Source organism: Camellia sinensis, chromosome 2 (genome assembly GCF_055761805.1).
Source record: "Camellia sinensis isolate YWXY chromosome 2, ASM5576180v1, whole genome shotgun sequence".
Taxonomy (NCBI): domain Eukaryota; kingdom Viridiplantae; phylum Streptophyta; class Magnoliopsida; order Ericales; family Theaceae; genus Camellia; species Camellia sinensis.
In genome coordinates, this window is record NC_138962.1 from 206,777,892 (window position 1) to 206,922,070 (window position 144,179).

Sequence of the window (144,179 nt, forward strand, 5' to 3'; positions counted from 1 at the left end):
TATCAATTGTTGGTGTTACAACTAAATCACAACTACAACTTTTTTTTTAATTTTAAGTATTGTTGACTTTCAAAAGCATTAGGTGTAAACCTTAAAGGAAATTAGCTACTCCTTTATTGAACGTAAAAAAATTAATATAAGAAACCGAATTGGCACATATTCAATCTGAAGAGTGCCATTAACCCTGTAGTAGAACACTTTCAGAAAGTTTATGCATTTAAATGAAAGCACGACAAAAACTTATGGTTCTGATTTTATCCAATATAATGGATTTAGACATCCACGGTTTAAATTAACAGCAGAAGAAGATAAAATGTAGATTTGGCTCATGAACAGATGAGGGATTTATTAACCAAAAGAATAAATAAAGGTTTAATGTATTGAACACATTAGTCATGTTGTCAGGATCAACATTGTCTTGCCAAACCTGCATCAATCCACAGATAAGGTGAGATGCATAATTAACTACTTGGCATCCTATCTCAAATTATAATATTTGTGTACAAATAAAGTTATTACAAAGAAGGACAAGAAGTCAACACTTGTATGTAGCACCTTCAAAATGTAAATGCGACCACCAGAGAGTTCAAACATATTAAACTAATAATATTAACAATAAAATAGTACTGCTAGTCAATGAAAATCTCATCAGACTAAACAGACTAGCCCCATGTAGAGACTGGAAAGCTTGCCAACTGATCATACATGTGATTAACATTGGTCCTCAGTCCTACATGCATAGGATATTGAAGCAAAAACAAATGGTTTTTTACACATGTAAGGCATTCAGGCACAATTTGTTTCACACTAGACTGTTGAGTTGGCTACAGATTCTGGCCATGTGAAGGAAAGTAGCAGCCAGCTACATGGTGGGGAAGCCATGAGGCCATGTGAGTTGGCCATGAGGCCATGAGGCCATGAAGCCTCAATCTGGAAAGCCACCGAAATGGGCTGGCTACCAGCTCAATTACTCTAGCATTGGTAATCTCTATATATAGAGAAGCTAAGGAGAGTTGTAGTACAGCTGAGGGGTGTGAGCTTAGAGAGCAAAGAGAGAGAGAATTACAGAGAGTGTTGTAATTCTTACCATTTTGTTCAATATAGTGAATCCGCTGCCCGTGGACGTAGGCGACTTGCCGAACCACGTTAAATCTTGTGTGTTATTGCTTGTTTGAGTTCCCTGGTGTGCCCCCGATCTGCAACATAGACTACCAAAGATAGAGCACTATACCTGATAATCACAAGCATTATGATTACCTGAAAAAAATGAAGAAATTACTTAAACAGAGACATGTATGTCATTAAAAATATGCAACTAAATATTGTACAACTAGCAACAAAATATCACAAATAACAGCAGCAAGAGGCGCAAAACAAATAAAACTTCCAAGGGATTGCTACTAGGAAGTGAATGTGATATTTTTCCCACTGTGCCCATTACTTCCCTCCATTGCACAAAAGATGGACTCCTTTTCCTTTTTGGCTGTCTCATAATGTTCTGTTATAAAAAGACAATGCACAAACTTTTTACAATATTCTTGCCATGAAAAAAGCCTAACAATATGTTGAAGTATGCAAACAAATGTGAATGCTTTTATTAAATCAAAAAATGGGAGGGTAAATTTGGAAGCTGGAATCGAAGAGCAAAAACGTGAAAACAGCATCTTCCAACAACACTAGCTCTTTTTTAAAGAGGTCAGTCACAGTACAACCAATGGAGTATATCTTTTTAATGTGTCAATACCTTTAGACTACTGAATTACAATGCAATATGCCAGTAACTAATCAATGCAATATACTTTCTGCCTGAAACCAACTGGGAAAGGGGTATGAAAAGTTGTCAAGTTATATATGAAATTTTAAATTATTTCTTTTAACTGCCCAAGTGATTTATGCACACTAGCTTCATTACAACAAATTACACTTTTGGCGACTAAATTTTTAGTAGCCAAATGTCATTTATTTAGTCACCAAAGATTTTTACCGACTAAAATTCTTGGTCGCCCGTTTGATCGTTGACTGATTGTCGGCAAAAGAATTGGCAGCTAATTTTTTTTAGTCGCCAAAAGTCGCCAATTAGCGACTAAAAATTTAGTCACCCAAAAGAAAATATTTAGTCACAAAAAAAAAAATTATCTTCAGCTTTTTAGCTACCAATTTTTTAGTCGCTAAAAACTTCACTACTTGATGGCTACCAATTTTTTAGTCACCAAAAACGTGACACTCCTATTTGGCTACCAATTTTTTTGTCGCTAAAATCATAGTACTCCCTTTCAGCTACTAACTTTTTAGTAGCCAAAAACTTTCATTTTTTTTTTTTTTTGCTACTAACTGTTTAGTCGCCAATAAATTCCCTTCTTATTTTTTGACTACTACATGTTTAGTCGCCAAAAGCTCTATTTATTAATTTTTTTTAAATGCACAAATTGAATATTTTTCATTAATTTCTAAATTATATGCATTCTATTATCAATGCAACCTGTAACCTGTACATATACAGAATAATACATCTATCAATTATAATCGAAATCTATTATCAATAATACTCATTTCATTATCAACTATCCGAAAACTTTAACTTGTAACATCTTATTCCAAGTATCATATAAATCCATTCCAACCAAGTATAATCCATCTAAATTAAATATTACATACAAAAACACTGTATTTCCAAAATAGAGAATTATACAAAAATATATGTCTTCCATATACAGAATAAATGCTCTTCATACACAAATAAATATCCACAATAGCCCATGCAAAAGCAATCTGTATAATAAAAAATAAAAAAACAATAATAAAAAAAACCATTAGCACTTCTCGATAAAATTGACATTTCAAATTATAACAATTATAAAATTAATAATTCTGGTATATTATACTCTGCAAATTATAACAATTATGACAATTTAGTAGCAGACAATTATAACAATTAATAAATTAGGACAACATTGGAATAATTTAATAATTATTAGAATGTTATCTGTGGGATTCACAATGAAAATCAAGCAACTGGAATATTTACTATATAATTCTCCATTGAATTGAAAGAGCGCATTCTCCATCGAAAGAGCTCATTCTCCACTGAAATGAAATAGCACATAGATATACATACACACACAAACATGTATTCAAAAGATAGAATATAAGTTGTAAATTAACCTGAGCAAGGTCACCAGTGGCATAGCCACAGAATAGCAAATAACCATTTGGCTGGAGAAAGAAATGTTGAAATCACATTATGAGATCATAATAGTAATATCAATTACAGATTTTCAAAATTTCATAGTGGCATTTACTAATCATTACCTTAAGAACTTTTCTGATATTCGGCAACACCAGTGGCATCTTCTCAGGGAACACAGCAAACAACACAAATATCTGCTTAAAAAGTCAGCTAACAACAAACATTATAGGAAAAGCAAGTAAACTCAAGATCTGAAGCAAATACTATATGAAGCACTCCTACAAGAGGATATTCGACAACGCGAAATGATATGTTCTCTCTGTTAATTTTTTAAAATGATTTACTGAGTCCAAAATTGAGGCAATATGTTGACATAAAATATTTTTGAACCTAATATCTTTATACTAGAAGATTAGTAATTGGAATACAATTGCTGATAAAAACTCATCCAAAAGGGCATCCCAAAAAAAAAAAAGAAAAAAGAAAAAGAAAACCTCGTAAAAAATTGAAGCTATACAAGATATTTTTGTGCTTTTGTTATCTCCAAGCAAATTCCCAGAAATTTGTACTTGATTGCTTTTGCATTTCTATTTTCGCCATCTTATAAAGATCAATTCTTCACCAAAACTTCAAATGTCTTAACTACTACAAGAATATAGCTTTTCAAGACTAGTCTAGCAAACCATATCCTTCAGTGATCTTATTGACATATCTTTCTATTTAGAATCCGCAAGCTAGTAAGTGGTTGAAGCAGAGGACTTCTACTATTCTAAAAACTAAAATGACTAAAACTCCTATCAAGTTCAGACAACATTAGAGCAGTAGACCTCCAACATGCAATGCCAAGCTAATACGCATTCATCTCTCAACTGCAAACTTAGATTTGCATAGTTCTTCCCAAAGATTATATGTTTCTTTACTTGGAGGTGTCTTCAACAATGATAGATAAGTTCCTACCTTCCAATAGAACATTTTAATTATATGTTCAGAACTTCTGATTAGCATTCAAGTGAGGCTCTTAAAAGTCAAAATCCATTTTTAGAAGGGTGAAGAGAAGCTTGCATACCAGACTCAATAATGCAATGCATGCCAAAGTGCAGCAATGCCCATATCTATGCACAATCCTTGCAGCTCGAGAAATCATCATAGCTACAAAATATGGGGCTCATCACAATCAACCAACATGATTGAGTACAAAATCATTAAAAGCGTACAAAAAAAGAGAGAACATGGGAAAGGCCAAAATACATTGATGACTACAACTTTATTTTGCACAGATGATAAATGGTAATGAATCAATAACCAGTGACAACTTTTCTTTCATCACTTCAAGAACACCCAAACAATGTAGTATTGAAGATCACAAAGTAAAAAATAAAAGCATACAAAAAAAAAAAACTAATTCCATGTAAACAAGAGAATAGAAATACTTTGCCCTGAAAATCTTTAAAAAGGTACACTTAATTATAAAAATGCATAGCCCAGATTATGGACCTTAAACTGGATTTGGATACATCCTTCCAATATTCTACAGGTAAATAACACATGAAATGCTGCTCATGTGCAGCAATCATTACCAAAATTTCATTGCACAATATGCCCATTTCACTTGGCTGCTATGAGGTTGAGTCTTTGAATACCATGTCTCGCGTTATAAAAATTAGGAACAGCGTCGTAAAGGTGAACTTCAGGAAAGTATTGTAGAACATTAACTTGAGCGTACAAACAAAACCTTTTGATAACATATGCAGGTTCATTGTAAGGTGTGATGACCCCGTCACGTATAATATTTTATATTTGGTTAATTAAGGAGATTTGGGATTTTAATTAGTCGTTATCCCAATTTAATTTGGGACTTGTGAGAATTGTCGAATCTGATTCGTATATGATTCTATTAAAGATTTATTTTAAGGGTCCAAATGGCTTAAGGAAGTGGAATTAAGAAGTTGAATCAATTTAATTTTAATTACGGACCCATTTGAGAGTTAATTAAATATTCGATTCAGTTTAGTAAAATTGAGATTCGATTAATTAGGTCCAAATTAGAGTTAATTAAGTTAGTTAAATTGAGGATTGAGAATTGTGATTATTACGGGTTAAATTTATTTATGGATGTCCAATTTAAATATGTAATTTATTGACGGAAATTTGGAGTCTAATTAGAAATTAAAGGCCTAAATGATTTGAGGAATCAAAATTGATGACGACAATAAGTTTAATTTAATATTTGGAGCCTTTTGGAAGTTTGATTAAAAATTTGATTCAGATTGATAAATTAAATATAATTAATTGAGCTCTTAAGGAAGTCAAATTAGACTAATTAAATTATGTGGGATTTGTGATTAGTTACGATTAATTAATTATGTGCTAGCTAAGATTTATTAAGATCAAGTGCTGCTTAATTAAATTAATCCTAAGCATAAATTGCATTATGGAACAAATTAGAATTGTGGGTGTGGGTGCGCTGAGAAACTTAGGTGGGTGTACTGAGAAATCTGTGTATGTATGTGCCTAGTGAAGTGTTGTGCTGGAGCCTCAATATGTGAGGTGTGTGCACGTGTTGAAGGGAGAGGTGTGCATGTGTGTTATGTGTAAATGAGAGAGTGAGGTTGAACTCATTTTCTTTCTATTGGAGAAGCTTAAAAAAGGAGAAGAACCGAGAGGGAGAAAGAGAGAACAAGGAGGGAAGAAGAATCATCTAGGTTTGTGCTGGAAAATTGAAGAAAGAACTCAAGAGATTCAACAAATTAAAGTTCTAGGTAAGGAATCTAAGCTTAATTCTTGCAGGAAATTCATGTAAAAATTTGATTTAAGAAATAATTGGGCTCAATTTCATGTAATTAAAAGGAAATTAGTAAGAAGATGTTGAGATTAAATTAGATCCATGATTATGGAAATTGATTTAGAAAGTAATTATTTTGAGATTGATTTTTATAATCTTGCATGTAATCAAGCTCCATTGCTACATGCATGAGGGAATTCTATGAGTATTTAAGTACATTTAAAGGCATCATGCATAATAGATTTCTTGAATTGAGTCCCATAGATTACATGCATCAAGATTTATTTGAAGATTTGGTCCATGCAATGGAGTTAGGTTCAAATTTATGGAAATTAACCTATAAATTAATTATTTTGGGTTTGATTTTGCACATCTTATATGAATTTGAGTCTTATTTTTACATGCATGTAATTTAGAGAAATTAAAGAATTAATTCATGAACATGGTTAAGGTTAATCAATATGGAAATAATTATAATACTTCAATTGAGCTTGGGCTTGGATTGATATATATGAGATATAAATTTACATGCATCATGGATTTAAAATAATTGATTTCATGTTTTGATGTAATGAGAATTAAGCTTTGGAAAATTATGGGTTTATGAACAAAGAACTTAATTTATAAATTAAAGGAGTTTTGATGTAACTGATTTAAAATTGATCATGTTTGATGAAGATGAGCATCAATTGTGTTATTTAAATTGAAAATGAAGCCTATCGCACATGCATGTGAAATTCAAAGTGATACGGAAATTAATTTGCATGTGAAATTCAAAGTGATATGGAAATTAATTTGCACGAGTTCTAAAGAAATGAAGATAGTATGGGTTGTCAAGAAAAATGTGAAATAATTTGGGAATTGAATTATGATTTTGGACAAATTAGACTAAATTTTCTAATGGCCTCATATTGTATAAAGATTTCCATAATTTTGTATCAAGAACATGAGTTTTAGACCCTTTGAATGCTAAGTTTGAGCTTCAAATGCAATTCTGGAAATTCCAGAATTCGGCATGTCCGCTTGAGCGGGGAAAGCGCCGCTCGAGCGTGAAATGTTGGCTTCCAGAACTTTTGCAGACATTGATGTCCGCTCGAGCGGAAAGAGTCACGCTCGAGCGTGGAAATGTAGTAACCAGTTCTTTTGCAGACTAAAGGGGTCCACTCGAGTGGCTAAATCTGCGCTCGAGCGGAGAACCCTGTTCCTGAAATTATGAAAATAGTTTTGTGTTTTGTTTTCTGTTTTCTTTCATTTCTAAGCACTCTTAGGAATACATTGAGCATTGAAATGACCTAAAGGGTAAAGAAAGAAGCCTAAGAGAAATAAATAGATTAAAGAACGGATTGAATTGTTTGTGACCCAATGTGTTATGAATTGTGTAGGGTCAAGCATAAGGACGAATCCACCGGCAGAACACTGTGAGTAATATATTAGTAAAGATATGTTCAAGTATGTTGTTTTCCCAAACGTTACTTCTGTACATGCCTTATGGATTTGTATGTTTGAATTAAGAATGAGTATTCTAAATGTCAGTCTTTTGCTTAAGACTAAGTGAATATGAATACGATCATGATCATGAGTATGAAACACACATAAATCCGTCTGACATGAATAATTGAGCCAAAGACCGTCTGACATGAATGATAGTCTGACATGAATAATTGGGCCAAGGGCCGTCTGACATGAATGATTGGGCCAAAGGCCATCTAACATGAATGATAGTCTGACATGAATAATTGGTCCAAGGGCCGTCAGACATGAATGATTGGGCCGAGGGCCGTCTGACATAAATGATTGGGCCAAAGGCTGTCTGACATGAATGATAGTCTGACATGAATGATTGGGCCAAAGGCCGTCTGACATGAATGATAGTCTGACATGAATAATTAGGCCAAGGGCCGTCTCACATGAATAATTGGGCCAAAGGCCGTCTGACATAAATGATAGTCTGACATGAATAATTAGGCCAAGAGCCGTCTGACATGAATGATTAGGCCAAAGGCCATCTAACATGAATGATAGTCTAACATGAATAATTGGTCCAAGGGCCGTCAGACATGAATGATTGGGCCGAGAGCCGTCTGACATGAATGATTGGGCCAAAGGCCGTCTGACATGAATGATAGTCTGACATGAATGATTGGCCCAAAGGCCGTCTAACATGAATGATAATCTGACATGAATAATTGGACCAAGGGCCGTCTGACATGAATGATTGGGCCAAAAGCCGTCTGACATGAATGATAGTCTGACATGAATAATTGGGCCAAGGGTTGTCTGACATGAATTTGAATTAAGAATGAGTATTCTAAATGTCAGTCTTTTGCTTAAGACTAAGTGAATATGAATACGATCATGATCATGAGTATGAAACACACATAAATCCGTCTGACATGAATAATTGGGCCAAAGGCCGTCTGACATCAATGATAGTCTGACATGAATAATTGGGCCAAGGGCCGTCTAACATGAATAATTGGACCAAGGGACGTCTGACATGAATGATAGTCAGACATGAATAATTAGGCCAAGGGCCGTCTGCCAAAAGCCGTTTAACATGAATGATAGTCTGACATGAATGATTGGGCCAAAGACTGTCTGACATAAATGATTGGACCAAAGGCCGCCTAACATGAATGATAGTCTGACATGAATGATTGAACCAAAAGCCGTTTGATATGTTTGGGCTTGAGGCCGTTTGATGTATTAGATAAAAACGTGAATGGGCCTAAGGTCGTTAGATATTTCTGTTACGAATTTCATTCGTGTAACTTCTTTATTTTGATATTATTCACTGGGCTATCGCTCACTCTCATTTATATGTGTGTAGGTGAGCAAAGAGATGTCCAAACCCAACCTCGGTGAAAGATATGAGAGGAAGTCAAGTTTTGCGGAGTCAGCCCGCACGTCTCACGCACGAGACCTTATTTTCGTTCTTGTGTTTACACTTTTGCTTTATCAATGAATACGTTGGATCATCCATGCATATAAGTTTGTTTTGTTTGGCTGACTGCATGTCTTGAAGTTCCTGGATGTATAAGATATTAACTTTGTTTTTATGTGTGAGTTATTATGGAATGCTTATGAAATGTTTCGCTTTATCATGTAAGCACAGCTCATTGGACAAAATTTTTAAGTCTGCTTCCGCTTTTGGCCCTATATGTTTATTTAAAAATCTGTTTTCTGTCTGAGGCCGTAGGTAATCTAATGAATACTGGCCGGTTATGATCCTAACCTATAGAGGCGGGTTCGAGTCATGACATAAGGCCTCCTATTTGCTTAAAGAACCTGCAATGCACACCTAACCTATAAAATAGAAGATTATCTTAAGTTTTATTTGTCTCATGTTATTCTTTACCTCAGGTACATTGGAATTAACCTTGTGAAAAGGCATCCACTCCGAAGCAAAGGAAAAAATTGAAGCTGCTAGGTAATTGAAATGTGGCTAATGGCTTTATTAAGAACCAAGGAACTACCATGTGTTTGTCATTCTCATCAAAAATAAAATAACTAGAATGACAAAACGTACGTGTATCTAAACACAAATATGCAAGAAAAATACACTAAAATACAGATCAGTACAACTTGTGCACAATCATAAATGCAAGTTCAGGTTGCAGTTATCTACAGTACATAAAAAATTAAAAAAGTAAAAAAAAAAAAAAAAAATAAAGCCATTAAGCCAGTATAAGTGTGACCTGTTTACTTTCAAAATGCACAGATAAGGATAGAAACAAACATACTATATTCTAAGGATGTACAAAAAGAAAAAACAATGAAGAAATATTAAAAAAATTGAATCAGGATAAGGACATAGAGAAATTAATATACCTTTTCTTCTCTTCTTCTTTTCTCAGTTTTTCACTGGCATTTTTGGTGTCTATTGACCCGCTACTTGGACTGCGAGATTTACTTATAGGACACAATGAGGTATTAATACTTCTTTGTCTCTTATAATGCCTCGGTGTAGGAGAGCGAGGTTTACGCCGTCTTGGTGTAAGAGAGCGAGTTTTACGCCGTCTTAAATCTATCAACATGCTAGAGCAACTAGGCTATAAAAATGTTTACAATATATACACACACACACACATATATATATATATAAAGACACTCCAACTGAGCATGTTTTGGCATGTTGATGGTGGCCACACTCCCTTTGGACACCACACATGCATAGAAGAGACTAGAGCATTTGATTGTTCTGTAGGCTTTACCAAATTGCCTAGTACACTACAAAACTACAAGAACAAAATAGACAAAGATAGTTAATCTAAAATGGGTATCCACATTAGTTCTAGAATCACAAGCCCAAACAAAGTCAGAAAAATCAAATTTTTTTTCTCTTTCTGAAACAGTTAACGATAACACTAAACAGTACTTATAAGGGTGCACATTTAATTATTAATATATATGTACCATATACGAAATTCCAAATATCAAAGCGATGAAAACAAAAAGAAAAAAAAAAAAAGAGAACTTGTAATCAAATAAACAGAGTAATTGGACCCGGCAATTGCTAAAAGCGCTATACCTGAAAATCAGAAAGTTATTCCTTAGTCAATTCAGTTGTGAAAGTTGAAATAACCACGGAATTGTTCAGTTCTTGCAGTTTTTGGACAGAAGCAAGGGCTCGATTCTTCCCCACATCATCCTTAGAAAAGATAAAATTGCTGGATAAGTCCCACAACTCCACAATTCCCTCGTCATGCAAGGTCACAGACTTGATACCAGCAAGAACAAGGTTCTTTGCTGCAAGATGCACATGCCCCATTGTATCAAAATCTGTAGGTCAAATAATCACTTCAACCCAACATATATCTTATCCTAATGCCATCTCTAGCATAAAAACACCCAATTAAACAGAAATATAAAATTTAGACCACCATTTTCACTTCAATACTTAAAATACTTCCCAATGTCTATCAATTGAATAGTTTAAATTTTTTAAATTAGCCATCTTAACTATCAATGCAAATCCATAATCAATAACAACCCACCAATTTCAGCACCGAGCCAATTAATCCCTGAGATAAGAACATTAGAGGCGGAAAGCCGCCTCGTGGTCTCGCGGCCATACACAGCGAGCTGGCGGCTGTGCAGATCCTTATCGATATCCAACGACTTTCCCTCTCCTAAATCCATCATCGGCGCCTTCCCGTTACCGCTGCTGCCATTAACCTTACCCACCATCGTCGCCGTCATTGTCACCTCGCTCCTTCGACTCGCCTACTCTTGATTCATCGTCGTCGTAATCTCCGGCACGTCGTCAGTCTCATCGTTGATGGCTAGACAGATATACGAATATAAAGAGATTCTACAAAGAGAAAATAGGGCAAATTTAGGCGAATCGGTGCTCCAGTTGCCCGCAATTGCGAGGGGGAGCGATGGAGGCACAGCTGGTGGAGCGGCGGTAAGAGAGGGAGGGGAGAGGAGCAACGGAGAGGGATAGGGAGAGGCAAAGGGAGAAACGCCGAAGAGAGAGAGAGAGAGAGAAGAGGCGTTGGTTCGTGGTTTAAAAATCAAATATATATATATATATATTACACCATTAGCGACAAATATTTTTTAGTCGCTAAAAGTATTTTATAAATCCCTCCAAATTATTTGAAATATCTTCCTCTAAAAATTTTAGTTCTTTGGCGATTAAAATTATTTTTCATTACTGAAAGTAAAATTTTGGAGACTAAAATTTTCACGAAAAGTAAAAAATAATTTTTTATTTTCTAATCAACGACTAAATGGTTTTAGTAGCCAAAACTCAATATACGGCGACCAAAATTATTTTGTCCCTGGAAATAAACTTTTGGCGATTAAAAATTTGATCGCCAAAGATAAAAAATAATTTTTTATTTTCCATTCGGCGACTAACTGGTTTTAGTAGTCAAACCTCAATATACGGTGACTAAATTTTTTTTTGTCGCTAATTCTAACATTTTTGGCGACTAAATTTTTTTTTAGTTGCCAATAACCGATGTATCCCGACAAAAAAAAAATTAGTAACTAAATATTTTACTTTTGCCAACTGAAAAAATTTTTAGTCGTCATTTTTATCACTTTTGGCGACTAAATTTTTTTTAATCGCCAATTTTGATCGCCGAAGGTATATTTTGTTGCAGTGCTTTGCCATTTGAGACTCACATCTTTACCTTATTTCCATACAGCTCTTCAATTTAAGTCTACCAAATGAAAGACAAATGACAAGTTCATACTTCAATCGGGAAAATTGGAGTTCAGGCTGCATAGCTGAAGTCCTGTTAGAGAAAGACCAACTAGGAACTTGCTAAAGCAAAGGGCACATAAAATTGAAACTCAGAATTCAATTGAACAGGTGTTATCACATCACTGGGATAATCTACTAACTAGAATTAGCATGGTGATAAATTTGAAAAGTAAGTATTTCTGATGAAAACACTTGCTTCCCAATAGAGATTGGGCTGCAAATCTGTCAAATGGGATCCATCCATGCATCCCTCTTAGGTAAATAGGCAGGTATTTAAGAATATCATAGAAGTCGACATAGGTGTGGGTAGATGTGCCCAAACCCCTACATGGCATGCCATGGCATTGTCTCCTTGAACTTGGGTCCCACATGTTAGCTTCATGAGGTGACACATGGACCAATCAGCCATCTCTAAGTATCTTGATGCCCTCTCCTAGTCAAGTCACACCAGCTAACTAACGTACACAATGCCTTCGCCCTAAACCACAATTCTTTTTTCAGGACATCAAATTGGAGACTCTCACAAATCTTAGTCATATAAATGCATAAGGTGGTTTTTTCGGTAGATTTCAGTGTAAGTTTTCTAAATGAAACTGTATATTCAATTGTATGTTTGATTACAATTAAACCTTAGATTATATAACCCTAACTCCTAAATCAAAAAGGAAAATACAATCACGCCTCTTATAGGAAAATACAATCACGCCTCTAATATGTTCAACTACAAGCATGACTAATGTAGAATATACACAATATATTCTCACACCCCCGCTCAAACTCAAAGTGTTTTCATAGAAAACATTGAGTTTGCTAAGAAGAAACTGAAACCGAGCAGTAGTGTGAGTCTTGGTGAAGAAGCCTACAAGTTGCAAAGTCGAAAGGATGAAAGGAAGCAAGATAGAGCCAGACTGCAAATGCTGGCGAACAAAGTGACAATCAATCTCAATGTGTTTCGGCCATTTATGAAAGATAGTATTGTGGGCAGTCTGAAAAGCACTGCAGTTGTCACAATAGAGAGAGGTTGGAGAAAATTGAGAGACACCCAAATCAGACAGGAGACAACGAAGCCAAACAATCTCATCAACGGCATAAGCTATAGCACGATACTCAGCTTCGATAGTAGAGCGAGCAACAACTGATTGTTTCTTACTTTTCCAAGAGATCAAGGAATCACCAAGAAACATACAGAAACCAGACGTAGACTTGTGATCGGTAATATCACCAGCCCAATCAGAGTCAACATAGGCCACCAAGTCCAAAGAGGACATAGAGGACAACAGTAAGCCCTGAAAATGGTACCCCTGAGATAGCGAAGAATGAGAACCAAAGCAGCTTAATAGGTAAAGTGAGGAGCCGAAACGAATTGACTAACCACATGAACGACATAAGCAAGATCAAGGCGAGTGACAGTTAGATAAACTAAACAACCCACAAGCTCCCGATATAAAGTAGGATCATCTAGAGGGACACCATCAGTAGAGTTGAGCTTCACATTAAGCTCAATAGGTATATCACAAACCTTAGTATCAGTAAGACTAGCACGGTGAATGACTTCATTAGCATACTTAGCCTGAGATAGAAAATAGCCCATTAGAGAAGAAGCAACATCAATACTAAGAAAATACCGCAATGGATCCAGATCCTTCATTTCGAAGGTTTGGAAGAGATACTGTTTGACCTTAGAGATAGTAGGAGAGTTAGAGCCAATGATGATCATATCATCCACATATAGTAAGGATAAAACCCAAGCTCAGTAATAGTAGTTTGAAAGCGATCATAACAAGCACGAGGAGACTATTTTAGACCATACAGAGCACGTTGAAGACGACAAACCTGGCCAAAGGAATGGTAAAGAACAAGAAGAGGTGTAGATCGCCCGGAACTCCGCTCCACGCACGAGGGCGCGAATTATTGTTCTTAGCTACTACAGTTCGGACTCATGTCACAGTTCTGAATCTAATCTCACAAAATGCAATGTAAGGCTGATAAATCACCAAAGAGTCCAAATCTGACAAATCATTTTGAAAAATCGATTTTAATCAAAAAGCGCCAAACATGGACTGCTTTGCCAGATTTCAGAGTCGCTACCTAAATATTTTATTTTAAGAAATTTAGGAAATCCTGACTCATGCCAAAGGCCACGTGTCCGTCATCACCAAAGTTGCCTCACCTCGGGAACTTGGGTACGAGAGGGGAAGGTCATGCAATGAGCACCCCCGTTCGCCCGATTAAAGGATCGGCCTTTACTAACACGATATGTTATTTTTGAAAACACATGCGTTCTTATTCCGGTTTATTAGCTAGCTTACTATGTGATGCGCACAGCATACAAGTATAGACTAAATCACTTAATTTTGAACAAAACATCTCATGTTTGTTTGTTTGAAAACAGTTTGAAGTTGCTACTTGCAAGTAGGCTAAGACGCGGATTTTGCCACCCTCAAGTGGGCTTAGAAAACAACATGATTTTACCACTTCAAGTGGGCTTAAAACTCGCATTTTAATGAATTGTTCCAATTCAAGCAGTGAAGCCTTCATCCATAGGCATTCATGCAGTTATAGCAGTTAAGCAGATAGCCTCATGGCAAGCATGCTATCATGGTAGTCACGCACACTCATGCAAGGATGCTAAAGTATAAACACTCACAGTGTACTCCAAGCCAAAAAAGAAGCTAGTTAGTAATCAATACACGATCCTAGCTATGTCAACAATGCCTAATGCAACACATGCAAAATGCAAGTAAAATAGGCTCGGCTATCTAGAATGGCATATGAAATGCAACAATTGATACATGTATTCAAATTGGTATTGAAATACAATGCAGTTTGTATGATGCGCCGAGCCCGGTGCATGCAAAACAAATGAATGGATGCACGCATGCAAACAAAAGTATGCTAATTGAAATATGCCCTAATCTAACCATCAAAAGCTGATAAATAAAAGAGAGAAAGAAATGGGGTTGGAAGACATGCATCACACACACGCACACCTATTACAACATTTGTCCTCTTGACGGAGGGTCCGAATAATAAGCTAACTAGCTAATCTAAGCTAATTAAATTAATTATTACAAACAAAACTAATTAACTAATCCTAGATAACTAATTATTACAAAACAAGCTAATTAACTAACTACATAGCTAATTAAATACAAATGAATAGCTAATCACATTAACTACTTAAGTACATAACCAAATAGCTAGCTTAAGCAAAGCAACTACGTAAAGCAAATAGAAGGGGCCTCTGAGCGAGAAGCGCATGCATGCTCGGTCGCCTCGTTCGGAAATCCATCGCGATGCCCCCAACTTGCCTCTGTTTTCAATTGTTCTCAGAAACACTATACAAAGCTCCAGATAGCTTTTGCTCCACCATGGGAACCTCCAAGAGCATGGCCGACCACTTGCCTTTGCTGCAGACCAAAAAAAGTGGTCGGCCAGCCACTTTTACTGGTCTGCCGACCAGTTTTTGCTGCACTTCTCCAGTTTGCTGTAACAGAGAACAAGAAGGGGCATGGCAATGTATTTGCAAGATATGTGTGCACAACTACTCTCCCTATCATTTCATGATCTCAAGGGAGTGCGGTTCTCGACTCTCGGGTCACCAACCGAGCATCGCAATGCACGATGGCCGAGATGCCAAGATCGCACAATTCAATGTAAATGAATGCACAAATAACACATAAAGCCTTAACCTCTATCATACATGATCAAGAGGGTCGGCGACCGAGAAATGAGGCACGTTTCATCACTTCAAGTATGAAACGTCTCTCGTTTCTCATGTTTGGACTAACACCCTGTCCAAACACAATGCAATGCATGCACATGGAAATACAATGCAATACAACATGAGCATGGCAAGTATAATGTAAACAACATGAGCATGCAACCACATAATGCAATGCAACAAGCATGCAACAACATAATGCAATACAACAAGCATACAACATGCTATTCTACCAATGCTAGGATGGCATGCACAAAATTCCAAACATAATGCAATGCATGCACATGCAAACAACATGGAATGTAACAACATGCGAACAAACATGCTCAATGGACTTAAACCAAATATGGACAGACCTCAATCATGCCCAAAACAGTGGCCATAATGCTATGAAATGATGGCATGAAAGGCAAAATGGTGCATGCACATGCATTGGCTCACCAATTAAGCACAAGGGCACAACTCTCAAAAGTGCTCAAGAAGTGACAAATGTAAGAGTGTAGCCACACTATAAGCATTGAAATTAGGTATGAAATGATGCCAAATCACTCAAACAAAGTAAGCATAGCATGCTAGGGTCCTTAAGCATTAAAGCTAGTGAAGGGGACTACACAAGAGGTATGCAACACATGTCACAAATGGATGAACCAGCCATGGTTAGAGCTCAAGTAGATCAAAACAAGGACCAAAACATGCTGAGATGGGGGCTCAAAGGTCTAGGCATGCATGCATACAAGTTAGGCCACAAACAAAGAAATAATGCATGACCGTTGAAAGCATTCAAAGAGTGAAAAAGTGGGAACATGGCAATGCTATATGTTCTGAAATGCCATGTTAAAGGATGCCAAATCATGCACATGTCACAAATGAAGCATGCTATGGTGCTCAAAACTCAAGGCAGGCAAGGCCAATTGCACTACAGCTATGCAATACATGAAGCATATGGCCAATACAACCCAAAACAGTCCTAGAGCATGTTAAAATGATGCTAAAACCTATATGGAAGGAAGCCAAAATGAGCTAGCATGGTGAGCATGAAGCATGATGGATGCAAGGCCAATAAGGAGGATTACACTACACCTACCAAGACCAAGCATGAGATGGCTTCGCCAATAAAAATCAGAGTTATGTCATGGCAAAACAACCCCAAGTACACACTGAAATGATAGCTCGCAAGCTTAGGCATGAAGGCATACACAATGGCTCATGTTTAAGGCACAAAGTACCAACCCCCCAATGCATTGAAAGAGTGAAAGATGTGAGTATATGACCACACTACATGCATTGAAATCACATATGAAATGATGCCAAATCATGAAAATAGCTCAAGCAATGCATGCTAGTGGACTCAATGCACAAAGCTAGTGAGCTAGACTGCACTATGGCTATACAAAGCAAGGCATGCATGACCAAGACAACACAAATCAGAGCTAGAGCATGCTAAAACATGAACAATGACTTCTTAGAGTTAAGCCAAAAGCATGCTAGAATAATGGTCTAAAGCATGATACACATTAGGCTAGTGAATGAAAATGCACTACAGATGCAAGGAGCATGCAAGGGGCTATCAAACCAACCCAAAACAGATCTAAGGCATGTTAAAATAACACCAAAAACCCACTGAGATGGACTCAAAACCTGCTAGAAAGGCATGCTACTTCATGAAGCACATAAAGCTAGTTTGTAAGGATTACACTACAAGTGTAAATAGCATGCATGTGGTGACAAAAGCAAGTCAAAATAGTGGTATGCCATGTCAAAATAATCCCCAAAATAAGTTGAGAATAAGCCAACACAAGCTTAACAAACATGCTCAAACATGAGGCATACAAGGCAAGCAACTAAGATACAAGGAGAGGGGATGACCCTCTCCTATTTGGGACCTCAAAATACCCTTTCCATCACTAAAATTCCTCTGAGTTTCAGTGGTGAGAAGGCCAAAAGAAGGTGGTCCCAATAGCTTAAAAGAATAGCACAAAACAAAGCCAAACAAGGCACAAACGGGGGGTAGACCACCCCAACACAAAAGAGACCTTAAACAAACATTACAAGCATGCAAAATCAGAACTTTTTGCAGTAGAAAGTTGGGCCTAAAACAACATGAAAATAGGGCCAAAGGCTTAATCAAAACAAGGGTTTAAGAGGTTAGAAGCTCACCCTTGTAGAACCACTTCAATGCTGCAACTCTAGCAACCTTTTTGAACCAAATCCAATCAAAAAACTCCAAAACCAACCTCAAAGTGCCTCAGCTCCAAGAGTATGGTGTTTCACTATGTGTTTGTGTGCAAAAATGTGAAGAATAAGCACTTTCAAGCACAAAACAAGAGAGAAATGAGAAATATAGATATAGATGATATATATAGCTCTCAAGTAACTTTTCTGAACCTAAGGCAAGAGGGGGGAGGTTCTCTTTTATAGAGAATCAAAGTTCAAGCTTGTTGAACAAGCTTAAGGTCTAAAGCCATCCCTCCAGCTATCATAGCTGGCAAGAAAAGATCTTCAAAAAGGTGCTGGAAAGCTGCCGACCACTTGAAGTGGTTGGCCAGCAACTTGTAGTGGTCGGCCGACCACCACAAATGGTCTGCAAGGGAAGAAAGTGGTCGGCAGGTAGGGGGAGGTGGTCTACACAATGAAAGCAAGCTAATGGTGTGGTGGCCGACCACTTTTGGTGGTCCAAAGACCAAGAAAACCAGTTGGCTGACCAGAAAATTGGCTGGCGGAAAGAAAAGTGATTTTCAGGGAGAGAAACTGGTCTCCCACCCTTATTCCAGCCTCCAAGCAAGGAAAACAAGGTTTGTAACAAAAACAAACCAAAAAGGATGCAAGACAAGAGTCCGGGGGACAAGGCGTGCAGCCGGAAACTCCGAAAACTAGTCTACGGGCACCAAAAGTGGTCTACGAGGGGAAAGTGGTCGACGACCGCAAAAAGTGGTCTCCCAGACCTTAGTTTTCCTCTAGACCAAGGCAACGAGGCATGGTCCGAAAACCAGGCCAAAAGGAGAACGTTAAGCGGTCCCATGACAAGGCGCACGGCCGAAGACTTCGAAAATCGAAAACTGGTCTCCAAGAGAGAAACGTAGTCTACGACCACAAAAGGTGGTCTCCAGACCTCTCTCTCCCTCCAGGGAGTGGAAAACAAGGTTTGGTCTACAAACCAAGCCAAAACACAAAGAGTTCAGAGGCCCGGAGGCAAGGCATTTAGCCGAAAACCCCGAAAACTCGAAACGAGCACAAACATGCACAATCATCGAGGGCTCAAATGACGACGTCTGGGTCTTAAGGTCAGTCAAAAATGGGGTGTCTACAGGAGGACGCATGTAAACCTCCTTAGTGAGATGTCCATTAAGAAAAGCATTCTTAACATCCATTTGATAAAGAGGCCAAGAACGAATAGCAGCAACGAAGATCAAAATACGGACAATAGTTATCTTGGCAATAGGATCAAATGTCTCCTCATAAACGAGTTTTGTAGTGTTCAAGAGAACCATCAAAATGAGTCTTGACTTTGTAGACCCATTTGCAACCAACCAGATTCTTACCAGCAGGCAAAGGAACCAACTCCCAAGTACTAGTTTTCTGTAGAGCAGACAACTCATTGTCCATGGCTTGAACCCAATGAGGATCCTGACAAGCCTTTTTGTAAGACTGAGGTTCTGAAAAGTGAATAGCTGACAAAAAAGTACGATAGGAAACAGAAAAACATATATCAGACCAACCCAACCTATTTGGAGGATGACGTGCTCAAATAGGATATCGGTGTGCAGCAGGATCAAAGCCTTGACTTTGTAGACCAATTTGCAACCAACCAGATTCTTACCAGCAGCAAAGGAACCAACTCCCAAGTACTAGTTTTCTATAGAGCAGACAACTCATCCTCCATAACTTGAACCCAATGAGGATCCGAACAGGCCTCTTTGTAAGACTAATGTTCTAAAAAAGAGTGAATAGCGGACAAAAAAAGTACAATAGAAAGCAAAAAAATATGTATTAGACCAACCCAACCTATTTGGAGGATTATGCGCTCGAGTAGGATAACGGTGTGCAACAGGATCAGAGTCGTCAGAAGCAGGAGGATCAGCAGCAGGGGCAGAGACAACTGATAGAGGAGGAGGCTTGCGACGAGAATAAACTAACAAAAGGAGGAGAAGAAACCGAAGGAGGAGAAACAGCCAGAGGTGGCATCCAGAGGTGAAGTAGGAAGAGAAGATGAAACAAGCTCAGGAGGAGCTATGGAGATGTACTCATCAGACGGGACCTCAAAAGAAAATGGATCAATATGAACCAAATCCTCTTTGGAAACTGGGGTGGTGAAAGGAGGAAGTTGAAAGTAAGGTAAACGTTTGAGAAGGGCAACATGTAGAGAGATATAAAGGCGACGGGAAACAGGGTCATAACAACGATAACCTTTTTGAGTGAGATTATAACCCAAAAAGACACATAGGACAGACTAGGCACTAAGTTTGGTCCTATCTTTACGGGGTAAAAGGACAAAATAAGCAGACCCAAACACATGAAAGAGTGAGTAATTCATAAGTTAAGAAAACAGAGCCTCATAAGGAGACCGACCAGAAAGAAGGGGGGTAGGCATACGGTTAAGAAGAAAAACAACAGTAAGAACTGTCTCACCCCAAAACGGAGTCGAAATGGAGGCAGAGAGAATGAGAGACCTAGTTACCTTAAAGAGATGACGATGTTTATGCTTAACTCAACCATTTTGGGTAGGTGTATCAGTACAAGAAGTTTGGTGAATGGTACCCAATTTGGTCAAATATTCACAAAATTCAGTTTTAAAGCATTCCTTGCCCAAGTCAGGCCGCAACAATTTAATAGTAGACCCAAACTATGTAGTGACCATGTCACAACCCAAACCTGCCCCTAAAAGTTTGGTCCATGACCAGCCTGTACATAGGCCTCAGAACAAAATTTTAAAATAACATTTAACCAAATACGGGGCCTTAAATGGAAGCAATATTAATAAAAGACAACATCCATTGAGCTTGTGCATACATGATGGCTTAATTAGATTTAAGCATTTAAAGACGCTCCCATATAGACATGTACGATCACATAATTTATATAGATCTCACACACACTTATATAAGACTTAATAATTTATATGACTTCCAACACAAATTAAGGCCTCCACATTGAGGCATACCCCAGGTGACTTGGTAGACAGGCGAACCTCAGAATAACTCTAGCGTCAATCTCCGATGGCTCACCTAGAGAAATATACATAAAACGGAATGAGCAAAGCTTAATGAATAATAGTAATGTAAGGAGGTTAATTGAATAAGCAAAACCTTGGATAAAATAATTAAACAAATACCAACTCTACACAGGTCTTATCCATAACTATATTTCAATACAGTCTCAGGCTTACATACAATACAGACTGGCTTCAAGCCCATGCAGAATACAAAACGGCCTTAGGCCCAACATATTATGCAGAGCGGCCTCAAGCCTAACAGATTATACAAAGCGACCTCTGGCCTAACAGATTATACAGAGCGGCCTCTGGCCTAACAGATTATACAGAGCGGCCTTCGGCCTAACAGATTATATAGAGCGGCCTCTAGCCTAACAGATTATACAGAGCGGCCTCTGGCCTAGCAGATTATACAGAATGGCCTTAGGCCCAACAGCTTATATAGAATGGCCTTAGGCCCAGTATTAGCAAAACAGAATAATCCCAGATTCATAAGAATAACATTACACAATAGTGCACATAGATTTCTCCATGGTTTATTATGAGTCAACATAGTTATCTTGTGAATAACAGAACATTAATAATAATTATTAACGGAAGGCAAATGTATCACTACAGTACTATTAATAGGGGTAGAACAATTCACATCATAACGGCTTCAGGCCTACTTCTATTAATAGGGACAGAACGACCTTAGGTCCATATCAATGCCATTATTCAATCATATCCATTAATTTAATCAAAGCACAATATCAATGGAATAGGCCATTCACAAATAACAATACATGAATCATCATCACAGGAAGTAAGTGAAACATATCGTTACACTACTATTACTCATAGTGATCGGCTCCTAGTAGTAATGGGACGATGTCCTCGTCTGGACCTATAAGTACAGTGCACAACACATAATATGAGATTATAATCGATCCTTTACTTATTCTCTTTGATCATTTAATCAATTAGCCATGGTGGTACCAAGCTCATTATTCCTTAATATGTTATTGTAACAACCCTCATACTGTTCACCGACTTATGACTGATTGATTACCGATAACCATCAATTACCGTTAAACTGAATTGATTATGACTGATAATTGAACTGATTAAAGTATTGAACTGACTGACTGAAATTGGAAACCGAATTGATTGAGTATATGTTAGTTAAATTGCATTCTATCTGTTTGACCGTATGATTATCTGTTCATGCTTATATGTTTAAACTGCTAATTGAAGGCCTTATCGGCGGCCGAATTAGAAACCGATTGATGTTCCATGACCCTCGTAATTAATGTGATTTTATGGTGTATTTACCTGAAAATTGATTAGGTATGATTAAATTAGATTAAAATAAGCTAATTAAAGAGTTTGACATAATTACACTTTTGCCATCTAGTGGGGCCTTTGTTTACTCATATTTGGAGCCTTGTGTATGCTTTCTCAAAACATTTCATCAGCCATTTCTTCTTGTTCTAGCCGAATTTAGAGAGAGAGGAAGTGAGAGCCTTGAGTTCACTTGTAGAATTGTTTGGAAATTGAAGAAATTGTTGAGGAGATTGGATATTTGAGCTCCCTTCTTGAGCTACAAGACTAAAGGTAGCTCTATTGTCTTCTTGTTCATGTTTCGAGTTGATTGTTGCATGGTCCATGTTAGATTGTAGAGCTAAGTCATGATTTGGGTCATTAATGGTGAATTGAAGCTCATTTCATGCATGCATGTTTGAATTAATGAGTTTTGAGTTGAATTCATGGTATAATGGTGCATGCATGTTTATAATTTTGTGGTACCCCATGAGTTCATCTTGTTTTTGAAGGTTTAAGCTCTTTTGAAACAGCATTAAAGCTTTGAAAATGATTTAAGATCATGCATGTCATGTTTGAGGATTATTCTTGGAAAATGGGTTTGAATATGGTTTTAATTGACTCACCTTTGGGGCTTGAATTCATAAATTGAGCTTTGAAACTTGTTATACATTGAATTTAGCTATGTTTTCTAGAATTTGGGCCCAAGAGGTCAAGTTTGGAGTGGTAGAATGCTTGGTTTGAGCTTGGGAGGCAAATCTGGAAATTCCAGATTTGGCTTCCTCGCTCGAGCGAAGGATTCCCCGCTCGAGCGAGCACCTTTGTCCAGGGATCCGCTCGAGCGACCATCGCGCGCAAAATCACAGCATCCAGTATTTTTACTGTTTCGACAGACCGCTTGAGCGAAGTATTACTCGCTCGAGCGAAGACTTTGATTTTGGACTTCCGCTCGAGCGAAGAAAGTCTCGCTCGAGCGAGGCGCCTATTTTCAGCAAAGTTTGCAAAATGTTTTCTAAGTGTATTTTTGCATCCTCATCCCATCCTAGGCATTCTTAGGCCTAGTTTAAGACATCTTGATGAGGATATCGTTGTAGAACACCCCAAGGCAAATTAGGGATTAAGTTATGATATTTCCCAACTGTGTAGCTTAGTGTGTTCAACCTGTGAACTGTGTAGGGTTGGCGACTGGGAAGACACGCTCTAGCATACCGTAGCCCAAACTCTGTGAGTAACGATTGTGTAAAGGTATGTTCAACTGATATCTTTTGAATACTGAACTGAACTGTTTACTGAACTGGTATTACTGAATGAATGTATGTCCTTTATTTCTGAACTGTACTGTGGCATCCTTAGTACCTACTGTTTACTATTACTGTTACTGCGACAGAATTCTCTGTCAGTTCCCTCGTGGAGCCACTACTGTTTACTGACTGATGGCCATCATTACTGTTCGGTCTTTTAAGACCTACTGTTACTGTTATGCTAATGGATGTACCACATATGACTGTTTACTGTACTGAACAACTGAAATACTGATTGAATTGAACTGTTTTCATTACCGTAAGGACATTCATTCTAAACCTCTTTACGCATTATGTTATTCACTGGGCTTTAGCTCACTGTTTATATATATATGTAGGTGCTCAGCCACCAGATCGGAGCTAGGAGCGTGGGTTAGACTCCAGTTTTGTCAAGCCAGCCTTTGTGCCTCAGTGCGAGGTTCCGCGTTGCCATGCTATGGCTTTGGGGTGTTTTGTTTTGTTTTCCCCCGTCTGTCTCCATACTATTCGGATCACCGTATAGATTGTCTCAGTTACTAACTGTACTGTTATCAATGGAGTAGGTCCCTGTACTGTGTGACTGTAAATTTTGTATAGACTGTACTGTTTGTATATGTATGAATGCATGAAAAATCTTTTTGGCATACAGACTGTCACAGCTCATTGGACATTGTCTAATTACTGTATTGGCTTCCGCCAGGCCCTGTACTCTGTTTTACTGTATTACTGTTAAGCAGGCCTTCGGTAATCTCGGATTATTGGCCGGTTACGGTGCTAAACCCATAGGGCCGGGTTTGGGTCGTGACAGTTATAATCCATGTCTCATAAAATAAAAGGAATCGATGGAAAATGGTTTAAGCGAAGAAACGGCACAAACCGGTAAACAGAAAATAAACAGTCGCCACTAATTTGGGCATAACTATTTTTGTACTTAGAATTTGGGAGTGAGATTACACCATTGGAAACTAGACTTCTGGGGCTTGATTTTAGACTCAAGAATCACTCAAAACGGAGTCCGGATGCAAAAGATATGCTTGTTCAAAGTTGGCTGGACAGAGCTGTCCTTGCACGTGCGGGAAATAGGGCCGCATGTGCGGGAATTATGCCACATGTTTGGGACAAGGTGCTTTTTTAGCAGAATCAATTTTAGGGCTTGAAATGACCCGCCGCACGTGCGGGAGGACCCCCCGCACGTGTGGCTCTGGGCCAATTTGGCTGTCCGAAAATGTTATGAGCTCTAACTCTTGATTTTTCCATTTTTAAGCTTGGTTTCAAACTCAAATCACCCAAAAACATGTAGAATTCCTTCCAAAACATAATCAACTAGCATCATTCAAATAGAATCTCATCTTTTTTACTTTTTTTTTTTCTATATATCCAAACTTCCATTATATATGCCCAAATCATGTAAATATAACTTACACATAGGTGATTCTCACACCAAACCTTGTTATTCCATGAATCACCCTTAAGATTAAAATCAACTTAAGAAAATTTAAGGTAAGCAAGGTTTAAGTCCTTGAATTCAACCCAATCCATTCATAACCCAACACATTTGTTCATTTACATATCAAACTTCCAAGTTAATCTTTGATTTCATGTAGTAGATAAATTATCTACAAAGATGATAGTTAGAGCCACATACCTTAACTTAAATCTTTGTTTTTCCCCTTGATCTCTTCAATTTTCCTCGCTTTATGGTTGATCTTCCTCCTCTTTCTTCTATTCTCTTCAATCATCCTCAAATCCCCCATGGATGTTGAGTTTTCTCTTAGAGGACCTTTGCCTCTCCTTCTATCTATCTCTCACTCTCTCTCTCTCTCTCTCTCTCTCTCTCTCTATCATAGTTCTCTTTCTCTCTCCCTTAGATATTTTTTGACCCAAGTAATGAGTTCAACAACTCATACATCTATGCATATATAATACACACATAAGCTTATCATAATAGGAAAAACCAAATGCGCCCTTACGAATCGCACAAAATCAAATTTCAATTAAACTTCCCAGATGACTCTAAAAAATATATTGATCATAAATATGTCCTCTGTTTTGGTTTCTGAAGCCTCTAAGGCCTTCAATTTGCAGTATAAAGTTAACCACCCAACACATGCATTAACAAATCAGACGAATTAAATCTCCAATTAATTTTGCCAAATAGCTCTAAAAATTCCCATTAACATATCCATGCACTCAATTCCGATTTTTGAATCCATAAAGGTTGGTAATTTCAATTTTAAAGTCGTGACTCAACAAATAATTTCTCAATTTGAACAGATATCATTAAATTAAAATGCATTAACCTACAAGGACATAAAAAGTAATTTCGGATACGGATTTTGGGGTCGTTACAGACCATAGACTGGAAAGTACGGTATATCTGGTAAAAGTCAGACTTATGAGTCATAAGATAAACCCAAGTGTAATGGGTGTAGTCATCAACAAGTGACACATAGTATACAGAACCCCCTTTGGTGAAAATAAGAGAAGGGTCCCAAACATCAGTATAAACTAAAGAAAATAGTGTATCAGATGTAGAAATACTTTTATGAAAAGGTGAGGCTGTCATTTTGGCAAGTTTACACCCTTGACATTCAGTAAGTTCACTAGGAGAAACTTTATCCAATATACCAGACTAAGCTAAAGACCGTAAGTGATCAGCAGACAAATGCCCTAATCTAGAATGCCACAAGTAGAAAGGACTAAACAAAGAATCTAACTGAAAAGAGAAAAAGGCAGTTAGAAAGGTTGCCATAGGCAGATACAAGCTCTCCACCACATAGAGGTCTCTAACTCTACGGCCGGTCTCAATTTGCTATTTAGACATCCGATCTTGCACAGAACAGATAGAAGAAGAAACGATAACATCAAAACTAGAGACATCAAGCTGACTGATAGATAATAGACTGATAGATAACTGAGGAACATAAAGGATAGATGGAATAGAGACAAGAGACATAGCAGACAGTAAGACAGACCCAACAGATATAACAGACATACCAGACCCATTAGCAACATTAATAGTAATAGGAAAGACAGGGGAGTACACTTTTGAAGTAAGGAGAGATGAAGAGTCATATGATGAGAGGCACTCGAGTCAAAAAGCCAAACAAACAAAGAGACACCTGAAGAAGACCCAAGCAAACCTGAATGAAGAGAGGAAACAACTAAGGCAGACAGACATCCCTTCTTGGGATAGTGATACTTCCAATGACCCCTCTGATAGCAGAATACACACTCATCTAAAGCAAGTAACCTATTTTCAGGCCTAGCAATTTTACCATCTGACATTATAATAAACAAGAAGTTGATGGGGCAAACTGTAATAATAATTTAAAAAAAAAAAAACTAGAACCAGATGGGTCATAATGTAATAGACAGAAAGCTGATAGGCAATACGTAATAAACCCAAAACAAAGTTCAACCAACCATGATATACCCAACACAAAACTTAAGTCGAAGTAGGACCAAAGAGAGAGAGAAGAATCCACCGAACTAGAATCTGAAGAGGAAGAGAAATAGAGTGATCGACGAACTAGAGAAGTCCAACCTAGAAGACCAGACGAAGCAGGCGAACTAGAGAGGGTTGCAGACAATGGTTGCAGCCAATAGGTCGAATGGGTCGTGATTCGAACTAGATGGGTTATGAATCAAACCAGCGGGGTCATAAATCGAAGGAGTGGATGATGAATGCAAGGAATAACTGAATCATAGAGAGAGAGAGAGAGAGAGAGAGATCCTAATGCGGTGGGTTACAATGTTATTCCAGCGACAGACGAAGTCAAACTAGGGAGGTGACTAAACTTATGTTGCAACTAACAAACGAAATCAAGACTCCGATGAGAAACGTGACTTCAAAGATCACTGAAAGAGCTTGATAAGCTTCAATCAAAGCCAAAGAATAGAATCAAAGGGCTTGTCCAAACTAAAACTCAGGACCAGAGAACCAGTTGGGATTTTTGCTAAGGTTTCGCACTTGGCTCTAATACCATGTAAGTTTTTTGAATAAAACTGTATATTCAATTGTGTGTTTGATTACAATTAGACCTTAAATTATATAGCCCTAACTCCTAAACCAAAAAGGAAAATACAATCAGGCCTCTAATATGTATAACTACAAGCATACCTAATTTAGAATATACACAATAAATTCTCACACTGAGATAGACACATAATTGCATATTAGTATATATTATTTCAATCTACATGGTTTGTGCACGTTGCACACACATTTGTGTATAGTCTAGATATAAATCACAATAATGAAAACAAATGAACAACAGATATGTGCCAAGTTGTAATGTTATTATCTTTATCTTGTTTCGTTAGGATTATAAATGCATAACTAGAATACAAAACAACTTCAATATAGAAGAACACACAAAAGCAGCTATTGTACTAGTGTGGCAGGCGAACCACCTAATATACCTCATTACTGAAGCACATTAAGATGGACACAAAAGATATAGGATATGAGATAAACAACAACAGGTTCATGGTTCTAACATACTAAACTCACAAGCCAGTGGTCACAAGCAAATCGTCTAGACAAATTTAACCTTAAGGATTATATCATATAATAATCAACATACCCAACCAAAATCCAACACTATCGGAAAATATAACATAACAATCTACACAACCACAAAACCCCTTATTCTAATAACATATTTCATTTCATCAGTTCACATGACTCTGGCATATTGGCATCTATAACAACATCTTTTAGGAAAACATCACGAAAATGAAGGTCAAAACTTATATTCTACATGGTTAGCATCAATATTTGTGCTTGAATTTCCTTCCCATTGTGTATGTACAGCTACAGTCTGTTCACTAGTCATTGTTGAAAAGTTCTCCAAATGCCTACTATATTCATCCATTGTTGGTATGAACAGTGTTTTTTCCGTTTCTGTGAAATTATAGAAAGATATATCTATCTGTCCAAATTTGAGATTTCTATGAAATTATAAAAAGTAATGCACTGTGCATTACTTTTTTCACCAAATTTGAGTAAAAACTCTCTTTGATATGGTCTGCTCTAACGGAGGGATTTGGCCTTTTATCAAACAATCGGTCGACTGACCAATGTAAAATTTTTACAATGGGACAAGAAACAACATCAATGACCAAAATGATAATCTTCTCTTCGATCAGGAGGCTTCATAGCCATTAGAGCACATGTCAGACGAGAATATATCTGATATCAATGGTGGTGCTATTGAGATGTAAAGGTTGGGGTACGTTCTCTTTCAATTGAAACGATACCGAGAGGCGATTTCTTTCTTCTTCATGTTATCAGGTGAAATGTTCAATACTTTCAGAGAGTGGTGGTAGCTTTGGTAGTAGTTAAAGTATATTTTTACTAGTGCTTTTATAAACCTTTGAAACTTAAATATTTGTTGTTGTCTATGTTTGATTGTTATTTTCACAAACCCTTTTAGACAAAAGGTTACAATTATTTTATTTTTTTTATTTTTTTGTGTGTACGCTATATAGAAAATTAATTCCTAAAACCATTTTGATTCGGTATATTTCGCATTATCTCCAATTTATTGATTGTCTAATGCCAATGATGAACGCTGTTCAAGTAGTAGAGTGTTTCCAATTAGACATTTACAAATAACCTATAAGTTTTGGCATCAAGACTTATTTGTATAATCATTGCAACTGTTGCTATGACTCCACTTGGGGAGTCATCCGGGGGGTTGACTGGAAGGTCAACCGGCCAAATATAAAATTTTCACAAAATTTTGCTTTGAAATGGTCATCAAGGAGGACATTCAGGGGGACATCCGATGGTGAAAATACAACAGCAATGAACAATGATTTGATGAAAGGCACAAAACATCCTCAGTTTGGTAAAACATTTTGATATTCTCAATTTGATAAATGTTTGATGAAACCATTGGCGTAGAAAAAATGAATACTTTTTACCAAATTTAAATTTGGTGATGGATTTGGTACACAGTTGGAAACAAAGCGAGAATAGTATGAGCAATGTTTTTTTTCGTTTTCGTGAAATTATAGAAAGATAAATCTATCTATCTATCCCTATTAATAAAGCGAGGATGGTATGAACAGTGTTTTTCCGTTTCTGTAAAATTATAGAAATTCTATTATATATACTATTTAAAAAAAATGCATTATATGTACTTTTAGTTATGTTATTTTTCTTTAATTATGATCAATTTTATTTTCTATTATGACAATATTTTAGCTATTAATCATATATCATGTGGTGTTTGATTATGATTTTATTTTTTTAATTATAAATCAAAAAATATATAATTTTTATTTATTTATTTATTTATAAGATATATATAATACACATTATTTGAGGGGTGTTTCGTACATATCCTTTTCTCATGTGCCCTCTTTTTGATCCCTCTCTGCCACACTCTCTCTCCATCTCTGATTTCATCTTCCTACGTTGTTTGTTTGGAAAGATTAAATAAGTCTATAATTTTTATTTTTTTATTTTTTTTTGAGTCACATCAATTAACATCTCTTCTCTATTTTTTTTATACATCATTTTTATAAAAAATCAAAAAGTACACTTATTTAGAACATGTCAAACAACCCTAAGGCCCGATTTAGAAAGTAAATTAAGACTAATTTAATTTATTAAAAGAGAAAATAAATTAAAAATTAATAAAATATTATATTTAAATTATAATATTTGTTTTAAAAAAAAAATTATAAAAAAAATTCAAAACAAAACGTTTTTAATCGAACAAAAATAGCAAAAAAAACAACCTAAGGCTTCGTTTGGGAACAGGCTAATTTAGTAACTATTTGACTATTTGGCTAAAATATGAGCTAAAAAAATTAGTATGTTTGGGATGACTTTTTGACTTTTTACAAAAAGAGTGCAAAAAGTAGAGAGAAAAATTTTTTTTTGACTTTTTGACTAAACCGGCCTGTTGCCAAACGTGGCCTAATTCCCAAACGAAGGCTAACATACTCTTCAAACCCTCACTCTCTCTCCATCAAACCCCAACCAACTGGAAGAGCTCCAAGAAGCAAAAGCTTCTTCAAGTTGAACGCAATGGTGCGAAGCCGCTGACTCGGACCTAATGTTCGATTTCTGATTCGTCTATTCTAGGAGTAACCATAACAACTGGTGAGAAGGAGAAGTACGAACGAAGAAAAGATGCAGAGAGAGAGAGAGAGAGAGAGAGGACGGAAGACGGAAGAGACAAATGCACGCCCGAGAGACTCGGCGAAGAAGAAAGCTTCGACCCTTCAGCCAGGTTTGGAGATTCGAACTAGGGTTTTGATTTGGGGATTTCATTGAAAAATTAGGGTTTTGATTGAGCAACTCAAAAATTAAGGTTGTGTTTTAAGTTGTGAAATTGTTTTTTTTGTTTTTAAATTTCTTGAATGTGAGTTGGGGAAAATATCTGAATCTGAGTTGGAAAAATTAAAACCTTACTGTCAAATTGGGTTCTTGCGTTGAGCACAGAAATTGTTTTTTCTTTTTTTTCAAATAAATTTTCAATCCAAAGAAATTGGGTCCTGTTACGAAAATTAGGATCCTGTAACTTAGTTGTGATTGTATAAAAAAATTTAATTTATGTAATCTAAAACTAGAGAATCCTACAGGAATTACACTTTCTTGAATTTATTATTATTATTTTTGTTTAAGTTCATTTTGATTTGCAGTGAGTTGAAAAATTAGCTTCAATGGTTCTTGCATGTGAGTTGAAAAATTATGGTTCTGAAACAGGAGGAGATTGTTACTTATCAAGGATCAATGAAGATCATGTTGATTCAGAATAACAAGAATGGGTTCATCAGAGAAACTAATTTTAAGGGTATGTACATTTACAAAAATTTTAAAAATTGTCATAAAAATTTATTTGATAATTTTTTTGATTTATAAATAGTTGTCTCTTTATAAATTTGAGGACAAAATGTAAATTAAAAAAAATGAGTTTATGTTGATTTTTAAATAAAAATTTAAAAATTTAACTAACAAATTTTTTTTAATTCTTTTTTTTTTCAATTAATTTTTTTAAATTTTAATGTGTATGATTTCATTATCATAAATAATAAAATATAAATATAAATATTTTATGCCTGAATAAAAATATTTTTTATTTTATATTTTTAAATTTTTAAAAATATTTTGTTCAAACTAAACGCATTTGTAATTTATATTTTTCTAAAAATAGATAAAAATCATTTTATAAAATTTTGTAAACATCAACCAAAACCGTAAACGATTTACGGAATCAATATATGCATTACTAGATCATGTTATGGAATTGTTGGACAAAATCCATGATGCCTTACAAGCTGTATAGTCGCAAAACTGTTTTTAGGTCAATAAGACTGGGTCTTGCTCTGGTATTTCTTGGTCATCGTCTACCATATATATTCGTCAATAGGTTGCTTATGTGAGGGTTTGGTGTTGGCAATAATTTGATTTTTCCTTGTATTTTGTCTTCCAGTTTTTTTACTATGATATAATGACTAACATATATACATATATATATTGTGCTAATGAATGAACGATTGCTCATTTGCTCTAATAGGTAGTAAATTATTCTTACTTCAGCCTAATTCTGAAAGGCCAAATCTGCTGTGTTTGGTTGGGGGATTTGGGGAGGAATTTGGAAAGGGAAATGGAAAAGGTGTGTGAAACTATGTGAAATGTAAGTATATTATTTTCACATTTCACCTACTTTTTTCATTTCCCTTTTCAAATCACTCCTCAAATCCCTCAACCAAACACAGTATTAGTGTAAGGAATGTTTAGGCGGCTTGGTCTCCCGAATTAGTCCAATCAGATACCAAGTTATCAACCCAAAAAAAAAAAAAATACCTACAAAATTACAAACCGAGTGATTCAGTTTGCTGTTAATATCGCACATCATCAGTCCATAATCCTCTGGGAGAACTATTAAGCACATGTAAACTGTTTTATATTTCACCCTTAATGAGAAAGTAGTCAAATTTATGTTAAACAATTCATTGATTTCAGCTTATATATGGGAAAGTGTGTTTTTAGTGAGAAGCCTTATGAGAGTAGCCTTGTGAGAGTTTCAATATCTCATACTAATTTTATTGATTTTAAATAATTAAGAAAATTTCTATTGGATGACTTTTATTTGATAATCTCACATCGGAAAAAGAAGGAAAAAAAAATGAGTTCTTTTACTTATATAAATGGAATCTTATACTCATCCCATTTAGTGAAGAGCTTTGTGAGAGTTTCAATATCTCATACTAATTTTTTTGATTTTCTTAATTTTAAATAATTAAGAAAATCTCTCTTGGTTAGCTTTTATTTGATAATCTCACATCGGGAAAAGAAAGGAAAAATAGGAAAAAATGAATAATTTTATTCATATAAAATGAATCTTATACTCTTATTCCATTTAATATTGTAGTGTTGTGCATGTTTCAATTCAATGTAGTTTAAATTTTAAAAGTTTTAATTAATTAATTATGACTTAACCTATTAGGCTAAATCATTTTTTATTTGATTAATTTGTTGGTTTAACCGTGATTTTAGCAGTTGTATCAAAATATATTGATTAAATTCGTTTGATTCGAAATAAACTAAAGATTGATCTAATTAAAGATTGAAAGACTGAAATTGCTTGATTAGAAATAAAATTTCCGTCCAAATAATTGTTAACTTTTATTTTATAATCTTACATCGGAAAATAAAAAAAATAAAAAATAAAAAAGTGAGTTGTTTCATTTATATAAAGTGAATAGTGTAATATTGTGTATATTTCAATTTAAGACAGTTTAAATTTTAAAATTAAAATAACATTTAAAAGTTTTAATTAAATATTTTTTATAGAAGTTGGTTGGTCATTTGATTTAACCGGTTAGGCCGAACTATTTTGGGTTTGACCGATTCGCTAGTTTAATTGCGATTTCTCATATTGATTTTATTAATGTTAAACGATTAAAAAAATTATCATTGGCTAACTTCTATTTAACCATATAAAAATAAAACTCTAATTAATTTATGATTTATTTTATAATCCCATATCGGGAGGGGAAAAAAAAGAAAAAAAAAAAAGAAAGTTTGTTTCACTATCTATCTATATAGTATATAAGAAAAATGAGATTTTTAGGGATAAGCCTTCTAGGAGCTCTAAACCCTTATTTTAAAATTATTGAATTTTCTTAATTTTAAACAATTAAGAAAATTCTGGTTGGCTAGCTTTCATTTACTTTTTATTTTACAATCTCACATCAGAAAAAGAAAGGAAAATGGAATTGTTTTACTTACATAAAGTAAGGCTAAGTTTAGCATACTTCAAATAATCCATCTTTTTATTTTTTTATCTTTTTTTCATCACATCACCTCTCTACTTTTCTGCACATCTTTTCGTAAAAAGACAAAAAGTACACTTATTTAGGTCATCCCAAACAATCCCTAAATCTTATGCTCTCATTTATATAAGTAAAAAGAAATTTTTAGTGAGCAACCCTATGATCAATATCTCATACTCATTTTTTTATTTTTTTTTATTTTAAACAATTAAGAGAATCCCCGTTGGTTCGTTTCCATTTAATTTTTATTTTACAATCTCAAATAGTTTTGATTTTAAAAATAATTTTGTATGAGATTTTAAAACTCTCAAAATATTTAAATTTAAAATAATTACAATCTCACATCTAGAAAAGAAAGAAAAAGTAAGTTGTTTAACTTATATAAGGTGTTACAATCTCACATCGGGAAAAGAAAGAAAAAATGAATTGTTTAACTTATATAAATGAATCTTGTAAGGGGAGTTTTAAATGAGAAGCCTTCTAGAAGCTCTAAACTCTCATTTTAAAATTATTGAATTTCCTTAATTTTAAACAAAAAAAAAATTTCATTGGCTAGTTTATATTTACTTTTTATTTTACAATATCAAATCGAAAAGAAAAGAAAAAAGTAAAAGTGGATTGTTTTATTTATATAAAATGAATTTTATGCTTCAATTTATTTAAATTATTGAAATTTCTTAATTTTAAACAATTAAGAAAATCCTTATTGGTTAGTTTTTATTTAATTTTTATTCTCACATCGAAAAAAAAAAGAAAAAGTGAATTGTTTTATTTATATAAAGTTAATCTTATGCTCTATGCTCCTATTTATATAAGCAAAAGAAGATTTTTATTGAGAAACCATATGATCAATACCACTTTACTTGGTTAGAGTTTTTCAAAAACATTTTTCAGAAAATTATACTTTCTTATTTTTCATGTTTTTTTGTTTTTACTAAATTTTTTTAATATTTTAAGTAATTTTATTTTTATTTTTTAGGTATACCTAACATAAATATATCTAAAAAATAAAAAATTTGTGAAAAAAGTCTTTTAAAAATTCACTAAATACCAAAAAATATAAAAAATATAAAAATAAATACAAGAATTCAGTACATTTTTTGTATTTTTAAGTATTTATTAATTTTTTAAAATATTTTTTCACAAATTTTTTACTTTTTATATATATCTAAGTAAGGTGCATTTAAAAAAATAAAAAAATATGTTTAAAATTTTAAAATATTTATTAAAAATAAAAAAACACGAAACCAAAAAACTCAATTTTCAAAAAATTTAATTCAAAAAACTCAAATCAAACACACTGATTTTTTTTTCTTTCTAATTTTAAACAATTAAGAAAATTTTAATTGGTTAGCTTCCATTTAATTTTTATTTTACAATCCCACATAGAGATTTGATTTTAAAAATAATTTTGTATGAGATTTTAAAACTCTCATAATATTTAACTTTAAAATAATTACATTCGCACATTGAGAAAAGAAATAAAAAGTGAGTTATTTCACTTATATAAAGTGAATCTTATACTCTCATTTAATATTATAGTATTGCGCATGTTATAGTTCAAGATGGTTTAAATTTTAAAATAAAATTTAAAGGTTTTAATTAATTAATTTTGTTGTAAATTTGTTGGTCTTTTAACTTAGCCGATTAGGTTCAATTGTTTTCGGTTTGACTGATTCACTGGTTTAACCAGAATTTTAGCTATTTTATCTAAATATATAGTTTAGATTTGATTGATTTGAAATAAACTAAGATTGACATTATTAAAAATTGAACGACTGAGATTGTTTGATTAGAAATGAACTTCCCATCCAAACAACTGTTAACTTTTATTTTACAATCTCACATCAGAAAAATGAGAAAAAAATGAGTTGTTTCACTTTATAAACCTTATGCTCCCATTTAATATTGTTGTGTTGTGTATATTTCAGTTCAAGACAGTTTAAATTTTAAAATAGAATTTAAAAGTTTTAATTAATTAATTTTTGTATAAGTTGGCTGGTCCTTTGACCTAGCCGATAGGGTGAACCGTTTTCGGTTTGACTAATTTGCCGGTTTGCGATTTTAGCGGTTTTATCAAAATACATTGATTAAATTTATTTGATTCGAAATAAATTAAAGATTGACCTGATTAAAGATTAAACGGCTTAGATTACTTGATTCAAAATAAACTTTCCACCCAAACCATTATTAACTTTTAAACAATTAAGAAAATCTCCATTGACTAGTTTTCATTTAACTTTTATTTTATAATCCCGTATAAAAAAAGAATAAAAAAGTAAATTGTTTCACTGACATGAAGTGAATATTATACTCCCATTTATATAAGCAAAATGAGATTTTTAGTGAGGAACTTTATGATGAATATTTTATACTAATTTTTTTGATTTTCTTAATTTTAAACAATCAAGAAAATCCTGATTAATTAGCTTCATTTAACTTTTATTTTATAAAATATAAAAAAATTAAATATAATTATTATATTTTTATTAAATAATATATTATTTTATTTCGTACATTACGGGTGATATGTTAGTTATCATATAATATCTATGTTTTGTTTCCCTAAAAATCAGTTTTGGTCCATATCTTTATTTTCACTAATTAAACATCAATTTGATAATATTGACTTGCTAATATTTTTATTTGTCTTCGTACAAAATTCATTATCAACTCCAACCCATTTGACGTTGATACCTCAGCAAGCCAGTGCACCACAAGGTACAAATGAGTTTTAATTCACTTGTGATTTTTGAACTGTCAAATTTATTTTAATATGCATTGAAATCTGTCTTAAAATTTATTTATTTATTCATGTTTATGAATTGTATTTGAAATGGGAAGGTTGAGGCTCATTATTTTGTGTTTGCCTTAGCCTCCGTTTGGGAAGTGGGTTGGCTTTTTGGCTATTTTAGCTTGGGCTAAAAAGCTTGGTTTGGGAAGGACTTTTTGACTTTTTGGCTTTTTTGACTTTTTTTGTGAGAGAAGAGTGTAATGATTATGGATTGGATGTGATGTTTTGTTTGTTGTGGCTAAAATAGTCTATTTTGTCTTTTGTGGCTATTTTAGCCCCAACCCAACTTGCCAAACACCATTAGACATGTTTGTATCGTATTTTTATATTATATTTAGGTCTGGTTTGGCATAATTTAGGTCTCATTGGAAAAGTGTGTTTTTAGTGAGAAGCCTTGTGAGAGCAGCCTTGTGAGAGTTTTATCTCATATTAATTTTCTTGATTTTAAATAATAAAGAAAATTTCTATTGGATAACTTTTATTTGATAATCTCATACCGGAAAAAGAAGGAAAAAAATGAATTATTTTACTCATATAAAGAGAATCTTATACTCCTATCCCATTTAGTGAAGAGCTTTGTGAGAGTTGTAATATCTCATACTAATTTTCTTGATTTTCTTAATTTTAAATAATTAAGAAAATCTCCCTTGGCTAGCTTTTATTTGATAATTTCACATCGGGAAAAGAATGGGAAAAAAATGAATTATTTTACTGATATAAAGTGAATCTTATACTCTCATCACATTTAATATTGTAATATTGTGCATATTTCAATTCAATATAATTTAAATTTTAAAAGTTTTAATTAATTAATTATGACCTAGCCGATTAGGCTAAATTATTTTTGATTTGATTGATTTGTTGGTTTAACCGTAATTTTAGCGGTTTTATCAAAATATATTGATTAGATTCGTTTGATTCGAAATAAATTAAAGATTGATCTGATTAAAGATTGAAAGACTAAAATTGCTTGATTAGAAATAAAATTTCTATCCAAATAACTGTTGACTTTTATTTTATAATCTCACATTGGAAAAAAAAAAAAAAAAGTGAGTTGTTTTACTTATATAAAATGAATCTTAATAGTATAGTATTGTGTATACTTAAATTCAAGACAGTTTAAATTTTAAAATTAAAATAACATTTAAAAATTTTAATTAATTAATTAATTTTTGTATAAGTTGGTTGGTCATTCTACTTAACCGATTAGGCTAAATTATTTTGGATTTGACTGATTCGCCAGTTTAATTACGATTTCTTATTTGATTTTATTAATTTTAAACAATTAAAAAAATTCTCATTGGTTAACTTCTATTTAACCATATAAAAATAAAACCATAATTAGTTTATGATTTATTTTATAATCCCATATCAGGAGAAAAAAAAAAAAAGAGCAAAGTTTGTTTCACTATCTATTTATATATTATATAATGAAAATGAGATTTTTAGGGATAAGCCTTCTAGGAGCTCCAAACCCTTATTCTAAAATTATTAAATTTTCCTAATTTTAAACAATTAAGAAAATTTTCGTTGGCTAGCTTTCATTTACCGTTTATTTTACAGTCCCACATTGGAAAAAGAAAGAAAAAGCAAATTGTTTCACTTATATAAAGTAAATCTTATGCTCTCATTTATATAAGCAAAATGAGATTTTTAGTGAGCAACCCGATGATTAATATCTCATACTCATTTTTTTGATTTTTTAAATTTTAAACAATTAAGCGAATACCCATTGGCTCGCTTCCATTTAACTTTTATTTTATAATCTTACATAGTTTTTATTTTAAAAATAGTTTTGTATGAAATTTTGAAACTCTCAAAATATTTAATTTTAAAATAATTACAATCTCACATCGAGGAAAGAATGAATAAGTGAGTTGTTTAACTTATATATAGTGTTACAATCTCACATCGGGGGAAAAAAAAAGAGTTGTTTCACTTATAGAAAATGAATCTTATAAAGAGAGTTTTAAGGGAAAAGTTTTCTAGAAGCTCCAAACTCTCATTTTAAAATTATTGAATTTTCTTAATTTTAAACAAAAAAAGAAAATTCTCATTGGCTAGTTTATATTTATCTTTTATTTTACAATCTTAAATCGAGAAAAAAAAATATAAAAAGTGAACTATTTTATTTACATAAAGTGAATCTTATACTCCAATTTATATAAATTATTAAAATTTCTTAATTTTAAACAATTAAGAAAATTCTCATTGGTTAGCTACAATTTAACTTTTATTTTACAATTTCACATCGAAAAAAGAAGGAAAAAGTGAATTGTTTCATTTATATAAGCAAAAGAAGATTTTTTGTGAGAAACCCTATGATCAATACCACTTTGCTTGGTTAGAGTATTCCAAAAATACTTTTCAAAAAATTCTACTTTCTTATTTTTCGTATTTTTTTTTCATTTTTACTAATTTTTTTTAATATTTTAAGCAATTTTTTTTTTTTAATTTTTAGACATACCTAACATCAATATACCTAAAAATTAAAAAATCGTAAAAAAATCTTTTAAAAATTCACTGAATACCAAAAATACAAAAAAAATATAAAAATACAAAAAATCAGTACATTTTTTGTATTTTTATGTATTTATTAATTTTTTAAAATATTTTTTCACAGATTTTTTACTTTTTAGATATATCTAAATAAGGTGCATCTAAAAAAGTAAAAAAATGTTTAAAATTTTTAAAATATTCACTAAAAACAAAAAAATACGAAAATCAAAAAATTTAGTTTTCAAAAAACTTAATTCAAAAAATTCAAATCAAGCACATTGAATTTGTTTTTTCCTCCTAATTTTAAACAATTAAGAAAATCTTCTTTGATTAGTTTCCATTTAATTTTTATTTTACAATTCAACATAGATGTTTTGATTTTAAAAATAATTTTGTATGAGATTTTGAAACTCTCATAATATTTAACTTTAAAATAATTACAATCCCACATCGAGAAAAGAAATAAAAAGTGAGTTGTTTCACTTATATAAAGTAAATCCTATACTGTCATTTAATATTATAGTATTGTGCATGTTTCAGTTCAAGATGGTTTAAATTTTAAAATAAAATTTAAAGATTTTAATTAATTAATTTTGTTATAAATTGGTTGGTCTTTTAACTTAGCCGATTAGGTTAAATTGTTTTTGGTTTGACTGATTCAATAGTTTAACCACGGTTTTAGCTGTTTTATCAAAATATATTGTTTAGTTTGATTGATTTGAAATAAACTAAGATTGACATTATTAAAAATTGAACAACTGAGATTGCTTGATTAGAAATGAACTTCTCATCCAAACAACTGTTAACTTTTATTTTACAATCTCAAAGCAGGAAAAAGAGAAAAAAGAGTTGTTTCACTGTATAAACCTTATACCAACACGTGGCAAGGTGACGCTGACGTGTCAGCCGAGGTGCCACGTGTCCTGGACGAGACGCCAAGGTGATCTCGGCAAGGCCGAGGTTATCTCCTAAGATATCGGAATCCGAGATAAATGGATAAGGGACTAGAGTCCTAGGATAAAGAGGAGACTTAGCCAAGATAAGGATAAAATTCTTAGAGAGTTTATCTTTATCTCTTGAGGAGTCCAAAGTAAGTACTGAATTGGAGTCCATAGAAGTCAGACTTCTAATGGGACTAGGATTAAGTGAACTATAAAAAAGAGGCACCCCCGTGGGTCTAAGGTACGCAATTTTATGCTTTGAGCAGTGAGTTTAGCACTTGATTATCTTTGAGAGATATACTTACTTGATCGTCGGAGTGCCCCTGGGTGGAAGAGCCACCGCCGAAGCCTTTTCTTTCTGTTACAGGTTAGCTGAAGCCATCTATTCTGCCGGTGCTCTCTAGCTGATTACTAAGCGGGCAGTGTGGTCAGAAAATCACCCACACAATTTGGCGCCGTCTGTGGGAACTTAGAAGAATAAATGGCCAGTAACGGACAGAAGGAAAACATTAGGGGCGACACTCCTGCTGGGAGTGGCAGACCAATTGACCTTGACATTGAATGAGATAACCACAATGCAGAAACTCATGACCAGGGCCACAGAGAGAAAGACGTCGGCCAGGAGGGCGACACTTCGAAGAGGACAGAACAAGGCAAGTACTATAACGAAGATAACCTTTAGGTATGAAGGGATAGGTGCCTACGGAGGGATGAGGAAGTAAAAGAATTGGCAAACAAGTTGGCAGACCTTCAGTCGGTCGTCAACTTCCTGATGCAAAATAATGTCATGCAGCCACCATACCCGCTGCAGGATACGCCGATGCCCACAACTAATACACAGAAGAGGAGAAGAAGAGCAATCCCCAAAGTCCCTCAGCACACCAGGAGCGGAAGGCACTCTCACCGACCTTCCAGGTAAGTCGGACGAGAGGAGCCAAGACGAGAGGAGTCCCAAAGGACGTATTAGACGAAGGACCTAGAGCCCAAAGAACATCGGCATGTTCAAGGGCAGGCGCTCTGCTTTGACACAACACATGGAGAGAGATCAAAACGAGCCCACCACGAGGCTGAAAGTAGTGTGCTGAAAAGATTGAAGTCCAAATATAGCCGAGCTCCAGGGAGGAGTAAAGAAGACTTGAGAGATTACCTCAAGAGGAAACAACAGAATGCTGAAGCCAAGGTAACTTCCCTGGTTAAGCCAAAGACACCATTCTCGGTGGAACTGGACAAATTTCAAGCACCAAAGAGATTCAGTATGCCGAGATTCCAAATACATGATGGTAAGTCAGATCCCAACTTTCACGTTGGCCTATACCTGAATTCAATGGCGTTATATAGTGGGAACGAGCTGTTGCTCTGCAAAGTATTCCCCTCATCCTTCGAGGAAATTGCATCAGATTGGTTCCATAAACTACCAAAGGGAAGCGTAAAGACTTGGGAGGGCCTGGCCGAGATGTTCGTGGCCAGGTTTGTGACAAATAAATTTCAGCCCTTGAGGGTCGACGCACTAATGGCTTTAAAAATCGCCATGGATGAAGGCCTTAGGGCCTACGCAAAAAGGTACTACGAGGTGTTCAATCGAATACCAGACTGCAACCAAGAGGTGGCGGTCGTGTCCTTCAAGAACGGCCTGAAAGATGACTGCCCATTACGAAAATCTCTGGCAAAGACATTGCCAAAAAGCATGGAAGAACTCATGGCGAGAATAGAGAAGTACGCTAGAGCCGAGGAGGATACGTCGGGAAATAAAGAAACAAAGCAGGAGAAAGGAAACGGCTCACCGCAGCAAAGCCGAGGTAACAACGGACCGACCAAACAAGAAACGGACTTGAAGGCGAAACAGGCAGTAACGACTATATTCCGAGTCCCGATCCACAAAGTCTTGGATCAAATACGAAACCAACCCTATTTTAGAGGACCGACAAGAACACCAGGGGAATTCATGGGAAGAAACGTCGGTAGACGTTGTGCTTACCACAATAAAGAAGGGCACCCAACTCAGGGCTGCAGAGCCCTAAAAGCACACTTAGAAGATTTGGTAAGGCAAGGACATCTGAGGGACCTTGTTGATGAGGCCAGGACTAGAGAAGAACAGGCAAGATTGCCTCAAGCACCAGCAGTTTCGCCTCCCTCACCACAACAACCACCCGCAGGAGGACCACGGGTGGTTAACGTAATTCATTCAAAGGTGAACGAAAACGACATACGAGGGGAGACCCAGAGGGTAAAACACCTGCAGCACGTAAACCAGGTTGGACATAAACGACCTCGGCGTGAAGAATGCCAAGGACTGACGATAGCCTTTACTGAAGCCGACCTAGAGATGGTCTAGCATCTCCATAATGATGCCTTGGTAGTATCCCTCCAGGTTGGGGAGTGCCGAGTGAAACGCATACTGATTGATCAAGGCAGCTCTTGCGACATCATGTACGTTAGATGTTACAAGGAACTGGGCCTTCATCCTAATGACTTGGAGCAATCCAACGGCCCGATGGTCGGCTTTAATGGAATGCCGACGTGGCCACTGGGCGCAACAAGCTTGGAAGTACAAGCTGGCACTAAGAAGATCAGGATAGAATTCATGGTGATTGACACACCTTCGCCATACAACATCATCTTGGGAAAGCCATGGTTGCATGCAATGGGGGCAGTTCTCTCAATATTGCATCAACTACTGCGGTTTCCAACAGAGCATGGGGTTGAAGAAGTCAGAGGAGATCAACTGCAGGCAAAGAATTGCTCCATGGCAGCAATGAAATCCACCTGCAACATTCGAGAACCAGAAAAGGCAGAAATAGAAGATGAGGACGTGGAAGTCCTAGAAGACGTCGGCAAAGAACCAGCCGTGAAAAGCGAAGAGGCACTGAAGAAAATCCTCATCCAGGATGGGGATGAAGAACGCTTCTTTCTTCTCGGCTCAGGCTTAGCCGAAGAAGAGGAAAAAGAGTTGGAGACTTTTTTAAGAGCCAACACTGAGGTGTTCGCCTGGACACCTTACGAAATGCCTGGCATTGACCCCAAGGTCACTTGCCACAAACTGAATGTCGACAGGTCGGCAAAACCTGTGATTCAACGACCCAGAAGACCAACGTTGATGCACGTGGAAGCAGTAGAGGAGAGGTGGACAGACTTCTGGAGGCCAGGGCCATCCGAGAAGTTCATTACCCGATATGGCTATCCACACAGTAGTGGTAAAGAAGAAGAATGGTAAATGGAGGGTCTGCGTAGATTTTACAAGCTTGAACAAAGATTGTCCCAAAGACAGCTTTCCTCTACCCAAGATTGACCAGTTGGTAGACGCCACATCTGGACATGGAAGGATGAGCTTCCTGGACGCTTACAGAGGATACCACCAGATAGCCATGTACCCCACAGACGAGAAGAAGACATCGTTTATCACCCCCAAAGGACTGTATTGTTACAAGGTAATGCCTTTTGGGTTGAAAAACGCAGGACCAACTTACCAAAGGTTGGTAACAAAGATGTTCAAAAACCTGATTGGCCAAACAATAGAAGTCTACATTGACGACATGGTCGTGAAAATCAAGGAACCTAAAGGCCATCTTGCCGACCTAAAAAAGGTCTTTGATATACTCAAAACATATCGGCTCCGACTCAACGCATCGAAGTGCGCGTTTGGAGTTGGATCAGGTAAATTTTTGGGATACCTGATAACAAGAAAGGGCATTGAGGCTAGCCCAGACCAAATCAAGGCCATCCTAGAGCTGAAAAGCCCGACGTCGGCAAAATAGGTTCAGATACTTACTGGAAAGGCCGTAGCCCTAAACAGGTTCATAAGCCGAAGCTCAGACAAATGTAAACCTTTCTTCAACCTGGTGAAAAAGGCTACGGACTTCCTATGGACTGAGGAATGTGAGGTCGCCTTGGCCGACCTAAAGAAATATCTGACCACGGCTCCAGTCCTCTCAGCACCTAAACCTGGAGAAGAACTGTTTTTGTATTTAGCAGTTTCAGAACACGCAGTAAGTGCAGTGCTAATAAGAGAGGAAAAAGGAGAGCAAAAGGCTGTTTACTATGTAAGCAAAACCTTGGCCGATGCAGAAACAAGGTACCTCCCACTAGAGAAATTAATGCTGGCCTTAGTAATGGCTTCAAAGAAGCTAAACCATTACTTTCAAGCGCACAAGATTATAGTGCTAACAGAGCACCCGCTGAAGTCCTCGTTACCACAAGGAGACTTAACTAGAAGAATAGCAAGATGGGCAGTGGCCTTGGGCCAATACGACTTGGAGTTCAAGCCGAGAACAGCAATTAAAGGCCAAGTTTTGGCCGACTTCGTGGCCGAATTCACGCCGGAATCCATCAAACATCAGGCTCTGTTGAGCCGAAATGAACGATGTCCAGGCAAACAAGGAGAAGTCCAGCCAAAGACAAAAGAACAAGGAAAAGAAAAACTAAGACCCTGCAGCATTTACATCGGCGACTCCTTTCGCCTGTTTGTCGATGGGAGTTCAAACCGGCAAGGAGTGGGGGCAGGAGTAGTGTTAATATCTCTTGATGGGGAGATATTGGAACAGTCTATTCGATTGGGGTTCCAGGCTTCAAACAATGAGGCAGAATACGAAGCACTGATTACAGGACTGAAGCTAGCAGCGGCAGTAGAAGCAGATGAGGTAATAATTTTTTGTGATTCACAACTTATAGTAAATCAAACAACAGGAGAGTTTGCAACCCGAGATGAGAGGATGTCGGCTTACGCAAAGGAGGTCATCAGACTGGCAAGCTTGTTTCGCAATTGCTGACTTCTTCAAGTCAGCCGAGATGATAACAATCACGCCGACGCATTGGCCAACTTGGCAAGCTCAATGCAAACTGGAAAAACAAGAACAATAATGATTGACTATCTGTCAAACCCGAGCATAGAACAACTGATCACAGAGCACGAAGCAATATGTGCGGACTTGGGTCCAAGCTGGATGGATGCAATTGTTACATTCCTGAAAGAGGGAAAGCTACCAGAAGACCATAAGGAGGCACACAAGATCATATTGAAATCGGCAAGATTCAGCCTGACAGCAGATGGACATCTCTACAGAAGGTCCTTCACAGGACCCTTTTTAAGGTGCGTACACCCTTTGCAGGTTGAAGATTTTCTATACGAAATTCATGAAGGGATTTGTGGAAGCCACGCTCGGGGCAGATCACTAGCTCACAGGGCCATTACCCAGGGGTATTGGTGGCCCTACATGCAAAAAGATACAGAAGCCTACGTGAAGAAGTGTGAACAATGCCAAAGGTTTGCACCTTTGATACACCAGCCAGCTGCTGACCTGAACCCTGTATCCAGTCCATGGCCATTTGCCTAATGGGGCATGGATCTCATTGGACAGTTGCCCCAAGCAACTGGGCAAAGGAAGTACTTGCTGGTAGCAACAGATTACTTCACAAAGTGGATAGAAGCAGAACCTCTTGCCAAAATCCAAGATGTGGATGTCAAGAATTTCATATGGAGAAACATCATCACCAGATTTGGCATTCCAAGAGCAATAGTTGCTGACAACGGAACGCAGTTTGACAGCAAACTCATCAAGAACTTCTGTGCGAAATTCAAGATAAAGAATTACTTTTCAACACCAAGTTTTTCCCAAAGCAATGGGCAAGCAGAAGCATCCAACAAAGTAATTTTGGATGGGATAAAAAAGAGGCTGCAGGCAACAAAAGGAAAGTGGGTAGACGAGTTGCCCAATGTACTCTGGGCATATCGGACTACGCCGAGAAGATCAACAGGGGAAACCCCCTTTGCCATGGCTTATGGCATAGAAGCAGTCATCCCGCTGGAGATCGGCATCCCAGGGATCAGAATCGAAGGAGTAGAGAATGGCACAAATGATATATTTCTAGCCCAAGATCTAGATCTCTTAGAAGAAAGAAGGGAGAAAGCTGCAATTCAACTCGCAGCATACCAGCAGCAACTTGCTAGAGCTTATAATAAAAAAGTCAATCCAAGGGATTTTCAGGTCGGCGATCTAGTCCTAAGAAAAGTTGTTGGCAACAAGAAGGATCCTAGAGAGGGCAAACTTGGCCCAAACTGGGAAGGACCCTATAGAATTACTTCGGTATTGGGCAATGGAGCATACCGACTCGAAGATAATGAGGGCAAAGCATTGCCAAGACCTTGGAACACTTGTAATTTAAAATTTTTCCATCATTAGATGTTCCTTGTTATTATTCATCAATAAAATTTTAGCAGAGTTCTCCAAAGACTTGTAAATTGTCAAAAGATGCATGATAATTGTTTCTAAATAATGAGAACCCAAGTGGAACTCAGGTTCACATTGGGGGCATAGAGAAGACAGTAATGCTTAACGCTTGTTGAAATTTGTAGCAATTTACAAGTTGAAGTTAAGCCGAGATAATTGTTTACCTTCACTTGTTGAAATTTGTAGCAATTTACACGTTGAAGTTAAACTGAAGTCATGCTTAACGCTTGTTGAAATTTGTAGCAATTTACAAGTTGAAGTTAAGCCGAGATAATTGTTTACCTTCTCTTGTTGAAATTTGTAGCAATTTACAAGTTGAAGTTAAGCCGAGATAATTGTTTACCTTCACTTGTTGAAATTTGTAGCAATTTACAAGTTGAAGTTAAACTGAAGTCATGTTTAACGCTTGTTGAAATTTGTAACAATTTACAAGTTGAAGTTAAGTCGAGATAATTGTTTACCTTCTCTTGTTGAAATTTGTAGCAATTTACAAGTTGAAGTTAAGCCGAGATAATTGTTTACCTTCACTTGTTAAAATTTGTAGCAATTTACAAGTTGAAGTTAAACTAAAGTCATGCTTAACGCTTGTTGAAGTTTGTAGCAATTTACAAGATGAAATTAAGCCAATATGTTGCTTAGCACTTGTTAAAAATTGAGCCTTTATATGCTTATAAGTGATTTGCAGGACAAGTACTTGCCGAGGTAAATTATCGGGTGGCATAACGGAAGTGTGTTATCCCGAGAAGATTGCACAAAGAAGAAACAGTACATACGATATATGCAGAATATTCTAAGTATAGAATCATACGAAGACAAAGAAGAGAAGACAGGAGTACAAGCATTCAATAAAAGAAAAACGTTGTATTAACATTCAAAGAAAAAAAAGGGGGCACATCGGCCATACAAAGAACATACATTGTTCCCCAAGATAAAGAAACAAGAAAATACAAAGAAGACTTAGAGCTAAGGCTCCTCTCCTCCAGATTGCTGAATTTGAAGATCAGATACGACCTCGGCCTCCTTCTCTGCCGTTATCTCGGCGTCAATTTCTTGAAGAGTTTCTTCAACCGACTTGGCCTCAGAAGGGATGTCGGCTGGTGCAATCTCAGGAACAGCTTCTATGGGAACCAAATCACCTTCCTCGTCCTGAGTCAAGTCTAGGACTTGATCATTTTGAGGAGGGGACTTGGCCCCATCAGCATCTTTTGATTTTCTAATCAAAGCCTCGTCCTCTTCCTCCTTGGCCTCATTCTCAGCATCAGATTCGCCGACATCTTCACTTGGAATTGGGGCTGGAGGAAATGGCAAGGGAATGGCGTCGGCCTTTCACAATGGAGAGTCATCAGGAACATTAAGTTTTTTCAGAAGAGACATCCAACCAAGGGTGAAACCCTTGTTGCATGCCTGCTTCACTTGAACTTCATAGGCTTCAGTAACGTCTGCCATGCCTTGATTATACGCTGTTTCATCAGCGTCTTTGATTTCAGCTTCTTTGGTGGCTAGGGCCTCCTGAAGCTCTTTCTCAGCTTGGGTCATTTTTTCCTCGGCCTCTCTCCTTTGAGACTCAGCCACCTTTCTGATAGCCTCAGCCACCTCAGCTTTCTCTTCAGCATTATTTTGAGCTTTAATTGCAGCTTCGGGTTGATCCTCCAGCTTCTTCATTTTTTATTCAAGGCCCTTATTGATCTTTTGAATAGAAGAGAACTCCCTCTTCATGTCGGCCAGCTTTTGCCGATTTTCAAAAGACTGCATTGAAAATGAGTGGGCATACTGGATGGCCTGAAAGAAAACAGAGGTGTTAGAGAATATTCAAAGTATGAAAGAGGAAAATTTACCAAGTAAAAGACATTTACCTGAACAGAGTGTTGAAGCATTAGAGCATAATTCTCATACTCACTAAAGCCAGCATTTCGCTCCAAGTCCCCTAGCAGAAGCAGAGCTGTACTGAGTGCTACACCGACATTGATATCATCGGCACTGTCAGTGGACAGGACTGGCTTGTCCTCCAGAGTAATTTTTGGAGTCCAAGGGGCACCGCTCTGTTTGGACCCCGAAGTCATCGCGGAAGAAGACCTCAGCTTTTTGGATTTGGGGGATTCTGATGGCTGTGTTTCAGAACGCGTCTTCCCAGCAGAGGGTTGAGGTTTGTCGCTCTCAGCCAACTTTGATATAGGCAAAGCATCCTCAGACTCAGTCTGAGTAACTTTAGCCTTTGGTAGGGCCTTTTTAATTTTTTTTGGCTTAGGTGGAGGAAGGGTTTGTACTGGTTGATCATCAGCCGATGATGGAATGCTGGCCAGAAGATTTTTCGCAACTGGTTTTGCGAGACCCATTTCGACAGTAGAAACCGTTCGATGTCGGCGGCGGCGCTGTGAAATTGGAACCTAGTATGGAACTGAAGTAGACGGTTGCTCAGCCGGATCAGAAGTTGACCCCTGATCTGTCCGAGATGTGGATGCAATCTGTGGAGTAGTGACAGAAGGTGGAGATAAGCTTTTCTTCTTCTTTTTCCTGGGGACGTCGGGGAGAGCTGATTTGTATGTTGGGATGAAGTTGAGAAGCAGGGGTGCCTTTCGCTTATGAATTGGCAAATCCAGAAGTCTTTTCAAGTCTTTGCTAGGGACAAAGGATTGGCGAAATCTTTTGGTGACTGACGAACAGCTGCAAAAAGAACAGACGTCAGAAACAGACAAAATATTTAAGATTTTGAAAGAAAACAGGCAAAGCTAAATGCTGGGCTCTTACCCTTGCCCTCTAAAACTGATTGGGGAAGAGGGTAGAGATGGATGCCCTCGTCTGGAGCAAACTCCTAATTTCCCGAGGTAATAAGATAGTCATCTCCAGCCCCCTTGTTGGAGTCTGGGAGGTCGGCTATGATTTTGAATTCTGTAGACCTCGGCTTAAGATAATAAATGAAGCCTTTTTCTTTCAAGTTAAGGGCACACATGGTGTAACAATACTGTATATTGGCTAGGGTGATCCTAACATTTTTCTATTTAGCTAAGGCGATAATACCAAAAATCACTCGATAAGAATTGATTGCCAGTTGCATGGGATTCAACTTATAATAATGAAGAATCTCGCGAAAAAGAATGTTGAGTAGGAGCCGGAGTCCGCACTCAATAAAAGCTACAATGGGAAGGGGCATGTCATTTTCTGTAGGCATGATGGAGTCATCATCCCCAGCCAGTCTCAGATGGACATCGACAGGGACGGAGAACTCCTGCCTAAAGTACTCAAGTTTGGTCGGGGTATCTACCCTATGTCTCCACATACCCATGATATCGGCCTAAATTAGAAGGGTTGAAATTCAGAAAAAAGATCTTTCTTATTGATGGGACCTCGGTAAAAACCTAGGTTTAGGCTGGTACAGAAATTTGTAAGGAATGTTTTAGTTTTGCCCTAAATCGTGGGTTCTACAAACAAATCCCAAACCTAAAGTTATGAAGATGAAAATCCAAGGTACAGATCTGGAAAATATGCAAAAAACAAAAAACAAAAAAAAATTTCAGAAACAAGAATTGGGATGGGCTATCAAGAACATGAAGAATACAAGAGTATATGGCCAAGAACAGCGGCAAAAGTGCAAAGAGGTGGTGAAACAGTGCGTGTGTTCAAAATTTGGGCAAAGGCAAAATCATGGATGAATGCATTCAGATGTACGATTTATGAATTAAAAAGCTTGAAACAGTACAGTAATGGCAACAACAAAAAAAGAAGAAACATCAGGAACTGAAAACGAAAGGAACAATGGCTTACCAGAGAAAGGGAAGCCGGAAAGGGATTTGCCGATGTCCTACGACGATTGCAAGAGCAGAAGACCGGTGGAAATCTTGCCGGGAGGGGTGAACGAAGAAGGTTGCAGAGCTTTAGGAGCTTGAGCAATGGCGGATTCGAAAGAAAAGTTTAGAGAGAGAAAAAGCGAAGAGAAATCGAGTGTAAAAGTGAAAAAATGAAGAAAGGGGGAAATGTTTTGTCAAAAATTTGAAACGGCGGCAAAACAGAGCATTGAATGCGCCTGGAACAACGCATACGTCAGATGGCGCACACAGACGCAAGACGGCTTGCAAGCGCGTCATGGGCATGGTCCAATGAGGTGAAGACGCGTGAATAAAATGAGTAAAAGATGTATGACAACTCAAACGCGTGGAAGGATTCTTGAAATTCTTGTTCTTTAATAAAAGGATATCAGCCAAAGTAATGATCTCGGCTAAGATACTAAAAACCGACATACTGGATAAACGGAACGATATAGGTTCCATCACCTCAAAATGCCGAGGTAATAGAACCTAGGGGGCAGTTGTGAGGATGTATTTTTTGAATATCGACACGTGGCAAGGTGGCGCCGACGTGTCAGCCGAGGTGCCACATGTCCTGGACGAGACGCCGAGGTGATCTCGGCAAGGCCGAGGTTATCTCCGAAGATATCGGAATCTGAGATAAATGGATAAGGGACCAGAGTCCTAGGATAAAGAGGAGACTTAGCCAAGATAAGGATAAAACTTTTAGAGAGTTTATCTTTGTCTCTTGAGGAGTCCAAAGTAAGTACTGAATTGGAGTCCATAGAAGTCAGACTTCTAATGGGACTAGGATTAAGTGAACTATAAAAGAGAGGCACTCCCGTGGGTCTAAGGTACGCAATTTTATGCTTTGAGCAGTGAGTTTAGCACTTGATTATCTTTGATAGATACACTGACTTGATCGTCGGAGTGCCCCTGGGTGGAAGAGCCACCGCCGGAGCCTTTTCTTTCTATTACAGGTTAGCTGAAGCCATCTATTCTGCCGGTGCTCTCTAGCTGATTACTAAGCGGGCAGTGTGGTCAGAAAATCACCCACACAGTTATCATATAATATCTATGTTTTGTTTCCCTAAAAATCAGTTTTGGTCCATATCTTTATTTTCACTAATTAAACATCAATTTGATAATATTGACTTGCTAATATTTTTATTTGTCTTCGTAGAAAATGCATTATCAACTCCAGCCCATTTGACGTTGATACCTCAGCAAGCCAGTGGACCACAAGGTAGACATGAGTTTTAATTCACTTGTTATTTTTGAACTGTCAAATTTATTTTAATATGCATTGAAATCTGTCTTAAAATTTATTTATTTATTCATGTTTATGAATTGTATTTGAAATGGGAAGGTTGAGGCTCATTATTTTGTATTTGCCTTAGACATGTGTGTATCGTATTTTTATATTATATTTAGGTCTCGTTTGACATAATTTAGGTCTCATTGGAAAAGTATGTTTTTAGTAAGAAGTCTTATGAGAGTAGCCTTGTGAGAGTTTTATCTCATATTAATTTTCTTGATTTTAAATAATTAAGAAAATTTCTATTGGATAACTTTTTTGATAATCTCATATCGGAAAAAGAAGGAAAAAAATGAATTGTTTTACTCATATAAAGAGAATCTTATACTCCTATCTCATTTAGTGAAGAGCCTTGTGAGAGTTACAATATCTCATACTAATTTTCTTGATTTTCTTAATTTTAAATAATTAAGAAAATCTCCCTTGGCTAGCTTTTATTTGATAATTTCACATCGGGAAAAAAATGGGAAAAAAATGAATTATTTTACTGTTATAAAGTGAATCTTATACTCTCATCACATTTAATATTGTAATATTGTGCATATTTCAATTCAATATAATTTAAATTTTAAAAGTTTTAATTAATTAATTATGACCTAGCCGATTAGGCTAAATTATTTTTGATTTGATTGATTTGTTGGTTTAACCGTAATTTTAACAGTTTTATCAAAATATATTGATTAGATTCGTTTGATTTGAAATAAATTAAAGATTGATCTGATTAAAGATTGAAAGACTGAGATTGCTTGATTAGAAATAAAATTTCTATCCAAATAATTGTTGACTTTTATTTTATAATCTCACATTGGAAAAAAAAAATGAGTTGTTTTACTTATATAAAATGAATCTTAATAGTATAGTATTGTGTATACTTAAATTCAAGACAGTTTAAATTTTAAAATTAAAATAACATTTAAAAATTTTAATTAATTAATTAATTTTTGTATAAGTTGGTTGGTCATTCTACTTAACCGATTAGGCTAAATTATTTTGGATTTGACTGATTCGCCAGTTTAATTACGATTTCTTATTTGATTTTATTAATTTTAAACAATTAAAAAAATTCTCATTGGTTAACTTCTATTTAACCATATAAAAATAAAACCATAATTAGTTTATGATTTATTTTATAATCCCATATCAGGAGAAAAAAAAAAAAGAGCAAAGTTTGTTTCACTATCTATTTATATATTATATAATGAAAATGAGATTTTTAGGGATAAGCCTTCTAGGAGCTCCAAACCCTTATTCTAAAATTATTAAATTTTCCTAATTTTAAACAATTAAGAAAAATTCTCGTTAGCTAGTTTTCATTTACCGTTTATTTTACAGTCCCACATTGGAAAAAGAAAGAAAAAGCAAATTGTTTCACTTATATAAAGTAAATCTTATGCTCTCATTTATATAAGCAAAAGGAGATTTTTAGTGAGCAACCCGATGATCAATATCTCATACTCATTTTTTTGATTTTTTAAATTTTAAACAATTAAGCGAATACCCGTTTGCTCGCTTCCATTTAACTTTTATTTTATAATCTCGCGTAGTTTTTATTTTAAAAATAATTTTGTATGAGATTTTGAAACTCTCAAAATATTTAACTTTAAAATAATTACAATCTCACATCGAGAAAAGAAAGAAAAAGTGAGTTGTTTAATTTATATAAAGCGTTAGTTGTTTCACTTATAGAAAATGAATCTTATAAAGAGAGTTTTAAGGGAAAAGTTTTCTAGAAGCTCCAAACTCTCATTTTAAAATTATTGAATTTTCTTAATTTTAAACAAAAAAAGAAAATTCTCATTGGCTAGTTTATATTTATCTTTTATTTTACAATGTCAAATCGAAAAAAAAATGTAAAAAGTGAATTGTTTTATTTACATAAAGTGAATCTTATACTCCAATTTATATAAATTATTAAAATTTCTTAATTTTAAACAATTAAGAAAATTCTCATTGGTTAGCTACAATTTAACTTTTATTTTACAATTTCACATCGAAAAAAGAAGGAAAAAGTGAATTATTTCATTTATATAAGCAAAAGAAGATTTCTTGTGAGAAACCCTATGATCAATACCACTTTGCTTGGTCAGAGTTTTTCAAAAATACTTTTCAGAAAATTCTACTTTCTTATTTTTCGTATTTTTTTTTATTTTTACTAATTTTTTTTAATATTTTAAGCAATTTTTTTTTTAATTTTTAGACATACCTAACATAAATATACCTAAAAAGTAAAAAATTGTAAAAAAATCTTTTAAAAATTCACTGAATACCAAAAATACAAAAAAATATAAAAATACAAAAAATCAGTACATTTTTTGTATTTTTATGTATTTATTGATTTCTTAAAATATTTTTTAACAGATTTTTTACTTTTTAGATATATCTAAGTAAGGTGCATCTAAAAAAGTAAAAAAATGTTTAAAATTTTTAAAATATTCACTAAAAGCAAAAAAATACGAAAATCAAAAATTCAGTTTTCAAAAAACTTAATTCAAAAAATTCAAATCAAACACATTGAATTTTTTTTTCTCCTAATTTTAAACAATTAAGAAAATCTTCATTGGTTAGTTCCAATTTAATTTTTATTTTACAATTCAACATAGATGTTTTGATTTTAAAAATAATTTTGTATGAGATTTTGAAACTCTCATAATATTTAACTTTAAAATAATTACAATCCCACATCGAGAAAAGAAATAAAAAGTGAGTTGTTTCACTTATATAAATTAAATCCTATACTGTCATTTAATATTATAGTATTGTGCATGTTTCAGTTTAAGATGGTTTAAATTTTAAAGATTTTAATTAATTAATTTTGTTGTAAATTGGTTGGTCTTTTAACTTAGCCGATTAGGTTAAATTGTTTTTGGTTTGACTGATTCAATAGTTTAACCACGGTTTTAGCTGTTTTATCAAAATATATTGTTTAGTTTGATTGATTTGAAATAAACTAAGATTGACATTATTAAAAATTGAACAACTGAGATTGCTTGATTAGAAATGAACTTCTCATCCAAACAACTGTTACCTTTTATTTTACAATCTCACAGCAGAAAAAAGAGAAAAAAAATGAGTTGTTTCACTTTATAAACCTTATGCTCCCATTTAATATTGTAGTCTTGTGTATTTTTCCGTTCAAGACAGTTAAAATTAAAATAAGATTTAAAAGTTTTAATTAATTAATTTTTGGTATAAGTTGGTTGGTCCTTTGACCTAGCCGATAGAGTGAACCGTTTTCAGTTTGATTGATTTGCTGGTTTAATTGCAATTTTAGCGGTTTTATCAAAATATATTGATTAAATTTGTTTGATTCGAAATAAATTAAAGATTACCTAATTAAAGATTAAACGGCTTAGATTACTTGATTCGAAATAAACTTCTCACCCAAACTATTATTAACTTTTAAACAATTAAGAAAATTTCTATTGGCTAACTTTCGTTTAACTTTTATTTTATAATCCCGTATCAAAAAAAGAAGGAAAAAGTGAATTGTTTGGCTTACATAAAATGAATCTTGTACTTCCATTTATATAAGCAAAATGAGATTTTTTTGTGAGGAACCTTATGATCAATATCTTATACTAATTTTTTTGATTTTCTTAATTTTAAACAATCAAGAAAATCCTGATTAGTTAGCTCCATTTAACTTTTATTTTATAAAATATAAAAAAATTAAATATAATTATTATATTTTTACTAAATAATATATTATTTTATTCCGTGCATAACATGGGTGATAAGATGATTATCGTATAATGTCTATGTTTTGTTTCCCTAAAAATTAGTTTTGGCCCATATCTTTATTTTCACTAATTAAACATCAATTTGATAATATTGACTTGCTAATATTTTTATTTGTCTTCATAGAAAATGCATTATCAACTCCAACCCATTTGACATTGATACCTCGACAAGCCAGTGGACCACACGGTACAAAGGAGTTTTAATTCATTTGTGATTTTTGAACTGTCAAATTTATTTTAGTATGCATTGAAATCTGTCTTAAAATTTATTTATTTATTCATGTTTATGAATTGTATTTGAAATGGGAAGGTTGAGGCTCATTATTTTGTATTTGCCTTAGACATGTTTGTATCGTATTTTTATATTATATTTAGGTTCAGTTTGGCATAATTTATAAAAGATAAAAAGTCAAAAAGTTATTAAAAAAGTCAAAAAATTATTACTATTCACAAAAAAAAATATATAAAAACAACAAATTTACACAGGAAAAAAGTACAAGTCAACTGTGGCCACTGTAGTGATGGTACACTGTGAAGTGATGGTACAAATTTACACGAACGGTGCACAAAAAAGTTACAGAAGACAGTGTTGTTCGGCTCGTAGGGGTCCATCAAGAGTCCTGTTTTAATAATTTGAACCGTTGAATGTATAGAACTCATCGAATACTATATGCTTGTAAAAAATCAATTTTGTATAAAAAAATGGATGGTGAACAAATTAACGGTTGACAAAAAACTGATCCGATGAGATAACTATCGATATCCGATCAACTTGATTTTTTACAAGCATATAGTACTCGACGAGTTTTACATATTGAACGGTTCGAATTATCAAAACGGAAACCGTGGTGGGACTCCATGGGCTGAACAGCACCATCCAGTCCACCACACAACTTCAAAGCAACACAGCTAATTGGCTTCCTAAACTATCATTGTCAGTACACGCCTAGGGGGCATTAGGGGTAATTCGGTAATTTTTTTATTTTATACAATATTTTAATACATATTTTTTTGTAAAAAGTTAAAAAGTTATCCTAAACAATCATCTTTTTTTCCTCTACTTTTTTATTGAAAAAATCAAAAAGTACACTTATATAGTTCATTCCGAACAATTCCTTAGTGTATAATTTAAGGTGACACCCACAATCGTTGTATATTTCATAATAGAACTCATATGTGATTTACTACGTTAGTAATTGTAAATGGGTCACATGAAATAATATATTTGATATGATATAAATAAATAAAAAAAAGAAGTGGACTTTTCTAATATTTTAATCTGATTTTGACCGTCATGATTGGGTTCATGTGGCCACCACAATTCTCGTTTCAATAATTCAAATTATTCATTTTATAGGGCCCTCTGTTTATATTATTTGTGAAAAAAATTAGGTTGATTCAACAATTATTGTCTTTTCATTGCATCATGTTTGTTTCTGAAAAAATAGACAAGTGCAATTTTAAAAATAAACCATCTATATTTTTGAAGTCAAATGAATAAAATGAAACTATTATAATTATCGGATCGACTTAATTTTTTTTTATTGATAATATACACAGAAGATCTATAAAATAAATTATTTAAATTATCAAAATATGACCCATTCAGATTTAAATCAGCAAGAAACCATGGTGATGAGTTTTAATTGGTACTAATTTTGTGGGCCTACACCAAAGGAAACCTAACATGTTAGTCAATTTTAGCCTAATGTTTGGCCTGAAATTCAAAGTTCCCACACCTTAAAAGGGGTTTTCCATAAGTATATATGGATCACAAAGCAACAAACAAAAACACAAACCAATGGATTATTTAACCTTAGCCCTTGTTATCTCCTTTGTGTGGGCATGCATTCATGTCTACCGGTTTAGCTCTGCCGTGAGGAAGCCCAGCCCGGCCGGACTTCCGCCAGGTCCGAACCCTTTTCCAATCATCGGAAACATCCTAGCACTTGGCAAAAGACCCCATGAATCACTATCCAATCTCTCCAAAATTTATGGCCCTTTAATGTACCTCATGCTTGGGACAGTAAAAACCATTGTTGTATCATCACCAAGTATTGCCAAAGAAGTGTTACAAAAACATGACCAAGTTTGTTCTAGCCGAACAATCCCACACACCGGCCAGGTATTCGATCATGACAAGGTTTCCATGGTATGGTTGCCTGTGTCAAGCCCTTGGCGAAGCCTTCGGAAGTTATACAAAGAACACATGTTCTCTACCCATTGCCTTGATGTCGGCTAAGGCCTTAGGCAAAAAAAGGAACAAGAACTTCTTGACCATGTGAAACTAAATTATGACAATGGCCAAGAAGTGGATATTGGGAAGGCTGCTTTTACAACAACCCTTAATTTGCTATCAACCACCTTCTTCTCAATTGACATGACTCACCATAGCTCTGACTCTTCTCAAGAGTTTAAGGGTTTGGTATGGGCTATCATGGAACTTGCTGGGAAGCCTAATCTTGCAGACTATTTTCCATTGCTTAGATTCATAGACCCACAAGGTATGCATTTGCAGATGAAACGCTGTGTTCAAAGGTTATTTGATATATTTGATGGGATTATCAATCAAAGGTTGCATTCAAGAGTTTCTGTGTCTTATAAACTTGAACTTGTGCTTAGCTCAAGTAGTTGTATCCTTTTGGTTTCCAAAAGGGAGGTTCGGAGTTCGAGCTTATATAAAGCTTTCTTTAGAGGATGGCGACACCTTATCTTTCTTTGCAATCTTGATTGAGTTATTTTGATAAAAATAAAAAAATAAAAATTCTCTTACACCATTGCATTGTACCCCTACCACTAATCAAAAGGAGTATGAAGGTTTTAGAGTTACGAGTGGACAACAAACACGAAATTCATAGACTATTGCACGATTAAAATACAAATTAGTCTTAATTCCTAATAATTCTTAGTGTTTGGCTTACTCACATCCTATTGGTACAAAATAACTCATTTCTGCAATTTCAACTGTCGTTTATTATTATACCATCCATAAAAGATAGACTCGTCATTATTATTTTCAGCTTCTACATTAGATTCAGTGATAAACACATTGCATCCAATCATAGTTACTTAAATATGTGTTTCCAAAACAAAATACTCCCTCCGTCCCAAACTATTAATCCCTTATTCTATTTTTCATTGTCCCAAAATATTAATCCCTTTTTAAAAATCAAGTACAAAAATAATATAAATTTCATATTTTGCCTTTCTTTTAAATTCATTAACAACATAAAAAGTACAATTATGATATTGATATTCTCCAAAAAAATATACTATCAAAGAGTAATTTTGAAAAATCAATTTTTTTAAAGTGCAATAATTGTATGATAAAAAAAAAGTTAAATTCCCCAAAAAGAACTATTATTCTGGAACAGAGGGAGTAATGCAATTTGTTTATGAAGGCTAAGGTCTAATTTTATTTTGGATTAGGATTTATTTCTTGCAGGGACAGATACAACTTCAAGCACTGTGGAATGGGCAATGGCAGAGTTACTACAAAAACCTGAAAAATTGGCAAAAGCTCAAGTTGAGCTCAAAGAAGTCATTGGCAAGGATGGAATAATACAAGAATCAGACATCTCTAGATTCCCTTACCTACAAGCAGTTGTAAAAGAAACCCTTCGGTTACACCCACCAGGACCATTACTAATTCCCCACAAAGCTGAAGCCGATGTAGAAATATGTGGTTTCATGGTGCCTAAGAATGCACAAGTTCTTGTTAATGTATGGGCTGTTGGGCGAGACTCGAGCATATGGTTGCTGTTGCGGATCTTGGGCACACCAGGGGACACTCACAAGCAAAAACACAAGACTTTTAACGTGGTTCGGCAAACCGGCCTACGTCCACGGGAGCGATGTTGTTATATATCAACAAATGGAGGAGATTACACACTCTCAACTCACTGTCTCTCTATATAACACACTCTCTCACACTCTCTGATACACAAACAGAATATAGCTCTCACTAGTTCTCTCTGTTTTGTGCCTCTCTCTCAGCAGTGTGTTTCTCTCTTGCTTGCTATGTTTGCCGTGTATTCAACTCACCATCACCATTCCATTTTATACACCAAAACAGAAGGTGGAGGAGGCCTCATGGGTGTGTTGGCTGCCAGCCCAATATTCTCCTTTGAGCTGCTGTCCAGTTGAAAGCTTTGTCCCACCATGTGAAGACTTCACATGGCCAACTCCATGCTTTCTCCTTTGTTGCTGGCGCATGGCAAGCCTCATGGCTGCCAACTCAAGCCTCATGGCTTGCCAACTCATGCCAACCTCTTTTGCCTTCCTTTTACCATGTGGGTTGGCCACCCTTCCATGTGGCTGCCAACTCAATTTGGGTTGATCTCCTACAGTTGCGTCCAAATTCATTTGAGCCTGAAAGGTTCTTAGACCTTGAAGTTGACATGAGAGGCCAAGATTTTGAGCTCATTCCTTTTGGTGCAGGAAGGAGGATGTGCCCAGGACTCCCGTTCGGGTATCGGATGGTGCATTTCATGTTGGCTTCTCTTATCCACTCCTTTGATTGGAAGCTTGGAGGAGGAATGGAACCAGAAGATATGGACATGAGTGATAAGTTTGGACTTACTTTACAAAAGGCCATTCCTCTCAAGGCCATTCCAATTAAAATGTGACTACTATTATGCAATAATCTTGTAATGTTATACTTTCCATTACTTAGACAGACAACATATTATGAATCTCACTATTTGGTAAAAACTAAAGTAAACCAATAAATTGTTAAATATTATTGTCAAAGATATCAACAATTTAAATTGTTAAAGATGCGTAGATTTCATGATTTATATCAAAATTTTTATGCCTCATATTAATCCTTTAGTTGAAGGGATATAATTGTATCCCCACAATATATATATATATATAAATGGAATATTGTTATTCAAGTTTAAAATTTAGATCGATTTTTTAGATCCAGTAATATGTTAAGAAGATGATCAATTTGATAATTAATCAATAATTTTTTTGACATGTTACTAGGTCAAAATCTAAGGGTTCTGGGGTGAAGTGACCCCTCGAGCATCATTATACAATTGCAATACAGTTTGGAAATTTGAAAAAACTGTGCAATCCAACAAACGAAATGCTCCCTTGATTAGCTAGGATGTTGGCCCATGTCATTGTGGATGTACGCCATCTTGATTGAATCACATTACTGTGTGCTTGTTCTATTTTTTTTCCCCCAAATTTCTCATTCTAAAATTTAACACAAATGGACCAAATTTTGGAAGGAAAAAAAGACATAAAAAGTTGTTACCAATTGAATTGTTGACCACCTGTTCATCAAAAAGTTGATGGTGCATTTCATGTTGGCTTCTCTTATCCACTCCTTTGATTGGAAGCTTGGAGGAGGAATGGAACCAGAAGATATGGACATGAGTGATAAATTTGGACTTACTTTACAAAAGGCCATTCCTCTCAAGGTCATTCCAATTAAAATGTGACTACTATTATGCAATATTCTTGTAATGTTATAACATTTCTTTCCAGTATTTAGACAGATAACATATTATGAATCTCACTATTTTCTAAAAACTAAAGTAAACCCATAAACTGTTAAATATTATTGTCAAAGATATCAACAATTTAAATTGTTAAAGATGCGTAGATTTCATGATTTATATCAAAAATTTTACACCTCATATTAATCCTTTAGTTGAAGGGATATAATTATATCCCCACTATATATATATAAATAGTGTATTGTTATTCAGGTTTAAAATTTTATCGATCAGTGATTGAAACAATTCTGTTTTTGACTTGCCGGAAAAATTCATATTTGCTCCCAAATATACTCCAGGTTTCGTCGCCACTTTAAATTGAAAAATTGAAGCCAAAACTTGTCTGTCCCTTAGCCCACAGTTTGGACTTCGATACATGGTGTTTTTGTTGCGTTTAGTGATTTTTATTTTTTTTTTGAAAAAATTAGTGAAATATTTCTTTCCAACTTTGTGTAGTAGGAGATGTTCAAGTTTTTTTTTTATTATTAGCTAAGGTCTTTCAACATTTTTATAAATAAAATTTTATTCAGAGAAATTTTACCCAACTCAAAGAAATTTCACCCAATTCAAAAAAATTTCAAAATTTCTCTGTGAAATTAGAGAAATTTCTCAGTGAAAATTGAAATCTCTCTGAGTCGGGGTGAAATTTATTTGAGTTAGATAAAATTTCTCTGAGTCGAATTTTCTTTATAGAAATGTTGAGAGACGTTCACTATTATGAAAATATTGTATGTCTTTAACTTATATTAGGGATCATAAATTTTTTATTTATTTATTTTATTTTTATAGATTAGGCAATTTTTTTTGATGTACTTAATCTAGATGTACTTAAATATTTGTGAAGAAATCTTTAAAAAAAATTAATAAATACAAAATATACTGAATTTTTTTTTTTTTTGGTAATTTTTGAAAATTACAAATTTTGTACTTTTTAAATGTATCTAAATTAAGTGGATCTAAAATGTACAAAAAAAAAATACCTAAAATATTGAAAAATTAAATTAAATTTTAAAAACTCTAAATCAAACAGATGTGACTTTATAAAAAATAAGGTCTCTTTTGGCACGCGAGTATTTTAGTTAAAAATTTAAAAAAATTATTCAAAAATAAAATAAAATAAAATAACTTATAATTTTACCCTACACACCTATGGCTATGTAGCAATCACGTGATCTGTGACACATCAGAGGTCAAATGACCTTTTTACTCCTCTTTTGTTTTTTGTTATGTTTTGTTTTGTTTTTTTGTTTTTTTTTCTAATTTCTGTCTGAACGGCTCTTTTATGTCAAAACCTGCATATAAGAGCATTTATACCAAATTCTTTACTTTTTAGTTAGATTAAAGTTATTTCATTATTTTAACTACTCACTTTTTAGCACTCATTAGATCAAATTCTTTATTTTAACTTATTGTTGTTAAATATTATTTTCTTATCGTGTTTGTTAGTTTTTTTTTTTTTATTAAATTGATAAGTTACCAGCCAAATAATTTTTAAAAAAAGCAAAAAAAAAAAACTGCCGTTGACTGGCCAGACTTCTGGGCGGACATCCGATAATACACAAATAACGATAAACAGTATCTCGCTTGTTGTAATGAATTACTGTAAGTATCATAAATTTTAACAAATTGTAAAAAAGTTTGATGAAATTGATCTTTTAAAATTTTTAGGTAAAAAATGATTTTGAAGAGCGCAAATGCTCTAACTGGACTGCTATCACATAGTCTAGGTGAAGAACAGTACTTCTGTAGAGAGACCTCTTTTATGTACTGACAAAGTACGTAACAAAATATATGACAAAATAATTACACAACAATACAAAAAATATATTGCATTGATTAATATTTTATTTATTTATTTTTTATTTTTGGCTATTTAATTTTGTAAAGATTCTTTTTACAGTGTTTTTTTTTTGTTAGGGGTATCTAATACTTAAATAAATTGCTTAGAAATTGAATAATAATTAAGTGCAACAAAAAATACGAAATACTTCATTTTATTTTTGATAAGTGAATTCTAAAAAATCAAACCAAACAACTTGATTACATTTAACAAATCACAACATAACATTTGCGTAAATTAATTTTTTTTTTATGAGAATTTTTTTCAGAATACCAAATTGGTGAAGTTCAATATTTGATTTATAGGAGTTTTGCCAAGAATTTGGTATTGATGTGTACATTTAATTTTAATGAAGATTTGCAAAGAGTTTGGACATATGTACAATAAGCAAGATAGTTGTGAAAATTATTTCATCAATCAAATTTTTTCACAAATTATAACAAAATATTTTTATCAATCAAATTGCAACTCGGCATTTTTTTTATTTCTATTTTTTTATACATTTATTTTTAAAAAAAATATTAAAATCGGTGAACTCCACCTATACTATACCAACATTATGTGGCAACCACCCTATTTCCATGCACATAGCCGACATGCTGAGCCGTCTGCTCCATCACTTCACCTGACAACATGTCAGGTGAAGTCACATGGTCTTGAACAACAGCTTTTGAATGGCAAAAATGTCATTTTATTTATTTTTATTTTGTTTAATTTTATTTTTTTATTTTTGTAAAAAGGTAAAAAATTCTTCTTAAATATACTAATTTTTTAGTATCATATTTTAATTAAAAATTCAAAAAATTACTCAGAAAACTTATTTCTAAATCAGGCCTAACTCTTTGTGTGCTTGTTCGTATATTTTTTATTTTCCAAATTTCTCATTCTAAAATGGATCAAATTTTTGAAGAAAAAAAAAAAGACACATAAAATGTTGTTATCTATTGAATTGTTGGCCACTTACTCGTCTAAAAAAAATAATTTTATTATTAATATCATATTTTCAACACGTTATCTCACATGTGATCGGATTTTTATTCGTAGCTGACTAAACACGTGTAAATATATTTTAATTATTGAATAGATGGAGGGTTTGAACGCATGATTTTTTACGTGCTCTTGTATCATATTAAATTGTTAACAACCAACTCATTTAAAAGCTCAAACTATTAGAGAAATGAATAACTTTATTATAGATGTTATATTCTCAACATTACCAAATTAAACCTATGCATTTGGACCACTCTACACTACAAATACTTTAAAGCATCCTTGATTAGTTGATAGTCTTCCTACTAAGGTAAATTGTTTTTTTTTTTTTTTTTTGAAAAGATGCATGAAAGTTATTTTTTGATTTTTTTGACTTTTTGTGAGAGAGGGAAGTGGGTTAAAAGTTGAGAAGTGACTTTTAACCCACTTCTCAAAATAGGCCTTTGTAGGAACAAGCAAAAATAATCACCACAAAAATCAGCGAATAATTGTTGTTATTTTGTTGAGAATCAAACTAGGAATTTTGAAAATTGACAACAAATAAATAGGAATTGTTTGCATCACATGTTTAACCATAATACATCTACCTGCAAAATTTAGCACACGGCATTTCCAACCTTTCAACTTCCTATGAATTTTATCGATCAGTGATTGAAACGATTCTGTTTTTGACTTGCCTGAAAAATCCATATTTGCTCCCAAATATACTCCAGGATTCGTCACCACTTTAAATTGAAAAATTGAAGCCAAAACTTGCCTATCCGTTAGCCCACAATTTGGACTTGGATACATGTTGTTTTTGTTGTCTTTACTGATTTTTTTTTTGAAAAAATTAGTAAAACATTCATCTCTAACTTTTTGTAGTAGGAGAGGTTTAAATTTTTTTTTATTAACTAAGGTCTCTCAATATTTTCACAGAAAAAATTTGACTCAGAGAAATTTTGCTCAACTCCGAGAAATTTCACCTGACTTAGAGAAATTTCAAAATTTAGCTATGAAATTAGAGAAATTTCTCTGTGAAAATTGAAATCCCTCTAAGTCGGGGCGAAATTTATTTGAGTCGGATAAAATTTCTCTGATTCGAATTTTCTTTATAGAAATGTTGAGGGACCTTTACTATCATGAAAATATTGTATATCTTTTATCTTATAAAATCTTAATATTAGGGACCTTAAATTTTTTTATTTTTTTTTATAGATTAAACAATTTTTTTAGATGCACCTAATCTAGATGTATTTAAATATTTTTGAAGAAATGTTTAAAAAAAATTAACAAATAAAAAAATATATTGATTTTTTTTTTTGTAATTTTTGAAAATTGAAAATTTTGTTCTTTTTAAATGTATCTAAATTAAGTAGATCTAAAATGTAACAAAAAAAATGAATTTAAAATATTACAAAATAAAATAAAATTTGAAAAATTATTTTTAAAAACTCTAAATCAAACAGATGTGACTTTATAAAAATTATTCCCGACGTTTACCAACGAACACCGCAAATTTGCCAGCACCAGCTTTTCACTGAGCTTTTTAAAAAAAATTGCAAAAAAATTCCGAATATACAATTGTTTAGTTTTGAATTTAAAAAAAAAACTTTTCTTAGATTTCAATCCGTATTGTTTCGTTTAGTGAACGTTTTAATATTGTAATTATTTGTTTCTTTTTTAGATTCATTTAATTGAGATATATTTAAAAAAATATAAAATTTGAGAAAAAAATTATAAAAACATTAAATAAATACAAAAAAAAACTAGAAAAATTCAATACATTTTTTTTTGTATTTATTGATCTTTTAAGATTTATTTAAAGATATTTTGCTTTTTAAGTGTATCTAAATTAAGTTGATCTAACAAAAAAATGATTAAAATATAAAAAAAAATCACTAAAAAAAAAAATCGAATTGAGACTTAAAAAACTTTTTTTAAAGCTTTAAAAGCTGTTCTGTTTTTTTTTTTTTTAATATATATTAGTAAATGTAGATTAGACTTACATTTTAAGCCATTTTATTGATGAATATAATTTATAAATAAAAAAAATCTACCTCCATAATTTTTATTAGGGGAATTTTTTTAAGGTCTTTATTATTAAGATTTTATAAGATAAATGACATATAATATTTTTATAGTAGTTGGGGTTCTCAACATTTTTCCAGAGAAATTTTGATCCAAAAAAATTTCAAACAAAATTTCTTGTGTTTTGAAATTTCTCTAATTTTCTCGGTGTTTTCAAATTTTCTTTGTATTTTGAAATTTCTCTGATTTACTCACAATTTTCATTGTGTTGTAACCAATTTTCTCTGATTTTCTCACAATTTTCTCTGTGTTTTGATCAAATCAGAAAAAATGTGTTTTCCACTAATTCCATCCATCAAATCAATTCTTAAAAAAAAAAAAAAAAAAAAAACAGTATCAACTTTCTTTGTTCAAACTATCAAATATGATCTCACAACAAATTTTCACATGAATTGAACAAATTAACACCTAAAATAACTCTCAATTGAATCAAATACTAGTTTTAAATTGAAAATCACATGAATTAAACCATACCTAGTCTAAACCAAACAGCACTAGGAACCTTAATTCTTTTAGTTGGAAATGATAGTTTGGTCAAACCAAAATGAATGATGTTCTACTCCCTTCTGAATATGGGAATACATAAGAGCATTCATGGGAATACATTTTTACTCTGTGTGTGTGTGTTTTCTCTCTCTAAAATACAATAGAGACAGAATCGAGAGATGTGCACTCCAGTACGATTTCGTTGTTGCTTGGCGATAATGGTGATAAGAAACAGAATAAGCTTGGCCAAAAGGAAACCGAAGGAGTCATCATATTGTTCAGCAATACCTCTTTCTTCAATAGATGGCAGATGCTATGATCGATGTCATTGCCTCAAGTGTTAAAGCGGGTGAGGACCTTATGTTACAAAAAAAAAAAAAATAATAAAAAAAAAATAAAAAAAAATGTGGATCTCTTTTATTATTGAAAGTTGGAGAATGATGTCAGATTAAATAACCCTTTTTATTATACATCACTCTATTTGGTTTCAATTTTCAGAATTCACTTTTAAGAAAATTTTACTTTTTTCATTTTTCATTTTTGTATTTTTTTATTTTCACTAAATGTTTTTAATATTTTAAGCAATTTTTTTTAATTTATAGAAACATCTAACATAAATACACTTAAAAAGTACAATATTTGTGAAAAAAATCTTTAAAAAATTCACTAAATACCAAAAATACAAAAAATATAAAAATTCAATGCATTTTTAGTATTTTTGTGTATTTTTTAATTTTTTAAAATATTTTTTTATAAATATTTTACTATTTAAACATATCTAAGTAAGGTGCATTTAAACAAGTAAAAAATTGTTTAAAATTTTAAAAATATTCACTAAAAACAAAAAAATACGAAAAATAAAAAATTCAATTTTTGAAAAACTAAAACTAAACACACTCAATGGCATTTACATATTAAATTAAATCGATGTTGTTACGTAATATGTGAAATAATGTAAACCGTATATTGTACAAATACTTAGTCAATAAAGAATTTTTAAAATTTAAAGGGACCATTTTACATACATTGCAAGAAATTAAAAATAATAACAAATTTGAAGAGTAATAAAATAATTTAGGGAAAATTACAAATAAAACCCCAAGATTTAGCGTATTTTGCAAATAAAACCCCAGGTTTTTAATTTTGACAATTAGAACCCCGTAATTTATTCCGTGTCACAATGTAAGCCCACGTCCATCTTCGTTTCATGAAGTAACGGAGAGAGCCATTTTTGGCACTTAAACCAACCCAAAACGACGTTGTTCTTTATTTGACCCATATAAAAGCCCCAAAATCTTAAATTTCACCAATTAGGGCTACAATTTGCCCTAATTTCTTCGATTTCGTTGATTTAGGGCAAAGGGGTTGTTGCAATTGGGAAGAAAAACTAGACTGGAGTTTGAAGTACTGTTGGTTACCATTATTTGAAGTGTTGGTAAGTCATTTATACGATTTGTTTTGTTTCTTTCTTCTTGTAATTTGTATATGAAGTTTTGTTTTTTCTTTTTCTGATTCTGTGAATAAGTAATGGCAAACTCTATGTTTGTAACTTACTTTATTGCATGGGTATGTGTGTGTTGGTTACTTTAATGTCTTGGATGCTTTATGAAATTCTTTATCTCTATTTATGGACCACTGCATTAACTGAGTAGTTGGACAACTGCATTGACTGAGTAATGGACTGCTGATTTATCAAATTTTTTATCTCAATTTTTGGTCCCATGCCACTTGTTCAATCCACTGATTTTTGATGCATTTTTTTTTGTTTGTGATATATTTGTTTATTTGTGAATGCACCAATGGATGATATACATATGAAATTGGTTTTACATCATAGTGGGTATTTTATAGATAGTGATGGTGGGCCTAGGAGTTACTTTGGGGGTAAAATACATGTGTTTGATACTGTTGATTTTGATACATTTTATGTGCCTGAGCTGATATATATGGTGAAGAAGTTGGGGATATGTAAACAAACAGTTTTTTTTTATAGGATTCCCATAGAAGATCTGCAAACACATTAGAATTATTTGTTGAGCATCATGCGCCACACAATGTAGACACCCCTCACCCTGTTTTGTTCCTTATTGATGTTCCTGTAAATGGTGATGAAAATGCTCAACATCCTCAACCTCATGACTATGAAGATGAAGCAAACAATGAAGATGAAGAGAATGATGACTTATCAGATAGTGATTTCTTAGCTAGTACTGAGGATGTGGATGACCTTACTGATGATGATATCATGTTTAATGGTAATGTAGAGAAGGAACCGAAAGGAGAAGGAGGCAATGCATTTGAGGAATATGTTGTGAATGATGAGGATTCATCTGGGGAGGAATTATTAACCCCTGAAGGATTTGATGAGGAGGGTAATGGGAAGCCAAAATACCCTGAATTTAGGCCTGAGGTTGATAAGGCTAATTTTGAATTTAAAGTTGAAATGTTATTTAATAATGCCATTGAATTTAAAGATGCTGTGAGGGAATATGCAGTGAAAGGGGGCTATGATGTCAAATACACTAAAAGTGAGACATGGAAGGTTCAAGTCAACTGCAGTGATAGGTGTGAGTAGAGGCTTTATGCCACTAAGATGGGTGAAGAGAACACATTACAAATTAAGACATACAAACCTACACACACTTGTAACAGAAGTTACAAGAACATACAAGTAATTAGTGCATTTTTGGCATCTAAGTATATGAACAAATTCAGGACCGCCCCTACCTGAAAAATAAATGAATTTAAGGACACTGTGAAAGATGACTGTGTTATAGAAGTATCCAAAATGAAATGCTACAGAGCTAAGAAACAAGCATTGGTGCAACTTGAGGGAACAAATGCTGAACAATATACAAAATTGTGGAATTATGCTGCTGAGTTGATAAGGACTAATCCAGGTTCAAGAGTTGACATCAATATATGGAGGCCTCAACTTCGAATTAAGCCTAGGTTCTAGAGAATGTTTGTGTGCCTTGATAGAATCAAAAGAGGGTTTTTAGCTAGTTTGAGGCCATTGATTGGCTTGGATGATTGTCATTTGAAAGGACCTTGTCAAGGACAATTGTTTGCTACTGTGGGCTGGGATGGAAACAACATGATGTATCCAATTGCTTATGCAGTGGCTGAGAGTGAGAATAAGAAAGTTAGACTTGGTTTATAGAGAATTTGTTTGAATGTATTGGCACAAGTGCAAAGCATGGATGGACCTTCATCACTAATCAACAAAAGGTATATTTATGTTTAATGATTTTTTCATTATTCTGTTATGTTCCTTAATGTTTTTCATTATTCATGATTTTGACATTTATGTTTTGCAGCGCCTGGTTCTAACTTTTGAAGAATTATGCCCTGAAGGCCATTATAGGTTTCGTTGTCAACTTAGAGAATAGAACATGCACCTGTTTCAAGTGGGATCTAACTGGAATCCCTTATCCTCATACTGTGGCTGCTATTTTCTTTCAAAAGGAGAGAGTTGAGGATTATGTGGATGTAGCTTTCAAAAATTAGACCTACTTGAGAACTTATGAGGCACTAATAAATCCACCTAATGGCCAAGATCAGTGGCCTAAAATAGGTTGTGGGCCTTTACTTCCTCCTAAGTTGAAAAGGCCAACTGGCAGGCCTCAAAAGCAGAGAATTAGAAACCCAAATGAGCCTCAGAACCCATTCAAGTTGTAGAGGAAGTGTACTAGTCTGAAATGCTCCAAGTGTGGTGTACATGGTCATAATCAAAGAACATGCAAAAGGCCTGCCAAGGGTAAAAAGGATGGATCTGGAAGTTCATCAAAGAATGTAAATAATGTATTGGTATGTTCTACTTGTAATTTATCTCCATATATGCTCAAACTGTGGTTTAACAATTTTTTGTTAACAAGTGAGGACTCGAAAAGCTTTCATAGGATTCAGATCAGATGCAATATCTGGGGAAGCATCAACTGGTGGATAACATGGACAACAACAGCAGCCACCACAGTTGGCATCAACAAGAAGGACATCAACACCAATAGCAACCATGAGAAGAGATGAAGTTGAACAGGTCTTAGGTAGTCAAGCTAGTGTGAATAGAGACATAGTGAACTAAATGTTGTAATTATGATTTTTTTTTTAATGGTCATGTGACCTAAAGACAGATTATGGATGGTGAACTGCTTCTTTTGTAATGGTGAAAGATGTATATTAGTTTGAAGCAATATATAGATGGTCATTAGACATGCTTATTATACATGGTTAACATCAATCATGTATCCAACTGGATGGTTATAATATATGCTTGGAATGTGTTGTATATTGGTTTGGAGCAGGTTGAACAATGCATACTAATCTGTTTTTGACATGCTTGGCTTTTTACATGCTTGGAACAAGTTGAATAGGTGGAACGAGTTGACCAATTCAATGGTTATTATACATGCTTAGATTGTGCTGTCTATTGGTTTGAAACATGTTCAACAATGGCTTTTAATCTGTTTTTTTACAAGCTTGTAATATGTTTTCCCTTCACTTGGACATTTTGTCAAACATATTCAGAGCATTGGCTTTGCGAATGCATCAAATTCATTACAAAATGTATACAACCAAACAAACATTACCACAATCCAACACATATTACAAACAAAACAAGGATTTATCATTTCATTCAAAATTATACATTAAGTTCATATTGGCAAGTGCATAGTTGCATTACATTTCCTAAACCAAAAATGCTAGCTACCTAGCTAACTAACTAACTAACTAACTAACCAACCTACATTCCCTAACTGCTCACTGTTGACATTCCAATTACAATCACTGCAACAATCAATCCACCTACAATCCATTTTTGTCTACGACGATAAGTTTGAGCATCCTCATTCAATCTTGTAATCTCAGTTACCATTTCCTCTAAGCTTGCAACCTTGTCCACCAACTTCGGCAACACTTGTCTACCACGAGGACAATGGGTGGATCATATCAATAGAAGAAGCCACAAGCCCCGTTTTTCTGGCAAAAAAAAAAAAAAAAAAAAAAAACCAAAAAAAAAAAAAAAAAAACCAAAAAAAAATTAATTAATTAAATATAGTACATAAATTACAAATTTTATATTATTCACGGGACTGGAAAACTTACTCCATAATTTGGACAACCAAGAAACCTCCTAGTTGGGTTCGCATGGGTCCATGAAGTTCGAATTCTTGCTCTTATTCCACAACTGCAACGAGTCGATTCACCCCAATTGTTTCCACCTTAGCTCTTTCTTTCACTCATATTTTGTAATGGCTGAAATGGAGCTTCATTCAGCAATGGATTCGTCGTTCGTATTGTCCTAAATCGATGAAATTGAAGAAATTAAGGCAAATTGTAGCCCTAATTGGTGAAATTAAGGATTTAGGGGGCTTTTATATGGGTCTAATAAGGAATGACGTCGTTTTGGATTGGTTTAGACGCTAAAAATGGCTTTCTCCGGTACTTCATGAAACAGAGATGGACGGGGGCCTTACATTGTAACACAAAATGAATTACAGGTTCTAATTGTCAAAATTAAAAACCTGGGGTTTAATTTGCAAAACACGCTAAACCTTGAATAATTCAAAACTATTTAGGGGGCTGGCCCTTTTGGCCCTTGATTACATGATCTTAAAAATAAAAAATTACAAAATGTTTGGGAAAAAAATGCTAAAGACAAAAAAAATAAGCCAAGTTTTTAAGACATTTAAAAAAAATAAATGAATAAGATTTGGCTTATTTTTTGTTTTTTAATGAACTATTTTTCCAATTTTTTTAGACATTTGGATCATTAGCCTAGAAAAATTTGAACAAATTAAATTTTTTAACATAATTTATTTTTACCAATGACAAAAAAGTAAAAATTATAGGGTCGAGTCAAAAGAGATAGGATTCGCCTTGGCCCAACAATAAAATATTTTATTATTGGGCGTTGAGTTTTATTATTTTTTGGAACACATTAAAAAAAGTTAAAAATTAGTTTTTTTACTCATTTTGAATTACATTACTTTTTACATAATATAGTAAAAAAAGTCAAAAAAAATTAAAAAATTAATTTTTTATCATCTTCTCAAAACACCACAACAAACGTCCCCTTCCACTCTATTTAGGCATGGTACCCATATTCAAATGTCATTTTATGTGGTGTAACTTTGTCTATTCTTCTTATCCATTGTTTGAAAAAAAACAAATTTCTATTCCACAAATAACTCTTTCCCCACAGGTTACAAACAGTTTACAGTCATATCCAGCTAGTAATGATAAAGACCCTCACAAAATATAATCCCTATACCTCCCAAAATAATCTGGACCATTCATATCATTATCAGAGATAGGGAAAAAAAAATTCAAACACATCAATGGTCAATACATCAGTTGGGGTCGTGGGGGTCCTTCTTTGTGGGAGCCCCAAGCATTTTCCATAGCAACTGCACTAATAAGTCTAAAGTGACATTATGAGGACACTTGAGCAATTTGAGAAAAAATTTATTTCCACATATTTAATTATTCAGTACATATTTTTTTAGTACACACATTTATTAATTTAATTATTAATTAATTTTCTCAAATCACACCTAAAAAGTTACAATTATATCCTTTGCTCATAATTATTGTACACACCACTCAACCTTTCTTTCCACACACTTGCTGAGTGACCTTTCTTCCAGATTTATAGGCCCGTTGTAAACCCACATGGAAACCATTTAAGACCACAGTGTGAAGAGAAGTGAAGTGAAGACAAAATTCTCTATTGAAGACCTCCATTGAAAACCCTATTGAACTTCCATTAAAAATACCATTAAAAACCGTCCAAAATATTGTTGAAGATGTGACATATTTCCATTTTGTTATTGCATTTACCATTTCTAGATCTCTGTGTACTCCATTGCCATAAAACCCTCATTTTATTTATTTATTTATTTATTTTTTATGTTTTTCGGTTTGGAGATTTCGGCACTGGTTTTTCAAAATTATACATTTAATTTGAAACTTAACTTCTGAATAAAAATGATTAGTTCGGAAAGTTTGTTCTGAAAAAAAAAATTAAAAAAAAACTTTGATAGTGGATATCCGAATATAATGAAATAATTCGACACTGGTTGTTAGACTGAAAACCGCAAAAAGAAAATATAAAAAAAATTTCCGCACGAAAAAACTAACATTTTCATCACTAATAGAGTATAAATCTAGAGATTAAAGCAATATGAAAGTTGTTATGAGAGTATTGCTTTGCAAACAATAGAGGAGTATAGAGTGTATATCAAGCAAAATAACAACAATGAAAAAATTAAGGTTTAGTTTTTTTTACTCAAAAGGTGTATATTGAGATTTTTTTTTTTTTAAAGATGTGTGCAGCGAATATTTTCATAAAATATTATGGGTGCTAGTGGATGTCCATTACGGTCATTTTAGTTTAGGATATAATTGTCATTAAAATAATATTTTATTAAGTGTGTGCACTGAGATAATTAGGTATGTAAAAATAAAATTTTCCGCAATTTAATGGTTCGTTTGTTTTCAAAAGTAGGATGAATGAGATTATAGTTAGTGAGGAGACCCAAAAAAATTGTGTTTATTAATGTTTGTTTTAGTGAAGAGATTAACTATATAAAATATCATAAATACCCTTTGGTGTTTTTGATATATTTTAATATTAAAAATTATATTTTATAAATATATTATTATATCAAATTATTTTTATATAAAATAAATATGAAATAATGAGAGAGAGGAAAAAAATCAAATCTACCCATGGTTTTGAAACAATGTATTGAAAGATTCTATTCAATTAACGTTGCTTCATTCATCATCAACAGAAGTTTGCCTTTAGCGCCGTACGGTCACGTGATACTTTATGATAGTATGATTAATGAAAAAGGTGGCGTATAGATTATTTATATTAGGTGATTGAGGAACATAAGGAGGCATTATGAATAGTGATTAGTGAGGAAGTATGACAACATAGTACTCTGGAACTATTATATAATTTTCCCATCAATAGAGCTTTGTTGATAAGGCTGACGGAGAGCAAGAACGAGATCATCAATGCAACGACAACAATCATCACCATTAACGATGACCATCAATGACGACGATGATCATCACAGTCAACGACGACGATGGTGATCATCAACGTGGATCTTTTAATGTATGATTTTTTTTTTTCTTGCAAATTCCTGAGTTTGAAATATAGTTGAATACCACCGGGGGTGGTGGCCTCATAGACAACGCATTGCGCTCCAGAAGGGTGAGTCATGATTGAACCATAGGGGTGGGCTCTCTCTGCGAAGACTCTGCGCTGTACTCCGATCTATACTTGGCCTCTGTGGCGTGTGGATGAGGTCCATTGGGTGCTTCGGTGGTGGATTCCTTCCTATGGATTGAGTTAAATCTGACTAGCAACTGGTTACCCAAGGGTTAGGGCCTACAGATGCTATGGTGTCTCCACAGAGTATCCTTTTTTCACATTAACAAAAAAAAAATAAAAAATAGAGTTGAATGATCATCAACATCAACATAATTTTTTTTCCTTGCAAATTTCAATTTTGAAAACTATGAAATACAGTTGAGTTAGATGATGTGGCTAAACCTTGTTGTGGGCAAAATCGTCTTTCATACTATAATACCTGGCTTGATCTCTAATACCAACTCTCTCATGCTAATCCGCTCGTCAGATGGGATTTAGAGTCTTAACGGATTATCAATCCGGTGGTTATTTTTGCAAACAAACGTGATATTATGAATCCTATCTCATTATTAATCCTAATCCCAAGTCCCAACTAGGAAAAAAAACAGGGCCTAAATGAAAGAAGAGCTTAACTGTCTAAAAATTTAAAAAGTTTAGGTGAACATAGCAAACTAAATATAGAATACACATGTGAATATTTTATTTTACATTTGTATACTCTATTATGTTCTTTCTGCATGTAGCACAACTATTACATTTTTTTCTTGGATTGCTTGATAAGCTAGAGTCCCCATTGATGGTTTTTAATACGCTATGGCACCATTTTGTTCACATGGAATTCTTTCTAAATCCTCATAAGTGAAATTTATGATGTGCACTCCTAATAAGAGACAAATCGAAGGAGATTTAGCTACAGTCCCCCATTATAAACATTTAATAGTTGAAGGACATAGGAAAAAAAGTTTTTTAATTCAAGTCCTTTAAGACTTCCAACATCATTTGACCAAAGTATTCCCAGTACTAATAATTTGTTATGTTATTTTTGGAATGGTTTAAAAGCTTTAAAATTCAATGACTTTTTATTTACATATCCGTTTTTCATAAAATTTATATTTTTAGAATTCTCTTATTAAAATCTATCAAAAAAAGTTCATGATGAATATGAATTAAAAAATATATATAATTTCATTGACCCAAGTCAAAGAAATTTTACTAAAATCAGTTAAATGTCACTGTTGACTTTAAGTTTCACTGACAAAATGGTCATAGAAATCTCCACATTACTTAGAATCTCTTAGACAAATTTCAAAATTTCTTATTTTCTCTCAAAGAAATTTCAAAAATTGAATAATTGAGAAGTCGGTAAAATTTCTTTGACTTTTAGTCAAAAAAATTTAGTGAATATATATATATATATATATTTTAAATTTCACATTCATCATAGATCTTATTTGATAGATCTCGACGAGACGATTCCAAAAATATAAATTTTACAAAATATGGAGTTTCAGATCAAAAGTTGTTAAATTTTAAAGTTTTGAAACATATTCCAAAATACAATTTGTCTACAATAAAGAGAGGAGATGCTAGAATTTCATGATACCAATTTTTAAAAGAGCATTCTGGGCTTTTATGTTGAAATTCGTCTTTATCTTTATGAATTTCAAATCTTAGAGATTTTAACTAGCAAACAAATTATGGTTGTCCTTATACTCTTACACAAATATGTAGAGAGATCCCTCCCGAATTTTTCCTCAGAAGATATTATGTTATTTAGTTATAGAAGTTATGAATATGCGAATAATTTATGATGTGTACCTCTGAAAACAATATATCGCAAGAAATACTATACCACTTGGTGGTAAAAATTATGAAAAGGCTATGCACATTTAAAATAAAAATTATCAACTATTGTGGTTATATTATGAACAAAAAATTATATATTTTGTGGAAGAGAGAAAATAACAAATATCATGTTTACATAATTGAAAGATTCTTTAGCACTTATTGAAAAAGATATCTTCATATATAAGTCTAGATTTTTTGTTCTACTACAAGAAAATTACAAATTCTCTCCAAAACATCCATGTGGATTATCTAACACTTCTTGTACTGTCCTTTGTGTGGACACGCATTTATGTCTTCCCGCCGGAAGCCAGGCCCGAACCCTTTTCCGATCATCAGAAACGTTCTAGCACTTGGCAAAAGACCCCATGAATCACTCTCCAATCTCTCCAAAATTTATGGCCCTCTAATGTCCCTCAAGCTCGGGACCATGACAACCATTGTTGTATCATCACCAAGTATTGCCAAACAAGTGCTACAAAAACATGACCAAATTTTCTCTAGCAGAACACTCCCAAATGTTGTCCAAGTACTCAACCACCACAAAGCTTCCATAGTGTGGTCGTCGGCGTTAAGCCCTTGGCGAAACCTCCGAAAGATATGCAGGGAACACGTGTTCTCCACGCGTTGCCTCGATGCAAACCAAGGCCTTAGGCCAAAAAAGGTGCAAGAGCTTCTTGATTACATCAAACTAAGTTGTGAAAATGGCCAAGAAGTGGATATTGGAAAGGCTGCTTTTACAGTTAAAACCACCCTTAATTTGCTATCAAACACCTTCTTCTCCATTGACATGGCTCACCATAACTCATACTTTTCTCAAGAGTTTAAGCATTTGGTATGGGCTCTAATGGAAATTACTCATGTTTTATATATTATCCGTGAAAAAAATTAGGTTGATTCAACAATCGTTGTCTTTTCATTGCATCATGTTTGTTTCTGAAAAAATAGACAAGTGTAATTTTGAAAATAAATCATCTATATTTTTGAAGTCAAATGAATAAAATGAAACTATTATAATTATCGGATTGACTTTATTTTTTTTATTGATAATATACACAGAAGATCTATAAAATAAATTATTTGAATTATCAAAAGATGACCCATTCAGATTTGAATCGGCAAGAAACCATGGTGATGAGTTTTAATTGGTACTAATTTTGTGGGCCTACACCTAAGGAAACCTAACACGTTAGTTAACTTTAGCCTAATGTTTGGGCTGAAATTCAAAGCTCCCACACCTTAAAAGGGGTTTTCCATAAGTATATATGGATCACAAAGCAACAAACAAAAACACAAACCAATGGATTATCTAACCTTAGTCCTTGTTATCTCCTTTGTGTGGGCATGCTTTCATGTCTTCTGGTTTAGCTCTGCCGGGAAGAAGCCCGGCCCCGCCCTACTTCCACCAGGCCCGAACCCTTTTCCAATCATCGGAAACATCCTAGCACTTGGCAAAAGACCCCATGAATCACTATCCAATCTCTCCAAAATTTATGGCCCTTTAATGTACCTCATGCTTGGGACAATAAAAACCGTTGTTGTATCATCACCAAGTATTGCCAAAGAAGTGTTACAAAAACATGACCACGTTTGTTCTAGCCGAACAATCCCACACACCGGCCACGTATTCGACCATGACAAGGTTTCCATGGTATGGATGCCTGTGTCGAGCCCTTGGCGAAGCCTTCGGAAGATATACAAAGAACACATGTTCTCCACCCATTGCCTCGATGTCGGCCAAGGCCTTAGGCTAAAAAAGGTACAAGAGCTTCTTGACTATGTGAAACTAAATTGTGACAATGGCCAAGAAGTGGATATTGGAAAGGCTGCTTTTACAACAACCCTTAATTTGCTATCAACCGCCTTCTTCTCAATTGACATGACTCACCATAGCTCTGACTCTTCTCAAGAGTTTAAGGGTTTGGTATGGGCTATCATGGAACTCGCTGGGAAGCCTAATCTTGCAGACTATTTTCCATTGCTTAGATTCATAGACCCACAAGGTATGCATTTGCAGATGAAACGCTGTGTTCAAAGGTTATTTGATATATTTGATGGGATTATCAATCAAAGGTTGCATTCAAGAGTTTCTGTGTCTTCTCCGACTACCGGTGATTTGCTAGATGTGTTGCTCAACCTCAAGAAAGAAAATGGTACCCAGTTGAGCAGTAGTGACATAAAACACTTCCTTCTTGTAAGTAACAAATGCTCAAATATTTGTTTCATTCATTAACATATATAACTTTGTTTCTTTTTCTTTTTCCTTTTAATTTCTCATTTTCGTGTTTTTGTGGCATTAGGAATAATTTGATGTCCATGACATTTCTTTTATTTTCATTTCCTTTTTTCATTATATTAATGTTGCATATGATTGCTATTATTTTCATTATTTCTGATCTTATTATTGCCATTGTTAATGTGTTGAAAAATTTCATAAACAAAACTTGAGATTTGTTGTAATGGGGTTGATAGGTTACTCTGAGAGTTTGAGATTGTTACACATGAATACTTTGCATGAGCGTATTGCATTAGTGTTAATAAGGACATTTGTTTTAAATTGCACAAAAAATGGACCCAATTAACCATTTAGTCTTGAAGTTTTTGGAGTCAAAACATTTATCAAAAAAGAGAACAGAGAGCCAAGTTCCAAGGGCTTTATTTGAATCTTGCCCAAAGGGTGTCTGAATGAGCCGTAAGGGTTGCAAAGCAAGATCCTATAAACTTGAACTTGTGCTTAGCTCAAGTAGTTGTATCCTCTTGGTTTCCAAAAGGGAGGTTCGGAGTTCGAGCTTATGGAAAGCTTTCTTTAGAGGATGGCGACACCCCTTATCTTTCTTTGCAATCTTGATTGAGTTATTTTGATAAAAATAAAAAAATAAAAATTCTCTTACACCATTGCATTGTACACCTACCACTAATCAAAAGGAGTATGAAGGTTTTAGAGTCACGAGTGGACAACAAACACGAAATTCATAGACTATTGCACGATTAAAATACAAATTAGTCTTAATTCGTAATAATTCTTAGTGTTTGGCTCATTCACATCTTATTGGTACAAAATAACTCATTTATGTGATTTTAACTGTCGTTTATTATTATACCATCCATAAAAGACAGACTTGTCATTATTATTTTCAGCTCCTACATTAGATTCAGTGATAAACACATTGCATCCGGTCATACTTACTTAAATATGTGTTTTCAAAACAAAATACTCCATCCGTCCCAAAATATTAGTCCCTTATTCTATTTTTCATTGTCCCAAAATATTAGTCCCTTTTTAAAAATCAAGTACAAAAATAATATAAATTTCCTATTTTATCTTTCTTCTAAATTCATTAACAACATAAAAAGTACAATTATGATATTGATATTCTCCAAAAAATATACTATCAAAGGGTAATTTTGGAAAATCAATTTTTTTAAAGTGCAATAATTGTATTACCAAAAAAAAGTTAAATTCCCCAAAAAGAACTATTATTCTGGGATAGAGGGATTAATGTAGTTTGTTTATGAAGGCTACTGTCTAATTTTATTTTGGATTAGGATTTATTTCTTGCAGGGACAGATACCACTTCAAGCACTGTGGAATGGGCAATGGCAGAGTTACTACACAAACCTGAAAAATTGGCAAAAGCTCAAGTTGAGCTCAAAGAAGTCATTGGCAAGGATGGAATAATACAAGAATCAGACATCTCTAGATTCCCTTACCTACAAGCAGTTGTAAAAGAAACCCTTCGGTTACACCCACCAGGACCATTACTAATTCCCCACAAAGCTGAAGCCGATGTAGAAATATGTGGTTTCATGGTGCCTAAGAATGCACAAGTTCTTGTTAATGTATGGGCTATTGGGCGAGACTCGAGCATATGGTTGCGTCCAAATTCATTTGAGCCTGAAAGGTTCTTAGACCTTGAAGTTGACATGAGAGGCCAAGATTTTGAGCTCATTCCTTTTGGTGCAGGAAGGAGGATGTGCCCAGGACTCCCGTTGGGGTATCGGATGGTGCATTTCATGTTGGCTTCTCTTATCCACTCCTTTGATTGGAAGCTTGGAGGAGGAATGGAACCAGAAGATATGGACATGAGTGATAAATTTGGACTTACTTTACAAAAGGCCATTCCTCTCAAGGCCATTCCAATTAAAATGTGACTACTATTATATATGCAATATTCTTGTAGTGTTATACTTTCCATTACTTAGACAGACAACATATTATGAATCTCACTATTTTCTAAAAACTAAAGTAAAGCAATAAATTGTTAATTATTATTGTCAAAGATATCAACAATTTAAATTGTTAAAGATGCGTAGATTTCATGATTTATATCAAAATTTTTACGCCTCATATTAATCCTTTAGTTGAAGGGATATATTTGTATCCCCACTATATATATATAAATAGAGTATTGTTATATATTTAGGTTTAAAATTTAGATCTATTTTTAGATCCAGTGATATGTTAAGAAGATGATCGATCAATTGATAATTAATTACTGGGTCTAAATCTAAGGGTTCTGGGGAAGTGACCCCTCGAGCATCATCATACAATTGCAAAGCAATACAGTTTGGAAATTTGAAAAAACTGTGAAATCCAACAAACGAAATGCTCCCTTGATTAGCTAGGATGTTGGCCCTGTTGCGGATCTTGAGCACACCAGGGGACACTCACAAGCAAAAACACAAGACTTTTAACGTGGTTCGGCAAACCGGCCTACGTCTACGGGAGCGATGTTGTTATATATCAACAAATGGAGGAGATTACACACTCTCAACTCACTGTCTCTCTATATAACACACTCTCTCACACTCTCTGATTTGCTATGATGCCCTGTATTCAACTCACCATCACCATTCCATTTTATACACCAAAACAGAAGGTGGAGGAGGCCTCATGGGTGTGTTGGTTGCCAGCCCAATATTCTCCTTTGTTGCTGGCGCATGGCAAGCCTCATGGCTGCCAACTCAAGCCTCATGACTTGCCAACTCATGCCAACCTCTTTTGCCTTCCTTTTACCATGTGGGTTGGCCACCCTTCCATGTGGCTGCCAACTCAATTTGGGTTGATCTCCTACAAATCACCCCCTCAACCCATATGAGGTGATCCATAATAGCACCCCCTGCCTGGAGTGCCCGGCACCCCCTCACTGGGGTGCCATGCAAAGCTTACTTTGCAACTCTTTGAGATGGCATCTCTCCCTTCCATCCAGTCTTGGAGAGATCCCAATATGTCTCTAATTCAGGAGCAAAAGAAACTTTCTTCCCTGGGACATGCTTTGCTGTCTTGGTCTCTTTGCTCTGAGCTGTCTTTAAAATTGGCCGCAATGGCTCCGTCTTATGCACCTCCGAACTGCCTCCATGCGTTCTTGTACACTTTGGTTGCCATGTCTGCTGGGCCCTATGTCTCTTCTGTGCATGTCTTGTACGTCTTGCCCGGTAAGTGATAGTAGCTCCGTCTGTCAGAACCTTTTCCACAAGCCTGTACAAATTCCCCTCCAGTCGTCCATGTAGCATCACCGTATCTCCATGGATGACTTTGAGATTTCCTTTGCTAGATGTGAAGCTATAACCCTTCATGTCTAGCATACTTAAGGAAATTAGATTCTTCTTCAGTCTTGGCACGTGTCGGACTCCATCCAACGTGAAAATTTTTCCATCTTCCATTCTCAGCCGTACTGTTCCCATGCCAACAATCTTACTCACAGTGTTGTTAGCCACTCGAACAATACCTCCATCCTTGGCTTGGTAGATAGAAAAAAGTTTCTTATCCATGCATATATGATATGTGCTTCCGGAATCTAAGATCCAGTCAGGTTTCGTCATACTCGACGAAACTGTAAATGCATACTCATCCTTAGCATTTACTGCAGCAGCGACATTTGATGAGCTCGCCTGTTCCTTGTGTGCCTTGTCCTCCTTGAGCTTTGCACAGTCTTTTATGAGGTGATCCTCCTGATCACAGTAATAACACTTTCTTCTGAAGCCTGACCTTGATTGCGAACGTCCTCTTGATTTGGATCTACCCCGTTTATTATTGGACCTACCTCTGCCTTGCTCATTTTCTGAGGCAACCATGGCATTTCCTTCTGGGTGTTTGCTACTGCTATCTTCCTGTTTCTTCATCGACTCATGAGAAATGAGCGTAGCAATCACCTCATCCAGTCCAAGAGCATCCTTCCCGTACAATAGAGTTGTCCTGAGATGCTCATATGATGCAGGTAGAGAGACCAGCAAGATCATAGCCCTATCTTCCTCCTGGGTCTTGTCTCCAATGGTGTCCAATTCCATTGTGATCCTATTGAACTCGTCCAGATGTTCTGTGAGGTTCGCACCTTCTGGCATTCTAAGTGTATATAGCTGCCTCTTCAGAGATAACTGGTTTGTCAAAGACTTTGACTTGTACCTCATCTCTAACTTTGCCCATAGCTCCGCCGGATCTACTTCACTGATGACTTCCCGGAGTGTGTTGTTCCCGAGATACAACTGAATTGTACTGTTTGCCAATTCCCTCAACTCCTCCCACTTGTCATCCTTCATGTCTTCCGGTTTGTTGGACTTTTTGAGAAGAGCTTTCACCAGACCTTCTCGTGTTAAAATGTTTTTGGTCCCTTTGCTGCCATAGGGTAAAGTCATTACTGCCATTAAAAGGCTCAATCATGAAACTTGCGCCTTTTCCTGCCATTGTAAATTTCTTCCCTTTTTAAAGAAATTCCGATTTAAGAATCTGACCGTACGGATGGGTCCGGAATATTCCAAATAGTTGGAACGCACTATTGGATCGCCAAAAAACGGACTCCGAATGGCCTAGATCTAGCCAAAAGAGTTTGAATGCCTCCGATTCAAAAACTAACCGTACGGATGTGTCCGGAATACTCCAAATAGTTGGAACTCACTATTGGATCGCCAAAAATGGACTCCGAATGGCCTAGATCTAGCCAAAACAGTTTCAACGGTTCAGATCTGCTGAATCTGGTGCGCCTGAGAAGCACCAGATAATTCCTCCGGATCGGCTGGTCAACGGCTCAGGGGCGCGGTCAACGGCGGCTCAGCGGCGCGGCTTGGCTGGCGGCGCGGCTCCGGCGCGGCTCGGCCTGGTCAGCGGCGCGGTCAACGGCTCGACGGCTCGGCTCGGCTCGGGATGACGTCAGCCTGACGTTAGCTTCACGCGCGCCCCCACTCGTCTTCTTCCTTCGTCGGCGCGTGGGGCGCGTGGGTGCGAGTGGCCGTCACTCGCGATCTTCAGGTGGCGCGTGGCGGCGCGTTAGACCTCCGATTGGCCTGTGGTTTGAAGTTTTGGACTCCTCTCCTCCTGACCTTCCTCCTGGTATGCTCAAAAGTGGATTTCGACCACTTCGAAATCTGGACACTTTCGGAAAAAACTCGATTTTTCTCCACCCAGGCTCTGATACCAATTGTTGCGGATCTTGGGCACACCAGGGGACACTCACAAGCAAAAACACAAGACTTTTAACGTGGTTCGGCAAACCGGCCTACGTCCACGGGAGCGATGTTGTTATATATCAACAAATGGAGGAGATTACACACTCTCAACTCACTGTCTCTCTATATAACACACTCTCTCACACTCTCTGATTTGCTATGATGCCCTGTATTCAACTCACCATCACCATTCCATTTTATACACCAAAACAGAAGGTGGAGGAGGCCTCATGGGTGTGTTGGTTGCCAGCCCAATATTCTCCTTTGTTGCTGGCGCATGGCAAGCCTCATGGCTGCCAACTCAAGCCTCATGACTTGCCAACTCATGCCAACCTCTTTTGCCTTCCTTTTACCATGTGGGTTGGCCACCCTTCCATGTGGCTGCCAACTCAATTTGGATTGATCTCCTACAAGCCCATGTCATTGTTTGTGGATGTACGCCATCTTGATTGAATCACATTACCCTGTGCTTGTTCTATTTTTTGTTTTCCAAATTTCTCATTCTAAAATTTAACATAAATGGACCAAATTTTGGAAGAAAAAAAAGACATAAAAAGTTGTTACCAATTGAATTGTTGACCACCCGTTCATCAAAAAGCTCAAGCTATTAGAGATATAAATAATTTTATTATTAATATTATATTCTCAACACGCTCTCCCGCTTGTGGCCGGACTTTTATTCATAGCGGACTAAATACGTGCAAACATATTTTAATTATTGGGTAAATGGTGAGTTTGAACACATGATCTTTTGCTTAGTCTGATCTCATATTAAAGTGTTGATCACCAACTCATTTAAAAACTCAAACTATTAGACAAAGGAATAACTTCATTATTAATCGTACATTCTCAATATTACCAAATCAAAACTATGCATTTGGACCATCTACACTACAAATACTTTAAAGCATCCTTGATTAGTTGATACTCTTCCTACCAAGGTAAATTTTTTTTTTTTTAAGAACAAGCAAAAAATAATGACCATAAAAACCAACGAATAATTGCCGTTATTTTGTTGAGAATCAAACTAGGGATTTTTAAAATTGACAACAAATAAATAGGAATTGCTTGCATCACATGTTTAACCATAATACACCTACCTGCAAAATTTAACACACGGCATTTCCAACCTTTCAACTTCGTATGAATTTTATCGATCAGTGATTGAAACAATTCTGTTTTTGACTTGCCGGAAAAATTCATTTTTGCTCCCAAATATACTCCAGGTTTCGTCGCCACTTTAAATTGAAAAATTGAAGCCAAAACTTGTCTGTCCCTTAGCCCACAGTTTGGACTTTGATACATGGTGTTTTTGTTGCCTTTAGTGATTTTTTTTTTTTTTTTGAAAAAGTTAGTGAAATATTCCTCTCTCACTTTGTGTAGCAGGAGACGTTCAAGATTTTTTTTTATTAGCTAAGGTCCCTCAATATTTTTATAAAAAAAATTTGATTCAGAGAAATTTTACCCAACTCATAGAAATTTCACCCAACTCACGGAATTTCAAAATTTCTCTATGAAATTAGAGAAATTTCTCAGTGAAAATTGAAATATCTTTTAGTCAGGGCAAAATTTATCTAAGTCGGATAAAATTTCTCTAAGTCGAATTTTCTTTGTAGAAATGTTGAGGGACGTTCACTATTATGAAAATATTAGGGCAAATTACATATACCTCCCTCGAAGTTTAGCTAAATTACAGATACCCTCCTGAGGTTTCAAAAATTATAGATACCCCTAAGGTGTATATTTTCATAACAAATTGTCCCATAAGGTTTATATTTTTATAACAATTTGCCCCCTAATTTGTTATGCAAATAGTACCTTCAGGAGGGTATCCGTAATTTCTCAAATCTCAGGGAGGTATCTGTAAATTTGCTAAACCTCGAGGAGGTATATGTAATTTGCCCAAAATAATTATATGTCTTTTATCTTCTAAAATCTTAATATTATGGACCTTAAATTTTTTATTTATTTATTTTATTTTTATAGATGATGCAATTTTTTTAGATGTACATAATCTAGATGTACTTCAATATTTGTGAAGAGATCTTTAAAAAAAATTAATAAATACAAAAATATATTGAATTTTTTTTTTTTGTAATTTTTGAAAATTACAAATTTTGTACTTTTTAAATGTATCTAAATTAAGTGGATCTAAAATGTACCAAAAAAGAATATTTAAAATATTAAAAAATAAATTAAAATTTAAAAACTTATTTTTAAAAACTCTAAATAAAAAAGATGTGGCTTTATAAAAATTAAAGTCTCGATTAACATAAGAGTGTTTTAGTTAAAAAATTACTAAAAAAAATAAAATAAAATAAAATAACTTACAATTTTACCCTACACACCTATGCCTATGTAGCAATCACGTGATCTGTGACACATCAGAGGTCAAATGACCTTTTTACCCCTCTTTTTTGATTTTTGTTATGTTTAGTTTTGGTTTTTTTTTTTTTTTAAATTTCTATCTGAACGGCTCCTTTATGTCAAAACCTGCATATAAGAGCATCCACACCAAATTCTTTAATTTTTTAATTAAATTAAAGTTATTTTATTATTTTAGCTACTCACCTTTTAGCACTTATTGCGTCAAACTCTTTATTTTAACTTATTCTTATTAAATATTATTATTTTATTGTATTTGTTAGTTTTTCTTTTCTTATTAAATTGATAAGTTAATAACCAAATAATTCTTAAAAAAAGCAAAAAAAATTGCCGTTGACCGGTTGACCAGCTCAACTTCCAGACGGACATCCGGTAACACATAAATAGCGATGAATAGTGTTCGCTTGTTGTAACGAGTTACTGTAGCCATCATAAATTTTGACGAGCCATAAACGAGTTTGATGAAGTTAATTTTTTAAAATTTTTCGCTAAAAAATGATTTTGAAGAGCGCAAATGCTCTAACTGGACCGCTATCACATAGTCTAGGTGAAGAATATTACTTCTGTAGAAAGACCTCTTTTATGTACGTACAGAGTACGTAACAAAATATGTTACAAAATAATTACACAACAATATAGAAAATATACTGCATTGATTAACATTTTTTTCTTTTAATTTTTGCAATTTAATTTTGTAAAGATTCTTTTCACAGTGTTTTTTTGTTAGGGGTATCTAATACTTAAATAAATTAGGAGTATCTAATACTTAAATAAATTGCTTAGAAATTGAATAATAATTCAGTGCAACAAAAAATACGGAATACTTCATATTCAAATTTTTTGATAAGTGAATCCTAAAAGGTCAAACCAAACGATTACATTTAACAAATCACAACATAACATTTTCGTAAATTAAAAATTTTTTTTATGAGAATTTTTTTCAGAATACCAAATTGGTTAAGTCCAATATTTGATTTCTTTTTATATATATTTTTGGACAAAAATGGAGTTTTGCCAAAAATTTGGTATTGATGTGTTCATTTAATTTTTTTAATGAAGATTTGCAAAGAGTTTGGACATATGTACAATTATTAGGGTAGTTGTGAAAATTGTTTCATCAATCAAATTTTTTCACAAATTATAACAAAATATTTTTGCCAATCAAATTGCAACTCGGCATTTTTTTTATATCTATTTTTCCAAATTATAAAATTGGTGAAGTCTAATTTATACATTTTTTTTAAAAAAAAAATATTAAAATCGGTGAACTTCACCTATACTATACCAACATTGGCCTCGTTTGGGAAGTGACTATTTCAGAGGCTTTTTAGTTTTTTGACTATTTTAGTAGGCTATTTTAGTTTTTGTGTTTGAGAAGATGAGATGGATTTTTATTTGAGTTGTTGTATTGAAAAGTGTATTGAAATGATGTTTGAATTTAAAATGACTAATTTGTCCCTAATATTATAATTTTTTAAATTGATGTAAAGTGACAAAATTCTAATTTCCCAAGTGATGTAACAATTTAACACTTTAACAGTATAAGCTGTGCCTACACTGCCGACAACTACAACTTTTTTTTTTTTTTTTTTTTAAGCTTTAGACAGTAAATTTTTTTAACTTATTTATAATTTGAAATTATAATAGCCTCAACATTTACTTCCCAAACAGCGCCATTATGCGGCAACCACCCCTATTTCCATGCATATAGCTGACATGCTGAGCCCTCTGCTGCATCACTTCACCTGACAGCATGTCAGGTGCACTCACATGGTCTTGAACGACAACTTTTGAAAGGTAAAAATGCCATTTTATTTATTTTTATTTTATTTATATTACTTTGTTTAATTTTTTTTTTTTTTTTAAGAAGTTAAAAAATTCTTCTTGAATATACTAATTTTTTTAATATCATACTTTAATTAAAAAATTAAAAAATTACTAAGAAAACTTATTCCTATACCAGGCCTAACTTTTTGTGTGCTTGTTCATTTATTTTTTGTTTTCCAAATTTTTCATTCTAAAATGGATCAAATTTTTGAAGAAAAAAAAAGACACATAAAAAGTTGTAATCTATTGAATTGTTGTCCACTAAGCCTCCGTTTGGGAAGTGGGTTGGTTTTTTGGCTTTTTTGGGTATTTTAGCCTGGGCTAAAAAGTTTGGTTTGGGAAGGACTTTTTGGCTTTTTGGCTTTTTTGATTTTTTTTGTGAGAGAAGAGTGTAATGATTATGGGTTGGATGTGATGTTTTGTTTGTTGTGGCTAAAATAGCCTGTTTTGTCTTTTGTGGCTATTTTAGCCCCAACCCAACTTGCCAAACACCACCTAACTCATCTTAAAGAAATAATTTTATTATTAATATTATATTTTCAACACGTTCTCTCATATGAGGCCGGATTTTTATTCGTAGCAGACTAAACACATGCAAACATATTTTAATTATTGAGTAGATGGAAGGTTTGAACGCATGATCTTTCACCTGCTCTTATATCATATTGAATTGTTAACTACCAACTCATTTAAAAGTTCAAACTATTAGAGAAATGAATAACTTTATTATTAATGTTATATTCTCAACATTACCAAACTAAACTTATGCATTTGGACCACTCTACACTACAAATACTTTAAAGCGTCCTTGATTAGTTGATAGTCTTCCTACCAAGGTAAATTGTTTTTTTTTTATTTTGTTTTGTTTTGTTTTGAAAAATGGTTAAAAGTTACATTTTGATTTTTTTTTTTTGACTTTTTTATAAGAGAACGAAGTGGTTTTTAATCTGCTTTCCAAAATAGGCTTTTGTAAGAACAAGCAAAAAATAATCACCACAAAAATCAACGAATAATAGCCGTTATTTTGTTGAGAATCAAACTAGGAATTTTGAAAATTGACAACAAATAAATAGGAATGGCTTGCATCACATTCACACGGCGCCTCCAACCTTTCAACTTCGTATGAATTTTATCGATCAGTGATTGAAATAATTCTGTTTTTGACTTGCCGGAAAAATTCATATTTGCTCCCAAATGTACTCCAGGTTTCGTCACCACTTTAAATTCAAAAATTGAAGCCAAAACTTGCCTATCCCTAAGCCCACAGTTTGGACTTGGATAAATGTTGTTTTTGTTGTCTTTAGTGATTTTTTTTTTTTTTTGGAAAAATTACTGAAACATTTCTCTCCAACTTTGTGTAGTAGGAGAGGTTTAAGATTTTTTTATTATTATTAGCTAAGGTCTCTCAATATTTTTACAGACAAAATTTGACTCAGAGAAATTTTGCCCAACTCAAAGAAATTTCACCTGACTTAGAGAAATTTCAAAATTTCTCTGTGAAATTAGAGAAATTTCTCCGTGAAAATTAAAATCTCTCTGAGTCAGGGCGAAATTTGTTTGAGTCGGATAAAATTTCTCTGATTCGAATTTTCTCTGTAGAAATGTTGAGGGACCTTCACTATCATGAAAATATTGTATATCTTTTATCTTATAAAATCTTAATATCAGGGACCTTAAATTTTTTTTTTTTTTTATAGATTAAGCAATTTTTTTAGATGCACCTAATCTAGATGTATTTAAATATCTTTAAAGAAATGTTTTAAAAAAAATTAATAAATAACAAAATATACTTAATTGTTTTTTTTTATTTTTTGTAATTTTTGAAAATTACAAATTTTGTACTTTTTAAATGTACTAAATTAAGTAGATCTAAAATGTAAAAAAAAACTATTTAAAATATTACAAAATAAAATTAAAATTTAAAAAATTATTTTTAAAAATTGTAAATCAAACAGATGTGACTTTATAAAAATTATTCCCGACGTTAACCAACGAACACCGGAAATTTGCCAGCACCAGCTTTTCACTGAGCTTTTTAAAAAAACGACAATACTACGTAACTCAAATTTTGTGGTTCAAAGGTGGCTCAAATGGCCAAAACGACGTCGTTTTGAGTACATAACAACATAAAAATGGCCAAACGACGTCGTTTTGGCTATTTGAGCCACTTTTGAGCCACAAAATTTGAGTTACGAGACATTTTCGTTAAAAAAATTGCAAAAAAATTCAGAATATACAATCGTTTAATTTTGAATTTTTAAAAATACTTTTTGGGCAAATTACATAAATAGTCCCTAAAGTTTGGGACACATGTCACTTTGGTCTTTGACTTTTTAATTGTGACACATTTGACCTTGAATTTTGAATCTTGTTCCAAATAAGGACAATTTAAGATACCATTGTTTAATTTCAAGGGCAAAATAGTCAATTTGATAAAATATAAACTAATTTGACAAAAATAAATTTCAAAAAAATATTTTTAATTTTTTTAAAATTATTTTTATCCACCAATGATAAAACTATGTAAAATTGATAAAAATTAATAAAAATTACATGATTAATTTTTTAAAATTAATTTTTCATGGTCATCATCCAAACACATAATAAAAATTAATTTGGTAAAAAAAATAAATAAATGTCTAAAGATTTATCAATTTTACCTAATTTTATTTTTAGTGGATAGAAATAATTTTTTAAAATTCAAAAATATTTGTTTGACATTTATTTTTATCAAATTAGTTTATATTTTATCAAATTGACGATTTTACCCTTGAAGAATCTAATGATATCTTCAATTGTCCTTATTTGGAACAATATTCAAAATTCAGGGCCAAATATGTCACAATTGAAAAGTTAAGGATCAAAGTGAAACAAATCTCAAATTATAGGGACTATTAGTGTAATTCACTCATATTTTCTTTTAGTTTTCAATCTGTATTGTTTCGTTTTTAGTGAACATTTTAATATTGTAATTATTTGTTTCTTTTTTAGATTCATTTAATTTAGATATATTTAAAAATTATAAAATTTGAGAAAAAAATTATAAAAACATTAAATAATTACAAAAAAAAATTCAATACATTTTTTTTTGTATTTATTGATTTTTTAAGATTTATTTAAAAATATTTTACTTTTTAAGTATATCTAAATTAAGTTGATCCAACAAAAAAATGATTAAAATATCAAAAAAATAGTAAAAAAAAAAAAAAGGTCAAATTGAGACTTAAAACACTTTTTTTAAAGACTTTAAAAACTGTTCCTTTTTTTTAAAATATATATTAGTAAACGTAGATTAGACTTACATTTTAAGCCATTTTATTGATGAATATAATTTATAAATAAAAAAAATCTACCTCCATAATTTTTATTAGGGGAATTTTTTTAAGGTCTTTATTATTAAGATTTTATAAGATAAAGGACATATAATATTTTTATAGTAGTTGGAGTTTCTCTACATTTTTCCAAAGAAATTTTGATCCAAAAAAATTTCAAACAAAATTTCTTGTGTTTTGAAATTTCTTTGATTTTCTCTGTGTTTTCAAATTTTCTTTGTATTTTGAAATTTCTCTGATTTACTCACAATTTTCACTGTGTTGTGAACAATTTTCTCTATAGTTTGATCAAATCAGAGAAAATTGTGTTTTCCACTAATTCCATCCATCAAATCAATTCTCAAAAAAAAAAAAAAAAATGCATCAACTTGCTTTGCTCAAACTATCAAATATGATCTCACAACAAATTTTCACATGAATTGAACAAATTAACAACTAAAATAACTCTCAATTGAATCAAATACTAGCTTTTAATTGATAATCACATGAATTAAACCATGCCTATTCTAAACCAAACAGCACTAGGAACCCTAATTCTTTTTGTTGGAAATGATAGTTTGGTCAAACCAAAATGAATGATGTTCTACTCCCTTCTGAATATGGGGATACAGAAGAGCATTCATGGGAATACTCTTTTACTCTGTGTTTGTGTGTGTGTGTGTGTGTGTATGTGTGTGTATGTGTGTGTATTTTCTCTCTCTAAAATACAATGGAGGCAAAATCGAGAGATGCGCACTCTATTATGATTTCGCTGTTGCTCGGCGATAATGGTGATAAGAAACAGAACAAGCTTGGCCAAAGGAAACCAAAGGAGTCATCATATTGTTCGACAATACCTCTTTTTTCATTACATGGCAGATGCTATGATCGATGTCATTGCCTCAAGTGTTGAAGCGGGTGAGGACCTTATGTTACAAAAAAAAATAATAATAATAATAAAAAAAAAAATTGCGAATCTCTTTTATTATTAAAAGTTGGAGAATGATGTCAAATTAAATATCCCTTTTTATTATACATTACTCTGTTTGGTTTCAATTTTCAGAATTCACTTTTAAGAAAATTTATACTTTTTACTTTTTTCGTTTTTCATTTTCTGTATTTTTTTTATTTTCACTAAATGTTTTTAATATTTTAAGCAATTTTTTTAATTTTTAGAAACATGTAACATAAATACATTTAAAAGGTATAATATTTGTGAAAAAAATCTTTAAAAAATTCAATAAATACCAAAAATACAAAAAATACAAAAATTCAATACTTTTTTAGTATTTTTGTGTATTTTTTAATTTTTTAAAATATTTTTTTACAAATATTTTACTATTTAAATACATCTAAGTAAGGTACATCTAAAAAAGTAAAAAAATTGTTTAAAATTTTAAAAATATTCACTAAAAACAAAAAAAATACAAAAAATAAAAAATTCAATTTCTGGAAAACTAAAACTAAACACACTCAATGGCATTTACATATTAAATTAAATCGATGTTGTTATGTAATATGTGAAATAAATCGATGTAATGTAAACCATATATTGTACAAATACTTAGTCAATAAATAATTTTTAAAATTTACAGGGACCATTTTACATACATTAAAAGAAATTAAAAATAATAATAAATTTGAAGAGTAATAAAATAATTTAGGGCAAATTACAAATAAAACCCCAAGGTTTAGCGTGTTTTGCAAATTAAACCCCAGGTTTTTAATTTTGACAATTAGTACCCTGTAATTCATTCCGTGTCACAATGTAAGCCACCGTCCTTCTTCGTTTCATGAAGTAACGGAGAAAGCCATTTTTGGCGCCTAAACCAACCAAAAACGACGTCGTTCCTTATTTAACCCATATAAAAGCCCCCAAATCCTGAATTTCACCTATTAGGGCTACAATTTGCCCTAATTTCTTCGATTTCATCGATTTAGGGCAAAGGGGTTGTTGCGATTTGGAAGAAAATCTGGACCAGAGTTTGAAGTACTGCTGGTTACTATTATTTGGAGTGTTGATAAGTGATTTATATAATTTGTTTTGTTTCTTCTTCTCGTAATTTGTATATAAAGTAGTTTTTTTTTCTTTTTTTTTTCTTTTTTTTTTCTGATTCTGTGAATAAAGTAATGGCAAACTCTATATTTGTATCTTACTTTATTGCATGGGTATGTGTGTGTATTGGTTACTTTAATGTCTTGGATTTTTTATAAAATTTTTTATCTCCATTGATAGACCACTGCATTAACTGAGTAGTTGGACCACTGCATTGACTGAGTAATGGACTACTGATTTATCAAATTTTTTATCTCCATTTTTGGTCCCATGCCACTTGCTCAGTCCACTGATTTTTGATGCAATTTTTTTTTGTTTTTGATATATTTGTTTATTTGCGAATGCAGCAATGGATGATATAAATATGAAATTTGTTTTACATCATAGTGAGTATTTTATAGATAGTGATCGTGGGCCTAGGAGTTACTTTGGGGGTAAAGTACATGTGTTTGATACTGTTGATGTTGATACATTTTATGTGCCTGAGCTGATATATATGGTGAAAAAGTTGGGAATATGTGATTACAAACAGTTTTTTTTATAGGATTCCTACAGAAGATCTGCAAACACATTAGAAATATTTGTTAAGCATCATGCGCCACACAATGTAGACACCCCTTACCCTGTTTTGTTCCTTACTGATGTCCCTGTAAATGATGATGAAAATGCTCAACATCCTAAGTCTCATGACTATGAAGATAAAGCAAACAGTGAAGATGAGGAAAATGATGACTCATCAGATAGTGATTTCTTAGCTAGTACTAAAGGTGAAGATGACCCTACTGATGATGATATCATGTTTGATGGTAATGTAGAGAACGAATCGAAAGGAGAATGAGGCAATGCGTTTGAGGAATATGTTATGAATGATGAGGATTCATCAAAGGAGGAATTATTGACCCCTGCAGGATCTAAGGAGGAGGTAATGGGAAGCCAAAGTACCCTGAATTTGGGCTTGAGGTTGATAAGGCTAATTTTGAATTTAAAATTAAAATGTTATTTAATAATGCCATTGAATTTAAAGATGCTGTGAGGGAATATGCAGTAAAAGGGGGTTACGATGTCAAATTCACTAAAAGTGAGACATGGAAGGTTCAAGTCAACTGTAGTGATGGGTGTGAGTAGAGGCTTTATGCCTCTAAGATGAGTGGAGAGAACACATTACAAATTAAGACATACAAACCTACACACACTTGCAACAGAAGTTACAAGAACAGACAAGTAACTAATGCATTTTTGGTATCTAAGTGTGTGAACAAATTCAGGACCACCCGTACCTGAAAAATAAATGAATTTAAGGACACTGTGAAAGATGACTGTGTTGTAGAAGTATCTAAAATGAAATGTTACAGAGTTAAGAAACAAGCATTGGTGCAACTTGAGGGAACAAATGCTGAACAATATACAAAACTGTGGGATTATGCTGCTGAGTTGATAAGAACCAATCCAGGTTCAAGAGTTGACATCAATGTATGGAGGCCTTGACTTCGAATTAAGCCTAGGTTCCAGAGAATGTTTGTGTGCCTTGCTGGAATCAAAGGAGGGTTTTTATCTAGTGTGTGGCCATTGATTGGCTTGGATGCTTGTCATTTGAAAGGACCTTGTCAAGGACAATTGTTTGTTGCTATGGGATAGGATGGAAACAACATGATGCATCCAATTGCTTATGCAGTAGCTGAGAGTGAGAATAAAAAAAGTTGGACTTGGTTTGTAGAGAATTTGTTTGAATGTATGGACACAAGTACAGAGCATGGATGGACCTTTATCACTGATCAACAAAAGGTATATTTATGTTTAATGGTTTTTTCATTATTCTATTATGTTCCTTAATGTTTTTCATTATTCATGATTTTGACATTTATGTTTTGCAGGGGCTGGTTCCAACTCTTGAAGAATTGTGCCCTGAAGGCCATTATAGGTTTTGTTGTCAACTTAGAGAATAGGACATATACTTGTTTCAAGTGGGATCTAACTGGAATCCCTTGTCCTCATGATGTGGCTGCTATTTTCTTTCAAAAAGAGAGAGTTGAGGATTATGTGCATGTGGCTTTCAAAAAAGAGACCTACTTCAGAACATATGAAGCACTGATACATTAACTTAATGGCCAAGATCAGTACCTAAGACAGGATGTGAGCCTTTACTTCCTCCTAAGTTGAAAAGGCCAACTCGTAGGCCTCAAAAGCAAAGAATTAGAGACCTAGATGAGCCTCAGAACCCATTCAAGTTGCAGAGGAAGTGTATCAGTCTAAAATGCTCCAAATGTGGTGTACATGTTCATAATTGAAGAACATGCAACGGTCCTGTCAAGGGTAAAAATGATGGAGCTGCAAGTTAATCAAAGAATGTAAGTAATTTATTGGTACGCTCTACTTGTAATTGATCTCCATATATGCTCAAACTGTGGTTTAACAATTTTTTATTAACAAGTGAGGGCTTGACAAACTTTCATGGGATTCAGATCAGATGTAATATCTGGGAAAGCATCAACTGGTGGACAACATGGGCAACAACAGTAGCAACCACAGAGGGCATCAACAAAGAGGACATCAACACCAGCAGAAACCATGAGAAGAGATGAAGTTGAACAAGTCTTAGGTAGTCAGGTTAGTGTGAATAGAGACATAGTGAACTAAATGTTGTAATTATGATTTTTTTTTTTTTTTTTTTTTTTTGTAATGGTCATGTGACCTGAAGACAAATTATGGATGGTGAACTGCTTGTTTTTGTAGTAGTGAAAGATGTATATTGGTTTGGAGCAATATATGGATGGTTATTATATATGCTTACTATACATGGTTGACATCAATGATGTATCCAATTGGATAGTTATTATATATGTTTGGAATGTGCTGTATATTGGTTTGGAGCAGGTTGAACAATGCTTGCCAATCTGTTTTTGACATGCTTGGTTTTTTACATGCTTGGAACAAGTTGAATAGGTGGAACAGGTTGACCAATTGAATGGTTATTATACATGCTTGGATTGTCCTGTCTATTGGTTTGAAACATGTTTAAAAATGGCTTTTAATCTGTTTTTTACAAGCTTGTAATATGTTTTCCCTTCACATGGACATTTTGTCAAACACATTCAGAGCATTGGCTTTTCAAATGCATCAAATTCATTACAAAATGTAAACAACCAAACAAACATTACCACAATCCAAACACACATTACAAACAAAACAAGAATTTATCATTTCATTCAAAATTATACATTAAGTTCACATTGGCAAGTGCATAGTTGCATTACATCTCCTAAACCAGAAATGCTAACTACCTAGCTAACTAACTAACTAACTAACTAACCTACAATCCCTAACTGCTCACTATTAACATTCAAATTACAATCACTGCAATAATCAATCCACCTACAATCTATTTCTGTCTAAGGCGATAAGTTTGAACATCCTCCTTTAATCTTGCAATCTCAATTACCATTTCCTCTAAGCTTGCAACCTTGTCCACCAACTTCGACAACACTTGTCTACCACAAGGACGATGGGTGGATCATACCAATAGAAGAAGCCATAAGCCCTGTTTTTCTGGAAAAAAAAAAAAAAAAAAAAAACAAAACAAAACCAAAAAAAGTTAATTAAATAAATAAAGTACATAAATTACAAATTTTATATTATTTACGAGACTTGGAAACTTACTCCATAATTTGGACAACCAAGAAACCTCCTAGCTAGGTTTGCATGGATCCATGAAGTTCGGATTCTTGCTCTCATTCCACTACTGCAACGAGTCGATTCACCCGAATTGTTTCCACCGTAGCTGTTTCCTTCACTCATATTTTGTAATGGCTGAAATGGAGCTTCATCCAATAGTGGATTCATCGCTCATATTTCCCTAAATCAAAGAAATTGGGCAAATTATAGCCCTAATTGGTGAAATTCAGGATTTATGGGGCTTTTATGTGGGTCTAATAAGGAACGACGTCGTTTTGGGTTGGTTTAGGTGCTAAAAATGGCTTTCTCTGTTACTTCATGAAACGGAAATGGACGGCGGGCTTACATTATGACACAAAATGAATTACAGGTTCTAATTGTCAAAATAAAAAACCTGGGGTTTAATTTGCAAAACACGCTAAACCTTGGAATTTTATTTGTAATTTGCCCAATAATTTAAAAATATTTAGGGGGCTGGCCCTTTTGGCCCTTGACTACATGATCTTAAAAATAAAAAATTACAACATGTTTGGGAAAAAAATGCTAAAGACAAAAAAAAAAAAAAAAAAAAAAAGCCAAGTTTTTAAGGCATTTAAAAAAATAAATGAATAAAATTTGGCTTATTTTTGTTTTTTAATAAACTATTTTTTCAATTTTTTTAGACATTTGAATCATTTAGCCTAGACAAATTTGAAAAAATTAAAATTTTTAACATAATTTATTTTTAGCAATGACAAAAATTAAGTAAAAATTATAAGGTCGAGTCAAAAGAGATAGGATTCGCCTTGGCCCAACAATAAAATATTTTATTATTGAGCGTTGAGTATTATTATTTTTCGGAACACATTAAAAAAGTTAAAAATCAGTTTTTTACTCATTTTGAATTACATTACTTTTTACATAAAATAGTAAAAAAAAGTCAAAAATAATTTAAAAAATAATTTTTTACCATCTTCTCAAACACACCACTATTACACAACAAAACGTCCACTTCCACTCTATTTAGGCATGGTACCCATATTCAAATGTTATTTTATGTGCTGTAACTTTGCCTATTCTTCTTATCCATTGTTTGAAAAAAAAAAAACAAATTTCTATTCCACAAATATCTCTTTTCCCACGAGTTACAAACAGATTACAATAATATCCAGCTAGTAATGATAGAGACCCTAACAAAACACAATCCCTATAACTCTCAAAATGTTCTGGACCATTCATATCATTGTCAGAGATAGAAGAAAAAAAAAATCAAGCACATCAATGGTCAATACATCAGTAGGGGTCGTGGGGGTCCTTTGTGGGAGTCCTAAACATTTTCCATAGCAACTACACTAATAAGTCTAAAGTGACATCATGAGGACACTTGAGCAATTTGAGAAAATTTTATTTCCACATATTTAATTATTTCAGTACATATTTTTTTAGTACACACATTTATTAATTTGATTATAAATTAATTTTCTCAAATCACACCTTAAAAGTTACAATTATACCCTTCAAATTATTGTACACACCACTCAACCCTTCTTTCCACACACTTGCTGAGTGACCTTTCTTCCAGATTTATAGACCCATTGTAAACCTACATGGAGACCATTTAAGACCACAGTGTGAAGTGAAATGAAGACAAAATCCTCCATTGAAGACCTCTATTTAAGACCCTATTGAACTTCCATTAAAAATACCATTAAAAAACCTCCAAAATATTGTTGAAGATGAGACATCTTTCCATTTTGTTTTTGCATTTACCATTTCTAGATCTCTGTGTACTCCATTGCCATAAAACCCTCGTTTTATTTATTTATTTATTTTTTTTTATGTTTTTCGGTTTGGAGATTTCGGCACTGGTTTTTCGAAATTATACATTTAATTCAAAACTTAACTTCCGAATAAAAATGATTAGTTCGGCAAATTTGTTCTGAAAAAAAAAATAAAAAAAACCTTCGATAGTTGATGTCCGAATATAATGAAATAATTCGACAGTTAATGTTCGAATATGATGAAATAATTCAGCACTGGTTGTCTGACTGAAAACCGCGAAAGAAAAATATAAAAAAAAAGTTCCGCATGAAAAAACTAACATTTTTATCACTAATAAAGTATAAATCTAGACATTAAAGAAATATGAGAGTTGTTATGAAAGTATTTCTTTGCAAATAATAGAGGAGTATAGAGTGTATAGCAAGCAAAGTGACAACAATGAAAAAATTAGGGTTTAGTTTTTTTTACTCAAAAGGTGTATATTGAGATTTTTTTTTTTTTAAAGATGTGTACAGAGAATATTTCCATATAATATTATGGGTATTAGTGGATGTCCATTATGGTCATTTTAGTTTAGGGTATAACTGCCATTAAAATAATGTTTCGTTAAGTGTGTGCACTGAGATAATTAGGTGTGTAAAAATAAAATTTCCTGCAATTTAATGGTTCGTTTGTTTTCAGAAGTAGGATGAATGAGATTATTGTTAGTGAGGGGACAAAGAAAAATTGTGTTTATTAATGTATATTTTTGTGAGGAGATTAACTATATAAAATATCTTAAATACCCTTTGGTGTTTTTGATATATTTTAATATTAAAAATTATATTTTATAAATATATTATTATATTAAATTATTTTTCTATAAAACAAATATGAAATAATGAGAGAGGAAAAAAATCAAACCAGCCCATGGTTTTGAAATAATGTATTGAAAGATTCTATTCAATTAATGTTGCATCATTCATCATCAACCGAAGTTTGCCTTTAGCGGCATACGGTCACGTGATGCTTTATGATAGTATGATTAATGAAAAATGTGGAGTATTGATTATTTATGTTAGGTGATTGTGGAACGTAAGGAGGCATTATGAATAGTGATTAGTGAGGAAGTATGACCACGTAGTACTCCGAAACTATTATATAATTTTCCCATCAATAGAGTGTTGTCGATAACGCCGGCAGAGAGCGAGAACAAGATCATCAACGCAACGACAACAATCATCACCATTAACGATGACCATCAATGACGACGATGATCATCACAGTCAACGATGATGATGGTGATCATCAACATAGATCTTTTAATGTATGATTTTTTTTTCTTGCAAATTCTTGAGTTTGAAATACAGTTGAACACCACCGGGGGTGGTGGCCTCATAAACAACGCATTGCATTCCCGAAGGGTGAGTCAGGATTGAACCATAGGGACGGGAGACTCTGCGGAGACTCTGAGCTGTACTCTGATCTATACTTGGCCTCTGTGCCGTGTGGATGAGGTCCATTGGGTGCCTCAGTGGTGGGTTCCTTCCTATGGATGGAGTTAAATCTCACTAGCAACTGGTTACCCAAGGGTTAGGGCCTGCAGATGCTATGATGTCTCCACGGAGTATCCTTTTTTCACATTAAAAAAAAAAAAAAAATAGAGTTGAGTGATCATCACCATCAACACAATTTTTTTTCCTTGCGAATTTCAATTTTTAAAACTATGAAATATAGTTAAGTTAGATGATGTGGCTAAACCTTGTTGTGGGCAAAATCGTCTTTCATATTGTAATACCAATGGCTTGATCTCTAATACCAAGTCTCTCATGCTAATCCGCTCGTTAGAGGGGATTTAGAATCTTAACGGATTATCAATCTGGTGGTTATTTTGCAAACAAATGTGATATTATGAGTCCTACCTCACTATTAATCATAATCCCAAGTCCCAACTAAGAAAAAAAAAACAGGGCCTAAATGAAAGAAGGGCTAAACTGTCTAAAAATTAAAAAAGTTTAGGTGAACATAGCGAACTAAATATAGAATACACATGTGAATATTTTATTTTACATTTGTATACTCTATTATGTTCTTTCTTCATGTAGCACAACTATTAAATTTTTTTCTTAGATTGCATGATAAGCTAAAGTCCCCATTGATGGTTTTTAATATGCTATGGCACCATTTTGTTCACATGGAATTCTTTCTAAATCCTCATAAGTGAAATTTATGATGTGCACTCCTAATAAGAGACAAATTGAAGGAGGTTTCAGTTCCCCATTATAAACACTTAATAGTTGAAGAACATAGGAAAAAAAGTTTTTTAATTCAAGTCCTCTAAGACTTCCGACATCATTTGACCAAAGCATTCCCAGTACTAATAATTTGTTATGTTATTTTTGGAATGATTTAAAAGCTTTAAAATTCAATAACTTTTTATTTACATATCCGTTTCGCATAAAATTTATATTTTTAGAATTCTCTTATTAAGATCTATCAAAAAAAATCCATGATGAATATGAATTAAAATTTATATATATATATATATATATATATAATTTCATTGACCGAAGTCAGAGAAATTTTACTAAAATCAGTTAAATGTCACCATTGACTTTAAATGTCACCAACAAAATTGCTCACAGAAATTTCCAAATTACTTAGAATCTCTGAGAGAAATTTCAAAATTTCTTATTTTCTCTCAAAGAAATTTCAAAAATTGAACAATTGAGAAGTCAATAAAATTTCTTTGACTTTTAGTCCAAAAAACTTAGTGAATATTTTTTTTTAAAATTTCACATTCATCATAGATCTTACTTGATAGATCTCGACGAGACGATTCCAAAAATATAAATTTTACAAAATACGGAGTTTCAGATCAAAAGTTGTTATATTTTAAAGTTTTGAAACATATTCCAAAATACAATTTGTCTACAATAAAGAGAGAAGATGCTAGGATTTCACGATACCAATTGTTAAAAGAGCATTCTTGACATTTATGTTGAAATTCGTCTTTATCTTTATGAATTTCAAATCTTAGGGCTTTTAACTAGCAAACAAATTATGGTTGTTCTTAATCTCTAACACAAATATGTAGAGAGATCCTTTCCTAATTTTTCCTTAAAAGATATTATGTTATTTAGTTATAAAAGTTATGAATATGCGAATAATTTATGATGTGTACCTCTGAAAACAATATATCGTAAGAAATACTATACCATTTGGTGGTAAAAATTATGAGAAGGCTATGCACCCTTAAAATAAAAATTATCAACTATTGTGGTTATATTATGAACAAAAAATTATATATTTTGTGGTAGAGAGAAAATAACAAATATGAAGTTTACATAATTGAAAGATTCTTTTGCACTTATTGAAAAAGATATCTTCATATATAAGTCTAGATTTTTTGTTCTACTACAAGAAAATTACAAATTCTTTCCAAAACACCCATATGGATTATCTAACACTTCTTCTTGTATTGTCCTTTGTGTGGGCATGCATTTATGTCTTCCGGTCTAGCTCCGCCAGCCAGGCCGGGCTTCTGCCAGGCCTGAACCCTTTTCCGATCATCAGAAACATTCTAGCACTTGGCAAAAGACCCCATGAATCACTCTCCAATCTCTCCAAAATTTATGGCCCTCAAATGCCCCTCAAGCTAGGGACCATGACAACCATTGTTGTATCATCACCAAGTATTGCCAAACAAGTGCTACAAAAACATGACCAAATTTTCTCTAGCAGAACACTCCCAAATGTTGTCCAAGTACTCAACTACCACAACGCTTCCATAGTGTGGTCGTCGGCATTGAGCCCTTGGCGAAACCACCGAAAGATATGCAGGGAACACGTGTTCTCCACACGTTGCCTCGATGCAAACCAAGGCCTTAGGCAAAAAAAGTACAAGAGCTTCTTGATTACATCAAACTAAGTTGTGAAAATGGCCAAGAAGTGGATATTGGAAAGGCTGCTTTTACAAATTACAACCACCCTTAATTTGCTATCAAACACCTTCTTCTCCATTGACATGGCTCACCATAACTCATACTTTTCTCAAGAGTTTAAGGATTTGGTATGGCCTCTAATGAAAATTGCTCATGTTTGTTATATTATCTGTGTAAAAAATTAGGTCGATTCAACAATCGTTGTCTTTTCATTGCATCATGTTTATTTCTGAAAAAATAGATGACAAGTGTATTTTTGAAAATAAACCATCCATTTTTTTGAAGTCAAATGAATAAAATGAAACTATTATAATTATCAAATTGACCTAATTTTTTTTTATTAATAATATACACAGAAGATCTATAAAATAAATTGTTTGAATTATCAAAATATGACCCATTCAGATTTAAATTGGAAAGAAACCATAGTGATGAGTTTTAATGGGTACTAATTTTGTGGGCCTACACCCAAAGAAAACTAACATGTTAGTTAACTATAGCCTAATGTTTGGCCTGAAATTCAAAGTCCCCACACCTTAAAAGGAGTTTTCCATAAGTATATACGGATCACAAAGCAACAAACAAAAACACAAACCAATGGATTATCTAACCTTAGTCCTTGTTCTCTCCTTTGTGTGGGCATGCTTTCATGTCTTCTGGTTTAGCTCTGCCGGGAAGAAGCCCGGCCCTGCCCTACTTCCACCAGGCCCAAACTCTTTTCCAAATCATCGGAAACATCCTAGCACTTGGCAAAAGACCCCATGTATCACTATTCAATCACTCAAAAATTTATGGCCCTTTAATGTACCTCTTGCTTGGGATAATAAAAAATCACCAAGTATTGCCAAAGAAGGGTTACAAAAACATGACCAAGTTTGTTCTAGCCAAACAATCCCACACACCGGCCACGTATTCGATCATGACAAGGTTTCCATGGTATGGTTGCCTGTTTCAAGCCCTTGGCGAAGCCTTCGGAAGATATACAAAGAACTCATGTTCTCTGTTGGAAAATTGGTTTTATAAGGCTTATTTTGGGCCAACTTTGAGCTCAAAATTGAGTGGGCCCCAAATGTCTTTTGGGGTGGGTCTGAAGAGATGACGTGTTCCTTGCTGCATGGCAAGTCACACGGTGAAGACGGTTCGTCAAAACCATTTATGAGTGAATGGGAAGCTGACGTCGTTTTCGGGTTCGTGGAATGGAAAATTAAGGGAGTAAATGTGGATTTCCTCGAAATGGGTTGTCCCACATTGAAACTTTAAAAAAGTTTGTATAAGTATACAAACTTTAGGTGGCAACACTTGGGTTGGGCCCCAAGGGGCACCCCAAGTTTGCAGAAGGGAGGAGTTACGAACAAAGTGAACCTTAGCCTAAACCACCACACACGCATGCGCGCCGTCGCCGCCGTTCAGTCAACCCGTGCCGAGTGTGGATTGTAGGTCGGGTCGGTTCTTGTATTAATTTTTTGGACAAAATTCATTTGAATTTTTTCAAAAATTATTGCGGGAATTTAATTCAAATTTGAATTCAAATTCTTGTCCAAAATTTGTTCCTTCTTCTGTCCGAATTCCTTACAGAAGCTGTCGAACAGATTTAAACAGTTTTCAGATTTGTTAACTGTCCAGACATATTCAAAATCTGGATAGTTTTTTAACTGCGGCAATTGCAGATCTGTTTGAATATTAACAACACCTGTTTATTCAAAAATTCAAAGATGTTGGAGTTTAAATTCACACCTTTTCGATCCTATATATACCTAGACCATTCCAGTAAATTTTATTTTCGAAAATTCATTTTCCTTGCCTTTATTTTGCTCTCTTGCATCCTGTATTCTTCATTTTATTCTAGGAAAAATTTAGACAGTTTTAGAACCCAAGGTTCTAGTTTGCCAGACAAATTTGTGTTGGAGTGCTATTACAAATTTGTGAAGATCATTGTATCCTGGGAGATAGACGTCACTTAACCATAAGTACCGTAGTGGGGCGAATCTGTCTTAAGGACAGAGTGTCACACACCCGACTTGGTCTTTAAATGTTCATTCGGTTTGGTAAAAATAAATTCGGTAATTAATTTATTTTATTTGTTTGATTTGTTTTAATTTATTTATTTTTCACAGAAGATTGTTCCAACAATCTTAAGACAGATTCGAATTATTCTGCTTACAGAATTTTTCGTTTATTTCCTTTCTTTCTTCTTCTTACAGAAATTATTTTCTGTGATTTTCCAAAATAATATTCTGGTTAGAAAACAAATAGTAGTAATATACTATTTGACAGATAGTAGTAATATACTGCCTATATTCTTTGACAACTAGTAGTAATATACTAGTGTCATTGACAATTCAGAATATTTATTTGTGAAGTTTGTCAGAAATTAGTTTTGGCTTTCTTAAATAATTTCTAAGTTTTCATTAATTAAAAATAAATTCGTTTTTTTTTAATTATTGAAGTGTTACAAAAATTTAATTTTTTGTGTGGAATTAATTTGGTTAAATAAAATTTTATTTTATTTTCAAATTAATTAAAAAATAAAAGTTACATTCTTGTTTTTTTTATTTTTACAAAATTTTATTCTGTAAATTTGGATTAATTTTTTGTGTAGTATAAATTCTAACTATAATTTTGTTTTATAATTTAGAATTAATGGCTACTGAAACAAATGCTCAAACGTGTACTAGAATGGTGGCTGCAATTGCGCTAATCCCCTCTTCTGTTGTGACAGTACTGGTAAATCACGGTAAGAAGCCAAAGAAGTTCTCAGGAACTAATTTTAAAAGATGGCAATAGAAAATGTTGTTCTATCTTACAACTCTGAACCTGGCTCGTTTTCGCCGTGAGAATGCTCCTACTTTGAATGAGGATGAAACTGACTGGCAAGTGGTTATTGCGGTCGATGCTTGGAAACATACTAATTTCCTTTGCCAGAACTACATCTTGAATGGACTTGAAAACACATTACACAACGTCTATAGTCCTATCAAAACAGCAAAGGAACTTTAGGAGTCTTTGGAGAAAAAGTACAAAACAGAAGATGCCAGCTCAAAGAAATTTGTGGTTGGCAAATTCCTGGACTTTGTGATGGTTGATTCTAAGACTGTGATCAGCCAAGTTCAAGATCTCCAACTCATTCTACATGACATTCATACAGAAGGCATGTCTCTCAGTGAATCCTTCCAAGTTACAACCTTAATTGAAAAATTACCACAAGGCTGGAAGGAATTCAAAAACTACCTCAAACACAAGCGCAAAGAAATGTCTTTAGAATAATTAATTGTTCGTTTGAGGATTGAGGAGGACAACTGCAATTCAGAGAAGCGATCTGGTAAGCATCCAATGGAGTCTAAGGCAAATGTGGTGGAACATGCTCCAAAAGCAAAGAAACAAAAGTTTTCTAGAGAAAGTACCGCACAAGGCTCTAAAGGGGGAGAAAATAAAAAGTACAAGTTTAATGGCAAGTGTTACATCTGTGACAAAGAGGGACATCGGGCCAAAGATTTCCATAGCAAAGCCAAAAGCAAAAGAAGAACAAGCAAGAAGCCTGCTCAAGCCCATATAACCGAAGTGGATAATATTTACAATGCTGTAGATGACATCAATCTTTTTGCAGTTGTTTCCAAGGCAAATCTTGTCGGAAATCCTAAAGAATGGTGGGTGGACACTGGTGTTACTCGCCACATTTATACCGACAAGAAGATGTTTACATCTTTTTCTACAGTGGACAACGGTGAACAACTTTTTATGGACAACTCCTCAACTTCCAAAGTTGAAGGACAAGGGAAGATTGTTCTGAAGATGACATCTGGAAAGGACCTCACTCTCAACAACGTGCTGCATGTACCAAACATTTGCAAGAACCTTGTTTCTGGATCTTTGTTGAGTAAGAATGGGTTTAGGCTAGTGTTTGAGAGTGATAAATTTGTACTTACTAAGAATGAGATGTATGCAGGGAAAGGTTACATATTTGATGGCCTTTTCAAGATGAATGTAATGACCGTTGTACCCTCAGTTATTAATAAAAATACAGCATCTTCTTCTTAGTTGCTTGAGTCTTCAAATTTATGGCGTGGTAGACTAGGACATGTTAATTATGTATCTTTGCGTATATTAATTAATATGGAATGTTTACCTAAATTTGACATTGATTTAAATCATAAATGTGAAATTTGCGTTGAGGCAAAATTATCCAAAACTCTTTTTCATTCAATTGAAAGAAGTACAGAACCACTATAATTAATTCATAGTGACATTTGTGATTTTAAATCAATTCAAACCAGAGGAGGGAAAAATTATTTTATCACTTTTGTAGATGACTATACTAGATATAGTTATGTTTATTTAATTCGAACCAAGGACGAAGTTTTGGAAACTTTCATTCAATATAAGAATGAAGTTAAAAATCAACTTGGTAAGAAAATTAAGAAACTTAGAAATAATAGAGGTGGTGAATATGAATCACCTTTTGGTGAGTTTTGTAAAGAACATGGAATAATTCATCAAACCACCGCTTCTTACTCACTTCAGCAAAATGGAATTGCTGAAAGAAAAAATATGACTTTAAAAGAAATGATGAATGGCATGTTAATAAGTTCTGGATTACCGCAGAACTTGTGGGGGGAAGCTGTGATAACCCTGTTTTGTACTATGCTAATTAGTCCTTATTATGAATATGATTATGTGTTTGATATGTTTATGTGTGTCATTTATGTGAAAATATGTGGTTTTGAATTTCTATCTGTTCACCGTAGGAATATCTATTTGATTATCTGCTTTGGAATTTAAATTGAAGGCCTTATCGGCCACAGAAACCAAATTGATTGCGCCGTTGTGATTGGCATAATTTGTAGAGCCTACGGTGAAATTTAATTGAAAATTGATTGGGATTAGATTAATTAGATTAAATTAATGCTATAGTGCCCAATTATTTAATATTGGAAATTATAATTAAGGGAAATTATATAAGTGGGGCACTATACACCCAATTCTCCTTTTTAGCTTCATTTTGGCTGATTTTGAACTCAAGAAAAGAGAGAGGGCTGGCTAGAGAGAGAGAGAGGGAAACAATTGAAGATTTTCTCAAGAAGCTTGAATAAATTGAAGACTAACTCAAGATTTGACCATAAATTGGGGAGATTGAGCTTCTAGGTGAGCAATTGATTATGAAGTTATGAGTTTAATGTTGTAATTTGTGAATTCAAAGTTGAATGATGATAAAGAATATGAATTGAGTTAGTTTTGTTGAATTTGAAGTCAATAGACACATGCATGTAGGAAATTGCTATAAATTTCCATGTTTGAGCATAAAGTGTGTAATCATGTTGAATGTGAATGAAGTCTACGTATTTGATCATCTCTTCACCAATTAAGTTGAGAATAATGAGTATCTCCTACATGCAAGTGCAAATCATGAAAGTGTGAGCTTTGAATGTTTGAATTTAGTGTGTTGGTGATGAGTTTGAGTCAATTTGGAACATGCATGTAAGTAATTCTTGGAATTAAGCTTCATAATGTTGTAATTTGGTGTTTGTACCATGTTAGTACATGTATATGCAAAGTTTGAGCCAAAATCATATGTTTAGAGCCTTTGGATGTCAAGTTGAAGCTCAAGAACATATTCTGGAAAATCCAAAAATTTTGATGTCCGCTCAAGCGGGGGATCCGCCGCTCGAGCATAAAATACGAGCTCCCAGTATTTTCTACAGACATGACGTCCGCTCGAGCGGGGAAGTTCACGCTCGAGCAGGGAGCTATGTAGACTGGTCATCAGCTCGAGCGTCCAAGTTCGCGCTCGAGCGTGAAAATGTTGTATCCAGTACTTTTGCAGACCTCATGGGTCCGCTCGAGCGGGAAAGTCCACGCTCGAGCGGGGACCCCTGTTTCTGGAATTTTGAGAATGCGTTCTGTGTTTCGTTTTCCGTTTCCCTTCACTTTTAAGTACTCTTAGGCATGCATTAAGCATTGTAAATGAGTTAAAAGGGATAAGAATAAAGCCTAAAGAGGAATATGTGAATTAAGAACGGATTGAATCAATTGTGACCCATTTGTGTTATGTGATGTGTAGGGTCAAGCCTAGGGCAAGTCAACCAACCGATCACTCTGAGTAGTATCTTAATAAAGATATCTAGAATATGCTAATTGTTCAATTGCTTAGCTTCCTATAAGTTTGTTAATTTGAATTGTGGACAAACGTTTGCTATACCTAAAGAGCGAATGGGCCAAAGGCCAGTTCGATACGAAAATGTGAATGGGCCGAAGGCCAGTCTGACATGAATGAAAATATGAATGGGCCGAAGGCCAGTCTGACATGAATGATAAAGTGAATGGGCCAAAGGCCAGTTTGACATATATGACATAAATGAATGGGCCAGAGGCCGTATGACATGAATGAATGGGCCAAAGGCCAGTCTGGCATGAATAAGAGAATGAATAGGCAAAAAGGCCAGTCTGACATGAACAAGAGAATGAATGGGCCAAAGGCCAGTCTAACATGAACAAGAGAATGAATGAGCCAAAGGCCAGTCTGACATGAATGAGAGAATGAATGGGTCAAAGGCCAGTCTGACATGAATAAGAGAATGAATGGGCCAAAGGCCAGTCTAACATGAATGATAGTCTGACATGAATAATGGTCTGGCATGAATAAATGGGCCAGAGGCCAGTTTGACATGAAAGATAGAATGAATGGGCCAAGGGCCAGTTTGACACTAATGAACACTAATGAAATTATGGATGGGCCAAAGGCTAGTTTGACACTAATGAAAGTATGAATGGGCCAAAGGCTAGTTTGACACGAATGGATTGGGCCTGAGGCCGTCTGATATGTTTGGAACTGCAGTCACCTGCCCTATGTATACCTATATATATATTAGATAGAATATGAATTGGGCCCAAGGCCATTTGTCGTATGTTGTTCTAATGTATCTTCTTTATTCGATATTGTTCACTGAGCTTTCGTTCACGCTCATTCATGTGTATGTAGGTGAGCCAAGAGCTGTCCAAACCTAGCCTCAGTGAAGTCTGTGTGGAACAACCAAGGTTTTGAAGAGTCAGCCCTTGCGTCTCACGCACGAGACACGTCTTCGCCCTTTTGCTATCTTGTGTCATTTTGTCATGTTGGCGAGGACTTTGGATACGTTTGTATATAGTTTTGATTGGTTGACCTAGACTTGAATGATCCTGTCTGTACAAAACTTTATGCTACTGTATTGTTTGATGTGAGTTATTAATATCTTTATGTATGGTTTGTTATAATGTGCCATGTAAGCATAGCTCTATGGACAAAGTTTTAAATTCTGCTTCCGTTTGGCCCCTTTACTCTGATGAGTTATGTTTGATTTGGTTTAAGGCCATAGGTAATTTCAAGATTACCGACCGGTTATGTCCTTAATCCATGAGGGCAGGTTTGGGTCATAACAGAAGCAATACTTTATGCTAATTATATACTTAATAAAGTACCCCGAAAGAAAGTGGATCAAACACCTTATGAATTATGGCATAGGAGAGTACCATCCTACAAATACTTAAAAGTGTGGGGGTGTTTAGCTAAAGTGACTATTCCTAGTCTTAAAAAGACTAAGATAGGTCCTAAAACAGTTGATTGCATTTTCATTAGTTATGCTATGAATAGTAGTGCATATCGATTTTTTATTCATAAATCAGAACATTCTGAAATGCATGTAAATACTATTATTGAATCTCTGAATTAATCATTCTTTGAACATGTATTACCAAATAAGACTGGACAAGAGACTAGTACTAATTAAAGATCTTTTGATGCTATTACTAGTAATGATCAAGAACAAGATCAAGAGCAAAAGGTAGATCAAATTGAGGAAGAGAAACCTAGGCATAGTAAATGTGCTAGAACCTCAAAATCTTTTGGTACAGATTTTCTAACATTTTTGTTAGAAAATAAACCTCTAACTTTTAAAGAAGCTATGTCCAATCCCGACGCTCCTTCATGGAAAGAAGCTGTAAACAGCGAAGTTAAATCCATTCTGCAAAATCACACTTGGGAATTGGTGGATTTGCCACCAGGTTGTAAATCTCTTGGATACAAGTGGATTTTCAAATGAAAAATGAAAGCGGATGAATCAATTGACAAATACAAGGCAAGACTTGTGGTCAAAGAGTATAGACAAAAAGAAGGTCTTGATTACTTTGACACATACTCACCGGTTACTAGAATAACATCCATTAGAATGCTAATTGCCATTGCATCTCTATGCAATCTAGAAATTCATCAAATGGATGTGAAAACTGTTTTCTTAAATGGTGAGTTAGATGAAGAAATTTACATGGAACAACCATAAGGTTTTTCTTTTCCAAGAAAACAAAAGAAAGTGTAAATTGGTTAAATCACTATATGGTTTAAAACAAGTGTCAAAGTAATGACATGAAAAACTTGACAAAGTAATGATGTCAAATGGATTCAAAATTAATGAGTGTGACAAATGTATTTATATTAAAAACACAGACAAAGGTTATGTCATTGTATGTCTTTATGTGGATGATATGCTCATCATAGATAGTAATAATGAGAAAACTACCAAGAAAATCTTGAATAAACATTTTGACATGAAGGACATGGGCATTGCTGATGTAATTCTTGGTATGAAAATTACTAAAACATCAGAAGGATATGCTTTGTCACAATCTCATTACATTGAGAAAATACTTGACAAATTCAGCAAAGATGATGATCATTTTGCTAGAACACCTGTAGATGTTAATTTGTTTCTTTCTAAGAATGTGCAGGAAAGTATATCTCAATTAGAGTATGCCCAAATTATTGGAAGCTTAATGTACTTGATGAACTGCACTCGCTCAAATATAGCTTATGCAGTAAGTAAATTAAGTAGATATACGAATAATCCAGGAGTAGAACACTGGAAAACTATTATAAGGGTTCTTAGATATCTTCAATTTACTCGTACCATTGGGCTGAATTATACTAGATATCCAGCAGTACTTGAAGGTTACTGTGATGCAACTAGATATCGGATACTAAAGACTCAAAATCCACCAGTGGGCATATCTTTACTCTTGGTAGGGCGGCTGTATCTTAAAAATCTTCCAAACGGCTTGCATCGCTAGGTCTACTATGGAATCAAAATTCGTAGCTTTAGACAAAGTTGGGGAAGAAGTAGAATGGCTTCGCCAGTTCCTTGAAGATATTCCAATGTAGCCAAAACCAGTGCTTGCTATATGCATACATTGTGATAGTTAATCAGCAATTGGTAAAGCATAGAGTCATATGTATAACGGTAAGTCACGACACATTCGTTGTCGACATAACACCGTGAGACAAATACTCTCTAATGGAATTATTTCCATTGAATATGTGAAATCTAAAGACAATATAGTAGATCCACTAACCAAAGGGTTAGCAAGAGAGTTAGTTGAGAATTCATCGAGGGGAATGGGACTCCTGCCCATTTCTATGATGAAATAGTGATGTCTGCAGCGTTTTAGATTAAGTAATACTTTTAATGGTTCTTATATCTAGATAAACCTAGTGGAGTATGACAGGATACTCTTCATAAGAATCACCTATGTGGGTGTGAACTGGGCCGGTTCTATGAGATTCGTGAAGGGTTACAATTCTCTAAAGTATTCATGAAACACCAGGTTATTTAGGGCCAAAATGAACACAATAGTGAGAACTATACTGTGTCTGGTAATATGCTGTGTGAATTCTATTGTCTTTGTAATGACCCAATATTTTTTTTTTTTTTTGACAAATGAAAAGATAGTCAGATGGGTTTGGTGGAAAATAAAATATATGATGATGGATTATGAGTAGGATATATCATAGGATGATGATATTTTGAGTGGGGTGGTAAGTGGGTTATTTATTTTATTTAAAGATATCATAGAAAGAGAAGTAGTGTGCATGAGGGAGGGAACAAAAGCATACACATGGGTTGTCTATTTTACTCTTTCGGTGGACTATAAAACAAAGAGAGAATGATAGGAAGGAGGAGGCATGGTGAGAAAAACAAGATGGCGGAGAATGAATGATCAAAGAGAGTGTAAAATATATTTATATGCTCATGTGGTGTATATTTTTTTATTTAAGAGAGAAAGAGAAAGCAACCCAGGTATATACACATTTGAAAGAGAGAACGACTCTCTGTTTGTATCATCATCGGATCTGGAGATCTGGGCAGTCCTTCCCTCCCTCCGTCCAATTCCATTATTGGAAGAAAGCACAGAGCAGTGTTTGGTTGATGGAAAATGGAGTACATAGACAACTTACCTCCCATGGATCTGATGCGCTCCGAGAAGATGGTTTTCATTCAGCTCATCATGCCTTTCGGGTCCGCTCAACGTGTCATCTTTTACCTCGGCGAACTCGGCCTTCTTCAATTTTCTGACTTAAATGCTAATAAAAGCCCATTCCAACGAACATTTGTTAATCAGATGTGGAGTTGGAGGAATTAGAGTTACAACTCGCTGAGCGTGAACTTGAGTTAATTGAAATGAATAATAACAGTGAGAAGTTACAATATACATACAGTGAGTTTGTCTTGGGGGATCTAATATGGGTTAGGCTCCGTGGCTCCTCGTCGTGGCCTGCACAGGTTGTTGATGATAATACTGTGAGTCAGAGAGATAAACCCATAAACAGATCAGTGGGTGAAGTTCATGTAACGGCTGAAATGGCACCAATAGCAAAAGTTGGTGATCTTAGTGATGTTGTCACTGGATTGGCCCGTGCATTTGTATTACTTAGCCATAAAGTGGATATCATGATCCCTTTCTATGAGTGTATTCCGAAGCAGTAGCTCGGTGAAGTCGGAACCGAAGACCAAATCATGGGGTCACGAGGCGGTTTCCGGCGCCTTGATTTGCCTCACCGGCGGTGTTACTTTGAGTGCCCTTGATGACCTTATCATTTATCATGGCTGTAACAGTTTCAGACTATGACTTAGATGAAGAGGCTAGTGAATATGTGAACTCAATTTATATTGAAGGGCACAAGCCAGTAGATGAGTACACTCCCAAGAACAGCAGCAACAGCAAGGTCCTGAAGCTGGCACTGTGTTGGAGGAAACTCCTGCAGAAGAGCCATTTACTTTACTTCAAAATGTGGTCTGGAAGGTTCAATTCCAGTTTTAATTAAATCTTTCAATTAGATGGAAACTGCAGAAGAGATTGAAGACCTATTTTTAGGTGATGCGGAGGTAGGGATTTTTCTTTGAGTTATATATATATATTTTTGTAAAATCTAGATGATTTTCGAAATCATCCTTTGATTTGTTCTTTTTTTAAAAAATGGATTTTGTTGATTAAGGAAGATGAGTGATTTTGAAAGTGGATTACTTTCTTGTTTCTTTTAAAATAGAAATTGAGGGTTTTGGACTACGTTGGTAAAAGAAAAATATTTTTGGTGAGATCTTCTCAAATATTTGAAAATGGTTGGTTTTGGTGAGAAAACTTAGAAATTGGGGATTTTAAAAGAGATTGAAAATCCATGGGTAATATTATTATATTTATTTTTGTGTGCCAAAATAAATGATATTTAGAAAATTTCTTATTTATATTTGTATAAATGATTAATTTTGTAGATTATGAGAATTGCTGTTCATTTTAGAAATGATTATTCAGAATGTTGACATAGTCTTGAAATGACTAAAGTGTTGAGAATACTTGAGAAGAGGAAATTGTGTTTATTCCTTGGATGATGAATTGGAATAAAAGTATTTGTGTTCATCTTGTGAAATTGGCATATCATTTCATTTTATTATATTAGACTTTGAAGGTTGATTTGAAAACTTGTATTGAGAAAAAATGTTGAGAAATAAGTTTTCATGAAATGGTTTTGGGGTAAATATGTTGCTAAGTCTTGATAGGTGGTGTGGATGATATTGAATAAATTGGCCTACGGGTCCAGAGTGAAAGACCGAAAAATCCGCGCGGATAGGTGTCGAGCATGCCGATTAATACTGGTAAAAAGGACAATTTGGTAGTACTCGTATAGTCTACTTGCAGACACCAGCCTAGGGATTACTAGAGACGTATCTACCGCCCCTTAAATAAAATTTGATAAATGCTGAGCAGTTGAAATTGCATGACATCATTGAGTATGATAGTTTTCAAAAAGATAAAGGTGTGTTTTACTTTAAAAAAGGCATGGCATGGCATAAGCATTCCATCTCACGAGACTTGTATAAAATGTATATACTTTGTTAAGAATTTCCTACTTGGCTTTATGCTCACCCTACGAGATTTTTGTGCAGGAAAAGATGTGGTGATTCTGCCTAACTGAAGGCGTGGAAGTGTGTGCAGAGAGCATAATGTGCTCATTTGCTGTGACTCTGATTGTAAGCCAAGGGCTTTGTATGTGTGGGTTTGAATAACCATTTTGTGTAATCAGACTCAAGTCTTGGAAACTTGTAAACCCTTAGGGGGTATTCGTTGTTTAATTAATTGTTGTTGGATTAACTGTATTATCGCATGAAGACTACTTACATCATGTAATGCAAGTATGAGTATTTATTATCAATTTTACTTTGAAGGGCTATGATTATTGTATTACCATTTGAGCATGAAAATTTGGGATGTTCCAACTTGGTATCAGAGCGTACCGGGTTCGAATACTTTGAGTACATGAGGAGTGGTTAGTACCACAGTGGGTTTATCTCACTCGATAGAGATATCTGTATGATGAGGTGCTATGTGATAACATGCTTATGTGATTATATGGGTATGAGATTTAATTTCTGAGATGTTGATTGGGTCTGTGAGTTTCTGGAAGCCCAGTCAGAAGAGCACTTGATCACTGCTATTTCTGATTGGAACTCTAGCAACGTCATGGGACAATCATTATCTAGAAAGAAAATCTGTATGTGCTCTATATGACTACATGCTTATATGGTTTGTCTATGATGATGTAGATACATGTGTAGGGTTATGTTTAAGCCGTATGCAACGTGTTAGGACTAGTGTGGAGTACTTACTTCTGAGCTAATTTTTGTCTCTTATATAATATGTCATAAAGCAGGAGAGGCCATAATAGAGGCACTTGCGGTATCCGGGGTGTTCTCATGTAGGAGGATACCTTTTCCCCAGGAAGAAGGTGTAAGCTAGGGTAATATGGCAGGGATGATTGGTCAAGATGTTGTGGAATTAGTATTAAAGCGTAGGTTAACCGATTTGTATGATTGTGGGTGTAAATGTGACCTTAAAATAGTAGAGTTTGTGTTGTGTAGTGACTGGTTTGTTGTTATGAGGAGTTAATTATTTTTCAATTTTATATCAACACTATAAGAATTTTTGGCATTAGCGACGTTTAAAAAACGCCACTATAAGCCTTAAAAACGCCGTTAAAGGATAAAGTGACGTTTATAACTTGCGTCGAGGATACGGCAGCTGTCTTAGGTTATATGACGCTTATTAAACGTCACTAATGACCTTAGCCGGCGCTTTTTAAAACGCTGCAAATTTTCAAACATCCGTTAGCGGAAACCGTCACAGTAAAAGCTGACGTCATATGACGACATTTAATGACGTTTTTTAAAAACGCCATCTTTTTCGTTATAGTTAACCACTGACATCAAATCACGACATTTAGTAACGTTTTTTTTCAAAAACGCCATCTTTTCTCCTTATTTTAAAAAAAAATATAAAAAGAACAAATATAAATAAATTTCATTTGCACTTACTAAATCTGCAAAATAATATGCTTCTCCCAAAAAAACAAAAAAAAAAAAGGATTCAATTGTCAAATTGCACTATTAGCTAAATAAGGCCAAATCTAAAAGTCCAAGATTCTATACAGAAGCACATAAACTAAAAATAAACCAAACAAGTTTAATTCCTCTTCCAGATTGCTAAAATTTTACATTTGACAAACAATAGAAGAAAAATTGTAACATTTCCTACCTATTTATATTTAACCATAAACCATAACCCAAAAAATGTTAAAAAACCATCAAAATATTGGATAACTCATTCATAGGCCAATGCTTATTTCAAGGAACAAGTTGGCCAATGCTCCTACAAAAAAACACTGGAATCAGTCAAAAAATAAAGAAGCTAACCCAAAATAAAATAAAATAAAATAAAAAGTTAACAAATTATAATCATTGCCAATAATAAAGTTAACAAAAAGTTAGCACATCAATCGCAAGTTAGGTTCAAAACTCTCACCTCCACTTGCAAGCACCCACATTCAAACTTCACGTTCATCACATAAATATATAGTCATATGAGAGATTACAGATAGTTCGAGTATGGAGAGCACCACTTGGTGAAATAATACTAATAAATAGATAACCAACATTCTCTTTCTCTGGACTGTGTTCTTTGTCTTAATCCTACGCTAAACTCTTATCCTCACATCACCAATCAATGAAAACAAATTTTATCTTCATTTTTACTTTCAAAGTTTCTCTTTATGGCTAAGATAAAGTAAACGTAATCTTAATCCAATTAGTCAATTGCATCACCAAATTTCTATTTCAACCCAACAATACTGAAACACAAAACAAAATGATTCACATAATAAAACAATGAGATTGTAAATCTAAGAAAACACACAAGATGGAATTTTTTAAATATTTTTCAGTATGAAAAGAATGAATTCAATTATATTTAGGAAAAAGACATATATATATCAGCATTTAATAAAGGAATAGCCCATGAAGGAACCATCATCCAGCTAAACAACCTTTAGCAAAGACAAGGCTACTGCAATGACCAAATTGAAAGGATTACACAAGGACACAACACCAAGAATAGGATCATATGAGATTCATGCAAGAAGGCATACATTTATGTATATACTATAAGCTATCTAGCTTTTGTTCTAGCATCAAGATCCCTACCCCACACATAAAAAGAGAGAGAGAGAGAGAGAGAGAGAGAGAGAGAGAGAGAGAGGCATCAAACCAAGAGTAAAAACACAAGCAGAGAAATACTCGGAGAAAATATTGCAAGCAACAGAGACAATCGAGTAAAAAAGATACATAATCTGAAAGAAACCCACATAAAAATTGATTGACATGTAAACATTCAGAGTATAGTTAGGATTAATTAAATCACAGAGAAAGACAGATACCAAGAGCATAGTAGTTACGGTGAGAGAGAACTTACCTGAGAGTGTCAACAATGTATGGCGATATTAGAGAGCTTTAGGTCACTCCAATATGCATTTATGGTTCCAAACAAAAAAGATGCAACTAAGGTCATATGTTGAATCCATTCAAACAAAAAAGATGGATTCACAAAAGTCACATCGATGCGGCTACAACCTAAAAAAAAACTTAGATGAAGACCCTCCCACCATTCATATTATTCCGCAAGTAAGGGCCCACAGACCATCCATATACTTTCCGGGTTGTAAATCGTTCCATTGTAAGCCTTTGTACAAAAAAATATAGTTGCTACAATAAACTAACAATTTGTATTAAAAAAATCCAAGACATGCTGTGAATATGACAATATGAGACGCCCGAATAAAAATTTAACTGATCGAATACATCATATAGAATATATAGAGCATTACCACCCAATGAATGATATTTCCAACTAAACCATGAAGATGTAGATACGCTCCCCTGCCAAGGAGCTACAAAAAAAATATACTGTAATCTGGCCAAAATACAATGAGTCATAAAAAATTTTAGACAAATTTGAGGAGGTGGTTAAATGGGTATCTGCTTCCAGGTAAAAAAATTAATTTTAAGACTACATATAAACTCAACCATCTCTTTATAAAATATTAACAGTCTTGAAAGAGGCTCTCAATCAATCGGCACTTCAAATTGAATCTAATCATTCGATTGAGGTTTTTTTTAAAGAAAAGTTATTGATATATATATATATATATATAAAGTAAAGTGTACATTACATCAATAGTGAAGACAAAAGCCCCACGATAGTTGCCTAAAAACTCTAAGCAACCGCACCCAAAAATGATGTTCCTGGTCCCATCTAACAAATAATCCCAATAAAAACTACAATATAGAAGTAGGTACGATGCCCATTGTGCAAGACAAAAACAAGACAAAGTGTAGCAAAGTTACTGCCAGTATGAACGCAAAAACAAATGAAAAACAGAACCCCATAAGAGGCGAAATCTGTTCCACCTTCAATTAGTGTGAACAAAGGAAAAACATTCCTGAAGCAGCAGAGTGGAGCACCACAGAGGTCTTCATCACTGCGTTGGGTTTATTGATATTTTATAATGAATTTCAAGAACACAACAATAAATTTTGTAGAAGTACCTTGACATTACTTATGTTCTGACACAAAGCAAACTACAGTGCACATAGTTAAACACATATGCTAATTAATCGTGCTTCACACATTAGTTTCAAGATTGACAAAACAAAGCACAAGGAACAACATACCAAACGATTTGGTGAGACGATCCTGGATAATAAGCGAAGGAAACAGAAAATTAAGTCAGAAGAAGAAGGAAAACCAGAAGCCAAACTCATAAAAGTGAACTATCGGAAAAAAAATCAAACAAACCTCAAAGACCAAAGGCGTCGATCTCATGAAGGAACTGCTCTGAGAATGAACAATTGCCATCGAGCCTAGTTGGAGATTAGTCACATTTTCACCTACAATCTCCACAATTCTAATTAGGGACAATATAGTTGTTACCAGCAGCATGCACAAATGGAATCATAAATACCTATTCCACCACAGAACACAATAAACCTAACAAATTAAAACTAGATAACAGAATAAATTAATCATCCAATATAGAGCTTGAATGAGATTGTCATAGAATGGATTGTGACGAATTGGCAGTAATCTGATATACTTATATGCACAAACCCAAAGATGCAGTAATATATTATATAAAGTGAAAGAGATTTTTTATTTTATTTTAACATGAAGAATCACCTATAAATAAATTCAATAAACTAGGTTGAAAGCTCTAATTCCATAATTCAATAAACCATAATCTAAATAAATTATATGTATTCTCGACCTAAATTAAACAATACTCGAAACATAATTAAAGAGGAAAAATGCAACAAAAAGGGAAGCAAATAAATGAAGCAACACAAGTATACCAAGGGGCTCTAATTCCAAAACTCTGCATTCAAGTTTACAAAAACAAAATATTAAAAACCTGAATTGTACTCATGGGCAATCAACGAGAGCTAACCTTGTGATCGGTTGAGAGAGGGATGGCCTCGCCATTGTGGCACAATACAGCTCTGGAATCTCCGCAATTAGCGACAATGATCTTATCAGGAGTCACGACTGCAACAACCGCCGTTGATCCAACTGTGTTGCACTCAAGCGTTTGGAGCTCACACCGACAATCGGCGCGCAGAACACTGTTGTTCCAGGCAATCACCTCATTGTCCATGCGATTGAAGCTTCTCTCCATTGTGATCTTCCACTCCTCCGAACTCGAATCCTTCTTCTCGATCTCTTCCTTTCCTAGTTCATGTAACCAATCTCTACACTTCATCGCCACCAACAAAGAAATCAAACACCGATTAACACTTGTTAATGAAAAACAAAATAAAAACGACTTCGTTGAAACCTTGTTAATCAGCAGATCTAACAAAAAGCGAGAGAGATCAGATCAGATCGAGTTCAGATTTTGATCAGATTAGATCGACTTTCTTGTTCGATTTTGGATCTGCAATTTGCGAGAGAGATCGAGTTCGAGTTCGATGAAGAAAAGCTAGAGCAAGAACAGATCTAACGAAATGCAAGAGAGATCAGATCAGATCGAGTTCAGATTTCGATCAGATTAGATCGACTTTCTTGTTCGATTTCGGATCTGCGATTTGTGAGAGAAAGAGAGAGAGTTTGATGAAAAACAGCTATAGTGATAGATAGAGATAGATATTAATCGCGAGAGAGATGAGCAGTTCATGAGAGATTGTGTTATTTTGGTAATTGGAATGGGTTAAGTGTTCTGTTAAGTTAAACAAAGTTGGGTCATTGATACCATCAACAAGCACCATGCCTTGAAAAACGTGTAAGATATATCACAGCGTTTTATCAAATGTCTTGATTCAAGTGCCATTATAGGCACCTTTTCTTGTAGTGCAAGTTTGTGGAAGTGGGCTAGATGAAAAAAATCTTAGAAGTAGAATGAGTTAGAGATTGACTTTATTATAATAGTATGGTTTGGTTGTGACTTTAATGATGATTAAAGTAATCTAAGATAATATGCTTTGGATTGTTGACATTAGATCACGTAAAAGCAGTTCTAAATTATCTTGGGATAAACGAAGTTAGTTATAGTTGGATTGTTTCACTTGCTTGGTGGACTACTTGTGAGGTTAGTGATGGGCCCTAGGCCAATTATTTTGTACTTGTGAGGTTTGTCAAAGACTTCTCCAAAATTGCCCTACCACTGACTCAATTAACTCAAAAAGGGATATCATTTGACTGGACCAAGCAGAGAGAATCAGTATTTCAAGAGTTAAAAACTCGACTTGTGACTGCACCGATTCTTACCCTACCCTTAGGTACGAATGGTTATACTATATTTAGTGATGCTTCTTAAAGGGTTTGGGATGTGTTTTAATGCAAAATGGTAAAGTGATTACGTATGCTTACCGACAACTGAGACCGCATGAAAAGAACTACCCGACCCATGATTTGGAACTTGCTGCAGTAGTGTTTGCACTGAAAATCTGGTGTCACTACCTTTATGGGGCAACATGTGAGGTGTATTCAGACCACAAGAGTTTGAAATACTTCTTCACACAGAAAGAACTGAACATGAGACAGCGGAGATGCTTAGAACTGATAAAAGACTACGATCTGCAAATTCTATACCACCCAGGGAAAGCCAACACCATTGCTGATGCGCTCAGCCGAAAATCAGTTGGAAATTTAGCCTGTTTACTCACCGGCCAGAAAGAATTGCTATGTGACCTTAAAAAATTTGAAGTTGAGATTGTTTTGTGTGAATAAGGTGGAACGGTAGCTGCTATTTTTGCTCAACCGGCACTTATTGAAGAGATTAAAGAGAAATAGCAGCAGGACGACTTCTTGAAGAAGATCATCGATGAACGAGAATCTAAACCGAGGCCGAGTTTCTAATTTGAGAACAATGTGTTGAGATTCCAGGGAAGATTATGTGTACCGAGTGATTCTGAACTGAAAAAAAAGAATTCTGCAAGAGGGCCACAATTCGAAACTGTCTATCTATCCAGGGAATACGAAAATGCACTAAGACTTGAAACTGAATTTCTGGTGGCCGGAAATGAAGAAAGAGATTGCTGACTTTGTGTCGAAATGTCTTCATTGCCAACAAGTTAAAGCCGAACATCAACGACCCGCAGGTTTACTGCAACCCTTACCGATACCAGAGTGGAAATGGGAACATATCACTATGGATTTTATTGTTGGTTTACCTCGCTCCAGTAAAGGTATGGATTCAATTTGGGTTATTGTTGATAGATTGACTAAATCTGCTCACTTCTTACCTATCAAAACAATTTATAATGCGGATAAATTGGCTATAATCTATATTGATGAGATTGTTAGATTGCATGGAGTGCCTGTGTCCATTGTTTCTGATAGGGACTTGAAGTTTACATCGAGATTCTGGCAAAGCCTACAGACAGCATTGGGTACTGAACTGAGACTGAGTAGTGCATACCATCCTTAAACAGATGGCCAGTCAGAAAGAACCATCCAGACTCTGGAGGATTTACTGAGAATGTGTCCTTGATTTTAAGAGAAATTGGGAAAGCCACTTACCGTTGGCTGAATTCGCCTACAACAACAGTTTTCATTCAAGTATTAGTATGGCACCTTTCGAGGCTTTGTATGGCAGGAAATGCCGATCTCCGATTTGCTGGACAGAAGTTGGAGATGGGCCCGAGATTGTACAAGAAACCACAGAAAAATGTGAAACTGATCCAACAAAGATTGAAAACCACACAAAGCCGACAGAAAAGTTATGCGGATGTCTGAAGGCGAGACAGAGAGTACGAAGTAGGTGATCATGTTTTTGTTAAGGCGACACCGATAAAAGAGCAGACTCGTTTTCAGGTCAAGGGTAAGTTAGCGTCGAGATATGTCGGATCGTATGAGATTATTGAGAAAATCAATACGGTGGCATATCAAGTAGCGCTTCCTCCTGACATGGAATATATGCATAATGTCTTCCATATTTCAATGTTGAGGGATTACCTCTGGGATCCCTTCCATGTGATCGAGCCTACCCGTGTAGTGCTAAATGATGACTACACTTATGAGGAACGGCCTATTCAGATTGTAAACAGACGAATCAAGAAATTGAGGAACAAAGAGATTCCGTTAGTAAAAGTCGATTGGCAAAACCATGGTGGTGTTTATGCCACTAGGGAAAGGGAAGACGATATGATGAAGAGATATCCTGAATTGTTTCCACTGAATCCAGTATTCTTCCAAAATGAAGGTAATTCGAGTTTGGAGGACCAAACTCTTTGTAAGGAGGGAAGACTGTGACAACCCTCACTACTGATTAGTGCTAATCTATGATTAAGCATGTTAAGTGACTGATTGACCGAAATTCTGAACTGATTGATTGAGTGTATTAGTTTAATTGCAATCTATCTGTTTGACTGCTAAATGATCTATTTATGTTTTATGTTTTATGTTTTAAACTGCAAATTGAAGGCCTTATCGGCACCGAATCTGAACTTGATTAGTGTTTCATGTTAATTAGAATTTATGTGATTTTACGGTATGTTTAATTGAAATTTGATTTGGTATGATTAAATTGGATTAAATAATGTTGAAGTACATTAGTTGCGTTAATTACCCTTTTTGCCATGTTGTGGGCCACCTTGTCAATACTTGTTTGGACTTGATTAATACACATTTGGCATTGTATCTTCAGCCATTTTGGAGACAAAATCGAGAGAGAGAGAAAGAGAGAGAGAGAGAGAGAGAGAGAGAGAGAGAGAGAGAGAAAGAGGTAGGAGAAATTGAGTCCATCTAGATTTCTTGTTCAAATTTGGAAGAATTGAGGAGTAGATAGCAATTTTGAGCTTCTAGACTTGAAATTGGAGACTTGAGGTAGGAGACTCACCCTTTTAATTGTGAATTTGAGTTGTTCTTGCATGAGTCATAGTAAGGTTAGTAATTTAAGGCATGAATTAGCTTAATATGTTGAATTGAGTAGGTAATCATGCATGCATGTATACATTGTTGAGTTTTGAGGTTGATTTCATGGAAATCCTCACATGCATGTCCATATTCTAGCTTTGGTCCATGAACTCTTCATGTTTTTGAAAGGATTGACTCATTTGTTCTTGTATTAGAAGCTTTTAAGTTGATTAAATTCATGCATGTTGCATGTACATCATGTTCTTGAAGTTTTGTTTGGAAATGGGTTCAATTGAACTACCTTTGGGCTTTGATTTTGCAAATTGATCTTTGAAACATGTCATATTATGAGTTTTAAAGTGTTTTCTAGAAAATTAGCCCAAAAGGATCGGATTTGATGCTTTAAATATTGAGTTTCATGCTTGGAGACAAATCTGGAAATTTCAGATTTTGGATCCACGCTCGAGCGAGGAACTCCACGCTCGAGCGTACACTCTGAGTTCATGCAGTCCGCTCGAGCGAGTAAAGTAACGCTCGAGCATGAAATGCGTGTATCCAACACTTTGCATGTGTTTATAATCTGCTCGAGCGAGGGAATGCACGCTCGAGCAAAGACTTGTGTCTCACGCTCGAGCGGGGGTCGAGCGCCCGTCGAGCGTGAATTTCATGCATCCAGTACTTTTGCAGTCCGTTCGAGCGAGGAAAGTCACGCTCGAGCAGAGCTCCTTTGTCTACATGTCCGCTCGAGCATAGAAAGCCACGCTCGAGCGAGACCCTTGTTTTCTGAAAATTCTGAAAAGTGTTTTAAAGTGCATCTTTGCATCCTCATACCATCCTAGGCATTCCTAAGCCTAGTTTAAGGCATCTTAATGAGGATAATGCTATAGAACCACACCGAGTCAAGATAGAGACTAAGTTATTATTTCCCAAACGTGCAACTTAGTGTGTGTTCATCCTGTAACTGTGTAGGGTTGGCATCTGAGGACGCTCACTAGCCTATCTGTAGCCCAGAACTCTGTGAGTAACAATGTTGTAAAGATATGTTCAAACATGAATATTTTCTGAATGATTTACTACACTGCTTTCTAAAGTGATATTTCTTACTGAATGAATAATGTCCTATTGATGAACTGTACTCGTGGTATCCATAGCAACTTACTGTTACTGTACTGCTACTGTCACAGAGATCTCTGTCGGTTCCCACGTTGGAACCACTACTGTTTGCTGTTATGATGGCCATCAACTGACTTGTCACGACCCAAACCCGGCCCTATGGGTTTAGCACCGTAACCGGCCAGTAATCCGAGATTACCGAAGGCCTGCTTAACAGTAATACAGTAAAACAGAGTACAGGGCCTGGCGGAAGCCAATACAGTAAATAAACAATGTCCAATGAGCTGTGACAGTCAGTATGCCAAAAAGATTTTTCATGCATTCATACATAAACAGTACAGAACAGTGTGTACAATATTGACATCCATTCAAACTAGGGACTCAACCCTACATAACAGTACAGAAAACATTCCGTCTGTACAAAACAGTACGGTCTATACAAAATTTACAGTCACACAGTACAGGGACCTAATCCCTTGATAGCAGTACGGTAAACAGTCAGTCCATACAGTACAGTTAGACAGTATGAAGACAGGCGGGGGAAAACAAACAAAACACCCCCAAGCCATAGCATGGCAACTCGGAACCTCGCAGTGAGGCACAAAGGCTGGCTTGACAAAACTGGAGTTACCCTGACGCTCCTAGCTCCGATCTGGTGCCTGTACACCTACATATATATATGAGCAGTGAGCTAAAGCCCAGTGAATAACATAATGCGTAAAGGGGTTTGGAATGGATGTCCTTACAGTAATGAAAGCAGTTCAATTCAACCAGTATTTCAGTTGTTCAGTACAATAAACAGTCATATGTGGTACATCCATTAGCATAACAGTAACAGTAGGTCTTAAAAGACCGAACAGTAATGATGGCCATCAGTCAGTAAACAGTAGTGGTTCCACGAGGGAACCGACAGAGAATTCTGTCGCAGTAACAGTAACAGTAAACAGTAGGTACTAAGGATGCCACAGTACAGTTCAGAAATAAAGGACATACATTCATTCAGTAAATAATACCAGTTCAGTAAACAGTTCAGTTCAGTATTCAAAAGATAATCAGTTGAACATATCTTTACACAATTGTTACTCACAGAGTTCTGGGCTACAGTATGCTAGAGCGTGTCTCCCCAGTTGCCAACCCTACACAGTTCACAGGTTGAACACACACTAAGCTACACAGTTGGGCAATATCATAACTTAATCCCTAATTTGCCTTGGTGTGTTCTACAACGATATCCTCATCTAAATGCCTTAAACTAGGCCTAAGAATGCCTAGGATGGGATGAGGATGCAAGAATACACTTAGAAAACATTTTCAGAAATTTCAGTGAAACAGGGTCCCGCTCGAGCGTAGGTTTCCCCGCTCGAGCGTACAGGCAAAACAAAGGTACACGCTCGAGCGTAAACTTTCCCGCTCGAGCGTACTGTAAAAGTACTGGATGGGTGAAATCCCCGCTCGACGCTTGCTCGAGCTTGGGACATGACTCCGCTCGAGCGCCCAATCCTCCGCTCGAGCGGACTGTAAAACAGTGCAAGATGCTGGAAGCTCGATTTTCCCGCTCGAGCGGCACTTCCCCCGCTCGAGCGGACGACTGAAATCTGGAAATCCCAGATTCGATCTCCAGGTCTAAAACCAAGCTCAAAAGCATCAAAACCGATCCTCTTGGGCCCATTTTCTGGAAGACACTTAAAAACACATAGGATATCATGTTTCAAAGCTCAATTTTTAAGAAATCAAAGCCCAAGGGTGTTTAATTCAAACCCAATTTCAAATCATTTTCAAGAACAATCTTCAAACATGACATGCATGATCATAGATCATTTTCAGAGCTTCAATGCTGTTTCAAAAGAGCTTCAATGCTGTTTCAAAAGAGCTCAAACCTTCAAAGATAGGATGAACTCATGGAGTATGACCAAAAGATGGACATGCATGTGAGGTATGATGAACTACAACCTCAAAACTTCAACGAAACTAACATGCATGCAAGGATTGAGCTTCAATCCACCATTAATGAACCGAATCATGACTTAGCTCTACAAATTAACATGAACCATGCAAGAATCAAGCTCAAATACACAAACAAGAGAGTAATCACTCTACCTTAGGTCTCCAATGCAAGGCTAGAGGCTCAAATTAGCAATCTACACTTCAATTACCAAGCAATTCCACCAATGAACTCAAACTCAATTCAATTCCCTCTCACTCTCTATTTCTCTCTCTCTAGTCGGTGCTGTGCTCAAGAATGAGCTGATGAAATGTGTATGTATGAGTGTAATGAGATGAGCCAAGTAGTGGACCACATAAGTGGCATTTAGGTAATTACGGCAAACTTTGCAATTAACTCATTTTAATCTAATTTAATCATACCTAATCAGTTTTCAGATAATTATACCATAAAATCATATTAAATATGATGATCATAATACACTAACCCATTTCCGGTTCGGCCGCCGATAAGGCCTTCAATTAATAGTTTAAACATATAAGCATGAACAGATAATCATACAGTCAAACAGATAGAATGCAATTCAATCAAATGCATTCATTTAATTCAGTTTAAAGTTCGGTCAGTCAGTTCAGTACTTTAATCAGTTCAATTATCAGTCAGTTATCAGTCATTATCAGTTCCGTTTAACAGTAATCGGTGATTATCGGTAATCAATCAGTCATTAATCAGTAAACAGTATGAGGGTTGTTACATGACTGTTCGGTCTGTTAAGACCTACTGTACTGTTTTGCTATTGGATATACCACTTATAACTGCTATGGTTTCTAAATGACTGATATGACTGTTTAATGACTGAAAGGACATTCATTCTTAACCCCTTTACGCATTTGTTATTCACTGGGCTTTAGCTCACTGTTTATATGTATATATAGGTGTCCAGGCACCGGATCGGAGCTAGGAGCATCGAGTTAAATTCCCTTTTTGCCAAGCCAAGCAACGTGCCTCATTGCGAGGTTCCAACTGTGTCTAAGCCAAGGCTACTTCGGGGTGTTTTAGATTCCCTCTTTCTGTCTCCGTTTTGTATAGACTGTATAGACTTGTACTGTGCTATTATGGTAGGAATTTGGTCCCTAACCTGAATGCATGTATATGTTGTATGTACATACTGTTTTTGTTCTGAATGTGAATATGTCATGAAAAGTCTTTTTGCATACAGACTGTCACAGCTCATTAGACATCTTTCATTTATTGTTTTGGCTTTCGCCAGCCCCTGTACTCTGTGTTACTGTTATTACTGTTAAGTAGGCCTTCGGTAATCACGGATTACTAGCCGGTTACGGTGCTAAACCCATAGGGGCGGGTTTGGGTCGTGACACTCTCTCTCTAAAATACCCTTCATTCTCTCTACAAATACTCTTGATCTAGGGTCATTCTACCCTACTCCCTTTGTAAAAAAGCTAGAGCATCGTGTGGGCTATCTTTTGATCCGAAAAAGTTTGGATTTAGAGCACTTTCAAGTTCCTCCTTCTTCTCCTTTGAGCTTCTCCATTTGAGGTAGGGATATCCTACACTTTGTTATGAATTTTAACCTAGTTATTTGTCATTATGATTATATGGTGAGATTTGGGATGTTTGGAGAAAACCTAGGGTTAGGTTCAAACTTATGAAAGAGGGGTTTTTATGTATTGTTGTATATTTGACCATGGGGTCGGGATATGAGGTGGTTTTGTGTTAAAATTGATGAATTTGACCTTTGGGTTAGTATTTAGAATAAGGGAGAAATTTGCCCTAATATGAGCTAAATAATTATTTGGTATAAATAATGGAATTGGTGTGAGAAATATGAAATTGGGAAGTTGTGTGAATGAATGATATAGTTAGATTTGTTAAATCACTCACCTATGGAAATTTGACAAATTATCTATTTAAAAGATTGTATATCTGTTTAGAAATATCTATTTTGAGCTATCAGTGAAGGATAGTCATGATTGTTGTAGAAACTGCATGTGGATTAGGTGAATTGAAACCTATCGTTTAAATTTACCTCATTGCATATGATGGTATGATTGAGATGTTGAATGTGTGTCATAAATAGTCATTGTACATGACGATGCTTTTACTACATTGCATATGTATCATTGTTTGGGAAGAGATAGGGGATAGACTCCATTTATAATTAAGTTGGTCGAAGTGTCCAGGGTGAAAGTCCCGAAATCTTGTACATATATGGGTGCCGGTTCCCTCGGATGAAAATTTCGTAAAATGGCAAATCTTGAAATCATATGCATATATGGGTGTCGGTTCCCTTGGATGAAAATTCCGTTAAATGGCAAAATTGAAGTGTTGAATAATAGTAGTATTGAGTTGTGAATTATTGAGTTGTAGCCTCATTTTGGATTGTTTAGATAACAATAAGCTTGTCTGATGGATTGGCTCAGAAATCAAGTGAATTAATATAAATTGGTTAGATGGAAATGGAATTGAGATGTGGGTAGCAGAATTGATGAATATGGGCAGAATGTGAGTTGGTTATGAATGTGGAACGTTTACTTGGCGCTTATATCTTAGTTAAACTTCATATGTTGTGTTAGGCTATTTCTACTGGGCTTTGGCTCACCCTACTTGGGAAATCATTTTTCAGGTACAGTTGACATGCTCCCTCCAAGAACGTAGCATGGGAGCACTTAAGAGCTGGAGGCTATATTTTGTTATTTATGTGTTTAAATGCTTATTCAAGCCAAAGGCTTTATATGTATAAAGTTTATGACACTCTCTTTTGTTGTAACCAAGTATGTCTTGGAAAGATGTAAGCCCGTAGAGCATTCGCTTATATTAAACTCTTTTGTATTTTTACTTCATGTATTGAAAGGATTATTTACACTCTGATTTATGTAACTGTTATTTATGCTATTGTGGATTACATCTATGATGTTATATTTTCAGGCCGTTACACAGATGTACTTAAATGTTTGTGAAGAAATCTTAAAAAAACTAATACATACAAAAATATACTAAATTGTTTTTTTTTTTTTTTGTATTTTTTGAAAATTACAATTTTTTTTACTTTTTAAATGGGAAAAATTAGTCTAAGGTCCCTTTCCCATTTTTGTAATGGAAGAGATCCACAATATTATTTTATAATGTCTAAGGTCCTTCAACTCCCACATTTATATATCACAGAGAAATTTGACTCTATGAAATATTATAAAATCGTTACATATATTTTTTTTGTTCTAGGTGTCGATCAATCGCAACCATGGAAAGGGGTGGAGCCATGAGAGTAGCAGCGAAGGTAGTTGGAATCACCATCGTGAACGACGATCTTTGCGGCGTCCCATCGGTATCTCCGACGGAACATCAAGTCAGCTCAGCCAATCACAGAGCCAGTCGTCCTATCTCATCTATCATTGCTTCTTCCAAAGAGGTGAATCGGAACATCTTGACAACTTTTCAGAACAATCCAATCGACGCTGCGTCATAGAGGTTGTGTTGGGAGCTCGACGATTGGGAGTTGAAAGTTCTGTTGAGTGCTTCGAAAGTTAAAATCATAAATATGGCAAATATTTTTTGATTGTATAAATATATATATATATATATATAGAGAGAGAGAGAGAGAGGGGTCGGACTTGGGAAGAAGAAAATTAATGATGTGTACCCTTCTCTCCAGTAGAATCCCACTATTTTTATTGTGTTTGTGAATTGTGATAATGTGCATATATATGAGTCAACTGATTTCTTGTAAAAAAATGATTTACTGTTATCATTTCAGTAGAATTTCAGAATTTATCCATTGTCAATGACAAACTCATGTACGGAATGGAACATTTTGTCAGGCCTGAAACAAGCAAATAGAAATCTCCTCCAACTTGGTTTGGATTTTGGGAGAACCTCTTTTTTTGATCTCATAACTAGTAAGTTTCTCCCACTCTTCTTATCGAGACTACTTATATTCAATAATTGATATTTGATTCTACAGAATTCAGGTTGTAGAGCTAGTAATAATTGTTGATTTTGCTAAATTCGACTTCACAGAGAAAATTGGTGCAGGGACTTTTTTTAAATTTCTCTGACCTTCCCTAGACTTTCCATTGCAAATTTCTATGGTCTTCCCTTCTCTCCAAAGAAATTTTTTTCTCTGGCCTTCCGTATATTTCCCACTCTCCGTTAGAATTAGGTAAGGATAGATATACCCTGGAAAATATGTAGATAAGTACAACAAAAATTTATTGAATTCATTCAAAGAAAATGATAGGAATTTCCCAAACAATTGTAGAAATTCTGAATCAATATCAACAATATAGCATATTCAAAAAAGATGAAGCACATTACAATTTCTCTGGAGAGAATGGAAGGCCAGAGAAATTTACAGTGGGAATTCTAGGGAATGTCAGAGAAAGAATTTCTCTGGACCAATTTTCTCTTTGAAGTTGAATTTTCTCTGGAAGTCTAGGGAATGACTTCTTCTCTTTCTTGTCTATGCTAAGGTATGGCACGATCTTACTGTCAACCACCTCATCTTGTTGGACTTAATCTACAAAGAGCACTAGGATTAACAAACAGAATTTTGATAGCAACCCTTCATGAAAAGATATTTGTAAGAGAACATATAAAATGCACGATGATGCAGAGTTTCCTGGATTGTGTGAATTTTCTCTGAACTATCTGAATTTTCTCTGGATGTCTAAATTTTCTCTGGACTATCTGAATTTTCTCTGGATAAAGAGAATTTCTCTAGATGTCTGGAGAGAATTTCTCTGGAAAGTCCAGAGAAATTCTTTGGACCGAATTTTCTCTGGATCGAATTTTCTCTGGATTGATGTTGAGAAACCTTAGACATTATGAAAATATTGAGTGTCCTTTATGCTATAAATTCTTAATATCAGGGACCTTTAAAAAAATTTCCCTTTTAAATGCATCTAAATTAAGTGGATGTAAAATGTACAAAAAAAAATTATTAAAAATATTAAAAAATGAAATTAAAATTTAAAAAACTCCAAATCAAAGAGATGTGACTTTATAAAAATTATTCCCGATGTTTACCAACGAACCCACAAATTTGCCAGCACCAGCTTTTCACTGAGCTTTTTAAGAAAATTACAAAAAAATTCCGAATATACAGTTGTTTAGTTTTGAATTTTTAAAAATATTTTTTTTAGCTTTCAATCCGTATTGTTTCATTTTTAGTGAACGTTTTAATATTGTAATTATTTCTTTCTTTTTTAGATTCACTTAATTTAGATATATTTAAAAATTATAGAATTTGTGGAAAAATTTATAAAAAAAAATTCAATAAATACCCCAAAAAAAATCAAGACATTTTTTTGTATTTATTGATTTTTGAAGATTTATTTAAAAATATTTTACTTTTTAAATGTATCTAAATTAAGTTGATCTAACAAAAAAAAAAGATTAAAATATCAAAAAAATTCACTGAAAATAAATATAAAAAAAAAATCGGATTGAGATTAAAAAACTGTTTTTAAAGACTTTAAAAACTGTTCTGTTGTTTTTTTAATATATATTAGTAAACGTAGATTAGACTTACATTTTAAGACATTTTATTGATGAATATAATTTATAAATAAAAAAAATCTACCTCCATAATTTTTAGAAAAAATTACAAATACACTCTCTGATATTTGCTTAAAGTACATATTGTCTTCTGTGGTTTAGAAAATTACAAACACCCCCTTGTTAAAAAAATTTATTTAACAGAATTAACTAAAAAATAAAATTCATGGTTACTCTCCTATACAATAATAAAATTACTTAAATTATTAATTGAAACATATTTCAAACATCATTAAAAACTGTTAATTGATTTGATGATTTATTAATAAAATGGACGATTTGTTATGAAATTAGAAACTCGGGGGTGGAATGTAATTTTCAGAACTACAGAGGGCGATTTGTATTTTAATCAAACCTTAGGGGTGTGTTTGTAATTTACCCTAATTTTTATTAGGGGAATCTTTTGAAGATCCTTATTATTAAGATTTTATAAAATAAAGGATATGTAATATTTTCATAATAGTTAGGGTCTCTCAACATTTTTTAGAAAAATTTCAGACAAAATTTTGTGTGTTTTGAAATTTCTCTGGTTTTCTCTGTGTTTTCAATCTTTTTTATTTTTATTTTTTGAAATTTTTCTGATTTGCTCACAATTTTCATAGTATTTTGACCAATTTTCTCTAATTTACTCTATATTTTGACCAAACCAAAAAAAAATTATGGTAGCATTTGGTAGAGTTTTCTAAATATGATTTGATAATAGAGTTATATTTTGAGTTTGTAAGTTTTGAAATTATGATTTGAGTAGTGTAGAAAATTTGTTTGGTTATAATTTTTAAAAAGAGTGTGGAATTGAGTTTTGAGTTGAGTGTTGAATTGAGTTTTAAAAGTTTGATGTGACATGTGAAATAAGAAAATTTGTTTGGTTATGAGTTTTGAAAAGAGTTTTCAAAACTTAATTCAAAAAGCTATAACTCATAATCAAACACACAACTCAAAACTCTATTGAAAATTTTCATCAATAGTCATAACCAAACTTTTTCTTAAATTCAATTCAAAAAATTAATTATTAACAAAAAAAAAAAACACGGTTAACCAAACTCTTTTTAAAATTCAATTGAAAAAATTAATGATTAACAAAAAATAACAGTCATACCCAAAAAAAAATTCAAATTCAACTCAAAAAATTAATTATTAACAAAAATTTTCAAGAAATTTTTTGTATTGAAAATATTATAAACAAAATAATTTGAAGGTCACAATAAATATTCAATTACTGATCATACCGAACTTATGATTGTATTTGATTCGAATTATGTATTTTTCAATACTTTTCAGTTCAAATATTTTTATATTTTTAATAATTACTGTCACCAATCATTTGCTAGTTATTATATTATTATTTTCAAATAAATGGCCACAAAATTTATCAATATCATATATATTGGGAATCAAACAAAAATTAAAATATCATTTGATTAGTATCTATACAATTTATCGCACATAATTCAATATTATTGAAATTTTTTCATTTGTTAAATTTCATCACTTTCGTGGGAAATCCGTGAACTTCCATCCTCACCTTCATTATTGTGTCTCGCCCGTGAACTTCTATACCGTTCGCATTGCCTGTTGATTGATGTGTTTGGCATTGAAATGACTAAATTGCCCTTGTGTTATGGAATGCTAAGTTGGTCTGTTAGTCAAAAATTAAAAAGGCAAAATCATAATTTCACTCGTGTTCTATAGAGTAGGGCATTTCTGCAAAACCTTAGTTGGTTAGTTTCTGATGAAAGTTTAAAAATAAAAAAAATAAAAATCATCTACAAATTTTTTTTGCCATTTTGTTTGACTGAGGCTGCAATGGCGTCATAGCCAGCCTTTCCAAACATTGCCTTTATATCAATGAGCACATCCAACAACTTTATTACTTTACAACTTTCAACAACTTCTTTACCATCTTTATTTACCTTCATTATTCAAATAGTATTAATACAACCACCACTAACCTGAAACATACAACCACTTCCTCTACCACCTACCTCAATTAATTTCACAAATTCAGTCTACCACCTACCTCAATTAATTTCACAAATTCAATGTATATATTTACAACTTATATCCGTGTAAAAGAAGAGAGAAAGAGCTTTGATTAGAGGTTCACAACACCTGAGCTTCACAATTTCAGAGCTACACAAGCAGGAGTCGAAAACTTCACCGAACCAGTCAACCGGGTGGTCAACCGAGGGTTCATCCGGTCGATCAACCGACTGCGCCTGTTCCTAACTTCCAGTAAGACTCAACCAGAGGTTGAGCTTTGGCTATCCTATTGCTTACCTTTTGCACACCATTTCCTCACAGTAGCAACCAAAACTTTCCATACATTTTCCTTACCTTTTGTTATCCTTTTGCTTACCTTCATAAGTCATGCCGAGAACAAAAAGAGCTAGACCAGAGCATGGCGAAACCTCTAACCCTCTACAATGCCAACAACAACAACAACAACAGACTTATCCAACTATTGATTTTCTCACATACAATCATGAACAAGCTTATCCACAATTTTTCAACCGACCAATTATTACCGAGAGAAAGGTAAATCTTCCTTCTCAATATGATCCTCTGTTGGTTGCCAAACTCGAGACGATGGGGTAGTTACCTTTAATCAATTTACCACAAAAGGCATATCCACGTCTTGTGTATTTATTTTACCTTCACGTGAGACCTATTGAGGGACAAGTTGGAGGCAACAGTCTTACATCTTATGTCAAAGGTAAAATAATCACACTGAATAGCCACACACTTTGGCACAAATTATTAGAGTTCAGCCATGGGATTTGCAAATTCATTTTCAGAGTGAGTCTGACCTAGTTAACATTGTTGGTGATATAAGTGAAGTTTATACTACAATTTGTGAGAACCGATTTACCAGTAGTAATTTACAAGCAAGACATTTGAAACCCCATCTTCGTATTCTCCATCTATGGATAGTCGAAAATGTCACTTCAAAAAAAAGGATATTTTGATGTTATTCGAATTTATAATGCTTATTTATTATATTGTTTTGAAGTTGGACAAAAATTGGATTTATGCTACATACTACTGAAGGAAATGGTGGTTGCAAATCTTGGTACTATCAGTGCCCGGCCACTACCTTTTGGAGCTCTGCTAGCCAAAATTTTCAAAGCTTGTTATGTCAGACTTGTAGGTGAAGCAGAACTAAAAATCACTTCACCGATTTTAGAGTACACACGAACCCGAGTTGGTGGCGCTAAAAACATATTGGGATCTATTAATATTGCAAATGCCCCGAAGACTCCACTGACAATGCCATGCCACAAAATGAACAATCCCAATATTGGACTGATTATTTGGCGATGGAACAAGAACGATACAATCAGCACGTTCAATGAGAACAACAAATAGCTAATCAGTTCAATGCATTGGGTAATCGGTTCGATGCATTTGTCGCTGCTCAAAACTCACTAATTCAACAATTTGGTAAGTTTCGTCTGGACACTGTAAGACGTAATGAAGTGACAAGCAATCGCATTGATCAGATTGACCATCGAGTCAGTCAGGTCTAACGTCTCCCTCTCTCCACCTCCACCACCACCTGACAATGACACTTGACTTGTTTGGATGAGCGATTAAATGGTTGACGCATGTTGTGGTTTTTAGTTGTGTTGCAGATGTACTAGTGTTTTCTGTTCCAATTTGTTTATTTCTTTCTTTTTTTTTTGTTTCTAAATTTTTTGGTTCATGGATCTAAGCACTGTTTGTTTTTGTAATTTTTGTGTGTGTGTTTTTTTTTTTTTAAATGATGCACCTATCTGTTTATGAATTATTTTTTTTTTAATTACTACCCATTGGGCTATGAAGCATGGTGTAAGAGTATCATCTTCAAAATTATATGTTGTATTGGTGCAACTGTAATTTTTTTTTTATATAAAATGTCAAATATAAATGTTATTTTTTTGGACAGATAACAAAAGAATAAAAAGAAAGAAAAAACAATTATATTTAAATTTTGATAGTGTTATAATACATTATTAAAGATGAGTTAAAAAGGATTGTTGCCGAATTTTAAATTTGATATGAAAGATAACATACTTTTGGTATTTTCTGTGAAAGGTAAAATTAATCCACCGTTACCAACTTTCAAGAATTGACAAAAGTATGTAAATTAAAGGATCCCAATTTTTTTTTTTTTAAAAAAAAAACGTTCTTTCCAGGTCAATATAATAATTGGATAACACTTTAAGAGTGTAAAGTGTAATTTATCTTTAAAAAAAAATAAGTCAAAAAATAGAATTAAAATAGATTAATGTTCTGGATCTATACATGTTTTACACGTATGTAACCATTACGATTCCTCAACTTCATATTTATAAAAGTTCCATTTTATTTGTCCTAATTTGAAAAGAAAAAGGTTCAACAATTCTTTAATTTCTTTTTTTAATTTATACTACTATTTAAAATTAATCTCAAATTTAATTTTTTTTTTTTTTTTTTTTTACAATAGTATTACATTTATACAATCTCAACAGTCATAACCTAACTCTTTTTAAAATTCAATTCAAAAAATTAATTATTAACAAAAAATAATAGTCATAACCAAGCTGTTTTTCAAATTCAATTAAAAAAATTAATTATGAACAAAAAATTTCAATAAAAACTTTTTTTTATTGAAAATATTATAAACAAAATAATTTGAAGGTCACAATAAATATTCAATTACTGATCATAACAAACTTCTAATTGTACATTTCATTCGAATTATGTTTTTTTCAATATTTTTCAGTTAATTTTTATTTATATTTTTAGTAATTACTATCACAAATCATTTGCTAGTTATTATATTGTTATTTTCAAATAAATGGCCATCACCTGACAATGACGTTTAATGTGTTTTTTTTTTTTTTGGTACTACTTTTATTTTTTTTTTAATTATTTTTTATTTGTTAAAAATGTATGTTAAATTGTGTGTTATATGATAAAAAGTGATAAGTTTGTGAGACACAAAAATGTGTGTTACGAGTTTGTTCATTTACTGATTGCATTGTGCCTGAATGGTGATACAATTGATGTGTTAAGATATGTGTTAATATATATATATATATATATATGTATGTCTAATAATAAGTAAAATAAAAAATAATTAAAGCTTAAGAATATATCAAAAGTGTCTGAGCTTCCCTGGCTCTTTCTTTCTGTTTTTTGTCTCAGTTTTGTCTGTGGCCAACCAAGTACCATCTGTTTCCATGTATGTTGCATCTGACACAAGTTATCAGTACACTGTTTCCATTGAATTTTGTCTAGCCGAAAATTAACCTTTCAATTTAAAACAACTTTGGCTGGCCAACAACATTTTTTGGCTGGCCAACACTAATTTTAATAATATTTCCAACTAAAAAAAACAAATTTGAATTACAATATTGAATAAAAATATTTAATAAAAAAAATATTTGTACGTGCGTTACTGACTTTGAAAAAAAAAATTATACATGGGTTACATAATTTGTACTGCAAAAATTATCTATACATTTTTTACACGTATGTAACAATTATGATTCCTCAACTTCATATTTATAAAAGTTCCATTTTATTTGTCCTAATTTGAAAAGAAAAAGGTTCAACAATTCCTTCTTTTTTTTAAAAAAAATTGTACTACTATTTAAAATTAATCTCAAATTTAATTAATTATTTTTTGACAATAGTATTACATTTTTACAATTTCGTTAGAGATGTTTTTTTTTCTTGAAATGTGTGCAAATTTAAGTAGTTCTTATAAATAAGCCCCCCAAAAAAATTGACACAAATTTAATTTCGGAAAATATGAGCGAAATAATTTGAACACATAACTATTTGAACCACACCACTGTCGGAGACAAATATAATCACAGTATTATTGTACTATAATGAGGAGTGACACAAAAAAAAATGAAGAATTTAATTTTTTTTAAAAAACACTTTTTAAGAATACGATTCAAACTACAATTGCATCTTACACATTATAAATAAAAAGACGACTGTAATAATACATACAATACTACCAAATTCACATTATTTCTTCACATCACAAATCTATCCATGGCCAACATGATTTTCCCACATAGCAGTAGCAATTGCATCCCTCAAGTTCGATTGGTACGTCAACCCATGTTGTGACATGTCAACATAGTCAGCTTGGCCTCTAACAAACCCGTCTGCCACCACTTCTGCCGCTATTTCATTATCAGCTTCCATGAAAAATGAGTCCATAGTTGCATGCAAATGGATCCAATTGTAAACTACACAACATGCAATCACGAGGGGTCCTTGTCGTGTGGACTTGTAATTTGGCATGGACCGCAATATTAGAAAGCGCATCTTCAGAACACCTAATGTTCTTTCTATGACATTGCGTAATGACGAATGTCAATAGCTAAACAATTCCTTGGGTCTAGAATAATGACGGCCATGAAACTCTTGCAAGTGATAGCGTTGGGAACAAAATGGGGCAAAAAATCTAGGCATGTTTGTGAACTCGGCATCCACTAAATAATACTTGCCTACATATAAATAATGTTTGAAAAGCTTTGTCAAATACATGTACACAAATATCAACATTTAAGAAAGTACAGTGTGTTATTTGGTGACATTCACCATGGGATGGGTGTGGAAAATGTAGATCAACTCTTATAATTGAGACAATTAAAATTGTGTTGTTATGGGCGCTTCCTTCCTATCCAGAATTGATAAATGTGAACAACATGTCGAAGTCGTAAATTGCGAGTACATTTTACGATACCGTGAATTTGCGACCACGGAATGTATTTTGTCTTGAGGCAGGGACCCATTCATCCACTAATGTACAATCGATAGCGCTGACACAATTCTACTTGAAGTATGTTGCGGTTTGACATTAAAAGCGAAACATACCTAGCTTTTACTTTGAAAACATAACAAAAAAATTCTTTCGTTAATGTTATTGCAAATTTACAGGACAAACATATTGTAGCTCGACCTTTTCGCTTCCCCTTTCGGAAGTTTGAAAGAAAGCCCTACAGTTCGAACTCCCGCGGTTCTGAATCTAATCTCACAAGTGCAATGTGAAATTGATAAACACCAAAGAGTCCAAATCCGACAAATCTTTTGGAAAATCGATTTTGAATCAAAATGCTAAAATTGGATTGCTTTGCCAGATACAGAGTCGCCACCTAAATATTTTATTTTGGAGAAATTTAGGAAACCCATGACTCGTGCCAAAGGCCACGTGTCCTTCATCACCAAAATTGCCTCAGCTTGGGAACTTAGGTACGAAAGGGAAAGGTCATGAATTGAGCACCCCTGCTCGCCCGATGAAAGGTCGGCCTCTACTAATCATAATATGATTTTTATCAACATTATGTGCCCTTGTTCCGGTTGTTAGGCTAGCTTTAGTATGTGATGTGCACAAGCAAGTATAGACTAGTTTGCTCGAATTGGAACAATTCAATTCATGTTTGTTTTGCGAAAAGGGTTTGATTTTGCCACCTCTAGTGAGCTTAAAGTTTGCGAATTTGCCACTTAACAAAATGGGCTTAAACGTGCATTCGTTGAATCGTTCTAATTCAAACAACAAGCCTTCATCCGCAAGCATTCAAGTAGTTTAGCATTTAAACACTTAGCCTCATGGCAAGCATGCTAATCATGGCAATCACTCACACTCATGCAAGAATGATAAAGCGAAAATGCTTACCTAGTACTCCAAGCTAAAGAAACAAGAGAGTTAGAAAAAATGCATGATTCCTAACTATACAATATAACTAATGCAACACATGTAAAAATGCAATTAAGAGGCTCGACTACTAATATGGCATGTGAATTCATTCAAGACATGCGGTCTAAGCACGTATTCACAGAAGTATTGAAATGACAATGCAGTTTGAATGATGCGCCGAGCCTCGGCGCATCCAATACAAGATGAATGGATGCAAGCATAAGGTATGCTAATTGAAACATGTCCCTAATCTGACCATCAAAAGGTAGTAAATAAAAGGAAGAAAGACTTGGGGTTGAAAGACATAAACATTATTACATTACGCTCTCACGAAAGAGAGTCCGAATGAATAACGAAACTAAGCTAATTAAGCTGATTATTACAAAATTTGAATGAATAACTAATTAAACTAATTAACTAATTATTACAACAACAAATGAACTAATTAGCTAACTAACTAATTAAATAATTACAAAACAACTGCAACTAATAATTAAACTAAGTAACTAAACATAGCCAATTAGCTATTCTGCCTCGGGAAACGAAGGATGTGCGTGCGCATGCTCAGTTTCCACCTGAAAAGACTCCGTTTTGCATTTTCGGAAAGACTCTATTTGCATAATTGATCACTTCCAGAACAACTTTGCTCCACCTTATCAACACTTTGCTGAGATTTGCATTAGTGGCCAGTCGACCACTGGTGAATATTGCCGGCCACCTGCCAGCCATGGATGATGGTCTGTCGGCCATCTGCCGACCACTGATGCACTGGTTCATCTTGCTGCAACAGATGACAAACAGACCATATACAAGGTATTTTCAAGGATTGTTTGCACAACTCACCCCCTTCTTTTCATGAACAAATCCAAAGAGTTGTGAACGTAAGCCACAAACCACCAACTCAAGCAATTTCATTGCATGATGGTTTGCGACTCAAGATGTGCAAGCTCAATAAATACAACAACAAGACGCAAACCTCCTCCATTTCATGAAAGATCAAGGGAAGATGGTGACCATGGAGACGTGGATCATTTCATCACTAAAAGTATGAAATGGTCCAAGTTCCATGTGTTCAATTAATGTCTAATTGAACACATCAAAACACAACCAAATTCTTATCTTTGCTCACTTTTAGTCCCAAGTTTTAATTACTCATTTTAATTTACCAACCATTCTTTAATCCAATTAAGTCCAAAGGTGAATTAGAGTCTTCTAATGAAAAGATGGCTCAAAACACAAGTTGCTTTAGGCATGAAAAAAGCTTCATACCATTGGTAATGAACACCCTAAGGAATTAAACCATTAAGTATTAAACCTCAATTTCATACTTAGACAAACACGTGGCTTGAAACCACTTTCAAAGAAAAATTAAAAGCCAAGAAAGAGAGAGGTTGCAGAGGTGATTAGTGCTGAAATTAAGTGTGGAAAGCACCAAATACATGTAATCAACTCAAACAAGTGGTGTCTAGAGGCCTAAAACACCAAACTTGTGAGGACTATTACACTGCAAACATGCAAAACAAAGCTCAAATGCAATAACCAACCCAAAATAGAGTTAAAACAGTTTAAATCAGAGACTAAAACATACTGGAATTAAGATACAACAAGCTAGAAAAATAGGCTAACACATGGCACTAACTAGGCTAGTAAACAAAACATAAGAAGGAGAGGCTAACCATTACAAATTTGGACTTCAAGATAATGGTTTTCGCCACTGAAAAAGCTCTAAAAGCTATGTTTAAAAGCTTGGAAAAAGATAGTTTGAAAATGGGAAACACAAGTGGAAAAGCCTTACAAATAAGGTACAAAGAAGGGTGAACCACCCCTGCCTTAAAATGGCTTAAGACCACAAATTTCATCCCATTTTGACAGAGTTTTTATAGCCCAAAAACAATGGGAAAAATGTTGGAAAAGCAAGTATGCAAAATAGGCTAACAAAACTAGTATTATACATTTTGAAAAGAAGAGTGATTCTAGGCAACAATTCCAAGCAAATACACCTTCTAGAGCTCAAACCAAGCTCAAGAACACCTCAGCTCAGAGATGAGAGGATTTGGTTAATGGTGTATAGGCAAGAGTGTAGTGTAAGTACGGAAAAGTGTAGAGAAATTGTAGAGGGAGAGAGAGTTGTAGAGAGATAGGAAAATTTTTGAGTCTAAAATTTTTCTAACCTCAAAACACAAGAGAGGGGGTCCCTATATATAAAAACATGAAATCTATACAGGGACATCCAGCCCTTCACGTGTGGATAGCATCTGTGCAAACAACTGACACAGCTACCATAAAATATCTACAGAAAACACTGGTGGTTGGCCAGCCATCAGTGGTGGCCGGCAAGCTACATCAATGGTGGCCGGCAACCCAAAAGTGATGGCTAGCAGCCTCTAGGATGGGCGGCAAGCCACCAGAGGTTGCAGGCTTAAAAAACCAAGGCATGGTTCAAAAATGAGACAAAAAGGATGCAGGGTTTGAAAGGCTCAAAGTTGTGGGGTTCTGCTGAGGACTTCGAGCGCTTGGTGAGCAAACAGACTCATCATCGGGTGTACCTGCAAAGGTGTCCAAGTCTTGAAGGACCGTCAAAAATGGGGTGTCTACACATATAGTCATACCTTAAACCAGGGAAAAAACTTTATATCATTTAAAATTTTTGCAAGTATCTCGTCTTGGTTACGCGGTTTGATAACCATTGATGCAAGCTTGCACAGTGCCCGCATAATGATTTTGATGTGCCGACAAATAGTTTCAGTGGAGTGTTGAAATCTATCGGTCAGTAGTCTATTCCGGTCATTTTGTGCAAATGTGTACAAAAAAATGCCAAGCGATTCCTCAACACTGATATGCATTTGTTTAGTTTCGACAAAGCCATTTTAGAGTAAGGTGTCTTTCAATAAAATGAATGTTTGGGTATCCATTCGCATGATGTCTATCATTGTTTCAGGATGGCCATTTAATAAACTGAAGATGTAATCACCACCTTTGAATGGACAAGTTCGTTGTGATCGTTTGCTGGTTGATGCATTCATATGTTCATTCATAAAAGTAATTATCAAAAAGTTCATAAAATCTTCTATAACCTCATCCTCTTCTGATGAGCCTATCATTGCATTGTTTTCTGTGTCGGATGACATATTGTTTCGGCTACATGACAATAAAAGCAGAATTATAATAAATGATTAACAATATGATAATTGTTACCATTATTGGTGAAACAGAAATTAACCACTGTCTACAATTTGTCGGCCTTAGTCATTTATCGAACTAAATACAAATATGCATATGAAGAAAAAACATATTAATATTTACTTATCTTGTCATACATACTAATGCATCTTGTATGCTGTGTGTAAAATTGAAAGTTGAAGCAAAAATAAGGAAACGAACATGAATGAACATAGAATAATAAAATCACATCTAAATATAAAATAAAACAGTGTCACAAAAATATAAAAATAAACATACAAAGACGGATAAAAAATAACATGTCATCAAGTGCCAAAAAAAGAAAAAAGAAAACTGAAATCATTAAATCATTAAATCATGTTCCACAACCACAAAGAACCACAAACTCCATCAAGCCACAACTTCTCCCTAGACTACAAAGCTAGGATCATAGCTAGACGCATATGCGCAAGAGTACGCATAAAAAACCTCCGTCATTCCTTGTCTTTGAATAATGTCGGTGCCCTAACGTACTGGACCGGTTGTATGTCCCCAAGCTCTAGCAGGGCATCTTGACATGCATCAAGGGAATAGTCATTGCCACCTAAACTTACAGCCTCTGTGTCTATTGATGGTGCACGGGACTATTCCGTTTTTGCCTGTACGTAGGTAGTGAAAGCTGTACGGTCATCATCAAAGCCACTTGACCGTGACCTTTTAGAACGACCACTGTTAGTCTGGCTATTTGTAGGACCTCTCTTGTGACTTTTTCCTTAGATGGTTCCATGTACTCATCGTTGAATGAGTCAACAGCAATGGGTTCAGCCGCATTACTCCCACCAGCTCCAAGCGACCAAAATTTGTTAAGCACTTCATCCTCTTCATTGGAGTCAGGGGCTTCTTGTGTGGATGCACAGGCCAAGGCCCCTGTGGCATAGCAGTTTTCAACAATTTCAATCATTTCATGAAAATACTCAAATTCTTTAGTCTTGAATTTCTTTACATTTTTTTGTTGCCTACCTCTAATTGAAAATTTTGAAAATAAGCGTATTGTACGTGATAAAATTTTACAAAAAAATTTGAAAAAGGT

General features: G+C 34.3%; 3 protein-coding genes, 1 long non-coding RNA gene and 2 pseudogenes across 12 annotated transcripts; 4 read left to right on the forward strand and 2 right to left on the reverse strand.

Moving 5' to 3' along the window:
- Positions 1 to 2,573: 2,573 nt before the first annotated feature.
- LOC114267804 (uncharacterized) lies at positions 2,574 to 11,476 on the reverse strand. 6 transcript variants are annotated; one of them, XM_082916657.1, is made up of 6 exons: positions 10,967 to 11,456; positions 9,801 to 10,751; positions 4,254 to 4,336; positions 3,310 to 3,381; positions 3,163 to 3,213; positions 2,574 to 2,769 (listed from the first exon to the last, which is right to left on the reverse strand). In XM_082916657.1, exons 3-6 carry the CDS (start codon positions 4,332 to 4,334, stop codon positions 2,641 to 2,643), a joined length of 333 nt encoding a protein of 110 aa, XP_082772783.1. In that variant the 5' UTR covers positions 4,335 to 4,336; positions 9,801 to 10,751; positions 10,967 to 11,456; the 3' UTR covers positions 2,574 to 2,640. The 6 variants fall into 5 exon arrangements, 2 of the variants coding, with proteins under 2 accessions (XP_082772783.1, XP_082772784.1); XR_014362380.1 differs by having other exon boundaries at positions 10,501 to 10,751; XR_014362378.1 differs by having other exon boundaries at positions 3,310 to 4,336; positions 9,801 to 10,207; positions 10,501 to 10,751.
- Positions 11,477 to 30,641: 19,165 nt separating this feature from the next.
- LOC145820570 (uncharacterized) lies at positions 30,642 to 51,690 on the forward strand. 4 transcript variants are annotated; one of them, XR_014362382.1, is made up of 4 exons: positions 30,642 to 30,957; positions 31,434 to 31,521; positions 36,709 to 36,727; positions 51,424 to 51,690. It is a non-coding gene; the product is annotated as an uncharacterized LOC145820570 (long non-coding RNA). The 4 variants fall into 4 exon arrangements; XR_014362383.1 differs by lacking the exon at positions 36,709 to 36,727; XR_014362384.1 differs by lacking the exon at positions 36,709 to 36,727 and having other exon boundaries at positions 51,468 to 51,690.
- A 5,105-nt stretch (positions 51,691 to 56,795) lies between these two features.
- LOC114267794 (cytochrome P450 76T24) lies at positions 56,796 to 60,061 on the forward strand. Its single transcript, XM_082916660.1, is given in 3 exon segments — positions 56,796 to 57,942; positions 58,728 to 59,059; positions 59,653 to 60,061. Coding segments are annotated over 3 exon segments (1,449 nt in total). The 5' UTR covers positions 56,796 to 57,099; the 3' UTR covers positions 59,927 to 60,061.
- Positions 60,062 to 74,265: 14,204 nt separating this feature from the next.
- LOC145819390 (cytochrome P450 76T24 pseudogene) lies at positions 74,266 to 77,104 on the forward strand (annotated as a pseudogene).
- A 351-nt stretch (positions 77,105 to 77,455) lies between these two features.
- Positions 77,456 to 80,517, forward strand: LOC114267793 (cytochrome P450 76T24). The gene is made up of 2 exons (XM_082916661.1): positions 77,456 to 78,406; positions 79,759 to 80,517. Exons 1-2 carry the CDS (start codon positions 77,513 to 77,515, stop codon positions 80,362 to 80,364), a joined length of 1,500 nt encoding a protein of 499 aa, XP_082772787.1. The 5' UTR covers positions 77,456 to 77,512; the 3' UTR covers positions 80,365 to 80,517.
- A 38,655-nt stretch (positions 80,518 to 119,172) lies between these two features.
- LOC145819391 (putative protein phosphatase 2C 24 pseudogene) lies at positions 119,173 to 120,024 on the reverse strand (annotated as a pseudogene).
- Positions 120,025 to 144,179: the final 24,155 nt, after the last annotated feature.

Coding starts and splice junctions, on each gene's coding strand:
- LOC114267804 (XM_082916657.1), bottom strand. CDS start 4,334: ATGATGATTTCTCGAGCTGCAAGGATTGTGCATAGATATGGGCATTGC. Junction 3,214..3,309: donor ATATCAGAAAAGTTCTTAAG/GTAATGATTAGT, acceptor TTCTTTCTCCAG/CCAAATGGTTATTTGCTATT. Junction 2,770..3,162: donor CCACTGGTGACCTTGCTCAG/GTTAATTTACAA, acceptor TTTATTATACAG/ATTGCTTTTGCATGGGCTAT.
- LOC114267793 (XM_082916661.1), top strand. CDS start 77,513: ATGGATTATCTAACCTTAGTCCTTGTTATCTCCTTTGTGTGGGCATGC. Junction 78,407..79,758: donor ACATAAAACACTTCCTTCTT/GTAAGTAACAAA, acceptor ATTTTGGATTAG/GATTTATTTCTTGCAGGGAC.